At 46.3% G+C, this 122932-nt stretch overlaps 5 protein-coding genes, 2 long non-coding RNA genes and 1 pseudogene across 13 annotated transcripts; 5 read left to right on the forward strand and 3 right to left on the reverse strand.

Moving 5' to 3' along the window:
• Positions 1-6704: 6704 nt before the first annotated feature.
• On the reverse strand, positions 6705-23679 carry TWSG1 (twisted gastrulation BMP signaling modulator 1). Of its 3 annotated transcripts, none has more exons than XM_081834533.1 (5): positions 23553-23679; positions 17835-17995; positions 13675-13774; positions 10226-10492; positions 6705-8377 (listed from the first exon to the last, which is right to left on the reverse strand). In XM_081834533.1, exons 2-5 carry the CDS (start codon positions 17952-17954, stop codon positions 8196-8198), a joined length of 669 nt encoding a protein of 222 aa, XP_081690659.1. In that variant the 5' UTR covers positions 17955-17995; positions 23553-23679; the 3' UTR covers positions 6705-8195. The 3 variants fall into 3 exon arrangements, with proteins under 3 accessions (XP_081690659.1, XP_081690658.1, XP_081690657.1); XM_081834532.1 differs by lacking the exon at positions 23553-23679 and adding an exon at positions 21073-21283; XM_081834531.1 differs by lacking the exon at positions 23553-23679 and adding an exon at positions 21040-21283.
• An 8175-nt stretch (positions 23680-31854) lies between these two features.
• Positions 31855-34224, forward strand: LOC309326193. The gene is made up of 2 exons (XR_014150223.1): positions 31855-33254; positions 34082-34224. It is a non-coding gene; the product is annotated as an uncharacterized lncRNA (long non-coding RNA).
• Positions 34225-44247: 10023 nt separating this feature from the next.
• BCDIN3D (BCDIN3 domain containing RNA methyltransferase) lies at positions 44248-50275 on the reverse strand. 2 transcript variants are annotated; one of them, XM_081834556.1, is made up of 2 exons: positions 50026-50098; positions 44248-45564 (listed from the first exon to the last, which is right to left on the reverse strand). In XM_081834556.1, the coding sequence occupies exon 2, from the start codon at positions 45497-45499 to the stop codon at positions 44708-44710; it is 792 nt and encodes a 263-aa protein (XP_081690682.1). In that variant the 5' UTR covers positions 45500-45564; positions 50026-50098; the 3' UTR covers positions 44248-44707. The 2 variants fall into 2 exon arrangements, with proteins under 2 accessions (XP_081690682.1, XP_081690681.1); XM_081834555.1 differs by lacking the exon at positions 50026-50098 and adding an exon at positions 50142-50275 and having other exon boundaries at positions 44249-45564.
• On the forward strand, positions 47118-48039 carry LOC309352937 (DNA-directed RNA polymerases I and III subunit RPAC2 pseudogene; annotated as a pseudogene). The gene is made up of 2 exons: positions 47118-47297; positions 47719-48039. The product of its transcript is annotated as a DNA-directed RNA polymerases I and III subunit RPAC2 pseudogene (transcript).
• Positions 50276-50344: 69 nt separating the features above from the next.
• LOC309326071 lies at positions 50345-59157 on the forward strand. Of its 3 annotated transcripts, none has more exons than XR_014150095.1 (4): positions 50345-50531; positions 56973-57045; positions 57324-57534; positions 58281-59157. It is a non-coding gene; the product is annotated as an uncharacterized lncRNA (long non-coding RNA). The 3 variants fall into 3 exon arrangements; XR_014150096.1 differs by having other exon boundaries at positions 50347-50531; positions 57373-57534; positions 58281-59156; XR_014150097.1 differs by lacking the exon at positions 57324-57534 and having other exon boundaries at positions 50356-50531; positions 58281-59156.
• Positions 59158-61036: 1879 nt separating this feature from the next.
• On the forward strand, positions 61037-91564 carry LOC309326010 (adiponectin receptor protein 1). The gene is made up of 7 exons (XM_081834514.1): positions 61037-61263; positions 66815-66931; positions 76067-76238; positions 78294-78480; positions 79851-80038; positions 80907-81100; positions 84227-91564. Exons 1-7 carry the CDS (start codon positions 61123-61125, stop codon positions 84353-84355), a joined length of 1128 nt encoding a protein of 375 aa, XP_081690640.1. The 5' UTR covers positions 61037-61122; the 3' UTR covers positions 84356-91564.
• A 2990-nt stretch (positions 91565-94554) lies between these two features.
• NDUFA4 (NDUFA4 mitochondrial complex associated) lies at positions 94555-105483 on the reverse strand. The gene is made up of 4 exons (XM_081834607.1): positions 105325-105483; positions 101648-101736; positions 98379-98439; positions 94555-94799 (listed from the first exon to the last, which is right to left on the reverse strand). Exons 1-4 carry the CDS (start codon positions 105364-105366, stop codon positions 94743-94745), a joined length of 249 nt encoding a protein of 82 aa, XP_081690733.1. The 5' UTR covers positions 105367-105483; the 3' UTR covers positions 94555-94742.
• Positions 105484-108383: 2900 nt separating this feature from the next.
• Positions 108384-118736, forward strand: SDHAF4 (succinate dehydrogenase complex assembly factor 4). Its single transcript, XM_081834604.1, has 3 exons — positions 108384-108520; positions 113811-113966; positions 118492-118736. The coding sequence occupies exons 1-3, from the start codon at positions 108472-108474 to the stop codon at positions 118599-118601; spliced, it is 315 nt and encodes a 104-aa protein (XP_081690730.1). The 5' UTR covers positions 108384-108471; the 3' UTR covers positions 118602-118736.
• The last annotated feature ends 4196 nt before the right edge of the window (positions 118737-122932 follow it).

The raw sequence follows: 122932 nt of genomic DNA on the forward strand, positions 1-122932 counted from the left end.
GATTTCTGTTTAACTTTTATATGTTGATATTATTATTTTATACTATTCTAAATGATTGTTGAATATTACTTTATTGATGTAGGCTCCCTATTTTAAAGTTATGTTTTATTATCACATTTTTATATTGCATTAGATTGTTATAAGATGTACATTTTTTGTTTCTTCAGCTTGTAAACTGCCTTGAGTATTGTAAGATAGAAAGGCGGTGTACAAATGAAAAATGATGATGATGATTAGGCCGATGATTAGGCCAATGGCCCATCTAGTCCAGCGTCCTTTTCTACTGGCCATGGGGGGGGGGCCAAGACAACAACAACAACAAACAAACAAACAAATTTATTACTTATACCCCGCCCATCTGGCCGGGCCTCCCCAGCCACTCTGGATGGCTTCCAACAGGATATTAAAAACACACTAAGACATCAAACATTAAAAGCTTCCCTAAACAGGGCTGCCTTCAGAAGTCTTCTAAAAGTCAGATAGTTGTTTTTCTCCTCAACATCTGATGGGAGGGCGTTCCACAGGGCGGATGCCACCACCGAGAAAGCCCTCTACCTGGTTCCCTGTAACCTCACTTCTCGTAGTGAGGGAACCACCAGAAGGCCCTCGGTGCTGGACCTCAGCGTCCGGGCAGAATGATGGGGGTGGAGAAGCTCCTTCAGGTATACTAGACCGAGGCAGTTTAGGGCTTTAAAGGTGTTTGAACACTTTGAATTGTGCTTGGAAATGTACTGGGAGCCAATGTAGGTCTTTCAGGACTGGTGTTATGTGGTCCCGGTGGCCGCTCCCAGTCACCAGTCTAGCTGCCGCATTGTGGATTAATTGGGGCCCATCAACCTGGGATGGTAGCCCACCTAGGTTAAGGAGTAAGGTAAAGGTAAAGGGACCCCTGACCATTAGGTCCAGTCGTGGCTGACTCTTGGGTTGCGGCACTCATCTCACTTTCTTGGCCGAGGGAGCCGGCGTACAGCTTCCGGGTCATGTGGCCAGCAGGACTAAGCCTCTCCTGGCGAACCAGAGCAGCGCACGGAAACGCCGTTTACCTTCCTGCCAGAGCGGTACCTATTTATCTACTTGCACTTTAGTCATGCTGGCCACATGACCTGGAAGCTGTACGCCAGCTCCCTCGGCCAATAAAGCGAGATGAGCGCCGCAACCCCAGAGTCGTCAATGACTGGACCTAACGGTCAGGGGTCCCTTTACCTTTTACCTACAGTGGGCCTGTATTTACAGCTGCCCCCCTGACATCTTGGGTATGCATTCGGGATACCACGAGGTATCTTTGAATGTTGTTTTGCTCTGAGATCGTCTTTTCAGATCCACTCTTCAAGTGTGGGGGGGGGGGGACGACGACGCAAACAAAAGAAAGCAGCTTCTTTCGCTGACACTTCGGCATAAGGCACCTCCCGTTTCTGATCTTCGCAAACAGGCAAGAGCATGTTAAGCTTCCACAGGGTTTCTTGTGAAATCCAATATGCTGAGATCAGCCTGTCCTTCGCAACCTGGATCCGGTTACTTCAAACAATCCCTCCCTCCTGATTTCTCATTATTAGTCAGCTCAGACAACAGCCAGCCAGCCTCCTCTTGCGACACCTGGGCCGCCGGCCAGCGTTATAAATATGAAGGAGACAGGTGGGAAGAAAAGGTATGAGAGATTTGTGGTTAAGAGATTTGTGCTTATAGAGATGGGAGACAGAGGCATACCAACAAACGAACATGTTTGCATTAGGGATGGCCTGAAGTAGAGGACCTTATGCATCATATCTTGCGCTGCCCCTTATATAATAAAGCAAGAGAACGATTTTTAGCACCTATAAGGACAAGGTCCCCTGGCCAGAACCCCTCTGACATGATATCTCCTCGCAGACATAGATAGGTATGTGACCTGGTGTGTAACACTCTTTGCAACTGCCGCTAGGAAAATTAGAGCAAATTATATAGCCTAGATAGCCACCAAAAAAAAAGCAGAGACATCACTTTGCCAACAAAGGTCCATATAGTTCAAACTATGGTTTTTCCAGTAGTGATGTATGGAACTGAGAGCTGGACCATAAAGAAGGCTGATCGCCGAAGAATTGATGCTTTTGAATTATGGTGCTGGAGGAGACTCTTGAGAGTCCCATGGACTGCAAGAAAATCCAACCTCTCCATTCTGAAGGAAATCAGCCGAGTGATCCTGAAGCTGAGGCTCCAAGACTCTGGCCACCTCATGAGAAGAGAAGACTCCCTGGAAAAGACCCTGATGTTGGGAAATATGGAGGGCACAAGGAGAAGGGGACGGCAGAGGACGAGATGGTTAGACAGCGTTCTCGAAGCTACCAGCATGAGTTTGACCAAACTGCGGAAGGCAGTGGAAGACAGGAGTGCCTGGCGTGCTCTGGTCCAGGGGGTCACGAAGAGTCGGACACGACTAAACGACTAAACAAGATAGCCACCAACTGTAAAGGAGAGGAATTTATTTGACTGTAGCTACATCAAGCTATATTCTGTCTTTATCACCAAACTCCAAATATAATTGCACGTTGTATTAATTAACATTATTTTTTAATATATTAGTGACCATGTGGTGATTTTAGCCTATACAGTGGTACCTCTGGTTACAGACGCTTCAGGTAACAGACTCCGTTAACCCAGAAATAGTACCTTGGGTTAAGAACTTTGCTTCAGGATGAGAACGGAAATCGGCAGCGGCAGGGGGAGGCCCCATTAGCTAAAGTGGTGCTTCAGGTTAAGGACAGTTTCAGGTTAAAAACGGACCTCCAGAACGAATTAAGTTCTTAACCCGAGGTACCACTGTAAATTCTATAATATCTTAACCTGTATATTAAGGTACTTTTATAGCTCTGTTTAGAGTAGGTAATGTCTTGATAATATAAATGTTTTAAGTTTTTTTGTATTAATCCAGCATATTTCCTTTTACAGTGGTGCCTCGCAAGACGAAATTAATTCGTTCCGCAAGTTTTTTCGTCTAACGAGTTTTTCGTCTTGCGAAGCACGGTTTCTCATAGGAATGCATTGAAAATCAATTAATGCGTTCCTATGGAGACCGCTTGCCAGGCTGGCGGTGCGGAGAAGGGCTTTTCTCCCCACCGCCAGCCTTCGGAGGAGGTCCGAGGACAATGGGGAAGACGCGCTGCGCTTCCCCGCTGTCCCGGAGATTTCCCTATGGGCTTTCGTCTTGCGAAGCAAGCCCATAGGGAAATTCGTTTTGCGAAGCGCCTCCAAAACGGAAAACCCTTTCGTCTAGCGGGTTTTCCATCTTGCGAGGCGTTCGTCTTGCGGGGCACCACTGTAATTGTTGAATGATTCTGTGTACATTGTGGCAGCCTTTGGCTATGTGCAATAAAACTGACTGACAGCCCAAGCACAAGAGTCCCCTGCACTCCTGCAGTTAAACTGGGATTCAGGATACTGTCTCTGCCCTTTGGAGACAGAGCAAAGCCATCCTGGCTAGCAGGCATCAGTTGCCATCTCCATGAATTTGTCTAACCCTCTTCTAAAGCCATCCAAGTGGATTACCATCGCTGCCTCCTGGGCGCAGTGAGTTCCATAGCTTCTCTGTCCTGTGTGTTCATTTTATCTGCCCTGAGTGCTGCAGTTTCATTAAAATTATAAGTCACCTGGTGTCAGGTGATTGATAGGTGGACAGCCCTGCCCTGTCAAATCTGGGGAGATGAAGATCGGGCCTATCATCCAGAAAGAAATGCCTCAACCTTGTTTGCAGCCCTAGACATCATCATCATCATCATCATCATCATCATCATCATCATCATCATTTATTACTTATACCCCGCCCATCAGGTGGGGCCTCCCCAGGTACTCTGGGCGGCTTCCAACAGGATATTACGATACGATACAATAATCTTTGTTGACATTGTCCCATACAAAACAACAAAATTGAAAAATCTGCATAAGACATTCAAAACCCAACAAGCCTGCTATCCCAGCTATCGCAACCTGGATAGCCCCTAAAAACTCTGATAACCCATTTTTAAATGCAATATACTCCCATACAGACTCCTGACAATGCGTTTAAGACCAAAATCGCATTTGGGTAGAAACTGTTTCTCAGGCGGCTAGTCCTAGTCTTTATAACCCTGTACCTTCTTCCAGAAGGCAGAAGCTGAAAGAGATCGTTTCCGGGGTGCGAACTATTCTGCGCTATCTCTGCAGCTTTCTTGTGGCACCTGGAAGCATAGATTAAAAACACAGTAAGACATCAAAGACTAAACGCTTCCCTAAACAGGGGTGCCTTCAGATGTCTTCTAAAAGTCAGATAGTTGTTTATTTCCTTGACATCTGATGGGAGGGCGTTCCACAGGGCGGGTGCCACTACCGAGAAGGCCCTCTGCCTGGTTCCCTGTAGCTTCACTTCTCGTAGTGAGTGAACCACCAGAAGGCCCTCGGCGCTGGACTTCAGTGTCTGGGCTGAACAACGGGGGTGGAGACGCTCCTTCAGGTATACTGGACCGAGGCCATTTAGGGCTTTTAAGATCAGCACCAATACTTGGAATTGTTCTTGGAAATGTACTAGGCTCTCACTTGTGGGGTGCCTCAGGGTTCCGTCCTCTCCCCCATGCTTTTTAGTATCTACTGAAGCCGCTGGGAGAGATCATCAGGGGGTTTGGGCTGGGTGTTCATCAATATGCAGATGACACATAGCTTTACCTCTCTTTTAAATCAGAACCAGTGAATGCGGTGAAGGTCCTGCGTGAGTGCCTGGAGGCAGTTGAAGGATGGATGGCGGCTAACAGATTGAGGTTGAATCCTGACAAGACGACAAGTACTGTTTTGGGGGGACAGGGGGCAGGCAGTTGTGGGGGACTCCCTGGTCCTGAATGGGGTAACTGTGCCTCTGAAGGACCATATGCGCAGCCTGGGAGTAATTCTGGACTCACAGCTGTCCATGGAGGTGCAGGTTAATTTTGTGTCCAGGGCGGCTGTCTACCACCTCTATCTGGTATGCAGGATGAGACCCTCCCTGCCCACAGACTGTCTTGCAGCTGACCCTTTGAAGGTGACCTGGAAACTGCAATTAATCCAGACTGGTGATTGGAAGTGGCTGCCGAGACCATATAACACTGGTCCTGAGAGATCTTCATTGGCTCCCAGTACATTTCCGAGCACAATTCAAAGGAAGGCGTGTTGAATTTCTCAACTTTCAAGTTCCAAAAATGAAATTTAGTTTTGATTGGTAAATAAGATGCGTGTAAAACTGCATAGAAATAATTAAAATAATTGTCAAGTACTTGCTGTTATATTTATTATTAATAATATTAATAATAATAATAATAATAATAATAATAATAATAATAATAATAATATTTAGCATTACCCGGCATTTTCAGAAGGTAATTAAATTAAAATTATTTGACTTTCCGAAAGCAGTTTGTGTGCTTCTTTATCAAACGTACATTTTACAAGCTGAATGTTGTCCAATCACACAAATATAATAGCAGATTTGAATTCCTTACATTCCCCCCCCCCAAAAAAAATTGTAAGACCCTCAATGAAGAAATTTGCAAAATTCAAGTTTTCCCACCAGGTTGGTTGTGAAACTGGGTCATCTAATTCTTTCCCTGTGGCCAAACCACTACTTAGTCTGAACTTACAGTTACTTATGAGAACACAATTAAAGAAAACCACACAGCTAAATAGTGTTGTTTATTAAAATACCAAGTGAAACAGGTAAATATAAGAAAATGCATTTAATACTGATATAAATCGTTTCACTGTATGTACACAGAGCTCACAGCAGCGTGATTCCTAGGCAGTATTATAAATGACAATATTACAGATCAACTGGACCATCCATAATAGGGGATATTCCAAGGTTTTAAAATGTCTCTTTAACACCAAAACATTAAACTATCCTCAAATCTATTTTTTCCTCTTCAAAGTCTTTGAGGATGATCCTGTGAATCCACCGCAACAGATTCTTACGCAGAAAATCCTGACCTCATTAAGGTAGTGGTGTTTTACAGGTAGAATGTTCTTAAGTCATACAAACATTTTCCATACCTTCAAAGCTATTGAATTAGCTTTCATTATCCAATTTGCATAAGTTTCCTCATCAACGAATCGGACAGTACCAAGTTTTACAATGCATTTATCTTTTCCACCTTTCAAAGTGTGGCTTCACATTAAATACAGCAGCAACTGAAAGGCTTAACTGAGAGTTCCATTTTCCCCCAAGGAAAGAAGGCCATTAGATGTAGGATTATTGTTCTATAATGTCTATAGTCACTATCAGCCACCAAAAAAGAGCATTCTAAGCTTTAGTAGGTCAACTAAGCACATGGTACGCATAGCTTTGCCAAAGATATCTATCCAACAGAAGAAAAATGAATAGGCTAAATAGGGAAAAATGAATAGGCTAAATGCAACTCGTTATTGATCTGCAAGATCATTTATTGCAGAATAGGAAACATTCCAAGACAGAAAAAAGAGATTCTTCTTTCAAGGAAGCGGTGGCGTAATTTTTGTTGATTTATGAATTGCCTTTCACATAAGGTCTCAGGATTTATGGACGTGCAACAGAAAGAATTACATTGGTTTAAAAACAATAAGGGCAAGACCGAGGCTGTGTTTACACCATACACGCGTCCACCACAAAAAAATATTTCTGGGAGCTATAGTTTGTTAAGGGTGCTGGGAATGGTAGTTCTGTAGGGAGTAAACTACAGCTCCTGGGATTCTTTGAGGGGGGGAATGTGTTCTAAATGCATTGTGTGTATACATCCCTAAAAAACTACAGTTCCCAGAACTCTTTGGGTAACAGTGGCTGGAGACAGTCAGGTGGTGTGACCAGAGGAGGAATGACCGCTTGGAAGAGAGCAGAGAAGAAATGGCCTGGTGCGTCTGCAGCAGCGCAACCGGACGCCTCCATCTTCCCCAGCTGCAACAAAACATGTCTCTCCTGTATCGGTCTCTACGGCCACAGCAGGTGCTGTAACTCTTCAATGGTCTGACTCCACCCACAAATGTGCACTCCTCCATTGTCTCCTGAGACAGAAGCCAACCAATTCTAGACAACCGGTCAGTCCCAAATTCTTAAGGCAACAAGTAGCAGGGTGGGTTGGATTGGTACCAAAGCAATTTAAAAATCAAGAAATCTTCTACTGTCTTGACAGATGCCAACTCTGCATATTGGCTGATTGTTGGCTCAAAATTAAGAGAACCAACCGTTTTACTGGTAAAACACTTCTGGATAATAGAAGCATTCTCCCCCTGTGCAACATATATGTTTCCTAGGATTATGTACAAAATGCCTGCGTGTGAAATCTGACTCTTCCACCTCTACAATTCTGTGAGTCTAAGAATCTACGGTTTCCATGTAAGGATTGCCAATGGTGACTCGGCGAACTCGTTAACTCTAAACAGTATATTATTAAAAGCTACAGTAGAAAAGAGGGCAAAACACAAAGAGTCAAGTATATAAATTTTATAAAAATAGAATTAGCTGGCTTTTAAAAATATACTTTATTGAGCCTCAGTAAGATTTGTACATAATAAAGAAAAATAGCAAAAGATCCTGACACAACCGCATTTCGTCCAAATCTCTTCCTTGCCGCTTACATATCAGTTATTTCTGAGTTCACTATGATTTATATTTTAATTTTCAATTAATGGATGTTCTCTTTTTTGAACTAGAGCAAGAAACAAAGAAGAGGACACATATTTTGATCTAAAAAATATTGATTCTTTCCTTCTTTTAAGCAAATGGTGATGGATGGAGACTTTCATGTAATTGCCATCCTACTTTCAAAAATACCTATCATGATAAAAATCTGTGTGTCACACTGCATCAAGCTACATGCCAGTCCAAATCTGAAATTTTGGGGAAATTCCAGAGTTTATAGATTTCTGGATCTAGTTGCAATTTCTGTGAAGCTTCATGCTCCCCTCCTCAACAAGACAATCCTGTACATAAGTTGGCATATTCAAATCAAAGAAAACTCTAATAAGCCTGGTTAATATTTTAAGACACACATTTAACACACATTTGCTAGTTAACACTGTATTACCTTATTTAGAGGGAGCGGGGTTGGAATTACAGGTTTTAAGATTTTGTACATCTCCTCTGCGTTGCAACTATTCCATTCTCAAGCAATCCTCCCAAGCTCAATCTTTATCAATAAAAAAATAACTTTGGTGTCTATGAAAAAAAAAAGAAAGAGATGCAGCTTCTGGCTTCAGAACATACAATTTGTGCATCTTACAGTTTTGCTGCCATAGTCTATACACTCTGGTCCAATACATTCGCAGCAGGCGTTGTGAAACCATCGGTATTTTGATGCTCCCATAGATTCGCAGGAGCTCTTGCACTGATGCACCGACATGCAGTCGTCGAAGTAAACCACCGTGCAAGTGGTTTCTAAACGAAGAGAGCGAGAAAGGCACTTTAGTCTGCTGAGAAAAGCTCAAGCTGCCAATCATTCAGACAATGGAACCAATAACTTAATTTTCAGCTTAATTCAGGGTGAATGGAACAGCTTTTTTCCTTGATCCAAACACACCTGTCAGTTTTGAAATAACGTTTAAAATAAAGTCCCGTATTTTTCACTCTATAAGACGCACCAGACCATAGATGCACCTAGTTTTTGGAAGAGGAAAACAGGGGGGGGGGGGAATATTCTGAATCCCAGAAACCAGGACAGCAAGCGGGATAGCAGCGCAGCGATCCCACTGGCTGTCCTGGTTTATGGGATAGCCGCGCGCAGCCTCTCCCAGGCAAGAGGAGCCTTCATCCCCTGCCCGGGAGAGGCTGTGTGCGGCTAAGGCTCCCCCAAGAGCCGCGCTCCCTTTAAAGAGTGTGTGAGCGTGTGTGCGGCTCTTGGGGGGCTTTTCCCTGAGGAGGGAGAAGGGATTGACAGGCTGCCCTTCTCCCTCCTCGGGGAAAAGCCCCCAAGAGCCGCACACACGCTCCATGCGGCTCTTTAAAGGGAGCGCTGAGCAGAGCCTCCCGCCTGCATTCGCTCCATAAGACGCCCACACATTTCCCCTTACTATTTAGGAGGGGGAAAGTGTGTCTTATAAAGCGAAAAATACGGTATGTCCCGTGTGGAATTATTGCAGTAGCAAAATCGGAATAACCATTGTCTCCTTCTGCTCTGCACACTCTTATCCAGGCACCCCCAAACTCGGCCCTCCAGATGTTTTGGGACCACAATTCCCATCATCCCTGACCACTGGTCCTGTTAGCTAGGGATGATGGGAGTTGGAGTCCCAAAACACCTGGAGGGCCGAGTTTGGGGATGCCTGCTCTTATCTATTTATCTCTCCCTCCTTCTCTGGAGACCTTGGGCTGCGATACAGCAGAGAAAGTAAACACAACACTAAATATTAAAAATCAGTTCGAAAGACCCATTGGTTGCAGCCACAACATATCGTATTTTTCACTCTATAAGGCACACCAGACCATAAGACGCCCCTAGTTTTTGGAAGATGAAAACAAGAAGAAGAAAAATTCTGAATCCCAGATGCCAGGACGGTTCAGAAATCAGCATGTTTTTACATGAGTAGAAAGTGTGCTTTTATTTAAAATGCATCTCTGGGTTATTTGTGGGGCATAGGAATTCGTTCATTCCCTCCCCCCAAAAAATATAGACCGGCCCCCCCACAAGGTCTGAGGGACAGTGGACCGCCCCCCTGCTGAAAATGTTTGCTGACCCCTGATTTTAAAGCTTTTCTCCAAAAAATCCTGGGAGGAACAGTTTACCCTCACAGAACTACAGTTCCCAGCACCCTGACCAAACTACAGTTCCCAGGACTCTCTGAGGGAAGCCACGGGAATCAAATGTAGGCAGCGATTCACCATAATCCATGGACCAGACATAGCCCCACACTTTGGAACCATGACAATGCTTGGCTGTACAGTGATACCTCGGGTTACATACACTTCAGGTTACATACGCTTCAGGTTACATACTCCGCTAACCCAGAAATAGCACCTCCGGTTAAGAACTTTGCTTCAGGATGAGAACAGAAATCGTGCTCCAGCGGCGCGGCAGCAGCAGGAGGCCCCATTAGCTAAAGAGGTGCTTTAGGTTAAGAACAGTTTCAGGTTAAGAATGGACCTCTGCAACAAATTAAGTGCGTTAGCAGAGGTACCACTGTACTTTAAAACAGCAGCTAACGCATCATTCTTCCTTCCTCTCTTTTCCAAACGAACAAACTCAACCCCAATTCTAAGAGCTCAGTCTTCACACAGCAGCCTGCTTACCTTTGTCGCTGGAGAACGGCGTGTGGACATTGTTGCTTGAAACGGAAACGTTCTGGTGCTGGGGGTGGTTCACCGACTCTAAAATGGAGACCAAGTTCTCGTGGTGGGACAGCTCTTCCGCGACGGGGAACGAAACAATATTCCAGTGCAGCTGGGTGTCCCCTTCTGTAAGCGCTCGGAAGAGCGAGGGGATCGGCCCGTGCAGTTCCTCGACGGTACTCTTGGACGTGGGAGGCGTGTCGCTATAATTGCGAGGGTTGCACATACCTGGAGGTGAGCAAAATGAAAAGAAAAGGCACCTATAAGAAGCAGCATTTTTGGAAAGGCGAAACGTTCAACTTCATGAGTGGGGAGCGCTGGTAAGACCTGAAGGCTATTTATTTATTTCACACAGTTCATACACGGCTTTACTGTGTCTTGCCCCTTTCACCTTCCAGGTACAGTGGTACCTCGGGTTAAGTACTTAATTCGTTTCGGAGGTTTGTTCTTAACCTGAAACTGTTCTTAACCTGAAGCACCACTTTAGTTAATGGGGCCTCCAGCTGCCGCCGTGCCGCCAGAGCACGATTTCTGTTCTCATCCTGAAGCAAAGTTCTTAACCCAAGGTAAAATTTCTGGGTTAGCGGAGTATGTAACCTGAAGCGTATGTAACCCGAGGTACCACTGTACTTATTTTGGGTGATGCTTGAGTCTGTAGCATGGCTAATCCCTTTAAAGGAGCAAGCACATAGCTTGGAGATATTCCAGGATAAAGCTTTTCCATTAGACAAGGTGTCTTTTACCATCTTCCATCCAACAGCACATCTGGATCAGAATAACTTCAACACTGTAGTAGTACATGCACTAGTAACCTTAAGGCTGGATTACTGCAATGTGCTGTAAGTAGCAAAAAATACCAAGAAATCACCTTCCATTTAAGCCTGGTGGAAAAGGGCAGGCAGTTTTTTGGGGGGTGGGGGTGGGGTGAAGGACACACTATGAACCTCAAGCTTCTTATTCTGTCTCACAGACACCAAAGCCTTTTTTGTCTCCTTGTGACACAGGATGAAATTACAAATCACTTTTTCTTGGGAAAGTATCAAATTTGTGCAAAGCTTCTTTGATCACAATTCAAGAATGCAATTTTGTTTAATAAAGGAGTTTAATCTCCTGCCAGAATTACAGAAGCAACTTCACTAGCCAAAGGTGTGACATAAGCACATAGTCAATGACACATGAGACACTGCTTCCATTTCACGCCATAGCTAAATATACTCCATGCCATATGCATGAAAGCTCTATTGAAAGTATCACTTTCCTCATTTAATGCACTTTGAAAAACACATCTGTACGAACTCACCAGCATCTTACTTTAGGGTAATAATAGCATACGGATTACTTTCCCAAACACAACGTGTGTGTGTGTGTGTGTGTGTGTGCGTGCACACGTGCTCTCATACACACAGTTTAAAAGTACAGTGAACACACGGGTTGCGAATGTGATACGTGCGGGACGCATGTTCGCAACCCGCAGCATTCGCAACCCGCAGTGGCGCATCTGCGCACGTTGCAATTTAGTGCTTCTGCGCATGCACAAAGTGCTATTTAGCGCTTCTATGCAACCGCCAAAACCCGGAAGTAACCTGTTCCAGTATTTCCAGGTTTCAGCGGTCCGTAACCTGAAAAAACACAACCTGAAGCATCTGTAACCCGAGGTATGACTGTAACAGGATGTAGAAACTAAATTCTGAAGAATTTGTTGTATTTGGCTGCTAAACTACAAAAATAGCGTCACAATCCATTTATTCTGCAGGCCACTCACTATTTTACACCAATCATTTTCAACCAGTGCGCCATTGCCCCCTGGGGTGCACTGAATGATGGCCGGTCCAAGGTGGAGGAGATGCAGGGAATCATTAACTTCTGCACATGATGACCGCCCCCCCCCCCCACTTCACATGCATCCCGGGAGACAGCATGAAAACAGACTATTTAGCCAAAATAACCCTCGGCTGTGTAAATTCAGGATTTGGGTCAGTGGTCAGGAGAACAGAGTGTCGGATACAAATATGGTAAAAATCAACATCATCTATGTTTGACCTACAGCAGCCTGAAATACTGCATAAATAAGCCACAAGGCTCTGAAACATCAGCCATAAGGAAACTTAATCGGTAGGACAGGGCAGGCTCTAGTAGGGGGCTCAATTCATGAATTACCAAAACAGTGTGGTTCAGCGAAATTAATCTCCCCTACTGTACGCTTGTGAAGTGGAACACAGGATGGATGAACAACCAAGTTCTTTGACACACCACTGCTGCCCCCTCCCTTCTACGGAACAAGTCACCCTTGATGTGGGGAAGAGCGACGTCATGCGCCTCAGTCCTGTGGTTCCTGTTTGGGGAAGTTCCTGGAATAGAGCATGATTCAGCTCATAGGGCAGCAGCAACTACATTGCTCTTCCAACATACGAACTGGACCATAGACACAGACGTGCAGAGCTGTTTCTTCTTCCCTAATACAGTGGATGCTCGGGTTGAGAACGTGCGGGTTGCGATTCGGTGCTTCTGCACACGCGCGACCGCCAAAACCCGGAACTAACCCATTCCAGTACAGTGGTAGCTCAGGTTACATACGCTTCAGGTTACAGACTCTGTTAACCCAGAAATAGTACCTCGGGTTAAGAAATTTGCTTCAGGATGAGAACAGAAATCGTGCTCCAGCAGCACAGCAGCAGCAGCGGGAGGCCCCATTAGTTAAAAGTGGTGCTTCAGGTTAAGAACAGTTTCAGGTTAAGAACGGACCTCCGGAACGAATTAAGTACTTAACCCGAGGTACCACTGTACTTCTGGGTTTTGGCGCGTCCGTAACCCGAAAAAACCCAACCTAAAGCATCTGTAAAACGAGGTATGACTGTAAATCTAGCTCATTGGGTATACCCTACTTTTTTCTCGGCGAGTGCCATGGCTAGCCCTGACATGGTGCCAGACATGATGAACCAGACACCCCAAAGGCCGAGGACCCTGAGTAGCAGGCAGGGTTCCCTGAATCCAATGCTGGGGACCCGCTTGAGGGGGCCCCTCCAGGCGGAGACTTGATGGAGAACCCCCAGAACTGCCAGAGGAGGGGTTGGAGCCACTTCCCAGTCCTCTAGAGCAGTGTTCCCCAACCTTGGGCCTCCAGCTGTTTTTGGACTACAACTCCCATCATCCCTCGCTAGCAAGACCAGTGGTCAAGGATGATGGGAATTGTAGTCCAAAAACAGCTGGAGGCCCAAGGTTGGGGAACACTGCTCTAGAGGGTCCCATGGACCACCAATTGGAAACCCACTGCCCTAAAGCCCTGGATTCTGTGTATGCTCTGCTCCATTGTATTGACATGGCTCCTAAAAGCCACAGATTCAAAGCAGTGGACGTGGGTGTATCTGAAGCAGCCAAGGCCGTATTAGGCGATAAAGAACGAATGACCTTACCAACACAGTCACAGCACTCGTCCCACAGTGTGCCCAGACACAACATGCACTCCTTGCAACAGGAACAGTTCCCTTCAACAGGCCGGCATTGACACAGCTCCTGGAAACACAACACACCAGTTAGATAGTTCTGTGCATAAAATACCACGGGAGACAAATGCCTTGCCCCACAAGTACCACAGTTAGGAACATACATAGGAAACAAATATTCTGCTTGGTTTGGTCCCCCCCCCCCCACTTTTGTTGCACTATAGACTCTCCCGACAGCAATAATGTGGTAACATTGGCTGGGTGGCGGCAGGGGGGAAATCATAGAACAGAATAAATCCACCACCAAAGCATTATTATGTCAAAAATATGTTGCAAAATACACCTGCAATAAAGCACAAGCCTGGAGAGGCCCTTATCCATATAAAGTGGTGCCCCGCAAGACGAACGCCTCGCAAGACGGAAAACCCGCTAGACGAAAGGGTTTTCCGTTTTGGAGGTGCTTCGCAAAACGAATTTCCCTATGGGCTTGCTTCGCAAGACGAAAATGTCTTGCGAATTCCTGCGGTTTTTCCCCCCTCCCCCCCTTTTCTAAGCAGCTAAGCCGCTTATCAGCTGATCCGCTAAGCTGATAAGCCGCTAAAAGCCGCTAAAAGCCGCTAATCCGCTAAGCTGTCAATGGGCTTGCTTCGCAAGACGAAAAAACCGCTAGATGAAGAGACTCACGGAACGGATTAATTCCATCTTGCGAGGCACCACTGTACAATTGAAAAAACAGCCACACAAACCATTATTTAAGAGGGGCTGTATTTAATCGCACGTTTGCTATGTACTGCGCAGATAACAGAAATCATCTTTTTGACTCCACTACCATTTGGAAGCACAGTAACTTCTACTATGCAAAATTACCATGTATTATTTAATAAAACTCTCACCGGTGCAAGTATATATATTAATAAGTGTTTAAAATAAAGTAAGATGTACTCAAGCTATATTGCATAGTTCTAGCCCCCCCCCCCACTGCTAGCTCATTGTAATACACATAAACTAGGCTTCCTCAACCTCAGCCCTCCAGATGTTTTGAGACTACAATTCCCATCATCCCTGACCACTGGTCCTGCTAGCTAGGGATCATGGGAGTTGTAGGCCAACAACATCTGGAGGGCCGAGGTTGAGGAAGCCTGACATAAACTATCTGTGGGTTAACGTGCAGACTGCCAAGAACTTTATTAAAGCCAAAGTTCTCAGGGAAGAAGAAATGACTAACAGGATATTTAAAAGACTCATCCAGCGCCACAACACAAATGAAACATGTCTCAACACAAGAAATTGTTGATCTCATTCACATCTGTTACAGAGCTGATAAAATAAATATTTATGCAGATCATGCTTCCCACATTCTGGAAAAGGCAGTATAATGAACGCAGCCTCTTCTACTTCACCGAGTGAATTCAGAGCAATGCATCTTGCTTAATCATCTTCCCGCATATTGAGTTCAGGGACCTGCTTTCATTATACATGGAATCTTCAACCTACAAAACGTTGGTCATATCCGTTCCTCTTAAATCAGATATGAATGTTCCATGAGTTTCAAAGGGACCCAGGCATGACCCATCAAACATAGCCAGCAATACTGAAGGATGCTTTCCCCCCCACAAGCAGCAATGTTGAAGTGTGTCAAGTTTCAAAATTAAAAGTATATTACTATGGTACTCCACAGCCTCTCGAGACTGATGGATGCCAGCCAACTATTACCATGGCTATTTTACACATTGTGTTTTACATAATAGGAGTGGCATTTCCCACCAGCAGAAATACACAAAAAATCAGAGACATGGATTCAGCATAACTAAAATGGGCTTAACTAAGGTTTTTTTTTTCACTCTAAGCACTGAATATGACCTCACCTTCACTTTACACAATGTCTCTTCTGAATTAGTTGATTATCATATCAAAAACCTTAGCACTTGCCTCATCTCATTAAAAAAAAATATAATTATATAAAGACAACCTAGCATATAAGCATTTCCTGCATTGCAAGGAGTTGGGACTAGATTACCCCTGGGTTCAATTCAAAGTAATCAGAGTTTTTGCATCGTATGTTTAATATTGCTCAAGTTAAATACACATTTTTAAAAATAGGGTGATGGGTGTAGCCAACCCTTTAATTAGCAAGTCTTGGGCTTGTCCTTCTTGTGAGTCACTCTTCTCTAAGCTTGCGCATACAAACAAGATTCAGAGCAGACTGCCCTCAAGGTAACTCACACGGTTAACTTGAAGGATTATTCTGAGATTACCCTTTGCGAAAGAAACAGAATTCCATCGTGGAAACGCTCCTGTTTAACTATGTTGGGTCATCATTGATTTCTAGGAACTATGATTCCCACACATCAACGACACTGCAATGAAACCAATTCAGTTCAATGATTAAACCCGGGGGGGGGGGGGGAATCAGCCTATGCTCAGGGAGCCACGACCTCAGTTCTCCCACTTGCAGCAGAGAATAAATTTCTATTAATTTCCCAAAGGCTGGGGAAGTTGAATTTTTACTTGTCACCCAAATGACAAAAGCAAGGGAGAAGGCACCTCATAGCCACTGTCACGGAAAAGGCCCCGTCCTGTTTTCAACTCATAATTCACTACTCCTGGCTGGGTGATGATGAAAAGGGCCTTCCCTCCAGGTCTAAGAGCAGCAAGGGCGAGGCACTAATTCAGGTATTTGGGCCCCAAGTCATTTTGGGATTCGCAGGTCAACACCAACACTTTGCATTCTGTCCAGAGGGAGCCACTGCCAACATTTCAGAAGGGGTGTTACTTGATTCTGGCTGCACGGGTTAACATTTCGGCCACTGTGGCCTCGTGTTAATTGTATATTCCAAACAGTCCTCAAGGGCAGCTCCACAAAGAGTGCATTACGGTAGTCCAGCCAGGAAGTTGGGAGAGCACCAGTCACTGTGGCTAGCCCATCCTATAATTTTTCACTGGGCTGTATTCAACTTAGCAGACCCACTGAAAATAATGAACCTAAATTAGTGATCTCCATTAACTCTGATGGGTCTACTCCAGGCACGTCCAACAGGTAGATCGTGATCTACCAGTAGATCACTGGACGTCTGCGGTAGATCACTGGCTCCCCCAAAGAAGCTCAACAAGTTTGTCTCCCCTAAGAAAAGCTCAACATATTTGCCCTGAACCCCTACAAAACTGGGCTTTCTTCCTCCCAAAAAATACCTCAACAACTTTGACCTGAACCCCCCAACACAGGGGGTAGATCACTGCCAGTTTTTAACTCTGTGAGTAGATTGCAGAGTAGATCCCAAGAGAGTTGGCCACCCCTGGTCTACTCTGACCAGGATTAGCACTGAATACCACCCAGCATATTCAATTAGTGCATTACTATTCTGAAATTGCAACTTCTGACGACCTGTCTGTTATGGTAAACAGTAATTTCATTACTGCAGTTTCAATTCATCATTATTTCATTATTTTCACCGCAGCACATTCAGTCTCCTACAGATATTTAACATTTATCTCAGAAAGCTAAATCTGCCAAAGCCTACATCGTGTATAGTTCAAGGGCTATAGCTAATGCTTGTCCTACAATGGACATGGTTAACTTAGATTCAGGTAGGAAGCCGTGTTGGTCTGACGCAGTCAAAAAATAGTCCAGTAGCACCTTAGAGGCCAACTAAGCTTGTTCTGGGTATAAGCTTTATACCCAGAACAAATTTAGCTGGCCTCTAAGGTGCTAGTGGACTATGGTTAACTTAGGTTCATTGATTTCAATATGTCTGAGTTGGTTGAGGATTGGCTATTCCCGTACTATGAGAAAAGAAGGTCAGGTTTTGCATTCATTGCCCAAATAAGCTCATACTACGGGGAAGAGAAAATAGATTAAAGGCACGAAATGCATGTTAGAATGCCAATTCATCTAATTAATCAGTTTGACTCCACAATATTATCCACTGTAAGGCTGATTTTTTTATTTGTTGTAAGACAAATGAACATTTGAAAGAAAGGTAGAGACAAAAACTCCCGTTCATGCCGACACAAACTTCATTTTTATTTTGCTTCTTATTTCAGGATTACTTATTCATCACATCAATTCATGCTGTTAACAGCCAACCTGTACTTTCCTACCCATTCGCGACAAAAGCTGTATTCCCTCCTACCTGTATTAAACACTTGCTGACATCGCTTGCGCAGAGAGCCTTGTTGCAGCACATTGAGGATGGGACCCAGAAGAACAGCAGACTAATAAGTGCCGCCGCTGTGCAGTGCCACAACCTCATCTTTCTTGAAAGTGGGAGATTTCTGGAACTTTCAGACAGCACTGAAATATAAAAAAGGCAGCAATTGAAGCACCTACATTTACAGAAGTAGAAATTAGGTCTCTTTCATCCTTACCACATGCTCCTAAAACAGTTTTTGTTTTCTCTGTGGGTTTTCCACACTCAATCCAGAATGTCAAAAGCCGTTCTTGAATAATCCTATACTACTTTTCTATAGACTTCAAATTTTTTTTAAAAAAGAAAGCTTTACACTTTGAATTCTAATCAAGGTTTACTGAGAAAGGACAGGACCTGAAATAAATGAATTGTGGCTAAAAAACAGGAGGGGAAAGTTCTAGCTGGGAAGCTGAAGCTGATGCAAAGATTACTGCCTCCAATTTAAAAATAATGAGAACGTGTTTTAACACAACCTAAAACTGTTTCTCAACACTGGGTGTCTAGATGTATACATTTACAAAACAAGGCTTTTGAATAAAGAACAAGATGAGTGCCACATGTTTATGAATGGCAAGCAGCATTGTAATTGGTACAAGAAGTTACAGGAGTTCAGCAGGAAGTCAGGATAGGCACTGACTGGAGATGAAGTGACCACTGCAAAATCTTTGCATGCGTAAACAGTATTGAAAGTGGGATATTGTAAGTGGCAACTCATAAAGATTTGCTAACAGAAGCAGAAGGCCAACTAAAATTGAAAACATTTGAAGACATAGAGTTATTAACAGATTGGTTACAGTATCATCAATTAAACAATGTCTTTAAAGTAGATAAGAAAAAAGGTTTGGATACACAGAGGTTGAGGTTTGAAATAGATCTATTGGAAAACAATGTGAAAGTACTTTCAAAAATGTACAAATTACTTTCAGAATGGTATGCAAAAGATGAAGAAGTTAAGGCAGTGATGATTCACTGGGCAAGAGATTTTGGACATAATATCCAATTTTCAGCATGGGAAAAGTTATGGAAAGAGGATCTAAAATTTACTGCATGCTGTTTGTTGAAGGAAAACTGTATGAAAATGATATACCGTTGGTATCTAACGCCGAGTAAAATTGTGAAAATGTACAGAACTACATTGGTACCTCGGGTGAAGTACTTAATTCGTTCCGGAGGTCCGTACTTAACCTGAAACTGTTCTTAACCTAAAGCACCACTTTAGCTAATGGGGCCTCTTGCTGCTGCCGTGCTGCTGGAGCACGATTTCTGTTCTCATCCTGAGGCAAAGTTCTTAACCTGAAGCACTATTTCTGGGTTAGTGGAGTCTGTAACCTGAAGCGTATGTAACCTGAAGCGTATGTAACCCGAGGTACCACTGTAGTTCAAATCTGTGTTGGAAATGCAAAGGGAAAAAGGTATTGCGGAGTGGTAAAAGCTTCCTGGGAAACGATATATAGTGAGTTAAAGAAAATGTTTAAGAAAACTTTTGTTAAAAAACCAGAAGCTTTTCTGGTAGGTATAATAGGTGAAGAGATACCAAGAGAAGACAAAAGACATTTCATGTCTGCAATGATGGCAGCGAGAATGCTTCTAGCCCAGAGATGGAAGAAGTATCCACCAGAAAAGAATGGCAGATCAAGTTGATGGAGTACGCAGAGATGGCGAGACTGACAGGAAAGATCAGAAACCAGGAAGATCAAGTATTTTCAAAAGACTAGAATAAATTTTTAATATACTTAAGAGACCACTGTAAACAGTTAAAATCATTGGCAGGGATACAATGACACTTGTAATGTGAAATGAACTTTGGTAATTATGGGTATACAACAGATGCAGAAAAAGAAAGAAAAGAAGATAATTTATTTGGATATGGAACCCATGGAGGAAGGGAAGGAGGTCCGAAGGTTTGAAAGAACCTTTTACTTTAATGTTTAGAAAGGGTTAAAGTGAAAATGTGTAAAATTTCGAAAAACCAATAAAAAAAAATTAAAGGGGGAAAAAATAAAGTGAGATATTGTATGACTGCCCCAATAGCATCATGAGCACGAACCATCATGCATGTGCCATAAAAAAGGACATATGGAGGGGTCCTTACATCATTTCCAGAAACTGGCTCCCTAGCTAGGGAGCTTCTTCCACATGCTTGAAGCTGGCAAAGGTTGATTAATCAAAACCATAATGGGTTTGGAGCAAGCTATGGAAACGTGGAATTTTCTTTATGTCACCCTCTGGGTTATAAGCGCCTAAGAGCAGCTTTCTGGACCTCAGCAATGGCTACGGGATGCTTACTGGAGGAATATCACTCACACAGACTGCTAATAGTTTACTTCCACCCCCACCCCCCCATCACACATTTTCTGTTGCCAGCTTTCTAGATTTTAGAAAAACACACCTGAGAATGGCTTGATAATCTTAGCTAACAGCAACCTGGCAAGACTGTGCTGAATTCTGAGAAACCTGTTTATAGCTTGGCTTCAGGCACGCTGCTGCAGATGGCCATGGACTTTTCTCTCCTGAAAGGCATTCTGGCCCTAAAAACTTCTAGGCATAAAAACCAGTAACAAATTGCTATTTGGGGAGGGACGGGGATGCTGAAAATTAATCTGCAACACCTGCTTGAACCTATGTTTCTTAGTTCCATAAAACAGAGAAGTACGTTACTCAAAAGCAGGCGCTTTTTTTACCCACCCAGACACATTTCAGAGGGCACTGGAAGCTGCTCAGAAATTACCTTCACACTCATTCACCCATAATAAAAGGATCCTCTTTGCCACTCACATGCTAGCAACTCTGAGCCAGCTAAAGTTGTTAAAAGGAGCTTACAATGTTCTTAAAAGTTCCATTTTTTCTGCAGGGCGAAGGCAGTAGAATAGTGCAATGCAACTGTATCAGCATACTTTAATTCAAAAGATAACTTACGCTGCTTACCTACCGGGTATTTTATTCTTGAAAACCCAATAAAAATAATTTTTAAGAAGCCAAGCCAAATTTCAAACCCCCCCCCCCTTTAAGCCCCTTGAGATGGCAAAAGGAAACTTTTCGAGGATCCTAGAACTTTTCCCTTAAAAACAAAAACAAAACACTGGACTTCCAAGGGAGGAAAGAAGAACTAAGGGGAAAAAGCAAATGCGTTGGGCCAAGAGACACAAACCTGAGCCAAAAAAAGACGAAAACAGCTCCTCACCTCTGGCGTGGTTTGCTGGAGCGGGTTTGGGAGGAGGAAATAAAAATAAAAATAAAACCAGCACCGGTGTGAGCAGGGGGGGAAAGAGAGAGAGAAGTTTGTTGAAGGAGCCAAGGAGGCTGAGCAAAGCAGCTGGTGCCCTCGCAGCAGAGATATAGACCAGGAGGGAGAAGGAGAAAAGGAAAAAGAGACCCATACACAGAAAAGAAACTGTGTTAGCACAATGTTGTTTTGCAAAACGCAACCAATATAAATATTGCATTTTACAAAATTATGTTATCTTGATCTGCAGCCTTTCCTCCTCTCTCATCAAGAAAAACGGTGTCAAGGTTGCATTTTGCAAATACCTATCGCGCTTTCATCATCATCATTTTTAATTTGCATACCGTCTTTCTATCTTGCAATACTCAAGGCGGTTGACAAGCTGAAGAAACAAAAAAAAATCTACATCTTACAACAATCTAAATGCAATACAAAATAACTGCAGCTCGCTGCATTTTGCAAATACTGCACCCCTATCGCACTTTCTTCATCATCATCGTTTTTCATTTGTACACCGTCTTTCTATCTTACAATACTCAAGGCGGTTTACAAGCTGAAGAAACAAAACATGCACATCTTATAACAATCTAATGCAATACAAAGTAACTTCGGCTCGCTGCATTTTGCAAAATAGCTTCAGCTTGCTGCATTTTGCAAAATAACTTTAGCTCGTGGCATTTTGCAAAGTATAACATCGGCGTTTTAAGAGAGCCGTTCGGCGAAAGACAACGAGGGAATGCTGTAAGGATAAAGCAACAAGTCGCTTTGTTAAATATATATATATGTTTAATATATGCATATATATCATATGTGTGTGTGTGTGTGTGTGTGTGTGTATATATATATATATATATATATATATATATGTGTGTGTGTGTGTGTGTGTGTATATGCACTGTGTGTGTGTGTCGCTTTGTTAAATATATATATATATGTTTAATATATGCATATATATCATATGTGTGTGTGTGTATATATATATATAAAACAAAACAAATTCCTTCCAGTAGCACCTTAAAGACCAACTAAGTCAGTTCTAGGTATGAGCTTTCGTGTGCATGCACACTTCTTCAGATACACTGAAACAGAAGTTTCCAGACCCTTCTATATAGTGAGAAGGTGGGGAGGGGTATTACTCAGAAGGGTGGTGGGAATGGGTGATTGGCAGATAGCTGCGATGAGCCTGTTGACGACTCTTAACGACTGCAATAGGTCTTACAGGAAAAAGCAAGGGGTGAAAAGGTGAAAAATGGCTTTGTCATGTATAATGAGATAAGAATCCAAGGTCTTTGTTCAGACCAGGTTTCTCCATAGTTTTGAGTTTGGTGATAAGTTGTAATTCAGCAGCTTCTCTTTCCAGTCTATTTCTGAAATTCCTTTGTAGTAAAACAGCTACTTTGAGATCTTGTATAGAATGTCCTGGGAGATTGAAGTGTTCTCCTACTGGTTTCTCTGTCTTGTGATTCCTGATGTCCGATTTATGTCCGTTTATTCTTTGGCGTAAGGTTTGGCCTGTTTGTCCAATATTAGAAGAAGTGTGCATGCACACGAAAGCTCATACCAAGAACTGACTTAGTTGGTCTTTAAGGTGCTACTGGAAGGAATTTGTTTTGTTTTGACTATGGCAGACCAACACGGCTACCTATCTGTAACTGTATATATATATATATATATGCAGGTTTTGGTGTCCTCGGGTGTCTTCCCGTGTAAAAGTTGGGGTGTCTAGGCGACATATATATATATATATATATATATATGTGTGTGTGTGTGTGTGTGTGTGTGTGTGTATATGCACTGTGTGTCTGTGTGTGTATACATATATATATGTGTGTGTGTGTATGCACTGTGTGTCTGTGTGTGTGTGTATACATATATATGTGTGTGTGTGTGTGTGTGTGTATGCACTGTGTGTCTGTGTGTGTGTGTGTGTGTATACATATATATATATGTGTGTGTGTGTGTGTGTATATATATATATATGCACTGTGTTGTGTGTGTGTGTATATACATATATATATATATATATGTGTGTGTGTATATATATGCACTGTGTGTGTGTGTACATATATATGTGTGTGTGTGTGTGTGTATATATATATATGCGCACTGTTGCATTTCTGCAAAGTGACTTTCTTTTCACAACATAACTTCGCCTTGCGTTGCATCCCGCATTCTCCCGACGCCCTTATTATTCTTATTATTTCCCCCTCTGAGTGGGGAGAGAGAGGGACCCCCAGAGTTTCCCTAACACCCCCCTTTCCCCCCCCCCAAGAGCCCCCCAATTCCCCAGAGCTTCTTAAAACAACGCCGCCCCCTTCTCCCCCCCCCCAAAAAAAATCCCATGCACTTTCCCCATGAACTCTATTATTTCCCCATGAACTCTAGTATTTGGTTTCGGGGGCCCCCCCCATGGCCGCCCGCTTCCCGCCCTCCCTTACCCCGCAGCCGCCGTCGTCGTCGTCGTCCTCCTCGCCGCCTCCTCTGGGTCGCGCAGGGCCAGGCGGGCAGCGTGAGGCGCCTTCCAGGGCCCCTTGCCTGCCTGGCACTCCAGACCCGGCTGGCTGCGAGAGGGAGGAGGAGGAGGAGGCGGGAAGAAGGAATGGCCGCCTCCGCCTCTTCTTCCTCCGCCCCGCCATTCCCAGGCCCACGCCCCGCCGCCAGGCGCCGGAGGAGAATTCTCCTCAGGATCGGGGCCCCCGCCTCGCCCTTTCTCACCGGCGGGGAGACGCCCTGGGCGGGCAGGCGGGGAGGCGAGCCCCTGAGGGAGCCGAAGGGCCGGAGCAGTTCCCGCCCATTATTATTATTATTATTATTATTATTATTATTATTATTTATTATATTTTGTTATTAAGTTCCGTCTCTACCGCCTGAGGGAGCGGAAGGGCCGAGGCAGTTCCCGCCCATTTATTACTATTATTACTATTATTATTATTAATAATAATAATTATTATTTATTATATTTTGTTATTAAGTTCCGTCTCTACCGCCTGAGGGAGCCGAAGGGCCGGAGCAGTTCCCGCCCATTTTCCATTATTATTATTATTATTATTATTTATTATATTTGGTCATTAAGATCCGTCTCTACCGCCTGAGGGAGCGGAAGGGCCGAGGCAGTTCCCGCCCATTTATTACTATTATTACTATTAATAATAATAATAATAATAATAATTTATTATATTTTGTTATTAAGTTCCATCTCTACCGCCTGAGGGAGCAGAAGGGCCGGAGCAGTTCCCGCCCATTTTATTTTTATTTTTATTATTTTTAATATTTATTATATTTGGTTATTAAGATCCGTCTCTACCGCCTGAGGGAGCGGAAGGGCCAGAGCAGTTCCCGCCCATTATTATTATTATTATTATTATTATTATTATTTGGTTATTAAGATCCGTCTCTACTGCCTGAGGGAGCGGAAGGGCCAGAGCAGTTCCCGCCCATTTTATTATTATTATTATTATTATTATTATTATTTATTATCATTGGTTATTAAGAGTCGTCTCTACCGCCTGAGGGAGCGGAAGGGCCGGAGCAGTTCCCACCCAATGTATTATTATTATTATTATTATTATTTATTATCATTGGTTATTAAGAGTCGTCTCTACCGCCTGAGGGAACGGAACGGCCGGAGCAGATCCCGCCCATTTTATTATTATTATTATTATTATTATTATTTATTTATTATCATTGGTTATTAAGAGTCGTCTCTACCGCCTGAGGGAGCGGAAGGGCCGGAGCAGATCCCGCCCATTTTATTATTATTATTATTATTATTATTATTATTATTATTATTATTATTATTATATTTGGTTATTAAGATCCGTCTCTACCGCCTGAGGGAGCGGAAGGGCCGGAGCCGTTCCCGCCCATTTTATTATTATTATTATTATTATTTATTATATTTGATTATTAAGATCTGTCTCTACCGCCTGAGGGAGCGAAAGGGCCGGAGCAGTTCCCGCCCATTTATTATTATTATTATTATTATTATTATTTATTATTATATTTGGTTATTAAGATCCGTCTCTACCGCCTGAGGGAGCAGAAGGGCCGGAGCAGTTCCCGCCCATTTATTATTATTATTATTATTATTAATAATAATAATATTTGGTTATTAAGATCCGTCTCTACCGCCTGAGGGAGCGGAAGGGCTGGAGCAGTTCCCGCCCATTTATTATTATTATTATTATTATTATTATTATTATTATTATTATTTATATTTGGTTATTAAGATCCGTCTCTACTGCCTGAGGGAGCGGAAGGGCCGGAGCAGTTCCCGCCCATTATTATTATTATTATTATTATTATTATTATTATTATTATATTTGGTTATTAAGATTCGTCTCTACCGCCTGAGGGAGCGGAAGGGCCAGAGCAGTTCCCGCCCATTTATTACTATTATTATTATTATTATTATTATTATTATTATCATCATCATCTTTGGTTATTAAGAGTCGTCTCTACCGCCTGAGGGAGCTGAAGCACCGGAGCAGTTCCCGCCCATTTTATTATTATTGTTATTATTTATTATATTTGGTTATTAAGATCCGTCTCTACCGCCTGAGGGAGCAAAAGGGCTGGAGCAGTTCCCGCCCATTTATTATTATTATTATTATTATTATTATTATTATTATTATTATCATCATCTTTGGTTATTAAGATTCGTCTCTACCGCCTTTGAGCCGAAAGCTCTCAGGGCGGTGGGCAACTGTTGAGAAAATTAAATACTAGGCAGCATAATGAGAGGGGGGAAACAAAAAATATAAGGCACGACCAGTGTCGGATTTACGTATAACCAAAACAAGCTACAGTGGTACCTCAGGTTAAGTACTTAATCTGATCTGGAGGTCCGTTTTTAAGCTGAAACTGTTCTTAACCTGAAGCACCACTTTAGCTAATGGGGCCTCCCGCCTCTGCCATGCAATTTCTGTTCTCATCCTGAAGCAAAGTTCTTAACCCGAGGTAGTATTTCTGGGTTAGTGGAGTCTGTAACCTGAAGCGTATGTAACCCGAGGTACCACTGTATTACAGCAGGCATAGGCAAACTCCGACCCTCCAGATGTTTGGGACTACAACTCCCATCATCCCTAGCTAACAGGACCAGTGGCCAGGGATGATGGGAGTTGTAGTCCCAAACATCTGGAGGGCTGGAGTTTGCTTATGCCTGCTATAGCTTAGGGCCCCACTCTCTTGGGCCCCCCCCAATAAATTTAAAGGGGGGAACTGGATGTACATTTCCAAAAGATAAGATAAAAAACTAAATAAAACCTACATAGAGCAACAGTGTTTTGTGTTGTGTAGGCTCCTATGATGGAAGTCATGGGCCCAGCCGGCTGGCCTGCTCCCTAAAATATCACTGGTTTGCTCATTTCTATATGTAGGGTGCCTACATTCTGCATGGACTGGTTGCAAGGCAACATCTGCAAATGGCTTGAGATATATATGAGGTCCGTAAATGACCATATAGCATATATTCAGCACAAAAAACAGCGACAATTTGTTGTTGACAAAGTGGCTGGGGGAGACTCAGCCACATGGGCGGGGTATAAATATTATTATTATTGTTATTACAGTGGTGCCTCGCAAGATGAAAATAATTCGTTCCGCGAGTCTCTTCGTTTTGCGGTTTTTTCGTCTTGCGAAGCACCCCTATTAGCGGATTAGCGCTATTAGCGGCTAAGTGGCTATTAGCGGCTTAGCGGCTTAGAAAAAGGGGGGGAGCGAAAAGACTCGCAAGATGTTTTCGTCTTGCGAAGCAAGCCCATAGGGAAATTCGTCTTGCGAAGCGCCTCGAAAAACGGAAAACCCTTTCATCTAGCGGGTTTTTTGTCTTGCGAGGCATTCGTCTTGCGGGGCACCACTGTATTATTATTATTATTATTATTATTATTATTATTATTATTAGGGCCCCATTACCCTCAGTAGCTAGGGGCCTCATCAAACCTAAATCAGGCCCTGATTCAGCAGGCGGAGCCCCTGACTTACATCATAGGAGCCTACACAACACAAAACACTGTTGCTGTATGTAGGTTTGATTTTATTTGTTTTTTTTATCTTCTATTTTGGAAATGTATATCCTGGGGTTTTTTTCCTTTAAATTTTTTGGGGGCCTCCAAGAGAGTGGCGCCCTAAGCTATAGCTTGTTTAGTTTATACGTAAATCCGGCACTGCCTGGAATGTGTGTTCCTCACTCAGAGAAATACACCCTTGCGAGTACCTGGCAAAAGGCCTCTTAACTCCCTTTTGAAAGTTTGGACTGGCTTTCTCCCTTTGTTTTGCTGGTTTGATTACACCTATGATCACAGCGCCATCTACTGCCCATGCAAGTACTTTCTAAGGGCTTAATCCAGGAACGAAGATCATGGCCACTGGTCCCCATCACCTCCTGGCAAATAGTAGGGGAAGAAATGGAGGCAGTGAGAGATTTTACTTTCTTGGGCTCCATGATCGCTGCAGATGGTGACAGCAGCCACGAAATTAAAAGACGCCTGCTTCTTGGGAGAAAAGCAATGACAAACCTAGACAGCATCTTAAAGAGCAGAGACATCACCTTGCCAACAAAGGTCCGTAGAGTTAAAGCCATGGTTTTCCCAGTAGTGATGTATGGAAGTGAGAACTGGATCATAAAGAAGGCTGATCACCAAAAAATTGATGCATTTGAATTATGGTGCTGGAGGAGACTCTTGATAGTCCCATGGACTGCAAGAAAATCAAACCGATCCATTCTTAAGGAGATCAGCCCTGAGTGCTCACTGGAAGGACAGAGAAGACTCCTCGGAAAAGACCCTGATGTTGGGAAAGATGGAGGGCACAAGGAGAAGGGGACGACAGAGGACGAGATGGTTGGACAGTGTTCTCAAAGCTACCAGCATGAGTTTGACCAACCTGCGGGAGGCAGTGGAAGACAGGAGGGCCTGGCGTGCTCTGGTCATGGGGTCACAAAGAGTCAGACATGACTAAACAACTAAACAACAACAATCCTAAAAGAATGTATTGTTGCATGCATCCCAATCTCTGAGCAGCAAGAGAGACTTCAGGGGTTCCAGCCGATGCCCCAGGTTGTTTCCTTGGAATAAAGGCCAATGGAGACTGTGGCATCTTTCGGATACATGGTTTTATTTGCACATACAGCAATAACTTGGCTCTCAAACGCCTTGGTACTCAAACAACTTGGAACCCAAACACTGCAAACCCGAAAGTAAGTGTTCCGGTTTGCGAAGTTTTTTTGGAAGCTGAACGTACTCCATTTTGAGTGTTATGCTTCCAATTTGAGTGCCACACTTTTGTTTTGAGTGTTACGCTGAGGTCTGTCTGTTTTTGCTATGTATTTTGTGTTTTTGTTTTTGCAGCTTTTGTTTTTTGTTTTTGTGACTGCGTGGAACCCAGTTCAGCTATTGATTGATTGATCGTTGTTGCTGCAATACATTGTTTATTGCTTTCATTTTATGGATCAATGGTCTTGTTAGATAGTAAAATTTATGTGAAACTGCTGTTTTAGGGGTTGTTTTTAAAAGTCTGGAACGGATTAATCCACTTTGCATTACTTTCTATGGGAAAGCGCGCCTAGGTTTTGGAACGCTTTGGTTTTGGAACGGATTTCCGGAACGGATTAAGTTGGAGAACCAAGGTAGCACTGTATTTAGAGGGTAATGTAGAAGGGCTCACAGTGTTGACACTCCAAACAGGCATTGCTTTCCCATTAGGCTTTCATGGGAGTGGTGGTCCCTGAAGCCATGGCTTTGGAATCAGCATACAGAGCAAGAATCTGCATGTCTTTTGAAGCTTCCTGATTCGACCCAGATCAAAAGCAAAAGACTAGCCCCAGGCCTATTCTATCAACAGGTGAGGGGGGTGTTGTTGTTGTTTAGTCATTTAGTCATGTCTAACTCTTTGTGACCCCATGGACCAGAGCACGCCAGGCCCTCCAGTCTTCCACTGCCTCCTGCAGTTTGGTCAAACTCATGTTCGTAGCCTCAAGAACACCATCCATCCATCTTGTCCTCTGTCGTCCCCTTCTCCTTGTGCCCTCCATCTTTCCCAACATCAGGGTCTTTTCCAGGGAGTCTTCTCTTCTCAGGAGGTGGCCAAAGTATTGGAGCCTCAGCTTCACGATCTGTCCTTCCAGTGAGCACTCAGGGCTGATTTCCTTCAGAATGGATCAGTTTGATCTTCTTGCAGTCCATGGGACTCTTAAGAGTCTCCTCCAGCACCATAATTCAAAAGCATCAATTCTTTGGCGATCAGCCTTCTTTATGGTCCAGCTCTCACTTCCATATATCACGACTGGGAAAACCAGAGCTTGAACTCTACGGACCTTTGTTGGCAAGGTGATGTCTCTGCTTTTTAATATGCTATCTAGGTTTGTAGGGAATGCCTAGCCCTGCCGAAAGGGCCATCGCCTCCCAGTTGTCTTAATGCCATGTCATTGAAGGGTGCTTCAAACCAGCTAAGGCCATTAACATACAGACTGGTCTGACCAGTTCAGAGATGCGTAACTACAAAGCTCCCATCTCACAGATACCAAATTGCAAGTTTGGTTGGGACCCCATTAACAACATCCAAACCGACCACTCAATCCAGGAACAATAGGATCGTGTAGAAGGACTCAAGTCTAAATTGTGAGACAATGGCCTATCACAGGAAATACAGTTCTGAGCTTGGTTTATACTTTCTGTATTTAAGAAGATTTATGTATTTCTTATTTTAAAAAAGCTAAGCAGATTACATAAAGTGGTGTAAAGCCCTCATTAAACACAGTAATCAAACAGACTTTAACAACAGTATACATAATAAAATTACCAAAATATAGATAGGAAAGACTTGTTTTTAAAAAACAACACATGTACAAAATAAAATTATATGTTGTTCTGACCTAATTTAACAAAGACAGGCGTCTCCTCCCAGGTTTGTACTTTCCTGACATAACTACTACTTACCATTAAATTGTATTTTAACTTAGCAGAATGTTCTCTAATATTTATTGCAAGCAACATTCCTGAGAGTTAAGTCACTACTATTCGCCAGCCTGTGGGCATTCCAAACTAAAGAATAATTCATTCCCCAAGCGACTCAGCATTTTGCATTTTTCAATCGGAAGAGCTGAATGCGCAGCCTCTATTCATTATGCAAGAATGCACACCTTTCCCCCCCCCCCTTACCTTACCTTTCCTCTTTCTCTTTCAGTGTTGAGTATTTTGAAAAATTTGTTCCTGAATAGAAGTTGCTGGAGTGGAAGAGGGCTGAAGCGCTTGAGCACTGTAGAAAAGAATGCCTAACTAGCCAGGACTTCAGTCTGATCCAAGGCAGCTGTTCTTACATTGCAAGACTGGCATCATGGAACCAGTGAGGCTGGCTAGCTCTGGTTAGTGCATAGCATGGCTTCATGGCACATCTTCATGGCAAACAGTATGTTTCCGAGCACAATTCAAAGTGTTGGTGTTGACCTTTAAAGCCCTAAACGGCCTCGGTCCAGTATACCTGAAGGAGCATCTCCACCCCCTTCGTTCAGCCCAGACACTGAGGTCCAGCTCCGAGGGCCTTCTGGCGGTTCCCTCATTACGAGAAGCGAAGCTACAGGGAACCAGGCAGAGGGCCTTCTCAGTAGTGGCACCCGCCCCGTGGAACGCCCTCTCACCAGATGTCAAAGAGATAAACAGCTACAGTCATACCTCTGGTTGAATGTCCTTCGGGATGAGCGCGTTCGAGTTGCGCTCCACGGCAACCTAGAAGTGGATCAGGGGAACACTGTGGACATAGTTTACCTTGATTTCAATAAGTTCCTCATGATATTCTTATAGAGACGCTGGTTAAAATGTGGGCTGGACAAGGTAAATGGCAAAGGTAAAAGCCCTAAATGGCCTCAGTCCAGTATATCTGAAGGAGCGTCTCCACCCCATCGTTCTACCCAGACACTGAGGTCCAGCTCCGAGGGCCTTCTGGCGGTTCCCTCACCGTGAGAAGTGAGGTTACAGGGAACCAGACAGGGGGCCTTCTCAGTGGTGGCGCCTGCCCTGTGGAACACCCTCCCACCAGATGTCAAAGAGAAGAACAACTACCAGACTTTTAGAATACATATGAAGGCAGCTCTGTTCAGGGAAGCTTTTAATGTTTGATGTATTACTGTATTTTAGTATTTGGTTGGAAGCCGCCCAGAGTGGCTGGGGAAACCCAGCCAGATTGGCGGCGTACAAATAAATTATTATTATTAATTATTAATTATTATTATTATTATTATTATTATTATTATTATTATTATCTTGCTCATTCTTTGTGAACACCAGAAAAGCCTGCTAGAGTAGGCCAGTGGTCCATCTAGTCCAGCATCCTGAACTCACCAGTGGCCAACCAGATGCCCCTGGGCACAAGCACAAGAGCCTTGTGGTTTCCAGCAACTGGGATTTAGCAGCTAATAAAAGTTTGGGGGCTCTTTTGTTCGGGGCTTCCATCTTGTTCCACCTGGTGGCAGGTGGGAGTCCTGTCGCGACCATCTTCAATAAAGACCAAGCCTACTGGCTGCTGTTTTGCTCCAGTATTCCTGGCTGGTGTCCTTGGTTTTTTGTCCAAGGGAGCCCTCGGATTTCTCCATTAACAGTTGCTTCTCCCGAAATGGACTCTGCAAATCTCTTCTTTGGAAGGTGGGTGTCGTGCAGGTGGCCAGAGGGAGCTGGGTGCGAAGGAGGCAGGTCCCAGCCCTTTGGGTTACAACAAGAGCAACCTGGGAGCATTGCCCGCCTCCTCACCTTTAATGGCTTCTAGTCAAATACAATAAATGATTGATTGATGAAAAGGTGCTTTTTTTTCCTGAGATGATAACTTTCTCCCTGCATGTCACTCCTTGAAAAGATTCCTGTGCATAGATGAGACTCATTCATTGTTCTGTTTGTTTGTGTGTTTGACCAGTGTTGCGTGGAGGGAAATGCAACCACTGGGATGAAAAATGCCCCCTCCTGCCCCCCCGGGTTTCCGGTGTGGCCTTCACAGATACTGGCACAAATTGGGGAGGGGGGTGTTATATATCTCCTTGGTCAAAAGCTAAGGAGCCAATAGCAGCTGAGCTGCGCCCCTCATTGTGAGGTCTGAGGGGTGATGGGGATGCCTCCCCAGATGCTGCCATTGTGATGTCACAAAAATATTGGGCAGCCGAGAGAGTATAAATGTTGGCCAAGTCAAAGGCCGAGGCAGTTGCCTCAGTGGAGGCACTCAGCTCGGGTGGTCTCCTGCCCTGTGGCGGCAAGCTGGCCGGAGAAAGGAGGCGATCGCCCGGCGCTGGGATGCTGTGGAGCAAGGAGAAGGCAAGTTGAGGTTTACTTGCTGGTGGGATCGCACTTGAAGGTGGATGAAATTCAGCTCTGAAGCAGGGGGAGGTCTGGCAATGGACCTGGCGCGGCTGTTGGTGGTGGATGGATTGCCGGAAGGTTTGCATTCAGTGCCTGGTTGATGCCGCAAGGCTACAAGACTGGCCGAGGGGATGCAAACGGGTTTGGAAGCCTAGTTTGTTTATTAACAGGCGGACAAGCCGAGGAGGGAAGCTGCCCATTTGGCGGCGGGTGAGTGTCCCTAGGCGAATTCTGTGGTGAGGGAAAGTTGCCCATCGGCTTCTAGTGGTGGCGCCTAGGTGAAGCCAGGTTCACATTTGGGGATGTCAGTGGAGGCCGAGAGGCCCGTGAAGCTGGCCGATCCATTTGTGAACGCTATCTGGTGACACTCACCTTTGTCTTTGGCCCTCAACCTAAGGTCAACAGACCTACCTTTTGAGAATGTCAGCTTGCTGACATTCGTAGAGCTCTTGACCTTACGTCGACGGCCAAAGCGAGGAGGGAAACTACCCGGCACAGCCCTAGAGGTGGAAACCAGGGAAACCAGTGTAGTCCACTTGTGGATCTACCGCTTCAAACTGGTGGCCCTCCACTTCTGCAACCTGCCTTGACGGGGCAGGCCAGTCAGGGATGAAGTTGTCAAGACCAAAGCCTGTGGAAGAGTCTGGGTGGACGCTGGATAGTCGCCATCCCATCAACGTGTTTGCCTTTGCCTTTCAGGGACATCCAATGCTGGCAAAGTTTCCCCCAAGACCAGATGGTGGTGGCAAGCTAGCAAGCGGAAGGAGGCGATCGCCTGGCATTGGGATGCTGTGGAGCAAGGAGAAGGCAAGTTCCAGTTGACTTGCTAGTGGGATCGCTACCTGAAGGCAGCCGATATTCAGCTCTGAAGCTGGCTTTTGTCTGGCGATGGACCTGGCCAGGCTGTTGGTGGTGGATGGATGCCGGAAGAGTTTGCATTCAGGCTAGCGGATGCCGCGAGGCTACGCCTGTCGAAATGGGTGCAAACTGTGGTTTGGAAGCCTAGTTTGTTTATTAATAGGCTGCCAAACCGAGGAGGGAAGCTGCCGCTAGGGCAGCGGGTGAATGCCCCTAGGCGGAAACCAGTTGTGATTTGCATTGCATTTAAATGATGTCAGTGGACGCCCTAAGCTGAAGCTGGCTGATATTTGCAAGTGTGGACCAGCTGGTAGTGAGGAGGGAAAGTTGCCCATTCGGCAGCTCGTGGAGGCGTCTAGGTGAAGCCAGTGTTCACAAATAGACGCCAAGGGAGGCCGCAAGGCTGATGAAGCTGGCTGCTATTTGTGGACCTGGCTGGCATTCACCCGTGTCTTTGGTCCATCCATTTAATGACAAAAGGCCTAGGCCTCTTGACATTAAACGGATGGCCCAAGCGAGGAGGGAAGAAGCCCGGCACAGCCATGGAGGTGCTCAACTGGAGCCAGCGGACTTCACAAATAGACGCCAGCGGAGGCCGCAAGGCTGATGAAGCTGGCTGCTATCTGTGAACAAAAACTGGTTTTCCTTCATCTCCGGAAGCCTGCCCATTGCGCAGGCCTGCCAGGGGTGAAGTTGGCAGGCGGAAGCCAGGGGAGTCTGGGTTGACTCTGTCGGATGGTGGCCACCCCACTCATCTGTTTGCCTTTGCCTTTCAGGGATGGCCGGAGCCGGCAAAGTTTCCTCTGAGACCAGCCGTGAAAGTCATGAAGAGAACCGCAGGACTTAAGCCAGACAGCTCCTGTTTTCTAAATAAACGGCTTTCTCATTTTTTACAAAATAAACGTTTTCTGAAAAGAAATCCCTGTTTTGTGCCATGTTTTTATTATAAGGGGAATTTCTAAGTAGTGATGTCACAGGAATTTCTAAGTAGTGATGTCACTCCCTGTGACATCACAGGGAACTGGTAGCCAATGGCCACAGCTGGGGAAACATCTGCACAGCCCTCCCAGGCCTCACAATGGGTGGGGGTCACCTCATTTTTAATAACTGCTGAGGTGCTCCACCATTTTGAGGCCAGCGAGGGCTGTGCAGATGTTTCCCCAGCTGTGACCATTGGCTATGGACTCCCTGTGATGTCAGACATCTACCAACTTCCTGTGATGTCATAAACAGACATGGCGAATGAAGGGAAAGAGGCAGTTTCTGGGGGGAGCAGCCCTGGTAGTTTGGGGGCAGGCAGGACCATCCGGGGACACAGAAATGAGTTGCCAACATTTGCGCCCTCTGGGCTCTTGGGCTCATCTCGCTTACGCAGCTGCGAAGAAAAAAAAAATCACAACTGCTTTAGTCACCCCACCACTTATTGGTGGCTGTAGATAAGGGGTGTGAATTCAGAGGGAATGTAATGTTTTCCAGGGACAGTTGCCTAAACACAGGATTTAAGCCAGCTTCAGTTTTCTAAATAAATGCCTTTCTAATTTTTGTTTTTTTTTAAATAAAGGTCTTTTTGAAAACCAATATTTTGTGCCATGAAGTTCATTATATGGGAAATCAGAGTAAAATAAAGGGGGGGGGGAATAATAACACCTCAGCTCCAAAAACTACTGAAAGTAGCAAAGATCACTAGTGGCGAAGCAATGATTCTTCAACATCAACTTTGTTGGACTGGTCATGTTGTGCGGATGCCGGATGATCGTCTTCCAAAGCAACTATTCTGAACTTAAAAATGGAAAGCGTAATGCTGGTGGTCAACAAAAGAGGTTTAGAGACTAGTCTCAAGGCAAGTCTTTAAAAAATGTAGTATAAACACTGAAAACTGGGAAACACTGGCCTGCAAGAACTCCAGTTTGAAAACTGGGAAACACTGGCCTGCAAGAACTCCAGTTGGAGAACAGCCTTTCCCAAAGGTGTCATGGGCTTTGAAGACACTCAAACTCAGGATGCAAGGGAGAAACATGCTAGGAGGAAGGCACGCTTGGCAAATCCACACCATGATCAGCTCCAGCCTGGAAACCAATGTCCCCACTGTGGAAGGATGTGTGGATCCAGAATTGGCCTCCAGTCACTTACGGACTCATTGTTAAAACTGTGTTTATGGAAGACAATCTTACTTGGCTATGAGGAATTGCCAAAGAAGAAGATGAAGGGCGCTATAGAAATTTAATTATTAATAATAATAAATAAAGTACATATATCAGAAGCAAAATTCACATGTCTCTTTCTACACAATGCACCAGTAACATAGCTGTCAACCTTCCCTTTTTTCGCGGAAAATTCCCTTATTCCAGCGCCGTTTCTCACTGCTATCCCGGATTGTTAGATATCCCATAGACTGTCCCCGGGGACAGGTGAGGCTGCTGATCCCTTATTTTCAAATCTGAAAGTTGACAGCTATGAACAGCAACCTGGGGGTTCGCTTATTCATTTTACTACCCCTTTCCTGACCAGTCTGCAAGCTGATAAATGAGGAAAACGAGGGGATGTTCTTACCAGCTCAGCAGAAAGCACTTAGAAATAAATAATAAAAAACCTGCCTTGCCCTGTCTCTTGTTTCGAGATTAAAACACCCAACTATAATAATAATAATAATAATAATAATAATAATAATAATAATAATATTTATACCCCGCCCATCTGGCTGAGTCTCCCCAGCCACTCTGGGCAGCTTCCAATCGAGTGTTAAAAACATTACAGCATTAAATATTAAAAGCTTCCCTAAACAGGGCTGCCTTCAGATGTCTTTTAAAGAGAGATAGCTGCTTATTTCCTTCACATCTGATGGGAGGGCTTTCCACAGGGCGGGCGCCACTACCGAGAAGGCCCTCTGCCTGGTTCCCTGTAGCCTCACTTCTCGCAGGGAGGGAACTGCCAGAAGGCCCTCAGAGCTGGACCTCAGTGTCCGAGCTGAACGATGGGGGTTGAGATGCTCCTTCAGGTATACTGGACCGAGGCCGTTTAGGGCTTTAAAGGTCAGCACCAACACTTTGAATTGTGCTCGGAAACGTACTGGGAGCCAATGCAGATCTCTCAGTCACCAGTCACCAGTCTAGCTGCCGCATTCTGGATTACAGTGGTGCCCCGCAAGACAAACGCCTCAGAAGACGAAAAACTCGCTAGACGAAGGAGTTTTTCGTTTTCTTAGCCGCTTCGCAAGACGCATCTCCCTATGGGCTTGCTTTGCAAAACGAAGCTTGCCCCGCAAGCTCCAGGGATAGCGGGGAAGCGCAGCGCATCTTCCCCGCTGTCCCCGGACCTCTTTTGAAGCAAGGGGCGATGGGGAGAAGATTGCCTTCCCCTCTGTCCCCGGAGATTGCGGGGCAGGCAACGGGGAGAAGCAATCTTCTCCCCGCCGCCCCTTGCTTTAAACAGGTCCGGGGACAGAGGGGAAGGCGCGCGGCGCTTCCCCTCTGTCCCCGGACGGTCTCCATAGGAACGCATTGATTGATTTTCAATGCATTCCTATGGGAAACCGTGCTTCGCAAGACGAAAAACTTGCAAGAAGGAAAAACTTGCGGAACGAATTAATTTCGTCTTGCGAGGCACCACTGTAATTGCAGTTTCTGGGTCACCTTCAAAGGCAGCCCCACGTAGAGCACATTGCAGTAGTCCAAGTGGGAGATAACCAGAGCATGCACCACTCTGGCGAGGCAGTCCGCGGGCAGGGAGGGTCTCATCCTGCGTACCAGATGGAGCTGGGAGACAGCTGCCCTGGACATAGACTTGACCTGCGCCTCCATGGACAGCTGTGAGTCCAGAATGACTCCCAAGCTGCGCCCCTGGTCCTTTCAGTTGCTCCATTCAGGGCCAGGGAGTCCCCCACACCTGCCCGCTCCTGTCCCCCAAAACAGTACTTCTGCCTTGTCAGGATTCAACCTCAATCTGTTCGCCGCCATCCCTCCTCCAGCCGCCTCCAGGCACTCACACATAAGCAATTTCCAAGCCTATTTGTGTCCTTTGATGCAAAGGCGTGCAGATCGCCTCTCGTTTGCAATGCAATGGGGTCGTGCAATTCTCCCCTTTTATTCTCCTTTATTTCCTCCCCTTGCACGGAAATCTCCTGCCCCGCGACGTTTCCTGAGCGGGCGGCGGGGGCGGCGGCTCCGCCGATTCCCCCACCGATGCCCCCTTTTCCCCGCCACGCCAGGCGCGCCCAAAAGCTGAGCGGCCCCAAAAGACATGTGCTCCAGGTGAGGCTCGAACTCACAACCTCGGCATCGCTCTGCTCTAGTACTGCTGTATAAGTACCGCGCGCTAACCGATTGCGCCACTGGAGCCCTGACATCAACTCCTCCCGAAACGCTTTATCAAGGGCTCAGCCTCGGCTACGCGCCACCGGGGCGCCAACGCTGCCGCCGCCGCTTTTATTTTCCTCTTTTTAAAAAGACATTCCCGACTCTTTTCCCTCCTTCGCCCCCGAACTCCAGCCCACGGAGGAGGAGGAGGAGGGAAAAGGGAATCTCGCTCCGTCCCGCTTTATCGTTCCGCCTCCCTTCAGCCTCTCGCCGGCTGCTCTGAGGGGCGCCATTGGTGGGCCCGTTTCCCTCAGGCACCCGCCGAGGAGAAGGAGAAGCGCGGGCGGGAAACACGGCCGAGGGAGAAGGGAAAAGGGACTCTCGCTCCGTCCCGCTTTATCGTTCTCCCTTCCTTCTGAGGGGCGGCTGCTCTGAGGGGCGCCATTCCTGGGCCCGTTTCCCTCAGGCACCCGCCGAGGAGAAGGAGAAGCGCGGGCGGGAAACACGGCCGAGGAGAAGGAAAAGGGACTCTCGCTCCGTCCCGCTTTATCGTTCCCCCTTCCTTCTGAGGGGCGGCTGCTCTGAGGGGCGCCATTCCTGGGCCCGTTTCCCTCAGGCGCCCGCCGAGGAGAAGGAGAAGCGCGGGCGGGAAACACGGCCAAGGGAGAAAGAACAAGGGAAAAGGGAATCTCGCTCCGTCCCGTTTTAACGTTCCCCTTTCGCCTCTCGCCGGCTGCTCTGAGGGGCGCCATTGGTGGGCCCGTTTCCCTCAGGCGCCCGATGAAGAAGGAGAAGCGCGGGCGGGAAACACGGCCGAGGGAGAAGGGAAAGGGACTCGCGCTCCGTCCCGCTTTATCGTTCTCCCTTCCTTCTGAGGGGCGCCATTCCTGGGCCCGTTTCCCTCAGGCGCCCGATGAGGAGAAGGAGAAGCGCGGGCGGGAAACACGGCCGAGGGAGAAGGGAAAAGGGACTCTCGCTCCGTCCCGCTTTATCGTTCCCCCTTCCTTCTGAGGGGCGGCTGCCTGAGGGGCGCCATTCCTGGGCCCGTTTCCCTCAGGCGCCCGCTGAGGAGAAGGAGAAGCGCGGGTGGGAAACCCGGCCAAGGGAAAAGGGAATCTCGCTCCGTCCCGCTTTCTCGTTCCCCCTTCCTTCTGAGGGGCGCCATTGATAGGCCCGTTTCCCTCAGGCGCCCGCTGGAGGAGAAGCGCGGGCGGGAAACACGGCCGAGGGAGAAAGAACAAGGGAAAAGGGAATCTCGCTCCGTCCCGTTTTAACGTTCCCCCTTCCTTCAGCCTCTCGCCGGCTGCTCTGAGGGGCGCCATTGGTGGGCCCGTTTCCCTCAGGCGAGGGAGGAAACCCGGCCGAGGGAGAGGAACGCGGCGGCGGCGCCGCCGCCTCTTGAGGCGACGCGTTGCCGGGAGTCTGGAGGGGGGCCCTCGGGGGCCGCCGACCGGGCGCTTCCCGAAGGAAGGCCCGAAGCGGCGGAGGAAGAAGGCCGGCCCGCGAAAAGGCTCGAGGGGCGTGGAGAAAGGGGGCTGTGTGTGTCCCGTCCCGTCCCCCACGTCGCACAATATGCACAAAACACACAATAAACACCACACACGGCGGGACGGGCGGGTGTGGGTGTGTTTGGAGAGCCCCTCCCGGTCGCCTCGGTGTGAGGGGACGGAGGAGGCCTCGGCGCCGCACCGTCGCTTGGCCGTTTACCGGCTCCCTCGCTCGGAGCGGTTTCCCGCCACCAGGGCCGGATTTACCTATAAGCTAAACAAACTATAGCTAAGGGCCCCACTCTCTTGGGGGCCCCCCAAAATTTAAAGGAACAAAAAACTGGATGTACATTTCCAAAATAGAAGATAATTATTATTATTTTTTTGGAGTTTTATTTTTTTTTATTAAAATTTTTATTACATTTTCAATTTACAGAAGAAATAAAAGCGATCCAACTTTCAAAATGCATTTTTACATTGTTAACTGGACTTCCCCACATCTCCCTCACCCTGCGTTCTTTGCAATAAACATGTCAGCAAATTATTACCTTATTTCGTGTCTTATTTGTATCTTTCAAAATATTTTACTTCTAGATTTAAAGTACCTTTTTTCAAATATTTATGCCTTAGAATAATACATAAAAGAACTTTAAATTTCACCTTTTTCTTGCTTATAGCTTAATTTTCTATTTTCCCAATCTAGTTGCAGGAGCAAAAATTTCCAAATCATGCAGATTCTTAACATTCATACAACTTATAATGTTTTTGTAAATAGTCCTTAAATTTTTTCCAGTCTTCTTCCGTTGTCTCTTCTCCCAAATCTCCAAAATAGAAGATAATAAAATAAAACCTAACAAAAAGCGTTGTGTGTTGTGTAGGCCCTAAGTCATAGGCCCTGCTTGCTAGCCTGCTCCCTTAAAAAAATCACTGGTTTGCTCCTTTCTATATATAGGGTGCCTACATTCTTCATCTGCAAATGGCTTTAGATACTTATTAGGTCCATAAATTACTATATAGCATATATTCAACACAAAAAAAACAGTGACAATTTGTTGTTGACAAAGGACAGCTGGACATATAAAGGGCATCAAACCTAAATCCGGCCCCCTGACCAATAGTAGTAATAATAATAATAATATTCTGCTTTTTTTCTAAAAAAAATGTTTGGGATACTCTTTATTTTCCTACTCATATTGAAATACTGCCCCTCAATGAGGTCAAACTTAAGATTCACAAAATGTTTAGGGGTGTGCGTACCCCTGAGTCCATCCCCCTTAGGAAAAAGCAATGATAATAAATAATAATACGCTGCCCTCTCCCCCTACAATCTAAAAGATGCACCACAGGAAAGGAAAACGGGAAGGAGATGGCAAGAAAGTGAATTTTTTTTTTAAAAAAAAATTATTATTATTAAATTTCTCTACCACCCTTCAGCTAAAATTCTGCAATAGGCACGGCATTAAATAGAATTGTGGAGGGGCTCAGAGAGAAAGAAATCTAGGGCCGTGCTGAAGCTGCTGCCCAAATTTGCAATTTATAATAATATTGAGCCAGTAGAGAGGAGCAGTTTTGCAGACCTAACTGGATTAGCCTCTCTGGGTGCAAGACAGTTAGTCATAAGATGCAACAGGAAGGGGAAGCAAAAATGGATGTTCGTTTATTTATTTATTTTTTTTGGGGGGGGAACCAAGTGCTTTATTTAACAACAACAACAACAACAACAGCATTTCTGTACCACCCTTTCAAAATACCATGTGTACAACAATATTAAAAGCAGTACAGAGCGATCATTAAAATGATGGAAATGATGGGCTACTGAAGAAAACTTTGTTTCCCAAGGCTTTTGTTTCTACCAGCTTGACCTCATCAACTTCATTCCCATCACTTTTCTTACTTTCTGTCGTCTGCAGAGGTCTTATCCCTTTGTGATCAAAGATGGAACACACAGCTCCACTTTTACATGGAATGGGAGGTGGGGCTTTGTTTTACCTGTCCTTTGCCTACTTCCTATGGACACAAATACCTGAAGTGTCCAAAGGTGTGTCTCCAGTATGTGGCAATAATAATAATAATAATAATAATAATAATAATAATAATAATAATAATAATAATAATAATTTATTATTTATACCCCGCCCATATGGCTAGGTTTCCCCAGCCACTCTGGGCGGCTTCCAACAAAATATTAAAATACAATAACCTATTAAACATTAAAAGCTTCCCTAAACAGGGCTGCCTTCAGTTGTCTTATAAAGTCTGTTTGCTTTTCTCTTTGACATCTGGTGGGAGGGCGTTCCACAGGGCAGGTGCCACCACCGAGAAGGCCCTGTGCCTGCTTCCCTGTAGCTTTGCTTCTCACAATGAGAGAACCGCCAGAAGGCCCTCGGAGCTGGACCTCAGTGTCCGGGCAGAACAATGGGAGTGGAGACGCTCCTTCAGGTATACTGGACCGAGGCTGTTTAGGGCTTGAAAGGTCAGCACCAATACTTTGAATTGTGCCGGACAAGGATGATGCTAGGCACACTTCTCTGGGGAGTTCCACAATTTAGGGGCTGCCATAGAGAAAGCCCTCTGCTACCCAAGCTTTCGTTCCTCATTCTTCTGGGGGTGGAAAAACTACAAAGGGAGCCCCACCACCCTTTGGCCAATCTCAGCAGAGTCTCAAGATATTTCCATGGAAATATGGAACTTGGTGACCACGGAAAATATAACCTACAATATAAAGATTTCCAAAGGTTTAGGAGAACAGAACATTTGTACTGTACGGTTAAATTTTTTTCAGTCCAGCTAACCTCCAGAACTCTTTGGCACTGCCAATAAGGGAAATTGTTATGTGTCTCGCGTCTTCCAAATTAAGAGAATGAATATGTGCCTCTCTGTCATTTCTGATATTTTTATTATATTTTTATGTTTGTTGTGCTTGTCTGTGTTCATACGTTACGTGCAATTTAATAAAACAAAACCAATTTAGCATTTTATAAATTTTAATCAAATTTGGTGGCAATGGTGAATCACGGAACCCATCTTGAATAAGCAAAATACACTTGCAAACATTTTACACTGTTTCTGCTCATCATAAGAAAGGGAAAAGAGCATTAACCAATGGAAACCCTGTCTTCAGCCTTTTTTTATAGCTTTTTGAGACTGCATCAATATTGCCAACGCACACCTACGCCACTTTTTCCAGCTCTGATAGCTTGGCAATTTTTAAAGCGTTTAAATTTTTTAGGATTCTAAATTCTCTGTCCACTGTCCCAGTGTTTCTCAAATTGTATGACTCAAAGTACGTTTCTCAAAGTACGACTAGTACCACCGTACTTGCCCACTGCTTACCCTTGCCATGCTGCAGTCTTCTGTTGACTGATGCCAGCACCACCAAATTCCCAGATGCTAAATCAAGGTAGTTGGAAGAAAAGAGAAAGTCAATGAAGGAGAAAAGGGAGGTTTCCTTCCTCTACAGGGGCAGAGCAGGTGTTGGAGAAAATTAGAGAGATTAAAGGTTAATTTAACAACAATACAGTGGTGCCTCGCAAGACGAAAAGAATCCGTTCCGCGAGTCTCTTCGTCTAGCGGTTTTTTCGTCTTGCGAAGCAAGCCCATTGATGGCTTAGCGGATTAGCGGCTTTTAGTGGCTTAGCGGATAAGCGGCTTAGCGGCTTAGAAAAAGGGAGGGAAAGGGGGGGAAAAACCGCAGGAACTCGCAAGACATTTTCGTCTTGCGAAGCAAGCCCATAGGAAATTCGTTTTGCGAAGCGCCTCCAAAACGGAAAACCCTTTCGTCTAGCGGGTTTTCCGTCTTGCAAGGCATTCGTCTTGCGGGGCACCACTGTAGTAATAATTAGGAAGGAAGAACATAAGAAAATTAGTATAGGAGGAAGAAGTTAATATAAAAGCAGTTGATGAGGAATTACAGTGGACGCTCGGGTTGCGAACATGATCCGTGCGGGAGGCACATTCCCAACCCGCAGCGGGTTGCGATTCAGCGCTTCTGTGCATAGCGCAATTCAGTGCTTCTGCGCATGCACGAGCGCTGAAACCCGGAAGTAACCCGTTCTGGTACTTCCGGGTTCAGCGCGGAAAACGTGCAACTTGAAGCGTCTGTAATCCGAGGTATGACTGTAATAGAAATAGTTTGTGGAGGAGTACAGTGCAAGCTAAAGCGTGAAAGGAGAAGGGGGGAAGAAATGATAGGAGATGAGTACAAATACTGTCAGGGGCATGTATGTGCGTGTAGAACATATAAGATCAAACTTAGAATCTCTCAGCCTAGAATCTCTCCATCAATTTGGCCTAAAATGGGGAGGCAGAGTCATGATTCTACCAGAAGCAATATCTGTTTTTAGGGTTTCATAGCTTAGCTTTCTTCAAGCTGTATCCTTGCCACAAGGAAACCATTGTTGTATCTGAAAATTTTCTAGTGTGAGTTTAGATATCCAATGACGAAAATGACATCACCTGATTAGGATGGGCTCTGCGTCCACCGACCACTGTTTTGTTACTGGCTTTGTCCCTGCACTGCCATTTCGCGACTGGTGGGCCTCCGTAATTTTCATACCTCTCCAGTGGGCTCTGGCGGTTGATGGTTTGAGAACCCCTCCTCTCTACCCCACTTTCTTTTTTTTGAATAATTTTGATTAAGAATTTCAGCATAACCATTTATCAAAGACATATCATCCTCATTCCCCTTCCCCCCCCCCAATTTTCCCTCCCCGCTTCCCAAGAAAAAACCACCCGGACTTCCCTCCGCTCCTCTCTCTGGTTTTTCAGCACATGTTATTCTCTGCATATTATAAAATTGTAAAGATCCTTAAATTATCTGCCTATATGTTACCAATAATAAATTTGTGTTTGTTTATTCAAAACAATAGTGAAATTTTTTTAAAAAGGGAAATGATATACAATGAATTGAAGAAAATGTTCCAATTAACATTTGTAAAAAAAACCTGACGCATTTTTGTTAGGGATTGTAGGAAAAGACCTGCCAAGGAAATTGAAGAATATACAGTGGTGCCTCGCAAGACGAAAAGAATCCGTTCCGCGATTCTCTTCGTCTAGCGGTTTTTTCGTCTTGCGAAGCAAGCCCATTGATGGCTTAGCAGATTAGCGCTATTAGCGGTTTAGCGGCTTTTAGCGGCTTAGAAAAGGGGGGGGGAGGGAAAAAACCCCGCAGGAACTTGCAAGACATTTTCGTCTTGCGAAGCAAGTCCATAGGAAATTCGTTTTGCGAAGCACCTCCAAAACGGAAAACTCTTTCGTCTAGCGAGTTTTCCGTCTTGCGAGACATTCGTCTTGCGGGGCACCACTGTATTCATGTATGCGACAAAGGTGGCAAGAGTCTTAATAGCACAAGGATGGAAGAACGAAGAAATCCCGACAAAAGAACTGTGGCGAGGGGAATTGACAGACTATATTGAACTGGCGAAATTGACGCACAAACTACGTGACAAGGACAACTGTGACTTTAAAGAAGAATGGGAACCTTTTACAAAGTACTTAAAGAAACAACAAAATGAATTGGACTCCTCTCTACCCCACTTTCAGTGCAGTCACAGAACTGTAGCTAACAATTAGTCTTTCCCAGAACACTCCCCTCTTATTCTCTCCAGCCAGGTGCTGTCCTCGGTCACACCAGATCCTTAGCCTCTTTTGATTTAAATAGCAAGAGGCTCCTGTCCCAGCTGGTGCTTCCAAAGCAAGACACCAGTTCCATGGCACATTCGGTGGTCAAGATCTGGGTTATCCTCTCAGCCACGTCCCCGTTGATGGCGAGGGATCGGAAGTGGTCAAAGTCGTGCCTGCCCAGTTTCCGCAGGCGCCGGGCAGCTGACCGGTAGCACTTCCACGGCTGGGGTTCGAGGAGCAAGTAGGTGCTTTTAGACGCAAGATAAGACAAGAACGTCACCAGGCCACAGTCTCCATGATTGAGGTGGATCCACATGGTCACGGACATACAGAAGGCAATGTCAAACGTGGAGCGGCCAAAGTTGCCCAGGTAGGAGCTCAACACCGTCTCCCTTGCGTCGGGGTCCATGATGTCGAGGACGGCGTAGGAAACAGAGGCAGGGAAGGGGTTCTGTTGCCTGGCTCTCTCGATCAGCCCAGCGTCAATGTCGCAGCAGAGAAGGCGAAGTTCATTCAGGTGCTCCTGGCAGGCTTGGGTCTCCTGGCGGCCCAGGAGGTGCCTGTACAGCGCGACACTGAGCTCCCCCGAATTGCACCCCACATCCAGCCCCAAAAGGGGCTTTGCACATGGGTTAGGGAACAGCTTGCTCAGCAACGCACTGGGCAAGAGCTGGATGCGTCCCTCCGGTGGGTGGAAGCGAGAGTAATCGGGGAAGTTGCCGTATGGCGCTGCTCCGCCCGGGAGCTGGGCATCCCCAAGCACTTTACAGTATTCACTCGTGGGCACCGCCATTCTTGAGACGGACGAGGCCTAACACCCAATCTTGTGCATGTTTCACAAAAACTAGTTGCGCAGACCTGGAACAAAAGGCGAGAAAATTATATGCAAGGACAGGAACTCTTTTGCTTTATTTATAGGATTTGCCATCCTGCTGTACTTAGGAAATTTTGTTCTGTCTACTCAGTTTACCTAGCTCAGTATATGTCTGGCATCAGCATCATCATCAATTTATACCCCACCCATCTGGCTGGGTTTCCCCAGCCACTCTGGGCGGCTTCCAACAAATACTAAAATACAATAATTCATCAGATATTAAAAGCTTCCCTAAAGAGGGCTGCCTTCAGATGTCTTCTAAAAGTCTGGTAGTTGTTTTTCTCTTTGACATCTGGTGGGAGGGCGTTCCACAGGGCGGGTGCCACTACCGAGAAGGCCCTCTGCCTGGTTCCCTGTAACTTGGCTTCTCGCAGCGAGAGAACAGCCAGAAGGCCCTTGGTGCTGGACCTCATACCTTTCAACATTTCTCTGTTGAAAATAGGGACGTCCTATTCAATAACAACAACAACAACAACAACAACAACCACCTTTCAAGCCCTAAACAGCCTCGGCCCAATATACCTGAGGGAGCGTCTCCACCCCATCATTCAGCCCAGACATTGAGGTCCAGCTCCAAGGGCCTTCTGGAGGTTCCCTGCAAGAAGCCAAGTTACAGGGAACCAGACAGAGGGCCTTCTCAGTGGTGGCACCCGCCCTGCGGAACGCTGTCCCATTAGATGTCAAGGAAATAAACAACTATCTGACTTTTAGAAGACATCTGAAGGCAGCCCTGTTTAGGGAAGTTGTCAATGTTTGATGTTCTATTGTGCTTTTATTTCTGTTGAGAGCCACCCAGAGTGGCTGGGGAAACCCAGCTAGATGGGCGGGGTATAGGTAAAGGGACCCCTGACCATTAGGTCCAGTCGCGGACGACTCTGGGGTTGCGGCGCTCATCTTGCTTTATTGGCCGAGGGAGCCGGTGTACAGCTTCCGGGTCATGTGGCCAGCATGACTAAGCCGCTTCTGGTGAACCAGAGCAGCGCACGGAAACGCCGTTTACCTTCCCACTGGAGCGGTACCTATTTATCTACTTGCACTTTGAGGTGCTTTCGAACTGCTAGGTTGGCAGGAGCAGGGACCGAGCAACGGGAGCTCACCCCGTCGCGGGGATTCGAACCGCCAACCTTCTGATTGGCAAGTCCTAGGCTCAGTGGTTTAACCCACAGCGCCACCCGCGTTATTATTATTATTAATATCTGATTGGGTTGCCCCAGCCATTCTGGGCGGCTTCCAACATATATAAAATCTTAATAAAACCTTAAACATTAAAAAAAACTTCCCTATACAGGGCTGCCTTTGGGTGTCTTCTAAAGGTTCTGTAGTTACTTATCTAATTGCACTTTCTTAGTCCTGTGATTGTAATCATTTCAAACTGCCTTCAGTGTTGCGCTTTACTCTTTGTGACCCACCCAGTGGAAAACCCTTAGCGTGCACCGAGGGTGCAATAACAATGCCAACAGTTTAGCTGTTTGCTGAGTAACTTTGCACAAACAACAACAACAAACATGGCAGGGAAGAGGATGGGGGACGAGGAGGATGGGTGCTGCAGATGGTATGGGCAGATGGTACAGATAAGAACTGTTTTACATTTGTGCTCCACAATGAGGACCACACCCTTGGCAACTCCCTTCGATACATGATCATGAAAAACCATGAAGCGGAGTTCTGTGGATATAGCATCACCCATCCTTCTGAAAGAAAAATAAACCTCCAAACCTGTCAGGGAACTGACATCAGAGCTAGAGGTGGAGGCAGGGCTCCAAAGGGATGCAGGAGAGGGGACCAGCAGGGGGGAAGGAATTCAGCGTAACACCAGCAGAGAAGGGAGGGAGATGGAGGATTCGGAGAGAGGTCTCCGAGACTCTTCACCCGAGACTAGTGGGGAGAGCGCTGACACGCCTCTGCCTTCCCCTTACTTGCGCAGACGGGTTCCGCGCAGGGAAAGTAGGAGGAGACTTGGCATCAAACAGCTCTTATGCTGGAAAAGGTTCAAGAAACGCCCACTGACGGATTCTGCAAGCGACTGACCGGCCACGGAGTGTGAGCTGTCAGCCAAAGCATGGTTGGCCAGGCAATCTAACTCAAATTGAAGGCAGCTTACGCACAAGTAACCCCTTACTACCATTACAAAACCAAAGGAGGCCTATTGGCTGGAGGATCTCATGGGTGTCTGCCAGCATGTACTCAGCAAACGTGAGGCAAGTGTGGAAGAGTCCACTGCTCAGAAGGAGGTGACGATGGAGGAAGTGTAGTCTTGAGTTCCAATCTGTTGTTCAGACCTGGCCACAGAACTTAAGTCTGCTTTGGTTTTCCTGATGCATGGCCTTTGCAGAGTGTGGGACCCGGAGTGTGACCTTGCTCCTGCTTCTTGTTATCTCATTGGCCTTTTTTTGCCGTTAACCATGGTATCTTCCTGGACAGGCACCAGCAAATGTGATTTGGGGGCAGCAGTTCCAACCCTATCTGTTATGTAGTGAAGTTTCACCCTGGGCCAGCAGGGGGATACTGTATATAGTTTTCAATCAGGTCTGTAGATAGTTTTCCCTCAGGTCCGCGTCAGTTATTTTAGGCGGGAACTCTGGGCTGTTGTTGTTACAATGTTGACAGCCGGCTGCCTATAAAAGCAGGCCGGCTGAGCTGTTTGCAGTCAGTTCTATTCCAGCTTACGAAATAAAGAGCTACTTGGAGAAATCGCTGTGTCGTCTGCTATGTCAACCCACAACTTAACACTATCTTCAGGACCGAGTGTGACATTGGGAGTGTGCCTTTTGAGCTGGAAGCTGCAGTTCTTGCAGAATGCTGCAGCATCACAATCAAGCACTCTATAGTAAAGGTTTTTGAACTCTGGTGCTGGAGGAGACTCTTGAGAGTCCCATGGACTGCAAGAAGATCAAACCTCTCCATTCTGAAGGAAATCAGCCCTGAGTGCTCACTGGAAGGACAGATCCTGAAGCTGAGACTCTTTGGCCCCCTCATGAGAAGAGAAGACTCCCTGGAAAAGACCCTGATGTTGGGAAATATGGAGGGCACAAGGAGAAGGGGACGATAGAGGACGAGATGGTTGGACAGTGTTCTGGAAGCTACCAGCATGAGTTTGACCAAACTGCGGGAGGCAGTGGAAGACAGGAGTGCCTGGCGTGCTCTGGTCCAGGGGGTCACGAAGAGTCGGACACGACTAAGCGACTAAACAACAACAACATAGTATAGGTAAAGGGACCCCTCACCATTAGGTGCAGTCGTGACTGACTCTGGGGTTGCGGCGCTCATCTCGCTTTATTGGCCGAGGGAGCCGGCGTCCAGCTTCCGGGTCTTGTGGCCAGCATGACTAAGCCGCTTCTGGCGAACCAGAGCAGCGCACGGAAACGCCGTTTACCTTCCTGCTGGAGCAGTACCTATTTATCTACTTGTACTTTGACGTGCTTTCAAACTGCTAGGTTGGCAGGAGCAGGGACCGAGCAATGGGAGCTCAACCCGTCGCGGGGATTCGAACTGCTGACCTTCCGATCGCCAACTCCTAGGCTCTGTGGTTTAACCCACAGCGCCACCCGCGTTATTATTATTATTATTAATATCTGATTGGGTTGCCCCAGCCATTCTGGGCGGCTTCCAACATATATAAAATCTTAATAAAGCCTTAAACATTGAAATAAACGTCCACTACCTTCGGGTGTCTTCTAAAAGTTCTGTAGTTACTTATCTAATAGCACTTTCTGTGGGTAAAACCTCAGCACCTAGGACTTGCCGATCGCATTTATCGGCGGTTTGAATCCCCGCGGCGGGGTGTGCTTCCGTCTTTTGGTCCCAGCTCCTGCCCACCTAGCAGTTCAAAAGCACCCCTAAGTGCAAGTAGATAAATAGGGACCGCTTTATAGCGGGAAGGTAAACGGCGTCTCCGTGTGCTGGTGCTGGCTCGCCAGAGCAGCTTTGTCACACTGGCCATGTGACCCGGAAGTGTCTTCAGACAGCGCTGGCCCCCGGCCTCTTGAGTGAGATGAGCGCACAACCCCAGAGTCGGACACGACTGGCGCATACGGGCACGGGTACCTTAGTTCTGCGATTGTAATCATTTCAAACTGCTTTCAGTATTGCGTTTGACTCTTGTGACCCGGCCAGTGGAAAACAATAACAGTGCCAACAGTCTGACATTGGGAGGGTGCCTTTTGAGCTGGAAACTGCAGTTATTGCAGAAGGCGGCAGCATCGCAATCAAGCGGTCTATAAATTTCATTAAATAAGTAAATAATGGCACCACCGTGACTTAAATTGGATTGTCTTGTTGTGGGGAGTGGTTGGGGTTGAGAAAGAAAGGGTCTTTTTTATGGATTAAAGTTTCCCTCCCTAAAAAACACTGGATGATGGAATCCATTAATAAACACACACACCAACAAACAACAACAACAAACAACAACAAGGACTGAATCGCAGCCCTGTTCCCTTCGCTCCTACCTGCCTGGGATGTGCGAAGCGAGGCAGGCGCTTCTGACCCCCAACTGCCCCCTTTCCTCCCTTTCACCCCGCTACCAAAACCTCCCCCCGCCCCCCAAGAACGTCTGAAAACGAACCAGGACGCGTGTACTCCTCCGAAGCCAGAGTCTACCCGGAGTTCAGCATCTCTCTTCACGTTTCCCCCTCCTCTGTTTTGCCTTTCGTAAGTCTATGGTTGGCCGCAGGGTCACGTGCTCCGCGTCCCGGAAGCGCCTCCCGAACGTTCCCTTCCCTCCCGCCCCTCCCCCTTCACCATCCGGAAGTGAGGGAGGAAAGCACGTGACGCTCTCTCTCCCTACCGGAAGCGGGCCTCTCTGAGCTGAGGGCTACTTCCGGCGCCGCTGCGGCCGCTCTTCCTCTCCTTCTTCTTCTTCTGGCAGCGAGCGAGGGAGGGAGGCGAGTCTCCTCAGGCGGCTGGCCGGGCCTCTTCCGCCTCCTCCGCGGGATGTAGCTGCAAGGGTCGTCCGGTAAGCGAGAGGTGGGCGGGGGGGGGGAGAGGAGGAGGCCTCGGAGAAGCTGCTGAGAGAAAAGAGCCATCTACTCTCCATAGCCCAGGATACGCAGCAGTATATGCAGCTATGTCCGAAGGGGGCAGCTGGCCTGAGGGCGGGGTCCTGTCAGCAACAGGCAGGCAGCCTCCGAGGCCTGTTGGAGACCGGCTTCCCAAGGGCAGTGTTCGGCGGAGAAGGCTTAGTCCAGTTTTATTATGTAGGATATTATATATATTCTCATATATATATGTGTGTGTGTGTGTGTATATATATATATATATATACACATATACATATGCTTTCGTAGATTTTCACGGGTACAGGAATGCAGGTTTTGGTGTCCTCGGGTGTCTTCCCGTGTAAAAGTTGGGGTGTCTAGGCGACGTTTTGACGAGGTCTCACTCGTCATCTTCAGGCTGGTGCTTTCGGCTTCTTGTTACTGGAACAGAGCAGGATCTCAGTGTTTGAGTTCCTATAAATACTGTAGAGGGGGTGTGGTGTATAGCCTCCAATGTTCTGGGCAGAGAGGAAGTTCCCAGGCTAGTGTGCCTTTTCTTCTTTTGTTCCTTAATTACTTGAGAGATATCTTGAGTGATTTCTTGAGTGATATCCTGAGTACCACTTAGGTGGGTCATTAGGTGTGGATTAGTTGTTAAAGTCTTTGTGTCTTGACCTCTTGAACTTTGTGAAGAGTTTTCTTGAGAAGATGGCTGTACTGTACTTACAGCATCCGGAGGTGCCACCATGGATTGGCTACTGGAGGGTGTTTCTCTATCTCACAACATGAACAAGCGTGACGACACATCCCGCTTGCCAGACATCTGGAAATTAGCCCTCCCCACAAAAACTGACACCAGATCCAGAGGCACACAGAACGCCAACACCAATCAACCACACCAGACCCAAACCCAGACCCTCTCCACAGATGAATTACAGACACCATCCAGTAGCCAATCCATGGTGGCACCTCCGGATGCTGCACCCCCCTGCAATCCCTACACAGACCTGGCTGACACAAGCCACAAAACCACAGCTCGCCCCTATACACGAAGCCAAGCCAGAGCACAACTAAGTACAGTACAGCCATCTTCTCAAGAAAACTGCGCATATATATATGCGCGCGCGCACACACATATATATATATATATAAACACACACACACACACACACACATATATATATATATAAACACACACATATATATATATATATAAACACACACACACACACACACACACACACACATATATATAAACACACACACACACACACATATATATATATATATATATAAACACACACACACACACACACATATATATATATATAAACACACACACACACACACATATATATATATATAAACACACACACACACACACACACACACACACACACATATATATATATAAACACACACACACACACACACACACATATATATATACACACATATACACACACACACACACACACACAGTGATACCTTGGGTTACATACGCTGCAGGTTACAGACACTTCAGGTTACAGGCTCCGCTAACCCAGAAATAGTACCTTGGGATAAGAACAGAAATCGTGCTCCGGCGATGCGGCAGCATCAGGAGGCCCCATTAGCTAAAGTGGTGCTTCAGGTTAAGAACAGTTTCAGGTTAACAACAGACCTCCAGAACGAACTAAGTACTTGACCCAAGGTACCACTGTATATGATATTATTTATATGTGTATATACACACACACACACACACACACACACATATAATAATCATAATAATAATCATAATTTTATTTATATCCCGCCCTCCCCAGCCGAAGCCGGGCTACAGTGTGTGTGTGTGTGTGTGTGTGTGTGTACACACACACACACACACACACACACTACTTTTTTCCTGGGGGGACGCAGGAGTACACATACCTCTAAGCATTTTGTGAATCTTTGTGCTTTTGTGTATTTATTTCCCCCGATTTGAACTATAAAATGGTGGTTTTCTTGAGACAAAATGAGAATACCCCTGAACAGTTGTTTGGAAAAAAAGCATTGTGTACACACCCACACACAGATGATGCAATATCTGGGGGCACAACATTGGCTACCCCTGCTTCAGCCAAAAGTAATTTGTAAGTTTAGATCGTTACTATTACTATAGTATATTTCCCAGTTCCGTTAGTGATGACACTACTAGGGTTGCCATAGTTCAAAATGTATGTGAACTGCCCTAAGACCTCCAGGTATAGGGCGGTATATAAATAAATTCAATAAATAAACACACACACACATACACACACACATATATCTTCATGCACAAAGCAAGATGCAGTCACGGTGTGTACGAGGCAGGAAATATTAGCGGCCAATAAAGGAGTGCGTGAGGAGCTCCTGGGCTCCTCCGGGTGACAGCTAATGAAATAAATAGCAAAATGAGCCAGCTTCAAAAGTATCTCTTGTTTCTGAAGGGCTGTACTCTGTGGGTTTTTTTTTTATTATTATTTTAAGTACTCTATTTTAAGAGCATGCTTGTTTTCTGGACTCAAATTAAGAAAGGAGATTCTAACTAAACATTCAGGAAAAACTTTCTGTTAGTAGGAGCTGTTTGGCAGTGGAACGGACTCTTGTGGACACTCCTTCCTTGGAGGTTTTTAAATAGAGGTTGGTTGGTCACCTGTCATGGATGCTTTAGCTGAGATTCCTGCATTGCAGGGGGTTGGACTAAATGACCTTTGGGGTCCCTTCCAACTCTCAGATTTTATGATTCTATCAGTCAAGTTGTTTTATGTTGATAAACTGCCCTGTGATCTTCAGATGCAGAGTGGTATATAAATTTAAAATTATTATTATTATTATTGCCCCATAGACAGCAGCCTCTCTTCTCTCACCTACTCTTTGGTCACTCGCACAGTCCACAGATGCCCATATTTCCTTGCCTTTTGCTTCCTGTCTAGGTTTAATCCTGGGGATAAAGAGCTTATAGTGGCAGAAACTGCTCCAGCCAGGAGTGGCTTGGCATGTTTCTGACCTGCTGAGGGTGGTGGTTGGGGGTATTGTGATCCCAACAGCTTTCTGTATTCTTGCAAACTCCTATTAATTACCAAAGGGAATGATTTGATTCCAAGCTTAAATGCCCTCCAGTAACTCCGCCCCCCTCACACATCTTATCTACAGTCTACAGGCCAGGCTCTTCTTTCCTTCTTAAGTTCTTACACAGTGCTAGAGGAAAGGAGGACTTGACAGTTCTACCTTTTGCTGCTGGCTACTCCTGCCTTCCAGTGGCTTTGCAAGACTACACTTCATAATCCAGCAAGCTGTGTTACCAGTTGTTTTCTTTCGCAATAGAGGCTGTTTTCTTTAAAGCTCTTCTGTGGAAAAGGAACCAGCTATTAGCTGTGCTCTAACAGCGTTTCCTGAATCTATTGCTGGAGAAGAGAATGTTTTTCCTTTAAAGAGGCATGCAGGGTGATTCGGGGTCAGGATTTGGCCATCTCACTTGCCCCTCTCACGGCAGGATCTCAAATTCTTTCGGGTGTGCAGGAGGAGGAGGAGGGATAGCCCCGATCCCAAACAGAAGTGGAAGCCTGCTATTTGTTTGAGCTTGTTGGGTGCAGGCCGTGAGCCAAAGCTAACTCCTGGCTCCAGACTGGAGGCATATGGAGCAAACAGCTTTACTTGTCTTTGGTGATCAAGGCTGTTGTTCAGAGGCAAAGTGCAGAAGGTTGAAGGTTCAATCCCCAGCAGTCCTGGAGAGCTGTGACCAGTCAGTGTAAGCCAGAGGTAGGCACCATGGTGCCCTCCAAGCGTTGCTGGACTACAACTCCCATCATTCCTGACCGTTAGCTGTGCTGAGTGGGGCTGATGGGAGTTGTAGTCCAACAACCCTGGGAGGGCACCAAGTTGGATCCCCTTGGTGTAGGTTGGTCGAATGGCTGGCAGAGAATGAGTCCGTTTACTACGTTGGATCTCAAACTGTCCTGCAAAGGGAGAGTGAGCCCCACACACCTTGCAAGTTTCTGTTCATCTTCAGGGTTGCAACCTTTCAGGGACGGTATGCCAGTGATCTCAGTGAGCTAATATTTTTGTTTAGCAAAGAGAAAGTCTCTAAGAATGCTCCGGTGATCAAAAGAAGTTGCATTAAGATGGTCCATGCTGGCTCTATGGTTAGATTTTTTAAATGAAGAACAAACACACTTGAAGATTACCTTGCGTTCCATTATTGCCTTTTCCATTGTAATGCACAGCCACGGGGGAACCTGCTTGTGTGTCTTCTACAATTGTTCACACACTGAGACTCAACTGGCCTGGCCGGTGTGTGTCCTAAAATAGGTAAAGGTAAAGGACCTCTGACCATTAGGTCCAGTCGTGACCAACTCTGGGGTTGCGCGCTCATCTCGCTTTATTGGCCAAAGGAGCCGGCGTACAGCTTCTGGGTCATGTGGCCAGCATGACTAAGCCACTTCCGACGAACCAGAGCAGCGCACGGAAACGCCGTTTACCGTCCCGCCAGAGCAGTACCTATTTATCTACTTGCACTTTGATGTGCTTTTGAACTGCTAGGTTGGCAGGAGCAGGGACCAAGCAATGGGAGCTCACCCCATCACGGAGATTCGAACTGCTGACCTTCTGATCGGCAAGTCCTAGCCTCTGTGGTTTAACCCACAGCGCCACCCGAGTCTCTTGTGTGTCCTAAAATAGACGACCCCCCCCCCAATCCTCTATCAACATGCCACAAATATTTTGGCTGCCAACTGATGTGGAAGGATATTCCTAAACGATGAAAATTTAAAAGCTGCTGTTGAGGATTCTGGGAGTGCTTCTACGTGGCAGCTGTGGAAGTGATGTTGTGAGGTCGCTGGCTTTTTGTACAGAGTCCACACAACATCCCATATCAAAAATGCCACCCCGTATCCTCCGCCTGCCCCAATTTAATCAGAGTCTACTCTTTCCATAGAGTTGGTTGTTTTTTACTATTTAGTCAGTTTTTCTGTGGAAACCGTGAATCCAGGCTTGCTGGGCTCTGCGTGAGCTGAGCGTTGCTCCTAGAACGCACTTTTGCTACCCCCACAGCAGTTGTGCCTCAGGAAGTGGAAGTTTGGTAATGATTGTGAATGAGATGCCTTTTGCAAGCATCCAACGTATTGTGGGAGGTGGTTTCAAAGGGCAATATTCCTCAAGTCTAAGAAGGCCCCTTTTGTTCCTGCCACCGTTGCCAAGCTTAGCTGGGGAATCTGTGGGCACTTCCAGACTGCCACTGTTTGGGGGTAAGCTCTGGCTGCACAATTCAAATCGCTTGAGAGGTCTTGTGCAACAAAGCTGTCTCCCCACTCCCACAAGATAAGACTTCATGCAATAAGGAGAGTGCTGAGAAAATGCCCCGGCCAGTGTGAGACAATGTTAGGCTGAGAAGCAGTGACTTGGCCCAAGGACATCCAGTGAGCTTCATGCCTGTGTGGGGATTTGAACCCTCGTCTCCCAGGTCCCAGTCCAACATGTGAACTGCTACACTAAACTTAATCTTTAAATGAATGATAATTTCTGGTGTTACGCATCCATATATGTTGTAAATGTTATTGTGATCTGTGTTTTAAACTGCATCCCCCCCATTTTGCGTATAAGTACACTGCTTATATTAAGGGGGGACGCAGGTGGCGCTGTGGGTTAAACCACAGAGCCTGGGACTTGCCGATCAGAAGGTCGGCGGTTCGAATCCCCACGACTGGGTGAGCTCCCGTTGCTCAGTCCCTGCTCCTGCCAACCTAGCAGTTCGAAAGCATGTCAAAGTACAAGTAGATAAGTAGGTACCGCTCGGGCGGGAAGGTAAACGGCGTTTCCGTGCGCTGCTCTGGTTCACCAGAAGCAGCTTAGTCATGCTGGCCACATGACCCGGAAGCTGTCTGCGGACAAACGCCGGCTCTCTCAGCCTATAGAGCTAGATGAGCGCGTCAGAGTCGGTCTCAACTGGACCTAATGGTCAGGGGTCCCTTTACCTTTACCTTTACACTGCTTATATACATCACTATATATAAAATGATTATTAATAATGGTAATTCATGGGCATGTATTGCATATACATGTTTGTGATGCATAAATTTTGCGCTTGTGACATTGGGTGTTGGCACAATTTTGTTTAAAACAGCTAACCCCTCTTATAGTAAAAAGTGAGATGAGAAAGAAAGAGAAAAGTCTGGATCAAAACATTCTCTGTAAGCTTCCTAAAGTTTACCCAAAGGGTAATTATTTGGACTGCCGGAATAATGAAACTGCAGCGTTAGAAATAGTAAGGAAGTAAACGAAATAGGAAGGAAGGGAGTTTTGCAAATGAGCAGAAGCTGCGCAACACCTAAGCACAGTTGGGCAAACGCCAGACAAGCTTTTCCTGCATCAGAGAGCAAAAGTGTGCACATCTAATCCCTTGAAAATCCTGCTTCTAGGCTTTGCAGAGCTGGAATGTCAAGTTGGGTGGAGCTGTGAGCCAGTTTCCTGCAAAGTGCAACAACTCCAAAGGTAATAAATCCTTTCCTCAGCCTCCCTTAAGATTCTCTTTAACGCTTCCTGCCTGTATTTAAACTAGGTTCTCCTCAACAGCATGAATGCAATGTTGTTTTCTTTTGAGGGAGTGAGGTTAAATGTCCTCTTTGAAGCTGCACAATTTAGCAAATAATTGACAGGGGTTGGATTATGAATCTGATGGGTCCTCCGAGGGCCTCAAAAGCCGTAGGGTTATTGCCTCTCTCCCATCCCTGAATGTGAAACGCATATTTGTCTGCTGTAGGTTTTGCCAGGGCTCCAGCAGTTCTCTAACTTCAGGTTAATCAGTGCATTTTAGTAGAGGCGTTTTAGTAGTTGGCACAGACTCGGAAGCAGTGTTGACATCAAAGCAAGCCTTGGGAAGAGGACATTTGCCTTGCCTTCCTCCCCTTGCTCCCAGGAGCCTTCACCAGCCAGCTCTTCTGCCAGGAAGAATCAGGAGCTGCAGGCTGCCAAGCTGCCCAGGTGAGAAGATGCCATCCGTGCTCTCTAGAGACCACAACACCTGATGGAGGGGTCAGCAGCCTAAGGCCCTGTCAGCTTCGCCTTTGAGCCTGTGCCAACGACTGGGCTCAACCTCTTCAGCCCCGACTGAGCTAGGAAGCCCTTCCAGAGACCTTCCACTGCGGGAGAGCAGGTCTAAGTGCAACAGACTCAGAACTTTGAGCTGTGAGCACCAACGTCAGCAGAGTATGAACTACACGAACGACGGCTCTGAATCTTAACTTCTTCATTCTATTACAGCTACTGCAAACTAAATTAAACTAAAGGCTAAAGGAGGCTAGTTTAGTTTGGTGGGACGCGGATGGTGCTGTGGGTTAAACCACAGAGCCTAGGACTTGCCCATCAGAAGGTCGGCGGTTCGAATCCCCACGCCGGGGTGAGCTCCCGTTGCTCGGTCCCTGCTCCTGTCAACCTAGCAGTTCGAAAGCACGTCAGAGTGCAAGTAGATAAATAGGTACAGCTCCAGCGAGAAGGTAAACAGCGTTTCCGTGCGCTGCTCTGGTTCGCCAGAAGCAGCTTAGTCATGCTGGTCGCATGACCCGGAAGCTGTACGCCGGCTCCCTCGGCCAATAAAGTGAGATGAGCGCCGCAACCCCAGAGTCGTCCGCGACTGGACATACCGCTCAGGGGTCCCTTTACCTTTAAAGGAGCCTACTGGACTGCATGAGTGTTACAGTTGCTTATGCAGTCATATTATCTCTACACAGATAACACTCAGACTCCTACAGAGTCAGGCAGAGGTGGAAGAAGCGATGAGCAGATTCCGCCCCCTCCTTTCTGAAAACATTGTCAGGAGATTGTCGCAGTGGGTTGGGGTGAAATATCCACAGGCCCATGGGCCACAAGCGGCCTATGGGGGGCGTTTAACCGGCCGATGAGCTGCCCCTGAACCGAGGCGCCGGTTCGGCGAGTCCCCGCGCACTGCGCTAAACAGGTGCAACACAACATGGGGACTCGCTTCTGCAGTGCCAGAAATCGCGTCAGAGCACACACTGGAAATTGCGTCTGCGCAGGCGCCGATCCGGCCCATGGAGGGATCTCTGCTGGAGTGAACCGGCCCAGGCAAGGTAACCCTTGCCCACCCCTGACCTGATGCTTCCTGGTTGCTTGGTAGTCCACCGTTGTGGGGAGTGGGGAGGAACTTCTAAGTCCAGGAGTTGAGTGGGGTATTGTCACACCATCCTCCTCCCGGAGCCTTCATCATCTTTTAAAAAACAATTCTTGCAAATTTATTTTCACTTACGGCCGGTACAGCTTCCTATGTCCCTGTACGGCCAGGGTGTGGAAATTGTAGCCTTCCAGTTTTGGAACTACAACTCCCATCAGCCCTAGTCAGCACGGCCCATGGTCAGGGGTGATGGATGTTGGAGTCCTTCAGCATCTGGAATGTCATAGCTTCCCCAACCCCACCATAAGCGGTTGTAGTTGATGAGAATTTACATGTCTCCTCCACGTTTGTGAACATAACCACTTACACTCATGCAAACAGGGATTTTGACCCATCTCTTCATTTCTGTGGCTTTCTTTTTGATCAACTGGCATTTGCGGACTCTCCCCCCCCCCCAAGATATGGAACAAATTGCTTTCCTTGTCCACCCTTAATAATAATAATAATTTTTATTTATACCCCGCCCTCCCCAGCCAAGGCTGGGCTCAGAGCGGCTTACAAGCAGTAATAAAAACAAGTTGAATGATTACAACTTAAAAACAAAATTAAAATACAACATTAAAATATTGAAACATTAAAATATTAAAATGTAGCCTCATCTCAGGAGGAGAAGGAAAAGAAAAAAGAAAGAGAGGGAGGGAATCAAATTGGCTCCAGGCCAATGGCCAGGCAGAACAACTCTGTCTTACAGGCCCTGCGGAAAGAAATTCATCACCCTTAGATGAATCATGTCGGTTCGCCTAAAATTGAGGGCAAAACGCAGCTTAATTTTAAAGAATTTTGCAAGGTCTTTTGTGGGTTCTTCTCTCTCTCTCTGAATGGCTTTGAACCACAGCTCTTTGAAATCTCATTTTGGAATACGCCTGTGTAGTTGCAGGCACCATTCATTCAGCGAGGTTGCCAAATTATTGTTGTTTGGAGGACATTGTTCCTCAGTAATGGACTTCTGATTCACGCTTTTAGAACATAATATTAGTGCTAGTTGGGCCTCCATCCTTTTTGAGCAGCCCCTGGTAGGAGTTTTGCCCTCCTACAAGGTGTGTGTGTATACACACACTATTTTAATTCATAAAAATTGCACACTTGATGGGGCGCGTGACATGAAAACACATCAAAGGAGTTGGCGAAGGCTAATTTCTAAGCCATTGTAAAAACAGCTTAATAGTTAGGGAAATCCCCCAAAGCAGAGAAGTAGACTAGCAAATTCAGTAATAAGACCCCCATTGTTTTATTTAACCAAGTCCAACAAATCAATTTTAAAATTTTTGATCCATTCTTTATTTTTTAAGAAGTGTAAAGGTAAAGGTACCCCTGCCCATACGGGCCAGTCTTGCCAGACTCTAGGGTTGTGCGCTCATCTCACTCTATAGGCCAGGAGCCAGCGCTGTCCGCAGACACTTCCGGGTCACCTGGCCAGCGTGACAAGCTGCATCTGGCAAGCCAGCGCAGCACATGGAACGCCGTTTACCTTCCCGCTGGTAAGCGGTCCCTATTTATCTACTTGCACCCGAGGGTGCTTTCGAACTGCTAGGTTGGCAGGCGCTGGGACCGAACGACGGGAGCGCACTCCGCCGCGGGGATTCAAACCGCCGACCATGCGGTCGACAAGTCCTAGGCGCTTTACCCACAGCGCCACCCGTGTACTGGGCTGTAAAGCAGAGTGAGTGTTTTAACTGCTTGAAATGACCCTTAAGTGCAGTAACCTAGATGGAATATCCTTCCTATCTCACACAGTGAATGCATCTTTCAATCTGCTGTGATATAGGCACACTTCCCAGGGAGATTGTGCCAGGAGAACTGGGTTTTGCTCAGCAGCCATTTCTGAAAAGCCATTTCTGAATTTTTCTGAGCTTGCGTTTATCTGCGTTACTTGCTTATTGAATGTTCTGCTTTTGCTTCACTTGCATGGCATTGTGATTTTGGAGACAGATATATTGATGGAAGTGTTGTTTCGTCGTTATGGTGAGTTGCTTTGAGCTCAGTGTTGTCGCTGGGAAAGCAGCATGCAAATATGAAATTTTAAAAAAATTAGTCTTCCGCAATCGCTGAAATAATTTCCCTGCCCCACCTTTCAGCGCTTTCCCCCACCCCCGTGATACAGATTAGGTTTACCGAAACTTGTGCAATTAATCTGCTAAGATGCCTTTAACTGGGTGACAGCTCTATTCAGTTAATGAAGAAAGAGGAGAATCTGGAAGTGTTCCAAGCTTCTCTGAGGAGGAACATCCAATTTGTGTCTGGAGGGGGGAAAAACACCTCTTTTCAGAAGCAGACCGTTTTACAAATTAACTTGTTCTTCTTCCTAGTGAGAGTCTTCGTCAGGGTGCCTGCTGTTCACCTGACTTCGGAAAGGGGAAGAGGCCTGTGTCTGCGTTGCCCAAATGTCGTCCCGCAAAGCCTCAGTTGCCAGCCAAGGAAATGGGCCTTCAGCTAATGGCAGGGAGAGGGAACTTCTGGAGCTGGCTGAGCTCGGACCCCTCTTAGAGGAGAAAGGAGACCAAGCGGCAACCAGTTCGGCCATTGTAAGTAAGCTTCCTGCCAGAGAGATGCTAAACCCCATTAAAGCAAAGCTACTTTCAGATTAATGCCTTACAGGGTGGTGGGGTGAATAATATGGGGAAGGGCGGGGACCAAGCATGCACCACCCTCAGCTCCCTGGAGAAAAGGGAGGATATGCTTGTAATGATAATAAAAATATAATAATAATTTGTTATTTATACCCCGCCCATATGGCAGGGTTTCCCCAGCCACTCTGGGCGGCTTCCAACAAAATATTAAAATACAGTTATGCATCAACCATTAAAAGCTTCCCTAAACAGGGCTGCCTTCTAAAAGTCTGGTAGTTGTTCTTCTCTTTGACATCTGGTGGGAGGGCGTCCCACAGGGCGGGCGCCACTACCAAGAAGGTAGAACTCTGCCTGGTTCTTTGTAACTTGGCTTCTCGCAGGGAGGGAACTGCCAGAAGGCCCTCGGCGCTGGACCTCAGTGTCCGGGCAGAATGATGGGTGGAGACGCTCCTTCAGGTATACAGTGGTACCTCGGGTTACAGACGCTTCAGGTTACAGACTCTGCTAACCCAGAAATAGTACCTCAGCTTAAGAACTTTGCTTCAGGATGAGAACAGAAATCGTGCTCCGGCGCAGCAGCAGCAGCAGGATGCCCCATTAACTAAAGTGGTGTTTCAGGTTAAGAACAGTTTCAGGTTAAGAACGGACCTCCAGAACGAATTAAGTACTTAACCCGAGGTACCACTGTACTGGACCGTAAAGATATACCTTTAAGGTTGATCTTCTAGCTGCATGTCAACACACGTAATTTAGCATGCCCCAGTTACTGACATAGGGACGCTGGTAGCGCTGTGGGTTAAACCACAGAGTCTAGGACATGCCGATCAGAAGGTCGGTCGTTCAAATCCCCACGACGGGGTGAGCTCCTGTTGCTCGGTCCCTGCTCCTGCCCACCTAGCAGTTCAAAAGCACAAAGTACAAGTAGATAAATAGGTACCACTCCAGTGGGAAGGTAAACGGTGTTTCCGTGTGCTGCTCTGATTCGCCAGAAGCGGCTTACTCATGCTGGCCGCATGACCCGGAAGCTGTACGCCGGCTCCCTCGGCCAGTAAAGCGAGATGAGCGCCGCAACTCCAGAGTCGGCCACAACTGGACCTAATGGTCAGCGTTCCTTTACCTTTTTAGTTACTGACATTAGACAAATGCTCTTGCTATATTGCTATAGTTGCTTGCCACCCACAAGCCTATCGAGAAATAGTACTACTACTACTACTACTACTACTAATAATAATAATAATAATTTTTCCTGTATTAGTTTTGCTGGTTTTATTGCTTTGTAATGATGGATGTTTAGGCATGTGTGTTTTTTTACTGTTCTGTGGATTTTAGCTTTGCTTTATCTTCTGCTTTATTTGCACACTGCTCTTAAAGTGATTTACGAATCCTTCTAAATAAGTAAATATGAACCATATATAAATATATAAACCAGAGAGCCAGTGTGGTGTAGTGGTTAAGAGCGGTAGATCGTAATCTGGGGAACCGGGTTCGCTTCCCTGCTCCTCCAGATGCAGCTGCTGGGTGATCTTGGGCCAGTCACACTTCTCTGAAGTCTCTCAGCCCCACTCACCTCACAGAGTGTTTGTGGTGGGGGAGGAAGGGAAAGGAGATTGTGAGCAGCTTTGAGACTCCCTAGGGTAGTGATAAAGCGGGATATAAAATCCAAACTCCTCCTCTTCTTCTTCTTCTTCTTCATACAAGCATGGCAGGATTTAAGCATTGTACTTCCAGGGAACTTTGTGTGTTCCACTGGGAATAAATAAGGCCGGAGGAGGGGGAACAGGGTCTTCGCAAGCCCCGCTCCTTGTTACAAGGAGATGTGTCTGAATCTGTGATGGGAACACATCCATCATTTTATTTCATGTATTTATATGCTGTTCGTCACCAGAAAAGTCTGCAAGTGGTTTACAAAAAGATAACAAATATAATAGAGGTGTTTGTGTGTGTCTCTGTGTTATATACACCCGGACACCACAATGTCTGTACACCCCTCCCCAGACATCTTGGGAACTGTAGTTAAGGGTGCTGGGAATTGTAGCTCTATGAGGAGTAAACAGCCGTTCCCAGGATTTATTCTGTGTATACTTTAAATATATGGTGTGCACCCTTCCTAAAAGACACTAGTGCCATATGAAACAATAAAATCCCAGCAAGGCAAAAGCATAGCATCTCAATTGAGGGTCATGGAAAACAGAGAGAAAACAGGTGACGTTCTAGTTGTCATTTGAAGTTAATCGCATTGGTTCCTCCCATTTGGCAAGGGGCAAGGGAGAGAAAGTTCCAGAAGGTTGTCCCTACCCCAGAGAAAGCCCCGCTTCCAAGATACCATAAAATGATAGTTACAGGTAGGTAGGCGTGTTGGTCTGCCGTAGTCGAAACAAAAAATAAAAATAAAATAAAATCCTTCCAGTAGCACCTTGGAGACCAACTAAGTTTGTTATTGGTATGAGCTTTTGTGTGCATGCACACGTCTTCAGATAGGTTAGTTGGTCTCTAAGGTGCTACTAGAAGGAATTTGGTTTCATAAAATGATAGTTTGCCAGCGATAGTATAGTTAGCAGAGCCCAATCAAGTCTCTCAGTCTTCATTCTAGGCATTAAGGCTCTTTCCATGTCTTTGTCAAACAACCATAAATATACTGGCGAATCCTATTAGCGGCTTTGTAGCTGTAATCTTGGCAGCTTATGTGCTCCTTCGTTTTGACCTTCACCTAGCCTATCGGTGCTGTGATTCTGCACAGTGCTGGATCCACATCTCTTGGCATATAACTTTTAAAAATATTGTTTAGAATGGGTGAAAGTGACCGGCCCAGGGGCATCCAGGGACCTTCATGGCTGAGAAGGTCTTCCCAATCCAATTCCAATCTTTGAACACACCAGTAGAATTACTAGCATTAAACGCAGGAGCTCAATGGCATTTGATTAAGATAGGCCCTTCTTCCACAATCCGATGCCCTTCAGATGTTTTGGGCTCGGCCAGCACATCTGGGGCTGATGGGAGACTTCGTCCCAAACATCTGGAGGGCTCCAGGTCTGGGGATGTGTGCGCGCGCAGGGCAAAAGCGGCCCTTGCAGCATTTTCTCACAGCTGAAATATATAGATTTCGCAGAGTCTTCTGCAGTGCTGGACTGAGAGCCTCCAGGCTTTGCAAGGCTGCCAGCTTCCTCCCTTTGCCCATTTGCAGAACTGCCTGTGCGATGCAACTCCAAAATTACGCTTCCTCTCACAGTCCCACTTCTCCTTGCAACTGCAAACCTGCCTTGTTTTTCCCTCATTGTGCTGAGAACGCAGCAGGCAGAGCTTTGAGCTGGCGAACAGGCCTCCTACGCCGAAGCCCGCCTTGTAGGAGACGGGCGGCTGAAAAGGAGTGCCTGCCCTCCTCTGTTCTGCTTTGGCGGGATGCGAGTTCGTTTCCTGGGCCCCAGCCAGGGAGAGAAACGGAGTTTGCCAATTTGAGTTGCCCTCTTAGCAGCAGACGAGGAAATGCCGTTACCTTTAATCCTTTCTGCAAAGGAAATCTGGGATTAGGGCTGCAGCAGGGTTAGACTGGTCTTGCTACATGTGCAGACAGTCACAGAGGGGGTTCCTTTTTGGTGACTGGAGTTCTCTGATGGCTGTGCCTTCTCCTGCTGCTTACCATGCGCTCCGTGCTTGCTGTCTGTCTGTGGCCCTCCTATACTGCTCTGTACAAAACTGGAGATGTTTTCTGGTGTCAAGTGGGCTTCAAGCAATTTCAGGCTGTGCTGTTACTGTTTTATTTAGATATCTCCGTTATTAACAACCCAAAAGTGCAGTAACAGGGTATTGCGCGTGCACACGCACACGCACACACACACAAACACACAAACCAAACAAACAATCACCAATAAGGGAAAGAAATGCTGCATAAATCCTGACATCCATATTTCCTGGGCTGGTGTGGTTGATAAAAAGCCTCTTAAGTCTGAAGCACAGGAAATAAAATCTCACCTTGTGCTGTGGAGGTATTGTGCAAGAAACCCACTTCCCCACAGACCCACATAATAATAATAATAATAATAATAATAATAATAATAATAATAATAATAAATTTTATTTATACCCCACCATCCCTGGCCAGAGCCAGGCTCAGGGCAGCTAACACCAATAAAATCACAGTAAAAACATAATACAGGGGTACATCAGGTTACATACACTTCAGATTACATATGCTTCAGGTCACAGACTCCGCTAACCCAGAAATAGTGTTGGTCTGCCATAGTCAAAACAAAACAAATTCCTTCCAGGTATCTGAAGAAGTGTGCATGCACACGAAAGCTCATACCAAGAACTGACTTAGTTGGTCTTTAAGGTGCTACTGGAAGGAATTTGTTTTGTCCAGAAATAGTGCTTCAGGTTAAGAACTTTGCTTCAGGACGAGAACAGAAATCGTGCTCTGGTGGCGCGGCGGCAGCAGGAGGCCCCATTAGCGAAAGTGGTTCTTCAGGTTAAGAACAGTTTCAGGTTAAGAATGGACCTCTGGAAGAAATTAAGTTCTTAACCCGAGGTACCACTATAAGGGGAAAAAGGGGGGGGGGAACCCCAATTTAAAATACAGGTTAAAATGCAGCCTCATTTTAATAGTAGCCCATAGATCAAAACCGTATGTCAGCACCGCCCTTGAGCCAGTGCCACCAACTGGACTCATCCACTTCAACCCCGAATGGGCTAGGCGAACTGGGTAGCACTTCCAGAGACCACCTTCTGGGCAGGAACAGGTCAAAGTGCTGTGGGCTCACAGCTTAGAGTTGATTCACTTCCACAAGAAGACAGTCATCCTACAGCAGAGTACAGCAGAGTATAGCAGAGCATAAACGACTCGGAGAGCAGCTCTGTAGAATGTCTTCTTTATTCTATCTACAACTATAATGCACAACTATATACAGAGCTAAATGAGGTCTAAACGAAAATGCCGAACTGCAATGAGTGTCTGCAGCTGCTCTTAGCAGCAACCTTATCTATACACACGATCTCTCTCTAACACTCAGTGTGTCTCTCTCTCTCTCTCCCCCCCCCCCCCCGACACTGATGTAAGGCTGGAGCGGAATAAGTAGAGAGCAGAAAACCGCCCCTCCTCTCTGGAGAATCAGCAGAGAACATCAGCAGATTCTTGGATATGGGAGGGGTGAAATCTCCTCACCGTAAGGGGAGGGAAACATAAGGGTCAGACCAAGTCCAAACCAAAGGCCAGGTGGAACAGCTCTGTCTTGCAGGCCCTGCGGAAAGATGTCAAGTCCCACTAGGTTTTTTTTAAAAAATAATAGGTTTTTAAAATAATAATAATAAGGAAATTGCTGGGAAAGTTGTACTGTAAGATGTGGGATAATGTGTGCTTTGCCAAGTTCCCTGCAAACCAGTCAGGACAAACGCTCTATAAACAGGTGGTCCGAAAGGAACCCATGAGTTTGGAATATCTCTTTAATATTCCAGAGCATTTTCAGTCTGACCCCTTGCCCTTTGCTCAGGCTGTGTGATGTTCTCCTCCTCCTAGGTTCAAGACCAGCCATGCCCAGCAACTCAGGAGGAAGAGGAGGAGGAGGTTCGTGTGCTGACCCTCCCTCTCCAGGCGCATCATGCAATGGAGAAAATGGAAGAATTTGTATACAAGGTAACTTTGGGTTGGTTCTCTAAGTCGGGATTGGGGCTGTAGGCTTCCATTGTTTCAGCTGCAGAGCTGGGTATGCTATGTTTTCTGGCTTCCTTCCTTGCTTTGCAAGCCAAACAGGAGTACGGCAAATCGAGTTTGAGTTTGATAATAATAATAATAATAATAATAATAATTTATATCCTGCCCATCTGGCTGGGCTCCCCAGCCACTCTGGGCAGACTCCAACAAAGTATCAAAATACAGCAGTCTGTTAAACATTAAAAGCTTCCCTAAACAGGGCTGCCTTCAGATGTCTTCTAAAAGTCTGGTAGTTGTTCTTCTCTTTGACATCTGGTGGGAGGGCGTTCCACAGGGCGGGTGCCACCACCGAGAAGGCCCTCTGCCTGGTTCCCTGTAACTTGGCTCCTCGCGGGGAGGGAACCGCCAGAAGGCCCTCAGAGCTGGACCTCAGTGTCTGGGCAGAACGATGGGGGTGGAGATGCTCTCTCAGGTATACTAGATCTCAAAAAGGGGTGGGGAATGTGAGAACCTCGGGGTGTTTGTTAGACCCTTGATGTCATGGACCGGCTGGATGCAGCGGAACAGTGGGAGGTACCAGCTGGGGAACCCCCCGAGGGAAGGAGGTTCAGAGCCTGGGGAGTGGCATGGGGGCATGACGAGCAGTCAGAGGAAGAAGAAGGAGCAGGCTGGGGGGAGAAGGTGTCAGAAGCTGAAGAGGCAACAGGGTTTAGTGAGCAGGAAGTCTGTGGCAGAGAGCAGTCCGGAATCAGAGGCAGAAGCCGAAGCAGGAATCATAGAATCATAGAGTTGGAAGAGACCACAAGGGCCATCGAGTCCAACCCCCTGCCAAGCAGGAAACACCATCAGAGCACTCCTGACATATGGTTGTCAAGCCTCTGTTTAAAGACCTCCAAAGAAGGAGACTCCACCACACTCCTTGGCAGCAAATTCCACTGTCGAACAGCTCTTACTGTCAGGAACAGATAGGTAGCCGTGTTGGTCTGCCATGGTCAAAACAAAATAAAAAAATTCCTTCCAGTAGCACCTTAAAGACCAACTGAGTTAGTTCTAGGTATGAGCTTTCGTGTGCATGCACACTTCTTCAGATACGAAGGTATCTTCAGATACAGGTATCTGAAGAAGTGTGCATGCACACGAAAGCTCATACCTAGAACTAACTCAGTTGGTCTTTAAGGTGCTACTGGAAGGAATTTTTTTATTTTGTTTTTACTGTCAGGAAGTTCTTCCTAATGTTTAGGTGGAATCTTCTTTCTTGTAGTTTGGATCCATTGCTCCGTGTCTGCTTCTCTGGAGCAGCAGAAAACAACCTTTCTCCCTCCTCTATGTGACATCCTTTTATATATTTGAACATGGCTATCATATCACCCCTTAACCTCCTCTTCTCCAGGCTAGACATGCCCAGCTCCCTTAGCCCTTCCTCATAAGGCATCGTTTCCAGGCCTTTGACCATTTTGGTTGCCCTCCTCTGGACCCGTTCCAGTTTGTCAGTGTCCTTCTAGAACTGTGGTGCCCAGAACTGGACACAGTACTCCAGGTGAGGTCTGACCAGAGCAGAATACAGTGGCACTATTACTTCCCTTGATCTAGATGCTATACTCCTATTGATGCAGCCCAGAATTGCATTGGCTTTTTTAGCTGCCGTGTCACACTGTTGGTTCATGTCAAGTTTGTGGTCAACCAAGACTCCTAGATCCTTTTCACATGTACTGCTCTCAAGCCAGGCGTCACCCATCTTGTATTTGTGCCTCTCAAAGGAGAGTGGAAGTAGGGAGGTCAAGAAGCAAAGAAGAGCCAGGCTAGCAAAGAAGCCAGGGAATCGCCCTCTCCTGCTGCGACCAACAACCCATCCTTCTGGTCTCCCTGAACCAGAAGAGGTGTGAACAGCAGAGACAGGGGCATTGGCAAAGTCTCAGATTGCTTGGGAGGGACCAGGGAGAGGAGGGGATTTAGGCAGCTGTGGGAAGGTTGGGACCTTCACTCCCCACAATTGCCTCATAGGGGCAAGATCTACTGGGACAAGTTGCTGTGCTCACTAGGCCACGCCTCCTGAGTAGACCTTGTTTCCTTGAATAAAGAGTTAACTTCCCTGCTGACCTCCTCCTAACTCCCTCCCTCCGCTGACACTTGACCATTGCTGTCTTCTGGGTCTTGTGGAAGTTAGAGAACATCTAACGATAATAATAATAATATAATTTATTATTTATACCCCGCCCATCTGGCTGAGTTTCCCCGGCCACTCTGGGCGGCTCCCAGTCAAGTGTTAAAAACAATACAGCATTAAATATTAAAAACATCCCTAAACAGGGCTGCCTTCAGATGTCTTTTAAAAAGAAGATAGCTGCTTATTTCCTTATTTCCTGGGCGTTCCACAGGGTGGGTGCCACTACCGAGAAGGCCCTCTGTCTGGTTCCCTGTAACCTCACTTCTCGCAATGAGGGAACCGCCAGAAGGCCCTCGGAGCTGGACCTCAGCGTCCGGGCAGAATGATGGGGGTGGAGACGCTCCTTCAGGTCTACTGGACCGAGGCCGTTGAGGGCTTGAAAGGTCAGCACCAACACTTTGAATTGTGCTCAGAAACGTACTGGGAGCCAATGCAGATCTCTCAGGACCGGTGTTATGTGGTCTCGGCGGCTGCTCCCAGTCACCAGTCTTGCTGCCACATTCTGGGTTAATTGTAGTTTCCAGGTTACCTTCAAAGGGAGCCCCACGTAGAGCACATTGCAGTAGTCCAATCTAGAGGCCCCCGTCCTCCTGCCCAAGAGACTCCTACAAGCTTTGGCCAGTCAAGCAGTTCCCTGGAAATAAAATAACGGAAGGAGCTCACAGCCCAGTCCAGTTACAAATCCTCGCCAGTTTGAAAGAAGTGGTTCTTCCTCCAGAACAATCCCATCTCTGTATGGCCAGGCTTGTTTTGGAGGCATCAAATCCACTTCTTCCTGTTACTGGAATTAAATTTTTAGACCGGGACGGGGAGCCCTTTACAGGTTGAGGGCCACCTTCCTTTCTGGGCAGCCTGCCAGGGACCATGTGGACCGAGAGGCAAAAATGGGCACGATCAGAAGCAATGGTGTGCAGACATTTGGGTCACATTTAACCTCCCACAAGCCTGAGGTCCCCCAGCCTTGATTTAGTTGGAAATTTCTACGACACCAAATGGCGCTTTTGTGACCAATAATAATAATAATAATAATAACATTTTTTATTTATACCCTGCCCTCCCCAGCCAGAGCCGGGCTCAGGATGGCCAGCACCAGTAAAATTACAGTAAAAACATAATAGGGGGAAAACCAATTTAAAATACAGGTTAAAATGCAATTTAAAATGCAGCCCCATAGATCAAAATCATAAAGGGAGGGAAACATAAGGGTCAGACTGAGTCCAAACCAAAGGCCAGGCGGAACAGCTCTGTCTTGCAGGCCCTGCGGGAAGATGTCAAGTCCCGCAGGGCCCTGGTCTCTTGTGACAGAGAAAATTCCACCAAGTCAGGGCCAGTACTGAAAAGGCCCTGGCCCTAGTTGAGACCAATCTAACCAGCTTGCGACCTGTTGCTATCAAAGGGTTAAAAGGTAGCAGAAACGCTCTAATCACTGAGCAGCTGGAGGTCATTAGGCTTCCAGGAACATGAGTTTGTATAAATAGTCAGTCTCCCATGTGTTTGTTCCCTTTTTTCCCCTTCTCCCCTTTTGGGTGTGTTTGCTGATATGTGTGGTTCGTCACCGGGGGTTTTTTGTTTTTGTAAATAAACCTTATCTTTGAGTTCCAAACCGCTTGCTCCAAGACTCCTCTTTGAAAAGATACTGCCTCTCCTGCCCTTCTAAACCGCTGCGCGAAATGCTCTGCTGTAGTGGGACTTGTGACGATGGAAGCGCACTGGGCATTTACATTAAACTAATTAAAGTTTGATGGGACAGGTTATGGATGTTTGTACGTCAAGAAGGAGCTAAGGAGTGCAGTTCAGAGTGATTTATGCAAGGACTGGAGCCAAGTCAGAAGCGGTTGCCGACAACGAAAGCCTTCAAAGCAGCTTGAGTCCTGCAACGTGCCTAGAAAAGTTTTAAACAGGCACTGAGCAGTTTGTACTCGCTGGAAGACGTCTTATTCCACAAGGAGCCACCTCAGCAGCTGGGAGACGGTCTACAGGTGTGTGAGTATCGTTCCTAAGCCCCAGGGAGGATGGCAGAGTCCCAGGAAAGTTTTTCTGTCCTGTTTACGCGACTCAATGGGAAAAATTGGCAAGATTGGAAGGCTAGAGTAAGGGTTTGGTTGCAAGCAAAAGAATTGTGGAATTGCACTGAAGCACCGCCTTTACAGGCAGCTGCAGACGCGTCTGCAGAAGACAAAGCAGCAGCAGCAGCTTCACAGAAACGCGACAGGAAAGCCCAAGGTCTACTAGTTTTGGCAGTGGGACCAGAGCAAATGCCTTATGTTTCTGAGTTAAAGAACACGCATGAGGTCTGGACGGTTCTGCAGCGGCTAAATTCCAGAAACACTGCGGGGGCCAAGATCCATGCTACAAGATGTTTGTTTGATTTACGTCTCCAACCGGGAGCGTGTGTGAAAGAACATATTGCCAAAATGGTGTCTGCCTTTAATCAACTAAGACAGCTGGGCATTCCTTTCTCTATGGAGCAGCAGTCATACATATTGTTGTCTTCTCTTGATAAAAGCTATGAGACTCTAGCTCTAACTTTGGAAGCTATGCCTTCAACTGAATTAACCCTTGAATACATTTCATCTCGGCTTGCAGATGAACAGGATAAAAGGCAAAGAGAAAGAGGTTTGCCTTCAAAGGGGAGTTATGCTGTGCCTAAGAGTGGGGATGCTGAGTTTGAGAACACAGTAAATGCTTTTGCAGCTAGACACTGTTTTCGCTGTGGTTCCCCTTCCCATCTAATCAGGAATTGCACACGTGAACCTGGTCAAGACAGCACCAAGGCCGTTACCCCTAGTTACCAGACAAGGAGCTCCAGGGGACGTCGAAGAAGAGGAGGAGGTCGTGGCTACTCCCACAGCACACAGCAAATTGCTTCAGCAATGGCGTTGATGCAAGGGCGTGGCCAAGGCAGCAATCTACGCTGGTTGATCGACAGTGGTGCATCTCACCACCTGGTGGCGCCATCTAGTGTCCGTTTGCAGAATTGCAAACATTTGCAAATCCCTAAAGTTGTGACAATGGCAGATTCAACTAAACGTTCCTTAGAGACCGTAGGCACAGTGTTCTTGAATTGTTTGCAAACAGAAATCGATGCCTATGTGCTAAAGGGATTGAAGGGGTGTATTTTGTCTGTGTCAGAACTTGATAGAGTTGGGTTTAAAACTGTGTTTGAAAATGGGGTTTGCACTATTTCAAAGAATAACGTATCTCTTTTGCAGGTGGAATGCAGAAATGGGTTATATTATTTTGAGACAAGTCCAGATGAAGTTGAACAGGTTCATGCTGGTTGTGTGAACACGCCTACCCATAATTCTTGTGTTCATTTATGGCACCGCCGTCTGGGACATATTAATTTTCAGTATGTTAAAAGGCAACCTGAATTATCAGAAGGGTGCAAAATGAACAAATGTGCTAAGTATTTGGATTGTACTGCATGCAAAAGGGCGAAGGTTCATAGATGCAGCTATCCCAGTTCAGATAGGAAATCTGTCAAAGTATTCCAACTTGTGCATATGGACCTATGTGGCCCAATGCCTGTTGCTAGCATGGGAGGTTCGAGGTATGCACTGTGTCTCTCGGATGACAAAACAAAAGTCACATGGTTTTTTCCTCTCAAAACCAAAGCAGATACTGCAGAAACAGTTAAAAATTGGGTTCATGCAGTAGAACTTGAATTCGGTACTAAAGTACTTGCTTTTCAGACAGACAGAGGGTCAGAATTTACCGGGTCTGTGTTGCAGAATTTCTTTAAGAAAAAGGGAATTAAGCATCGTCTGTCTACACCTTATTCCCCCCAAGAAGGAGGCGTGGCCGAACGTAAAAACAGGGTTCTGCAAGAGTTAGCAAACTCTATGTTGTTTGATGCTAAACTCCCTCAAAGTTACTGGGCGGAAGCCTGGCAGGCGGCTACTCATATTCTGAACCGAGTATATAATTCTGTAATTGGCACTACCCCTTATTTTGCTTTATATGGGAAGAAGCCCAAAATTAATTACTTTCGGGTGTTTGGATGTCCAGCCTATGTACTTATCCCAAAAGCGTTAAGGAAAAAGGGAGGTCCAAGGGCTAGGAAACTCATCTTTTGTGGGTACGAACCACACGCCAAATCTTGGAGATTCGTGAACCCAAATGGGGATACTACAAGAGTGGTCCTCAGTAGGAGCGCTGAATTTTGTGAGCAGTCCGGATGGACTCACTTACATGGTAACCCTGACATTTTGAGAGATGATTTAGGCATTCATGCTGAGAATGAAAGTCCAGAGAGTAATGAGCCAGAAGGGGATGGTGCACATGGTTCAGATACAGATTCTGACCAGGCACAAGGTTCTTCTCCTAAAGTAGAAAAGCCAAAATCTAGGAGTGTTCCAACATCGCCACCCAGTAGGCCTAGCAGACAGCAAAAGCGAAGCAGGTCACCTGCAACACCAAGCCCAAGGGAGGTATCTAAACGGAGGTCTTTATCCCTAGGGGCGCATCCAGACGTAAAGTCTGAGACAGATTCTGACAGCCAACGGTCAGAGGGGGCACAAGAGGAACAATTGCGCAGGTCAAACCGTGCCACAAAGGGCAAGCCGCCAGAGCGGTTTAAGGTGACAAGTGTATATGTAAATATGGCACAGTGTGAGCCAGATAGCTATATGGAAGTACAACAGCTTCCAAGCTCAGAAGCCGCAAAGTGGCAGGAAGCAATGGAAAAAGAGATGGCTTCAATGAAGTCTCTCGGTGTGTTTACAAGTACAGAGCTTCCAAAAGGGCAACAAGCTGTAGGTTGTCGATGGGTATATCGTTTAAAGCCCACAACTACTGAAGAGTTGCAATATAAAGCCCGACTAGTTGCAAAAGGGTTTTCGCAGCACAAAGGTGTTCACTATTCTCAAATCTATGCCCCTACTTCAAGATCGGAGTCACTAAGAATGCTTTTAGCCTCTTCAGCTAAGAAGGGAAATAAGCTGTTTCATTTTGATGTCAATGTGGCTTATTTAAATGCAGACTTACAGGAGGAAGTCTATATGACACCACCACCGGGTTTTGAAGGAGACAAGCCAAACCAGGTCTGGCGCCTACACAAATCCATTTATGGGTTGAAACAGTCCGCCCGTAATTGGAATTCCTGCTTAAACGATGCTCTAGAGAGCATGGGGTTCAGAAAGAGCGCAGCAGATGCGTGTCTTTATCTAAAAGGCTCAGGATGTGAACAAGAAGCAGTCTTGATATTTGTTGACGATTTATTATACAGTGGAAAGGATGATAAACTTGCACAACAATTTGCCACAAAGCTTGGAGAAAGGTTTCAGATAAAATCACTAGGCAATGTATCTGTTTATCTAGGAGTTAAAATTCAGCAAGATGAAAATGGGAACTATTGGCTCAGCCAAGAAGCTAAGATCCAGCAGTTGCTGGAAAGGTTTAAAATGGACGACTGTGCTGGTGTTAAAACCCCAATGGAGTTAAGTTACATAAAGGATGCTCAAGCCGAGCAACAGGCAGAGTTCTCTAATCCCGGGGTTTACCAGTCAGCGATAGGCAGTCTACTCCACATTGCACAGTGGACTCGGCCCGATATAACATATGCTGTCAACATGCTGTGTAGACAAGCTGAAAAACCATAAATGCATGCTTGGCAAGGAGTAAAAAGAGTTTTAAGGTATCTCCAAACTACCAAAAGGTTTCGCTTAAAACTATCAGCAGAGGGCAGCACACAACTTGAATGTTGGGCCGACAGTAGTTGGGCAGATGCTGGACCAGATAGAAAATCAGTGTCAGGAATGGCGATAAAATTTGGAAATGCACTAATTGGTTGGAGATCAAGAAAGCAGTCACTTATAGCTTTAAGTTCAACTGAGTCTGAGTTCAATGCATTATCAGATGTATGTAGAGAACTGGAATTTTATAAGCAACTGGTACAAGAATTGTTTGGAGAATGTTCCCTACCTATCAGAGTGTGGGAAGACAATCAACCTTGTATTAAACTAGCTAAATCAGGTCAATTCAAGGCACACACAAAACACTTGGATATCCGTTATCAAAATGTATGCCAAAGTGTAAAACAAGGTTTAATTGAACTAAAGTATTGTCCAAGCCAAGAAAATCTCGCAGACGGTTTTACGAAAGCTTTGAGTCCGCAATTTCATAAATGTTTCTGTTCAGGTTTAAATTTGAATTAAGGTTGGTACAGCTCAGTGTTACGAGCGAGAGGGGTGTTGCTATCAAAGGGTTAAAAGGTAGCAGAAACGCTCTAATCACTGAGCAGCTGGAGGTCATTAGGCTTCCAGGAACATGAGTTTGTATAAATAGTCAGTCTCCCATGTGTTTGTTCCCTTTTTTCCCCTTCTCCCCTTTTGGGTGTGTTTGCTGATATGTGTGGTTCGTCACCGGGGGTTTTTTGTTTTTGTAAATAAACCTTATCTTTGAGTTCCAAACCGCTTGCTCCAAGACTCCTCTTTGAAAAGATACTGCCTCTCCTGCCCTTCTAAACCGCTGCGCGAAATGCTCTGCTGTAGTGGGACTTGTGACGATGGAAGCGCACTGGGCATTTACATTAAACTAATTAAAGTTTGATGGGACACGACCTGGGACCTCCAAAATGTTGTCATTTGTGGACCTTAATGTCCTCCGCGGGGCCTACCAGGAGAGGCGGTCCCGTAGTTGCGTGGGTCCTAGGCCGCGTAGTGCTTTAAAGGTCAAAACCAGCACCTTGAACCTGACCCTGTACTCCACCGGGAGCCGGGGCAGTTGGTAAAGCACCAGATCTGCAAAGGATTTGTTTTCTGGGGAGCTAGCCCGGTTCAGGTCCTCGGCCTCCCCTGGGACACGGGCTGAGAGTTCTGATGTGGAGGCAACCGACGATTCGTGCTGCAGGTGTCCTGATCAAAGCTTTGCACAGCCTAATGACGGCTCCCTCCCCTTGTGCCAATGCGCTCCCAGGTACTGACTGCCCCGCATGGTTTGGTGTGTTGCAGGTCTGGGAAGGCCGCTGGAGGGTCATCCCCTACGACGTGCTGCCCGACTGGCTGAAAGATAACGATTACCTCCTGCACGGGCACCGGCCCCCCATGCCCTCTTTCAGAGCCTGCTTCAAGAGCATCTTCCGGATCCACACGGAGACAGGCAACATTTGGACCCACTTGCTAGGTGACCCTGACTCTCTGGCTCCTACTTTAATACTCTGGATCTCTGGTACCTGTGTTAATGTTGAGAGGAACCATCTCTCCCCCACTGCGACTTTTTCTTCCCTTGGGGCACTGGAATTGTCCACAAAGGTAGTGGATCTAGAATTTGGATCTAGAATTGTCCTCCTCCTCGTCATCCTGCCCATCTTATCTACCCGATTCTGGGCTTGAATGTGATCTACGTTGTGGGGATCTCGTGTATCGTGCAAATCGTTCCTATGAACAGCGTAAGGGCCTTGGGAAGGAATTGTATACATTGGTACCTTGGTTTACGAACTTCATCCGTTCCGGAAGTCCGTTCTTAAACCAAAGCGTTCTTAAACGAAGGCGTGCTTTCCCATAGCAGTGGGGGACTCAATTTACAAATGGAACACATTCAACATGTTCTGCTTCCAAGGCAAAGTTCACAAACCAAAACACCTGCTTCCGGGTTTGCAGCGTTCTTAATCCACGTTGTTCATAAACTAAACTGTTCTTCAACCAAGGTACCACTGTATTTTGCTTTCCCCAGAGGTCTCACTGTTTAAGCAAGGCCTTTCGGTAATAATAAATAATAAATAATAAATAATAATACATTTTTATTTATACCCCACCCTTCCCAGTTCAAAAACCGGACTCAGGGCGGCTAACAACAAATTTAAAACACCTGATTGTAAAAGCAGCATAAAATACAGAATAAAAACATGAATAACAATAAAATTCAAAGTTCAGAAATCAGTTTAGGGGAAATCCATCTAATAAGCATTAGATAACCCCCAGGGCTAGCTGGCTGAATTGGTCCTACTTGGGCCAGCGAGGAGGCCAGGGGAGAATTAGCTGTGGGGTCTCAGAGCGGGAAATCTTCATAAAAGGGGAGGTGGAGGGAAGAAAAGGGAAATAAAAGGTCAGGCTGAATTCAAATTAAAGGCCAGGCGGAATAGCTCTGTCTTACTGACCTGATGGAAGGAGGTTCAATCCTGAAGGGCCCTAGTCTCATGGGACAGAGCATTCCACCAGGTCGGATCCATCACTGAGAAGGCCCTGGCCCTGGTGGAGGATAGTCTGACTTCCTTAGGGCCCGGGACCTCTAAACTATGGTTATTCATGGACCTTGAGGTCCTCTGCGGGGCAGACCAGGAGAGGCAGTCCCGTAAATACACGTATTTGGTTCCAAACCACCTCAAGTCTGTTAAGGCAGACCATCATTTAGATGGGCTGGGAAAATATGATATTTCCTTAGGTGCCTAGTATTTTATTCCTTCCTCCCGGCTTATTTCTGTGATGGGAAAGCCTTCTGACTAATTCAGGGACTTTTCACAGTGGCTGATCATCGTCATCATCAGTTTGTAGACTTGGAAGGGAACACAAGGGTCATCTAGTCTAACCCGCTGCCAAGCAGGAATCTCAACTAAAGCATCCATGACAGATGGAGAGCCACAGGCGACTTGGCCTGATCAGTTTGAGAGTGCTGGCCTCTCCACCTCTTCATAGAAGGAGCTGCAATTATTTGCATCCTCCTGAGTCTGGGTTCATGTTTTGGGGCTGAGATGGCCTCTGCCCCCTTCGTGCAGGGGTAGCCAATTAAGTGTTCTGTAGCTGTTTTCAAGGCCACTTCTGATCAGCCCCAGCCAGGGATTATAGGCACTGTTCCATAAACTGGAGGTAGTGGAACTTTTTGGGACAGTGCTGAAGAGCACGGAGACTCCTTCCCCAGATACATTTATGTCCACCCCTTGCTTAACATCTTCAGATGTGCTCTTAATAACCTTTTTTATTCTGGGGAACTTATGCTCTGCGCTGGAATTCCTCCCAATGCTGTCTTGGTTTTAGTTTTAATGTGCCAGCTCCCATTCTCCTGGTTTTTATCGGGTTTAGTTTTCCTGGATTTTTATTGCATTGGTTCTGGTCTATTGCATCCTTCAGGTCTACTGGGTGCCAAAGGCTATGACAGAAACTCTTTGGCCTGTCGATAAATCAGCTAACGGGACTCACTCCCTCCCTCCTCTCTTTCTCTCTCTGCTCTGCATTTCTGCTCCAGGTTTTGTGCTGTTCCTTTGCCTGGGGATCCTGACCATGCTCCGGCCGAACATGTACTTCATGGCCCCTCTGCAGGAAAAGGTGGTCTTTGGGATGTTTTTCCTTGGGGCTGTGCTCTGCCTCAGCTTTTCCTGGCTTTTCCATACAGTCTATTGCCATTCGGAGAAGGTGTCCCGGACGTTTTCCAAGTAAGTCAAACTGGAATTGAAACCCGGGTCGATAAAGACATTTAACTGTTACAGGGGGGTTTTTTTTGGCTGCTATGGGAAATGTAGATCAATTTGTGGCAGCTGTGATGCGTGTGTATGTTTTTAATGCATACCTACTTAGTAGGTAGAAAGGCTGAACCAGCCCCTGCCAGTTCTTCAGCTCATGAACCCAAAGGCAGGTTTGAACTTTGAATCTACATCTAATCCAGAATGCAGTAGCTAGACTGGTGAATGGGAGCGGCCGCCAAGACCATATAACACTGGTCCTGAAAGACCTACACTGGCTCCCAGTACGTTTCTGAGCACAATTCAAAGTGTTGGTGCTGACCTTGAAAGCCCTAAAACAGCCTCGGTCCTGTATACCTGAAGTAGTGTCTCCACCCCAATCGTCCAGCCCAGACACTGAGGTCCAGCTCCGAGGGTCTTCTGGCGGTTCCCTCCCTGTGAGAAGTGAGGTTGCAGGGAACCAGGCAGAGGGCCTTCTCAGTAGTGGCACCTGCCCTGTGGAATGCCCTCCCATCAGATGTCAAGGAAATAAACAACTATCTGACTTTTAGAAGACATCTGAAGGCAGCCCTGTTTAGAGAACTTTTTAACATTTGATATTTTATCGTGTTTTTAATGTTCTGTTGGGAACTGCCCAGAGTGGCTGGAGAAACCCAGCCAGATGGGCGGGGTATAAATAATAAATTATTATTATATCTGAACATTATAGTAGGTTTACCTCATTCATACAATCGTAAAATAAAAGAATTTGAAAGAGACCCCACGGGTCATCTAGTTCCTCTTTCCTGGCATTTTCGTCTTCAAACCGACTGAAATGCAGGTGCTTATACAGTAGTCAAAATCGATAGCCCCTATGGATTGTAGATGTGGGGACGCAGGTGGTGCTGTGGGTTAAACCACAGAGCCTAGGACTTGCCGATCAGAAGGTCGGTGGTTCTAATCCCTGCAATGATGGGGTGAGCTCCCGTTGCTCGGTCCCTGCTCCTGCCAACCTAGCAGTTTGAAAGCACGTCAAAGTGCAAGTAGATAAATAGGTACCGCTCCGGCGGGAAGGTAAACGGCGTTTCCGTGCGCTGCTCTGGTTCGCCAGAAGTGGCTTAGTCATGCTGGCCACATGACCCGGAAGCTGTATGCCGGCTCCCTCGGCCAGTAAAGCGAGGAATGCCACAACCCCAGAGTCGGCCACGACTGGACCTAACGGTCAGGGGTCCCTTTACCTTTAGCTTTATGGATTGCAAAAAAAAGATAGTATCTCCTTTTCCCGAAGCAAACTTGACTTGCCATTTTCGGAATATGCAATACGCCTCTCACTTCCGCCTGGTTTCTGTTTGTTTCCTTGCTAGGTTGGATTATTCTGGGATAGCTCTGCTGATCATGGGGAGTTTTGTCCCCTGGCTGTACTACTCTTTCTACTGCTCCCCGCAGCCCCGACTTATCTACCTCTCCATTGTATGTGTGCTGGGTATCTCAGCCATCATCGTCGCACAGTGGGACCGGTTTGCAACGCCGAAGCACAGGCAGACGAGGGCAGGTAGGGCGGCTCTCTGTAAAGGACATCAGTACCGCGGGAGAAATTTCCCTTGAAGGTGGGAAAGGCTGCCTTATTTCTGGTGCTTTCCTTTCTGAATACCGCATTTATTTATATTTATTTTTAAAATAAATTTTTATTAAGATTTTAAGAGAAGAAAAAGAAAAGTAAAGAAAACAACACATATCAAAAAACAGGAAAAATAAAAATAAAAAACAAGTCAAACCTTTAACTCGCTTACTTACATTCACTTATTTCCTTGACTTCCTCACGCCTCCCATTTTTGTATTCTAATTCAGTTAAATATTCCAGCAAATGCTTCCAACTTTGTTTTTATCCTGATAATTTATCTTAACATATTATAATTTTACCTTCTCTCTTTCACCAATTCATTTTTACTTAATCCTTTATATCCTTTCTGCTCAAACCACATAATTTTTTCCCCAACATCTTTCTAACATTCCTTAATTTTACAATATTTCTGAAGATAAACTTTAAATTTCTTCCACTCTTCTTCCACCAACTCTCCTCTTTGGTCTCGGATTCTGCCAGTCATCTCAGCCAATTCCCTGAATACCGTATTTTTTGCTCTATAAGACGCGCCAGACCATAAGACGCACTTAGTTTTTGGAGGAGGAAAACAAGAAAAAAAATATTCTGAATCTCAGAAGCCAGAACAACAAGAGGGATCGCTGCACAGCGAAAGCAGCGATCCCTCTTGCTATTTTGGCTTCTGGGATAGCTGCGCAGCCTGCATTCGCTCCATAAGACGCACACACATTTCCCCTTACTTTTTAGGAGGGAAAAAGTGAATCTTATAGAGCAAAAAATACGGTACGTGCTTGAGATCTCCCTTTTCTCCTCCTCGCAGGGGTCTTCCTGGGGCTCGGTCTGAGTGGGGTGGTACCCACCATGCATTTCACCATTGCTGAAGGCTTCGTGAAAGCCACCACCGTCGGGCAGATGGGCTGGTTCTTCCTGATGGCTGTCATGTACATCGCAGGAGCTGGTCTCTACGCCGCCCGCATCCCTGAGCGCTTTTTCCCTGGCAAGTTCGATATCTGGGTAAGTGAGGCGAATGGTGTGGTATTTGGGGTTTTTTTATATTTTGCAAAAATTATGCACTACAGTGTTGCCCCGCAAGACGAACGCCTCGCAAGACGGAAAACCCGCTAGACGAAAGGGTTTTCCGTTTTGGAGGCGCTTCGCAAAACGAATTTCCCTATGGGGTTGCTTCGCAAGATGAAAAAATATTGCGAGTTCCCGCGGGGGTTTTTTGCTCCCCCCCCTTTTCCTAAGCCGCTAAGCTGCTTAACAGCTGATCCGCTGATAAGCTGCTTATCAGCTGATCCGCTAAAAGCAGCTAGACCGCTAATAGCGCTAATCCGCTAAGCTGTCAATGGGCTTGCTTCGCAAGACGAAAAAACCGCTAGACGAAGAGAATCGCGGAACGGATTCTTTTCGTCTTGCAAGGCACCACTGTATTTGATTGTGGTATTTTAAAACAAACAAACCTCAAAGCGGTTCTCCAAAGAAAATGAGACAACGTCAGCAAAAGCAACTCTTTGAAAGATTAAATCGGCAACAAACTAAGAACAGAAGGAGACCTACATCAGCAATGTCTGGCCAAACTCGTCCCTCCAGATGTTTTGGGACTACAGTTCCCATCATCCCTGACCACCGGTCCTGTTAGCTAGGGGTGATGGGAGTTGTAGTCCCAAAACATCTGGAGGGACGAGTTTGGCCATGCTTGCGGCTTAAACAAAAATGTTTTTGAACATAAATCATAATCTTATTAAAATTACACTTATTAACATTGTTAAGTAGCTTCCTCGCTTCCCCTTGGTTGAATTTTCATGCATATCCTTATAATTCTGATGTACATCACCTCGCAGCGTGACGTGAAGGATGGTATAGGGCAGGGACTTCGAACTCCCAAGCAACTGCGATCTGTAAAAAACTGGCAGTGATCTACCCATTTTTTTGGGGGGGGGGGAAGCCTGAGTTGTTAACTTTTGGGGGGGGCGTGGACTGGAATCTGTTGCAGTTCTGTTGGGGGGTATGTGTGGAATTGCTCACCTTTCACAATGACACGCTGGAAATGACTACAGTGGTACCTCGGGTTACATACGCTTCAGGTTACAGACTCTGCTAACCCAGAAATAATACCTCGGGTTAAGAACTTTGCTTCAGGATGAGAACAGAAATTGTGCTCTGGCGGCACGGCGGCAGCAGGAGGCCCCATTAGCTAAAGTGGTGCTTCAGGTTAAGAACCGTTTCAGGTTAAGAACGGACCTCCGGAACGAATTAAGTAACCAGAGGTACCACTGTATACTCTTTTCAGCGCCTGCTAAAAGCTTTTTCGTTTACACAAGCATATCCTCTCTCCTTTCTGAGCAAGCAAGTCGCTCATGAAAAATTCTCTTATTCAAGCAGAAAGAACAGTGTGGCAATGCAGTTTAGCAACACCATGCCTAGCTATCCTCCTTTATAAAAATATTTATACAGTGGTACCTCGGGTTAAGAACTTAATTCGTTCCGGAGGTCTGTTCTTAACCTGAAACTGTTCTTAACCTGAAGCACCACTTTAGCTAATGGGGCCTCCTGCTGCTGCCGTGCCGCCAGAGCACGATTTCTGTTCTCATCCTGAAGCAAAGTTCTTAACCTGAAGCACTATTTCTAGGTTAGCGGAGTCTGTAACCTGAAGCGTATGTAACCTGAAGCGTATGTAATCCGAGGTACCACTGTACTTTTGTTTCCTGACTCGTTGGCAATATACCATTAAAGACCACCCATTTGACGCAACGGAGCAAAAGAGCGATGGGTGAGGGGATCAGGGAGTTTCACTGCACTAATTATCACAGCCGCAGATCGAGAGGGTGCAGCCGCAAACATCCAGGAATCGACCTGTTGGTCGCGGTTGACCGGTTGGACATCGCTGGTGTTGGGGTACCAAAATAAATAAAAATATAATGTGCCAGCAGTGTCAGCTCCCCAAGGACATCTTAGCAGTTGCCACAGCTTTTAATGCATGGGTAGGCAGACTAAGGCTCAGGGGCCGGATCCGGCCCAATCGCCTTCTCAATCCGGCCCGCAGACAGTCTGGGAATCAGCATGTTTTTACATGAGTAGAATGTGTCCTTTTATTTAAAATGCATCTCTGCGTTATTTGTGGGGCATAGGAATTTTTTTTCATATTTTATTTCAAAATATAGTCTGGCCCCCCACAAGGTCTGAGGGACAGGGGACCGGCCCCCTGCTGAAAAAGTTGCTGACCCCTGTTTTAATGCATAGAACAGGCACCTCCAACTTTTTGGCCCTCCAGATGTTTTGGGACTACAATTCCCATCATCCCTGACCACTGGCCCTGTTAGCTAGGGATCATGGGAGTTGTAGTCCCAAACATCTGGAGGGCCGGAGTTTGCCTATGCCTGGCATGCACGGGTCTCTCGCGTCTCATTTAATCTCAGCAACAAGCCTGCCAGGTAGGTTAGTCTGAGAGACAGTGGTGGACCCCTGTGCCTCGCAGTGAGCTTCATAGGTTTTTTTTTGTTTTTGTTTATTAAAGATTTTCTTGATTTGCAAAAGTGTGTGTAATGTCTCTCTCTTGTATTTTTGCCCCCCATGTAACATTTTTACAAATCAGTTTCATTTGTTGAGACATTAGGAGGAAAAGGGGGAAAGAGGTGGAGGGAGGGAAAGATGGGTGAGCGTGGGGTGGCAATGTTTCTATTTTACCTAATATATGTGGGGTTTTGTGTCAGCGTTGCTTGTGCAGGTTCTCTGTTGTTCGCTTGTGTTCCTTTGGTGGTGAGAGAGGTTGGGGTTGGCCTAGGGTGTGGTTGTTCATTTGTGGTTGGCTGCGATGGTCTTTGTTTTCGTGGGGTGGGTGGGTGTTTTGGATCAGGTTAGCCATATTGATTTGTATGCTGTTGGTGGATTATTGTCATTGTCTTGTTGGGCTGTGAATGTCATAAAGGGGAGCCATACCGGGGTGAAGGCGTCATCTTCTATTTGTCCCCGTGTCAGTTTCAGTTTATTGGTTAATTTTTCTAGTAGGGTTGTTTCCCATACTATTTGGTACCATTGGTCCTAGTCCAGCCCTCTAACCGCTGCACCTCACTGCCTCCCTTGCCCAAATCCCTGGCTCTGATTTTTTTTTTTTTTATGCCCTCCTTGCATTTCCCGCAGTTCCAGTCTCATCAGATCTTCCACGTGTTGGTGGTGGCGGCGGCCTTCGTCCACTTCTACGGCGTCTCCAACTTGCAGGAATTCCGCTACGGACTCGAAGGAGGATGTACTGACGACTCGCTCCTCTGAGGACCGCAGGAGACTTTAGTACACACTTCCTAAGTGCTTTTAAAGTAACCTTCTTTGCTAAAATCAAAAAAAGGAGACTCTGAACAGTTTCGTTTCTTTTTTCCTTTTTCTTTTTCAAGAAACGTAGGAAAAGTTGGCAGCGGTTATTCCTGGCTTCTCCTCTTAAGGAGGACTGGACGCGGGAACGGGATGGGTTGCCAACTGTCCACCGGGTGGAAGTGCCTGTAGTCGCAAACCCCTTTTTTGACTTCACAGGAGTAACATTGGAATTTTCGGGACACAAGAGAAATTCTGGCAAAAAAGAAAAGAGAGAAAAGGAACCGGGGGCCCCTCTTACATGCTCTTTGATGCTGCAAACATGCCCCATGCTTGAAGAGACACTCTGAGCTCCCCATTTCCCCCATCGTATCCGAAGGAGGCGTCGTATTGATCTGGCAAGGGCGACGGCGTCTCCCCCCTGCCGGGGTGCTCAGAGTCGGGTGCTTAGGGCTGTTTCCCCTTTAATTTTGTCTTTCTTGACAAAAGTAATGTATGCCTAAAATCGAGAGTATTTAATATTTAATATTGAGCTTTAAAAGAAAACGGAGAGAGAGGAAAAAAGGCGCTATCTTATCCCTTCAGCTGTTTCGTAGTATTACAGGTGGGGTGTTCTTACTTAGGGGGCTGTAGAGCTGCTGTAGCTTTTTATGTTGAGGTGACTGAAATAATAAAAACAGACGTCTGATGCTGTGGAAGGCTGGGGAGTTCAGGGGTTCGGTTCCGACACCCGCAGGGAGTCTTTCCTCGCTGCAAGGATTTGGTATCTACAACATCCCACAAGTGTGACTGCTTGAGTGGTTATTTTTATTTTCTGTGCACTGGTCAGGGGATGGAAGAAGTGTATTGCTCCTGCGAGTTGCCCACGATCTCTTCTCTGCAGCTGGGATCTGGCCCAGTGAAATGTCCCGTTCCCCCACCACCCAAAAATCAGAACCTTTTGCAATGCGCTGCAAACTGCTTTTTCAGGCCCCTGGGTGTGCAAAAGTAAGGAAAATCCAGTTTGTGCTGTGAGGTATAATGGCTGCTGGAAGGTGGGGGAGTAAGGTGAATGTTGAGTGGTTCTGAACATGGCGACCCCATCAGGGAGTGTTGAGAGCAGGGGACTTCCCGTGCAGAATCTTGGTGGATTCTTTCTGCCTCCTGGGCCGCTTTTCCTTGCCAAGCCAAGCCAAGCCTCCATATCCATCATTTCCTGCAGGGATGAGGACCCTGCCTCCTTCCATGCGTTGCTGGAATTAAAACTTCTGCCAGATCTGACCATTGGCCATACTGGCTGCTAGGAGTTGGGAGTCCGACATCACTGGTGGGGAGGAAGGGGCAGGTTCTCACCCCCGGCTTAACTGGCCCTCGATTTGCTTGTGAACATTTTTGTGTGTGTTAAGGTGGAGGTTCTTCTCAGAAATTGCCCTCCTTCAAATCCTCCAGATTGGCCTTCCTGTTGCTGTACTTTAGGAAATAGGAGCTTTCCAGGCCTGGTCTTTCTGTACGTGCAGTCCGGCTGGGCATCTAGCAAGTGCCGCAGGCCAGAACACCGTTCGGTCATCCTTGCATCAGCAGGACCGTGCTACCTGTAACAGCCAGCTAGATCTGTGACCATTAAACAGGCTTACCTGTGCTGGATGGCTCGCTCCTCCGAGCTCTGCAGGTATGTGTGTGTCTTGACTAGACAGAAGGACTGCTTGCTCTCAAGTCGGTGGTCTGCGCGATGCTGGGGCTAATGGGAATTGGGGTCTGAAATATCTGGAGTGCACCAGATTGGCCCAGGCTGTTTTGAGTTGATTCTCAGTGCTGGTGTCTGTTTGAGAAACCTCCCTGGGGCTTCAGTGAGGGACCCATGACACGCACTGTTTGCTGCTGGGCTTAGCACCTATCCTCCCAGACTACAGTCATACCTTGGGTTACAGATGCTTCAGGTTGTGTTTTTTCAGGTTACGGACCCGGCAAAACCCGGAAGTACCGGAACGGGTTACTTCTGGGTTTCGGCAGTCACACATGCGCAGAAGCACTAAATTGTAGTTTGCGCAGAAGCGCCGAATTGCAACCCGTGCGTGCACAGACAAGGCGCTGCGGGTTCCGAACGTGCCTCCCGCACGGATCACGTTCGCAACCCGAGTGTCCACTGTATTGGCCATTCTAGTTGGGGCTGATGGGTGTGTGTGTGTGTGTGTGTGTGTGTGTGTGTGTTGCTTCTCCCCACCCCTTTCCCTCCTTTCTATAGAGGCTGCAACTCAAGACTAAATACTGCTAGTTGAAGCATCTTGCTGCTTCTGCCAGTTGTGCCTGGAGATCTTCAAACATCTGCCCTTGTAGTGCAGAGGCCTCTTGCGACACAGGAAAACCATTCCTACAAGCTGCCACCACTACTTTTCCTTTCTGCTTCTCCCACTCCTTCGTTTCTTGTTATGCAAACAGCTTGGAACTTCCTCGTTTTGCATCCCAGCTGATCCTTTAACGCACAGTTTTCCAAACTGACACATTAGCGTGTCAGCTGCAGTGTATAGGCGTGTCTTGTGAAAGCTCCCTGCTCTCCTCCCGGGGCTGGAAAGAGGTTAGTTTAACCTCCGGTTTGCTAGTAAAACTGAATGACTGTGTTGTGAAATAACGCATGCCTCAAAAGTGTGCCGCCAACATGAAAAGTTTGGAAAGCTCTGCCTTAGTGGCCAGAGTGCTTCATACTTAAATCAGGTGGGCCGCTTGTGCAATGTTAGTCCCTGTCGATTTTATATTCTGACCTGAAGCTGCTGTTCTACCCTTAGCTAAACACCCAATTCCAGTTGTTTTGGTCTTTGCCTGGCGGCTGTGCATGGGGAGAAGATACAGTGCTATGTTGAGCACTATGTAAGCCTTCGTCAGAGTTGACCCAAGCCAGAATTGGCTCTGCGACATCAAGCCCTGGTGCTGGCGCAGCTCAGACTAACGCCTGTTAAAAGAAGAATATCCCCTTCTCTCCATAGGGTGGGAACCAGTATTTCGCTTTGAGCCCCATCCATGTAGAAATGAGAACAGAAGAGCCTGGCTGCAGGATCAGGCCGGAGGACCATCCAGTCCAGCAAGCAGATACCCCAGTGGGAAGCCTGCAGAGAAGGACCTGGGTGCAACAGGAATTCTTCCCCCCCTGCGATCTGGGGTAGCTCAGTTGGTAGAACAGGAGAGACTTAATCTAAGGGTCATGGGCAAGAAATAGGGGGTGGACTAGATGACCCTTGCGGTCCCTTCCATTCTGCGACCTGCAGCAGCTGGTATTCAGAGGCACCCTCAGTTAAGGGGAAGCATAGCTGTGGTGAGTGACAGCCGTTGCGTTGCCTTGTCCTGCCATTTGTTCCTGCTGCTGCGAGTTGATTGCAACTCTTCTCCAGAATCTAGGCCAGGCATAGGCAAACTCGGTCTTCCAGATGTTTTGGGACTAACTCCCACCATCCCTTAGCTAACAGGTCCGTATAGTTAAAGCGATGGTTTTCCCAGTAGTGATGTGTGGAAGTGAGAGCTGGACCATAAAGAAGGCTCATCGCCGAAGAATAGATGCTTTTGAATTCTGGTGCTGGAGGAGACTCTTGAGAGTCCCATGGACTACAAGAAGATCAAACCTCTCCATTCTGAAGGAAATCAGCCCTGAGTGCTCACTGGAAGGACAGATCCTGAAGCTGAGGCTCCAAGACTTGGGCCATGTCGTGAGAAGAGAAGACTCCCTGGAAAAGACCCTGATGTTGGGAAAGATGGAGGGCACAAGGAGAAGGGGACGACAGAGGACGAGATGGTGGGACAGTGTTCTCGAAGCTACCAGCATGAGTTTGACCAAACTGCAGGAGGCAGTAGAAGACAGGAGGGCCTGGTGTGCTCTGGTCCAGGGGGTCACGAAGAGTCGGACACGACTAAACGACTAAACAACAACAACAAACAGGGCCAGTATTCAGGGATGATGTGAATTGTAGTCTCAAAACATCTGGAGGGCCGAGCTTGCCTATACCTGGTCTAGGCAAACTGATGGGACCCTAACCCTTTATGGGTGAAGGCAGTAATCTCAAAATATTTATTTTATTCCGCGTTCCATCTAATTCATGAAGGTCGACGCCAGGTTTTGGGAGCACTTAGACTAAGGGTATACATTGTGAGAGACACCTTGTTGCTTATGTCTACCCAGCAGTGGTTTGGGAAAAGTTCCTATTGCCCTTCTCATAATTTTGCTCTGAAAAAGAGCAAATGTGATCCACCACCATTCCCGATATCCTTAAAGCCTTCCGTTCCCACCAGCTTGAACCCAAGCTGACCACGAAAGCAGAATTTGCTGGTGCAATCTACCTTGAGTTTGCCCAAAACATATCAACTTGCAGATCCCTCCCTCAAGAGTTTTAAACAGAGGAGATTCCCCATTAACAGGGGTGGGGACCCTGTGTGGCCTTTCAGAGTTTGCTGGACTATTAATTCCCACCACCCCTGGCCTTTAGCCATGCTGGTTTCTGGGGCTACTGAGAGTTGGAGTCCTACAAAATCTGGAGGAGCTCAGGTGTCCCCGTCCAGACCCCAACCCTGAGCTGTTAAAACCTTACCCACTTCTAACAGAGCAGGCTTCTGGACTTTCATGAGTGTTAAAAATGTTAGACCAGGCTGTTTTGCTCCATCCATCCACAGTGTTAAATTAGATTTTCCCTATACTGTGATTCATTTAAAAGTGAAGGAAAAGCTCCACCAGTGGTGTTGATGCTGTGAATCTCAACTTACAGGCAAGATGGCCTGAGTTTGTCTCACAGCTGTGCTTTCAGTGTTTTCGTCTCTGGGACTCTCCTTTCAGAAATGGGTCCCTAAATACATTATTTTTAACGATATACCTGCATGGTTAGTATTGCAGCTACAGCAACCTGTTTTCTATCAGGCCACGACTCTCTTAGAGCGTGGTGCAAGATGGTAGGATTGATCCCAGTACCAGACAGCTTGCATATTCCTGTATTGCAGGGGGTTGGACTAGATCAGGGTTTCTCAAACTTGGGTCTCCAGCTGTTTTTGGACTACAACTCCCATCACCCCTAGCTAGTCAGGGATGATGGGGATTGTAGTCCAAAAACTGTTGGAGGCCCAAGTTTGGGAAACCTTGGCTAGATGATCCACAGGGTCCATTCTAACAAGGCATTTCTTGGATTCTGTGACCCAGTAGTGTGCCCAGTAATCCGGTGACCTTTTCCGGATGAGCAAATGGGCATAAATTGAAGATTACCTTCGTAATACTGGGATTAAATGTGCTAAAACAGGGGTGGGAAACCTTTGGCCTTCCAGATGTTGTTGGGGCACAACTCCCCACTCAACCCCTGATCAGTGGGGCTGCTGGGAGTCCAACAGCATTTGGACCCAGCCCTTCAGCAAAAGGAGCTGCTCCAAATCAACTTGAAATTCACCTGCCTTGAAGATTGCGACTCTCCACTTGTCCACCCAAGCAGGTAAAGAATGCAGACTTCCACGTTGATGGCTTTTTCCTTTAATAAATAAATAAATAAATATTGGGACCGACTTGAAAACCTTACAGCGCACAACCCCTATCCATGTTTACTCAGAAGTAAATCCGGCCGAATTCAGTGGGACTTACTCCCAGGTGAGAGGGTTTAAAATTGCTGCCTCAATCTCGACACCTTTGTTTCATGGGACAGGATGAAGCACAACCTGTAAAGGTAAAGGGACCCCTGACCAGTCGTGGCCGACTGGGGTTGCGGTGCTCATCTCGCTTTATTGGCCGAGGGAGCCGGCGTACAGCTTCCAGGTCATGTCGCCAGCAGGACTAAGCTGCTTCTGGCGAACCAGAGCAGCGCACGGAAACGCCATTTACCTTCCCGCTGGAGTGGTACCTATTTATCTACTTGCATTTTGATGTGCTTTCGAACTGCTAGGTTGGCAGGAGCAGGGACTGAGCAACAGGAGCTCGCCCCATTGCGGGGATTCGAACCGCCGACCTTCTGATCGGCAAGCCCTAGGCTCCTAATTGGCGGTCGCTCAGGTGCAGAGCATCTGTTGTTCGTGCAGCAGGTCCCAATTTCGAATCCTGAACGGCATCTCTGGGAGAGAGCCTGATCTCAAATCTCTAGTCAAGGTAGACAACACTGGTATAAGCTTTCTAGAGGTTCCTGTATTTAAAACCATCGAAAAAAGGTAGGTTTTGTGGACATCCATGGTTAATCCAAGGTTGAAAGTGTTACGAGGCTTCAAGGCTGGAGTGTTTTAAGTTTGATTTCCTCTGTGCGGTTTGAGAATCCCTGCCCATTTTAAGAAAAACAGTTCTACTTGAAAGCGAGCCCTGTGCGATTCGGTGGGGCTTGCTCCCAGGTAAGCCTTGAAACGTCACAGCTTTGCTCCAGTGCGCCGCAAGTTGCAAGCGAATATCCTCAGGTTTTAATTGAGCAGCGGTGAAGAAAATCTTGTTATTAGGCTTTCAGTCTTGGGGCTTTCTCTTGGCGGGGACAGAGCAGCCCTTCTGAGGCAGAAGGACCATTTTGCATGCGCTCTAACCCAAGCAATCTTCAGCGCATGGAGGGTGCATGTGTAAGAGAGAAACTGCAGGAGCCAGATAATAATGAGTAGGTTTAAAAATGAAGTTGCAGCTGCAAAGTATTAGCCCGCCCTGGAAAGAAAAAAAATACCCTGATAATGTAACTAGATTTTATTGTGCGGAAAGGCTTATACGCACTGTAAGGGAGATAAATGAACATTTTGGCAGCCACAAACGATGGGAGTGACATGGAGCTTGGCAGTTTGCTTGGAGGATAAATGGAAGCATTTTGCAGATGTCAATATGATGGATGCAAAATCCCTAACCTTTAAGAAAAACAGGGGGTGAGTTTTAAGATTGCAGTCAGAAAACTTAACTGTATTTAATAATCGCTACGATACCGGTAGAGAGCTAATGAGACAGAGAGAGAGAGAAAGCAACTAAATAAATCTGAAAAACTGATAGTTGGAAAATATATTAATATAGATCTATTATTTCAAATACAATTATAGTTGGGATAGCGGCATAGATCTGTTACTTAGAGATGTAAATGTTTTGAATAAGAGAGCAGATGTACTGAATATATTTGTTTCACCGTGCAGAGGAGAATAATGTGCTCATAACAATGAACTTTTTTGTTCCATTTGTAAACTAGGGAAGATTTTAAGATGTTTATCAGCAATAAACATTTTTAGTAGATCTAACGGCTTTGCAACTTTTAAAAAGTTTGTCTGGTACTTTGAGGGGCATGCTGATCTTGAGAGAAACACGTTATACACCCGCATTTCAAAGATAAGGAGGATAACCGTGACGCCTGCTACCACTTGACCGAATTCAGTGGCAGACAGTTCCAGAGGCAAAATTAGGCCGAGCAAAACACCTGGAGGGCACCAGGTTGGCAAAGGCCGATCTCTCTCTACCGCTGATGTCAGAGTCAAACAGTTTCTGCTTCACTCCTTTCACTATCCTACTGTTAATGTAGAAGTAGCTTCTCCCAAGAGATCTCTTGCAGGTACCATGCTTACCAAATCGAATTTTGCTGTCGGTATATGAACGACTGGGGCAAGGTGACCAAAATTCCCGTGCTTTGCTGAGGTTGGGAAATGGGCTGGGCTATAGCTCTTCAGGCTTCAACTAGGATTTTCCGTGGTCGACTTTCCCATGAAGAAAATCAGCACTGGAGAAAAGAAGCACTCAGCATTTGCACTTGCTGTGCATAATTTCAGTTATCAAAAAAAGCAGTGATCCCGTTACTGGATCAGCCTGCTCTGGTGTGACATGGCTCCTGTATGGTCTACTACGGGATGTGCTGTTTTCAGGTGGAGAGCCACATTCCCATTCCAGACAACTTTCCAGGGGCCACATTCCTGTGGCAGGCAGTTCCAGAGGCAAAAGCGGGCCAGGCACCGAGATGAGCATTTTACCTTGGTACAGGAAGGTTGCTGTTTCAGACCATCCCTCTCCATCGTTGATCTAGGCAAGCATGGGGCACTCTCGGAGCTCAAGGGCAAATTCCAGCCAGGCTAAAACACTTGAGGTGGTAGAAAGGGTAGGGCTGGTGAGGGGTGAAGAAGAGGAGGCATTTTTTTGGGGGGGGGGGAGTCCTGAGACCCAGAAAGAGCTGGAGGACTGCATTTGAACCCCCTCACCCCAATGCTCGAGCACTCCAGCCCCTATACAGGCTGCCCCTCTCTCAACTAAGCAACAACAGGCAAAAATGCCCCTAACAAAAATTTAAAAATGAAATGAGCAGCAGCATTCAGGGACTTTCTCCTTTCCATATTTTAAAATCATTTTCTAGGTGGTTTGAGTAGAAATTATGTTTCCCAAATCCCCTTGGCAAAAGAGCGTTTGTAAAAAAAGACACTCCTTTTAAATCCTGGTTGACGGGTCAAAAATTTAGGAGGAATGTTAAAGTGCAAGATCTGAAGGAGCGTCTCTGTCCCCATTGTTCTGCCCGGATACTGAGGTCCAGCTCCGAGAGCCTTCTGGCGGTTCCCTCCCTGCGAGAAGCGAAGCTACAGGGAACCAGGCAGGGGGCCTTCTCGGTGGTGGCGCCCATCCTGTGGAACGCCCTCCCACCAGATATCAAGGAAACAAACAACTATCTGACTTTTAGAAGACATCTGAAGGCAGCCCTGTTTAGGGAAGCTTTTAACATTCGATCAATTATTGTGAGTTGTTGTCCCAAAAGAGAACGGGGGGTGCTGTCTCCTAACAATTCTCAGTCTCTTGGCAGCTGTAAGGAGGGATGTTGTCCATCGGCAGCTAGTGGTGGCGCTTAGGTGGAGCCAGGTTCACATCTGAATAAAACCACCCTCGGGTGGATGCCATTTGAACTCTAATTTCTGTGTATCAGTTCCTGAGAATTGCAGGTGCCGTTGTGCTCAGATTCTGCTTGCGATTTGTACACAGGCATCTGTGAGAACAGGATGCTGAACTTGGGCCAATGGCTTGACCCAGCGGGCTTTTCTTACGTTACAAAGGAAGACTTCCAAGAGAGAATCTTTTAACATAGCACTTAAATAAGTGCAGCAAGTTTCAGAAAGTCCGATAATTCACTCCCAAATCAGAAATTCTGAAACCATTCCAGCACCATGCCATTTTACTTTTCCTCTGCATCTCTTATCTAAACTATTTACTGGCAGTTTCTGCCAGTATCTTTTTTCCCCTATTTATTTTTATTTTGTAACCATTTCTCCCTTTCAAAAACATTTAAAGTTCTCAGTGTCCCTGACTTAAGATTCCCACACCTCAGCTCTGCCTACCAAGCGCTCACTGGCTAATAAATAATTAATATATTATTATTATTATTATTAATCTTTATTACAGTGGTACCTCGCAAGACGAAAAACGCGCAAGACGAACGAGTTTTCCGTTTTTTGAGTCGTTCCGCAAGACAAATTTCCCTATGGGCTTGCTTCGCATGACGAGAGTACTTGCGAGTTCGTTTCCTTTTTCTTAAAGCCGCTAAGCCGTTAATAGCCGTGCTTCGCAAGACGAAAAAACCGCAAGACGAAGAAACTCGCGGAACGGATTAATTTCATCTTGCGAGGCACCACTGTATTTTATTATTTTATGCCTTTCCACTGTAGTGAGACCAGAAGAGGACCATTTCATTGTTGGACTGGCAAAAGCTTAAGCGTCATGAACTTGCTATTCAGACACAAGGATTTTGTTTTAGTCATTTACTTTTATTTTTGATCACTTGATACCACAGCTCTCTCAAAAATGGCAAAGGCTACAATCTCACCTACAAGGGAGGAAGCCCCACTGAATTCAGTAGGACTTACTTCCAAGTAGACATTGGGTGCAGTGATACTACAAGGCAGCAACTTAAGCTTTCTCCTTCCCTCTGCAACATAAAATATGTTATACGCCAATCAATTCTCTTAAGTCTATGCTGAAGATCAGCAAAAGTATCAGAATTCTGCTATTTTCCAACATAAGCTACACTTGAAATACGGCTTCCCTGCTCTTTAGTAAATGCATTTCAGAAAAAAAGAACATGAGAGTGCTTATTTTTAACTGAGGATTTCACATCAGTCAAGGCTGACAGCTTTTTATTTTTAGGCAGTGGCGTACGGCTACAGGCCACAAATATTTATGATAAATTATTTCAACTCTGCCCTCCCATCGAAATCACGCAGCTGCCCGTGTCAGGAAACTCTTGCGGCGCAAAAAGAAAAAAGTGTTAAGATTTCAAGCTTTAGGTTTTATTAGGGTCCCAACAAGCTCTGTCGCAAAACATGATTTAAGTGCGTTGTGCAATCAGTTTTAACATTTCCTGGATTATTTAAATGTATGAGTTGTGCGGATGGCTTCTGGAAGACCTAAACCACTTCATCTTGTGCAGCTTGTAGAAGGGAGAATGTTTGCTCTTCAGAAATCTGGGCGATCCTTTTTCAGCTTGTCGTAGTCCACGTTCACCGCATAGAACTGGAAGAGGGAAGCACAGCTGTTAGGATGAAAAGCCTATCGTACAAAGGGTTACCTTCTGCTTGGACTACTGCCATGCGCTCTACGTGGGGCTACCTTTGAAGGTGACTCGGAAGCTACAATTAATCCAGAATGCAGCAGCTAGACTGGTAACTGAAGTGGTCGCCGAGGCCATATAACACTGGTCCTGAAACATTGGCTCCCAGTACATTTCCGAGCACAATTCAAAGTGTTGGTGCTGACCTTGAAAGCCCTAAACGGCTCAGTATACCTGAAGGAGCGTCTCCACCCCCATCGTTCAGCCCAGACACTGAGGTCCAGCTCTGAGGGCCTTCTGGCGGTTTCCTCCCTGCGAGAAGTGAGGTTACAGGGAACCAGGCAGAGGGCCTTCTCGGTGGTGGCGCCCGCCCTGTGGAACGCCCTCCCGTCAGATGTCAAGGAGATAAAGAACAACACAACTTTTAGAAGACATCTGAAGGCAGCCCTGTATCAGGAAGTTTTTAATGTTTGACATTGTTTTTTATATTTTGCTGGAAGCTGCCCATAGCGGCTGGGGAAATCTAGCCAGATGGGCAGGGTATAAGTGATAAAAGTATTATTATTGATTTAACTAAGAGAAATGTTATGAACTAAGCACACGAACAAGATATAGTGTGTGCACCATTTCATGTTTTACTGGAAAACCTTAGGTCACTGCTACCTGGAAGGTAGGGCCTTGGGGGAGCAGTCCCCCTTGGGTCCACTCCTTGGCTATAAATAGGAGATCCGACTTGCGACTTCAGCACTGCCATTACAGAGTGACAGCGCCACCAAAATTTCACCATTGCAACCAGCTGTTTCATTTCCACTTACCTTGGATCCCAAACGCCTTGCGAGTCAAACGTTTTGGCTCCTGAATGTCGCAAACCCGGAAGTGCGTGTTCCAGTTTGCGAACCTTCTTTGGAACCCAAATGTCTGACGCAATGTCTGTGGCTTCCGATTGGCTGCAGCAGCTTCCTGCAGCCAATCGGAAGTGGTACCTTGGTTTCTGAACATTTTGGAAGTCAAACGGACTTCCAGAGCGGATTCCGAGGTACCACTGTATTTGAAAGACAGGTCACTGAGTATATAAACACTGAAGCCGAAAGGCAGCTTCTGTTTTTTTTTACGTCTTAGTCGTTTGAGAGCTGTAGATCACAAAATGGTGAAAGAAGATTTTGTGAAAGCCTAGAACGTAGCACTCCGTTATTTCAGAGGACTCAAGAAAGGCTTAATTCTCCTCTGGATTGCATCAAAAGTTTTTGAACTCCCAGAACAAGCCTTTAAACCTTTTAGCAGTTCAAGTTGTACCCAAATGGTGACCTTGTTTTCACTTTCTTACTCACTGCACCTGGGTACCCCCCTGAAAATCATCTGCCGGGGGTTGTGAAGTAGCCCAGGATGCAAGCCTTAAGTTTCATAGTTTTGCAGAATAAATAGTAATCTCCTCTGACAGTAAGAGGTCAGAAATGTACACGATCTTAGTTGCCCTGTTCTCCAGATTGCAGACAATCTGCACACATGCAAAGACTTTTGAATCACTCACTATATTAGGATAAGCTGAAGTTATAGGGCTGGCAGCCACCTTAACCAACTAAATTTGCAGCATATTACGCGTTTTAAGCAAATCTGTATGCATCTGCATATAAATAAAAGTTTAAGAAACAGATTGGTGTTTAAATAATGCATGCCACTGTTGTTGGAGGGACCCTTTTAACAAAGCCATTTCCCCATCTCACTCAAAGGTGAGAGTTACCACTTGCAGGTGATAAAGCCTTTTATAGTTAATTGGTTTTTAAATTAAATCAGGAGCACCTGCTTAAATATTTATCAGCTAAATGTTGCATCCTTATTCAGAATGCATGAACACATCATCACAGTGAGATTTATTTTCCAGGCTGCTGGTTGCCTTTCCTGGGTCTCTAACCTTTACATTGCAAGAGTTTGTACGTTTTGTTTAGAACGCAACACTAAACATCTCAATTACAGATAGGTAGCCGTGTTGGTCTGCCATAGTCAAAACAAAACAAATTCCTTCCAGTAGCACCTTAAAGACCAACTAAGTCAGTTCTTCGTGTGCATGCACACGAAAGCTCATACCAAGAACTGACTTAGTTGGTCTTTAAGGTGCTACTGGAAGGAATTTGTTTTGTTTAAACATCTCCAGTTATTTAAAGCACCGGTTCTCAAAGTGTTCTCATTTTCACATGCCTCTGGCCTCTTTTAGCAACACAGCCGGACAACGGCTTTTATACAAAGCCAAATATGGGAGAAACAGAGCTTTCTGCTCTCTTTGGCAGACAAGAGCTGGGATGCCTTAAATATCACACAGTTGTGCAAGGGCAGGCAGAATGTACTACAAGGGGCAAGCAGATTCCACGCTACCCAGAAATAATTGCCCTAGGCAAGAAAGAGCAAGGCACAAGGAAGTATTTTCAGAGCTGAACTGCAAGAAACTGGGTAAGTGTCTAGGAGCCCTAAAGAGGCAGTTAATATCACAATTCTTCTGTTTTGCGCACACACTGAAATTATACCCCATTGATTCAGCAGGAGGAAAAGATCTCTAATCATTCAACTTTAATGGGCTTAAAAGCAATTTTGCAGGCAGAATCACGGGTCAATGGCAGCAACTTGGATTTATCATGCAGAGTTGAGAAGATTGAACCGGAGGGGAGAGTGAAGAATCACAAAAGGGACCCGAGGGTCATCTAGTCCAACCCCCTGAAATGCTGTAATCACACATTATTATTATTATTATTATTATTATTATTATTATTAACCGCCTTTCATCCCTGAACAACCATAGTTTAGAGGTCCCGGGCCCTAAGGAAGTCAGACTATCCTCCACCAGGGCCTTTTCAGTGATGGCTCCGACCTGGTGGAATGCTCTGTCCCATGAGACCAGGGCCCTTCAGGATTTAACTTCCGTCGGGCCTGTAAGACAGAGCTATTCCGCCTGGCCTTTAATCTGAATTCAGCCTGATCTTTTATTTCCCTTCCCATCCCTTCCCCTTATATGAATATTATCGGCTCTGAGACCCCACAGCTAATTCTCCCCTGGTCTCCTCGCTGGCCCAAGTAGGACCAATTCAGCCAGCTAGCCCTGGGGATTATCTAATGCTCATTTCCCCTAAATTGATTTTTGAAATTTACTGTTATTCATGTTTTTACACTGTATTTTATGCTGCTTTTATAATTAAGTGTTTTAAATTTATTGTTAGCTGCCCTGAGCCCGGTTTTTGAACCGGGAAGGGTGGGGTATAAATAAAAAACTATCATTATCATCATCCATAGATCTCAAGGAGGTTCACTGGTTATATTAAATGTCACCAAGAAAAAATGGTGCCTCAACATTTTGTTGTGGCAACCATAACCTAGGTTTAAGGTGCTATTTGGTGATTAGCTTAAATATCTGAGTTGGATTTCTACTCCCATCATTCCTAATCAGTGGATGGGAATTGGAGTCCATCAACCTCTGCTGGACACCAGACTCCCCATTCCTGGCCTATAGGATAACCAGCACTATAACCCTAGTTATAGTATAGTATTTTGTACCATACCTTGTACTGGTCATTGGGTCCCAGCTTGTTCCAAGGCTCCGGGTTGTTCTTTCTGTCCCAACTAGGCAGAGAAACGTGACAAGAGGCAGACAGCAGTCAGTACATCTTTGTAAGGAGGAGAAAAACCTACAGCATAAAGCATAACCGCTCTACCCAATTGTTGTCACAAGGTTCTCACCAATTTAATGATCATGGCCTCTTCAATGCCACCAGAAGCGCACACTTCTTTTATAATGTGGGATGTAAAAAAAAAGCCCACCGTATCACAAGTATTAGTAAAACTCCTTTAAGGTGAAGGGACCCCTGACCATTAGGTCCAGTCGTGACCGACTCTGGGGTTGCAGTGCTCATTTCGCTTTATTGGCCGAGGGAGCTGGCGTACAGCTTCCGGGTCATGTGGCCAGCATGACTAAGCCGCTTCTGGCGAACCAGAGCAGCGCACGGAAATGCTGTTTACCTTCCCGCCAGAGCAGTACCTATTTATCTACTTGCACTTTGACGTGCTTTCGAACTGCTAGGTTGGCAGGAGCAACGGGAGCTCACCCTGTCACTGGGATTTGAACCGCCTACCTTCTAATCGGCAAGCCCTAGACTCTGTGGTTTAACCCACAGCGCCACCCGCATCCCTCCTTAACTGGCTTTAAAGCACCATGAAGCCACCATGTCAAAAGTTCCATTACAGTCATACCTCAGGTTACAGATGCTTCAGGTTGTGCGTTTTCGGGATACGGACGCGCCAAAACCCGGAAGTACAGGAATGGGTTACTTCCGGGTTTCGGCGCTCGCACATGCACAGAAACGCTAAATCGCTCTTTGCGCATAAGCCCCGAATCGCAACCCGCGCATGTGTAGACGTGGCGCTGCAGGTTGCGAACGTGCCTCCCTTACGGATTATGTTCGCAACCCGAGCGTCCACTGTATTTTGATATACCACATATGAACATGTACAACTGATGAAGTCCAGGAGGGCGAAACAGGGCATCATTCTGGAAATCCTTGTCAAGATTCTGTGGAACTGTAGTGAAGTTCCCATTTGGATTTTATGAACATACAAAGACATACGTGGAACAGAAACTAGCAGATATTTGGACTCTATGAATGAACTGATCTATTGGGACTTCTGTTTACATTGTTTTACTTTATGTGTTGATTATGTGCAAGAGAAGAATTTGATACTGTGATAAAATACAGAAGAGAATTGTTTATGTGGGTGCATAGCCGGTTGCATTTTGGTGTGTTTGGCAACCCAATCCTACACTTCTGGGATGCGGGTGGCGCTGTGGTCTAAACCACTGAGCCTCTTGGGCTTGCTGATCGGAAGGTCGACGATTCGCATCCACGTGATGGTGGTGAGCTCCCGTTGCTCTGTCCCAGCTCCTGCTAACCTAGCAGTTCGAAAGCATGCCAGTACAAGTAGATAAATAGGTACCGCTCTGGCGGGAAGGTAAACAGCGTTTCTGTGCGCTCTGGTTTCTATCACGGTGTCCCGTTGTGCCAGAAGCACTTTTGTCATGCTAGCCACGTGACCCAGAAAGCTGTCTGTGGACAAACGCCGGCTCCCTCGCGTGAAAGTGAGAGGAGCGCCACAACCCCAGTCACCATTGACTGGACTTAACTGTCCAGGGGTCCTTTATGTTTTACCTACACTTTCTCCATGCAAGCTCCTGCGAGTCTTTGTGCTTTCTGCACACACAGTTAACTGGCTTTACTCTCTTCCAAAGTATCCTTTTAGCTATGCTGTACTGCTCATTGCAATGCCTCGGATACAACTCAGCCAAGGAATGGCAATGCTATTATGATTGATTTTCTTGCTCTAAAGCAAAGAAGCTGATGCTAATGTTTTGCTGTGGTTTTATAATTGGTTGGAAGCTGCCCAGAATGGCTGGGGCAAGCCAGTCAGATGGGAGCCATATAAATCTGATTATTATACTACCTCTGCAGCAGAGCATGCCATATTTTATTCAGGTGGTGCTTTAAGATGGCAACACTTAAAAGAAGTGGCAAAAGGTCTGCAACCAAGAAGCTTGGAAGGATACTCATCAGCCTGACCCTGCCATGCCACCAATCCCTGCCGCTGGGTTCCAAGATGCTTTTCGGTGGCAGTGTCACTTCTGAAAGAAGCAAGCTCACATCCACTTAGGCAATTTTGAGTAAAGTAAAGCAGTGTGCAGCTGCCACAGATAGGAGTCAAGCTTGGGTCCCCTTCAAAAGCGCTGCCTCATATTCATCCGTGAAGGACACCTGGGGCGAGCACGGGACGTGGTTTTGTGGGGGTGGCAATTGTCAGCACCGTGCCAAGGGCTCCCCAAAGCAACTACTATACAGTGGATGCTTGGGTTGTGAACGCGATCTGTGCGGGACGCACGTTCGCAACCCGCAGGACTCGCAACCCGCAGCAGCGCATCTGCACACACGTGGGTTGCAATTCGGCGCTTCTGCGCAGTCCCCGAAACCCAGAACTAACCTGTTCTGGTACTTCTGGGTTTCGGTGGGTACGTAACCTGAAAAAACGCAACCCGAGGCGTCTGTAACCCAAGGTATGACTGTACAGTGGTGCCCCGCAAGACGAACGCCTCGCAAGACGGAAAACCCGCTAGACGAAAGGGTTTTCCGTTTTGGAGGCGCTCCGCAAAACGAATTTCCCTATGGGCTTGCTTCGCAAGACGAAAATGTCTTGCGAGTTCCTGCGGGTTTTTTTTCCCTTTTTTCCCCCTTTTCCTAAGCCCTAAGCCGCTTATCAGCTGATCCGCTAAAAGCCGCTAAACCGCTAATAGCGCTAATCCGCTAAGCTGTCAATGGGCTTGCTTCGCAAGACGAAAAAACCGCTATATGAAGAGACTCGCGGAACGGATTCATTTCGTCTTGCGAGGCACCACTGTACTCTATTCCGAACTTAAAATGGAAAGCGTAATGCTGGTGGTCAACAAAAGAGGTTTAAAGACCGTCTCAAGGCAAATCTTAAAAAATGTAGTATAAACACCGACAATTGGGAAACACTGGCCAGTGAGTGCTCCAATTGGAGAACAGCCTTTACTAAAGGTGTCATGGGCTTTGAAGACACTTGAACTCAGGACGCAAGGGAGAAACGTGCTAAGAGGAAGGCAAGCTTGGCAAACCCTAACTGTGATCAACTCCCACCTATGTGGAAGGACGTGTGGATCCAGAATTGGCCTCCACAGTCACTTACAGACTCACTGTTAAAACCGTGTTTAGGGAAGACAATCTTTTTCGGCTACGAGGGATCGCCAAAGAAAGAAAGGCTGACTTACCAGACATCAGGATTGCGAAGAGCAAGGCGCATGACGTAGAGGCCCGCGCCGGTCCCTCCAATTCCAATAAAGATGAACAGAGGAATCAACTGTGAAAAACAGAATGTTTTGAGATCAAAAGCGGAAGTTGAATACCAGGGTAGGTCGCCATCGCATGTCTGAACCGAAGGGGAATGTGTCAGACCCCAAAGTAGGTAACCTGATGTCCTTAAAGGGATGAAGATGAGGAAAGGGAAAGTTGTCACTGGTAGGGGCACATATTCAAAACCACCTCTGTCCATTTTTTCTGTCCAAGATACTGTGGCCCCATAAGGATGACCTCCCATGACAAAGTGTGGGTGGGAGAGGTCAACTATGAATCACACGCCCACACTCAAGCAACCCTTTGGGCAGACAACATGCCTCTTCAGTCTGCTCCCAGGCTGTTAACTGTTTTTTAAGCCTCCCGCCGCAATTTTTATTTACGAGAGAATTTCTAACCTGCCTTTCTTCCAAAGAGGTTAACCTGGGGAGGTTACATTAGAACAAAACGCAAGAGAATAAAAGCAATTCAACACTGCTTGTACAAAACAGATAAAAGCATAGCACACCCCCATGAAGCACCTGGGCTCTCATCTGCGGCAGAAACAAAATTCCTATTACCTGCCTGCCCACCCAAAAATCCCAGGCAAAGAGATTCATTTTCACAGGGTATCAATGCAGATGTTGTTGAAAGCCATTGCCATCAGCATAGCCAATGGTCAGAGATGATGGGAGTTGGACCAACAACATCTGGAAGGCACCAAGTTGGTGATGGCTGCCACAAACCTCTTTACTGGGTCTCTTTTGGCAGCGGGGGCTAGCTAAGGAGGTGTTGGTAGAAACACAGTGCTGCTGGCAAACCTGCCTGAGAAAGTGGTCTGCAAAGGCATTTTAAGAGCTCAAAAGAATTAACATCACAGAGGCCAAGAGAAGGGGAGGAAGCAGCTCCTAGGCTCTGCAAGGCCCAGAAAGCTAAATTATCCTTCTCCTACCAAGAAAAATCCCATCTTTTCTAAAGTACCTTTGGAGGAGGGTGGGGACATTGTCCTAAAAAGTTTTGCATCCTGACCCTTTAGACTAAAACAATACAATACAAGCCTGTTCACTCATTTATCTGTGCCTATTATTTATTGACAAGTTATATATATTTTTATTGTATGCTATGTTTACCTCTCCACCCACTGCAGAGAGGAAGGGCGGTTTAGGAGTGTTGCCGTTGCTTTAAAATAAAACAAAATTTGTTGCAACCTGCTTTGGTCTTTCTAGCATAACTAAAAAATAAAACAGAAATCTGTTGCCATCTGGGGTCGTCCCACCCCCCCTTGCATACCTAAAAAAAAAGAAGGATTTGTTGCAATCTGTTTCCGTTCCTCGAGTAATTAAAAGCAAAGGAAAATTTGTTGCGATCTGGGTTTCCTTTCCCCCCCTTTGCACACCTAAAAAGAAAGCAAGAGAGGATTTGTTGCAATCTGTTTCCTTTCCTCCAGTAATTAAAAGTAAAGGAGAATTCGTTGCAACCTGGGGTTTGGTTTTTTTTTGTTCCTTTGTAACAAATCCTATCTTTTTTTTTTTTTAGGTATGCAAAGGAAAACAAAAACAAAAAAACCCCACATTGCAACAAATTCCCCTTTGCCTTTTTAATTGCGCGAGGACAGAAAGCAGGCTGCAACAAATCCTATCTTTTTTTTTTAAGGCATGCACTCTGTTTAGGTATGCATATAAAAGGCAAAGAGTAATTTGTTGCAATGTGGGGTTTTTTATTTTGTTTTCCTTTGCATACCTAAAAAAAGGGGGGGACAGGATTTCTTGCAATCTGTGGGGTTTCTTTGTTTTTGTTTTCCTTTGCATACCTTAAAAAAAAAAAAGAGGATTTCTTGCAATCTGTGGGGGGGGGGTTTCTTTGTTTTTGTTTTCCTTTGCATACCTAAAAAAAGGGGGGGAGAAGGATTTCTTGCACCTGTGGGGGGGGGGTTTCTTCGTTTTTGTTTTCCTTTGCATACCTAAAAAAAGGGGGGGAGAAGGATTTCTTGCACCTGTGGGGGAGGGTTTCTTCGTTTTTGTTTTCCTTTGCATACCTTGCATACCTTAAAAAAAGAGGATTTTTTGCACCTGTGGGGGGGGGGTTCTTCGTTTTTGTTTTCCTTTGCATACCTTGCATACCTTAAAAAAAGAGGATTTTTTGCACCTGTGGGGGGGGGTTTCTTCGTTTTTGTTTTCCTTTGCATACCTTGCATACCTTAAAAAAAGAGGATTTTTTTGCACCTGTGGGGGGGGGGTTTCTTCGTTTTTGTTTTCCTTTGCATACCTTGCATACCTTAAAAAAAGAGGATTTTTTGCACCTGTGGGGGGGGGTTTCTTCGTTTTTGTTTTCCTTTGCATACCTAAAAAAAGGGGGGAGAAGGATTTCTTGCACCTGTGGGGGGGGGTTCATCGTTTTTGTTTTCCTTTGCATACCTAAAAAAAGGGGGGGGGGAGAGGGATTTCTTGCACCTGTGGGGGGGGGGGTTTCTTCGTTTTTGTTTTCCTTTGCATACCTAAAAAAGGGGGGGAGAGGGATTTCTTGCACCTGTGGGGGGGGGGTTTCTTCGTTTTTGTTTTCCTTTGCATACCTAAAAAAAGGGGGGGGAGAGGGATTTCTTGCACCTGTGGGGGGGGGTTCTTCGTTTTTGTTTTCCTTTGCATACCTTGCATACCTTAAAAAAAGAGGATTTTTTGCACCTGTGGGGGGGGGGTTTCTTCGTTTTTGTTTTCCTTTGCATACCTAAAAAAAGGGGGGGAGAAGGATTTCTTGCACCTGTGGGGGGGGGTTCTTCGTTTTTGTTTTCCTTTGCATACCTTGCATACCTTAAAAAAGAGGATTTTTTGCACCTGTGGGGGGGGGTTTCTTCGTTTTTGTTTTCCTTTGCATACCTAAAAAAAGGGGGGGAGAAGGATTTCTTGCACCTGTGGGGGGGGGTTCATCGTTTTTGTTTTCCTTTGCATACCTAAAAAAAGGGGGGGGAGAGGGATTTCTTGCACCTGTGGGGGGGGGTTTCTTCGTTTTTGTTTTCCTTTGCATACCTAAAAAAAGGGGGGGGAGAGGGATTTCTTGCACCTGTGGGGGGGGGGTTTCTTCGTTTTTGTTTTCCTTTGCATACCTAAAAAAAGGGGGGGGAGAGGGATTTCTTGCACCTGTGGGGGGGGGGTTTCTTCGTTTTTGTTTTCCTTTGCATACCTAAAAAAAGGGGGGGGAGAGGGATTTCTTGCACCTGTGGGGGGGGGGTTTCTTCGTTTTTGTTTTCCTTTGCATACCTAAAAAAAGGGGGGGGAGAGGGATTTCTTGCACCTGTGGGGGGGGGTTCTTCGTTTTTGTTTTCCTTTGCATACCTTGCATACCTTAAAAAAAGAGGATTTTTTGCACCTGTGGGGGGGGGGTTTCTTCGTTTTTGTTTTCCTTTGCATACCTTGCATACCTTAAAAAAAGAGGATTTCTTGCCATCTTGTGTCGAACAAAAATTCGAAATAAAAGAGAAGAATGCAATAAAAAGGGCAAAGGAGGGGGCTCGGGGCGGGGGCGCAGAATAGGACTGGGCTCCCCCCCCCGCCTATAGCGCTCCCTTCGCCTCAGGCAGCAAACCCCTCCCCCCCCCGCCTATACCGCTCCCTCCGGGACTCACGCTCGGGTGCTTCTTCGCGTGGGTGAGCATGAGGCGGAACATGGCGGCGGCGGGCCGGACGGCGTCGAAGGAGGAGCTGCAGCGACAAGAACCCCGACCGTCCCTTTTTTTTTACCTTCTGCCTCAGCGGCCGCCTGACGAGCGCCCAATGTCACTCGAGGACCCCGCTCGAGGACCCCTCTCGGGCTGCCCCGGGAACCGCCTGCCGGGAAAGGAAGCGCTTTGCCGCCCCAAGCGACGCGCTCCGAAGTAAACCAGCCGTTAAAAAAATGCCCAGGCGGGCGCCCGGCTCGAATAACTCGATCCCTCTCCCCCCTTTCGCGTCGAAAGGCAGGCAGGCAGTTGGGTAGACAGCTACAAAGAAAGGAGCGGAGAGAAGGCAGGCGGCGGCACGCCGCTAGGGGTCGCCGGACTACAACTCCCGCCGCGGCGGACTGTGGGCGGCGACGGCTGGGGCTGCTGGGAGTTGGAGTCCGGAGGTATCTGGCGCGTTGGTTTGCTGCGTGTGGCTGGAGGGAGGCGAAGGAAGGAGATAGGGCGCTGCACACGCCCCCTGCAGGCTTGGCGGGCGTTGTGCATCTGGCAGGTGCCGGAGACTTGGAGGAAAGGAGGAATTCCTGATGGATTTGCAGGACTTTTGCACCGCCTCGACCCCCAGAATTACAGACCATCAGATAGAAAGATAAATCAGATCAGGGGTCAGCAAACTTTTTCAGCAGGGGGCCGAACCACTGTCCCTCAGACCTTGTGAGGGGCCGGATTATTATTATTATTTTGGGGAAATTGAACAAATTCCTATGCCCCACAAATAACCCGGAGATGCATTTTTATAATAATAAATTTTATTTATACCCCACCCTCCCTGGCTCAGAGTAGCTAACACCAGTAAAATTACAGTAAAAATATAATAGGGAAAAAAACCAATTTAAAATACAGGTTAAAATGCAATTTAAAATGCAGCCCCATAGATCAAAACCATAAGGGGAGGGAAACATAAGGGTCAGACTGAGTCCAAACCAAAGGCCAGGCGGAACAGCTCTGTCTTGCAGGCCCTGCGGAAAGATGTCAAGTCCCGCAGGGCCCTGGTCTCTTGGGACAGAGCGTTCCACCAAGTTGGGGCCAGTACCGAAAAGGCCCTGGCCCTAGTTGAGACCAATCTAACCACCTTGCAACCTGGGACCTCCAAAATGTTGTCATTTGTGGACTTTAAGGTCCACAATAAATAAAAGGACACATTCTACTCAAGTAAAAACACCAGGCAGGCTCCACAAATAACCCAGAGATGCCTTTTAAATAAAAGGGCACATTCTACTAGTACTCATGTAAAAATAAGCTGATTCCCGGACCGTCGGCAGGCAGGATTTAGAAAGGGATTCAGCCGGATCCGGCTCCCGGGCCTTAGTTTGCCTACCCATGGATTAGATAGATAGATAGATAGATAGATATCCCACTTTGTGGAAACATAAAGCTCAGATTTGTCTCACACTTTAAGGCAATGTTTTCCAACCTGGTGCCCTCTAGACAGGGTTGTCACCAGTCCTGCATAATACAGGTCATTCTGGCTGGGGGGGGGGGTGATGGGAGCTGAACTTCAAAACAGCAGAAAGGCACAAGGCGTATTTTATGTATTTATGTATGTATGTATTTATTTATTTATTTTAATTGCATTTAAATGCAATTTAAATGCCGTTAAAATAAATGCATTTAGTCGCATTTAAGCTCCCTGGTATGTCAATGCAAGAAACAAGCAAATAAATAACGGTGTATTTTATGTATTTATTTTAATTGCATTTAGATGCCATTTAAATGCAGCTAAAATAAATGCATTTAGTTGCATTTCAGCTCCCTGGTATGTCAATGCAAGAAACAAGCAAATAAATAACAGTGTATTTTATATTTATTTTAACTGCATTACTGTATAATTAATTTTATTTTATTTTATTAATTAATTAATTTAATCATTGCAGTTAAAATAAATGCGTTTAGCTGCATTTCAGCTCCCTGGTATGTCAATACAAGGAAATAAATACGACGCCCCCAACTATGACGTCAGAAGGGGTGTGCGGAGGCGGAGTTTCTTTCCCGAGTCCCGCCCACCCTTCCCCGCTCAGTCGCATCCAAGCTGGGGCTGCTGCAATGCTGTTAAAATAAACGCATTTAGTTGCATCTCTGCTCCCTGGTATGTCAATGAAAGAAACAAGCAAATAAATAACGGTGTATTTTATGTATTTATTTTGCTTGCATTAAAAGCAATCAAAATAAACGCATTTTGTTGCATTTCAGCTCCCTGCTATGTCAACGCAAGAAACAAGCAAAAAAGTAAAACACGAGACACTTTGCACATGCCTTTGTAAATCAAGAAAACCTTTAATAAAAATACATTTAAAAATAAATGGCGTATTTTACGTATTTTAATTGCAATTAAATGCAATTAAAATAAATGCATTTAGCTGCATTTCAGCTCCCTGGTATGTCAACTCAAGAAACAAGCAAATAAATAACGGTTTATTTTATGTATGTATTTTAATTTAAATTGCATTTAAATGCATTAAGATGCAGTTAAAAGAAATGCATTTTGTTATATTTCAGCTCCCTGGTATGTCAATGCAAGCAACAAGCAAATAAATAACGATGTACTTTATGTATTTATTTTAATTGCATTTAAAATACGTAAAATACGCCATTTATTTTAATTGCATTTAAATGCATTTAAAATGCAATTAAAATGCAATTAAAATGCATTAAAATGCAATTAAAATAAATGCATTTTGTTGCATTTCAGCTCCCTGGCCTGTCAATGCAAGAAACAAGCAAATAAATAAGGGTGTATTTTGTGTATTTATTTTAACTGCGATACAGTATAATGAATTTTATTTTATTAATTAATTAAATAATTAAATAATTGCCATTAAAATAAATGCGTTTGGTTGCATTTAGCTGCATTTCAGCTCCCTGGTCTGTCAATGCAAGGAAATAAATACTTGTAACGGGAAAGGTGGGCGCGGGACAGAGAGCGTGCGCGCCCCCGACTATGACGTAGAAAAGGGGCGTGGCGGAGGCGGCGCTTCCCTCCCGAGTCCCGCCCCCCCTTCCCCGCTCGCTCGCTTCCAGGCTGGGACTGCTGCCGCCGCTGCTCGTGCCGCCGAAATGGCCCTGAGGCTGCCGCTCCAGCTGGGCCGCTCCTCCCTTGACTCCAGTAAGCCGGACCCAGCCACGCAAGCCCGGCGCCTCGGCCCAGCTAGGCCTCGCCTGAGGGGACGAGGCGTGAGCCGCCCGGGGGGGTGGAGGACTCCAACTCCCATCAGGCCCCGCGGGAGGAGCCTATGGCGAGGGATGCTGGGAATTGGAGTCCGGGGTGGGGCGGGGAGGAGGTGGACAAGATGGCGCCCTCCGAAGGCTTTCGCGAGGCGCCGGCTCCCGTCAGCCCCCGCGGCTGGTTCCCGGGGGGTGATGGGAGTTGTAGTGCAACGGCAGCTCCAGCCTTTCTCAAGCTGTGGGTCCCCAGATGTTGTTGAACTACAACTCCCATCACCCCTAGCTCAGGGATGATGGGAGTTGTAGTACAACATCTGGGGACCCACAGCTTGAGAACCACTTGCTAGCCTCTGCTCATCCCTCCCAGTTTTGCAGTGGGGGGCTATTTGGGGGGTGGGAACTGGGTTGAACTGGGCTGCAAAAATGGTGATAGGCCTACATATTTCTGCCAAGCTGTCATTGTACCAGCCTGTCTTTGTCTGTTTTCTGTACTGATGTTACTATTCTTATAGCTGCTATTAATAATAATAGCAGTAATAGTAATAATGATAATTTACAGTGGTGCCCCGCAAGACGAACGCCTCGCAAGACGGAAAACCCGCAAGACAAAAGGGTTTTCCGTTTTGGAGGCGCTTCGCAAAACGAATTTCCCTATGGGCTTGCTTCGCAAGACGAAAATGTCTTGCGAGTTCCTGTGGGTTTTCCCCCCTTTATTTCCTTTTTTTCTAAGCAGCTAAGCGGCTTATCAGCTGATCCGCTAAGCTGATAAGCCACTAAAAGCCGCTAAACCGCTAATAGCGCTAATCCGCTAAGGCGTCAATGGGCTTGCTTCGCAAGACGAAAAAACCGCTATACGAAGAGACTCGCGGAACGGATTAATTTCGTCTTGCGAGGCACCACTGTATTTTGGGTTTGGGCTGTTTCAACATGCCCCCAAGCTTAAAACTGTGGCGTTTCCCACCCACTTCTTGTTATAAGTTGCCTCGTTTATTATAGCGGCTAGGTTGCCGCTTTGCTACAACACATAGCTGTCGACCTTCCCTTTATTGGCGGGGAATTCCCTTATTCCAGCGCCGTTTCCTGCTGCTATCCTGGATTGTTAGAGATCCCGTAGACTGTCCCCGGGACAGGTGAGGCTGCTGATCCCTTATTTTCGAGGCTGCTGATCCCTTATTTTCAAATCTGAAAGTTGACAGCTATGCTAGGACATCCCCTTGAATAGTGTGATAAAATAATAATAATAATAATAATAATAATAATAATAATAATAATACTACAGTGGTACCTCGGGTTAAGTACTTAATTCGTTCTGGAGGTCCGTTCTTAACCTGAAACTGTTCTTAACCTGAAGCACCACTTTAGCTAATGGGGCATCCTGCTGCCACCGTGCCGCCGGAGCCCGATTTCTGTTCTTATCCTGAAGCATTATTTCTGGGTTAGCGGCGTCTGTAACCTGAAGCATATGTAACCTGAAGCATATGTAACCTGAGGTACCGCTGTAATTATTTTTATTATTATTATTATCATCACTATTATTATTATCATCATTATTTATATCCCGCCCTCCCCCGCCGAAGCCGGACTCAGAGTGGCTAACAACAGTAAAAGTAACACAGTTTACATAAAATCACAATCAATGAACTGAAATCGATTCTAAAATCAATTCATTCTAAAATCAATTCAGAATCAAATTAATGGCAATCATTGGGCTAGAGTTCTATGAGGATTACCAAAGGAGGGAATCAGACAAATGACCCGGAGATTCTGCTCATTCAAACAGCAGCACCCCTTCCATTCTGTGTGGGAACCATTGGAAAACAATGTTTTCCCCAGGTGCTCGTGAAGTGAAGGGGAAATATGCACCCATTTTTAAAAAATGTGACACAGGTGCAGTTTGTTAAAAGCACAAGGCAGCGGACAGGATCCAAATAGTGACAGCTCAGCTCGGGAGATATGTGACAATTCCAGAGTCATGTACATTTCAAATCCAGACCTGCAGTAGCATTTTGACCAACAGCACCCAAATTCACAGGAATTCTGAGGAAATTCAGAATAGCTGCCCCTCTTTAGCAAGCTGTCCTTATAGCGGTAACGCCTCTGTTCCCCAGAAAGTACTTGGCTATTTTTGTTCTGCGTTGCATAAGTTTGGCTGTGCGAATGGCTCTTTTTGTAACTTCCTGTAATTGCATATCTATGGTCACCGACTGTAGATATGCTCTCCTTTATACTCTCTTCTTGGTGAACCCAGCTGGGTCATAAAATGTGAAACTCAGTGGTGTTTTCCCACTCTTTCTGTGCACTCATAGGACTGGAGTGCTGATGGTCTACTCAGGTTGGTGACTGTGCATGTGATATCAGGCAGTAGCTGTTTTATTCCTACTTCTTCTAATTATTATTATTATTATTATTATTTATTTCCACATTCATTCATTCATGATAAAAGGGCTCATGGGCTAAAGCTGCGCCTCGACTCAATCGCAAACATCTCTTTTTAAAGTGCCCTAAGTAGGTAAGGGTAAGGGACGCGGGTGGCGCTGTGGGTTAAACTACAGAGCCTAGGACTTGCCGATCAGAAGGTCGGCAGTTCGAATCCCCGCAACAGGGTGAGCTCCCGTTGCTGGGTCCCTGCTCCTGCCAACCTAGCAGTCCGAAAGCACGTCAAGTGCAAGTAGATAAATAGGTACCACTCTGGCAGGAAGGTAAACGGCGTTTCTGTGCGCTGCTCTGGTTCGCCAGAAGCGGCTTAGTCCTGCTGGACACATGACCCGGAAGCTGTACGCCGGCTCCCTTGGTCCCTTTACCTTTACCTTTAAGTAGGTAAGGTTGGTAAAGACACTCCCAGAGACCTTGGATATCTGCTACCAGTTGGAATAGATGGGTTGTGCTAGCTGTGGCTAATGGGCAGGGCAGCAATTCCTGGAGGGCACCAGGTTGGCAAAGGCTGGAACAGATCATCCTGGGATAGGTGGACCCAATGGTCAGCTCCCTATGCTCTCAGTATTCAGGCGAAAAAATTAATATCTGAATTTTGCTTTGAAACCATTTCTGTTAAACGGTTTTCATAAGCCATATTATGTTTAAACAACTAAAAAGGGGCCGCGTTTGGAAATTGGAGGAAGTGTTGTGAGTAAAATGGCTACCGGGTAGCTTGCTCCTCAACATGAATACAAGGCAGAGGATTTCTGCCTTTTGCCCCCTGAAAAGTGCAACAGAATGCCCATACGTGTTTCCTTTGCAAAGACGAACCCATACAATTCATTTGCCTGTGTTTGTCAGGGAACTTAGCTTTTTCAGGGTTCTGTTCCTGAATGTTTTATCCACACACCATACACTGACTTGCTCATAGCTGTCTAGGCCAGCTTTTCCCCAACCTGGTGTTCTCCAGATGTTTTGGATGACGACCGGCTGGGGCTGATGGGAGTTGTAGTCCAAAACATCTATAGGACACCCAGTTAGGGACAGCTGGTCTAGATCAGGGGTTGGCAAGGTTTACCTTACCTGGGCCGGATCACTCCCGCGAAGATCCTCCATGGGTCAGACCGGCGCAGCGCGATGCTGGAAATCACGTCTGCGCATGCCCAGACACCGAAAATCGCACCCGCACAGAAGTGATTTCCGGCGCCGCAGGCATGTGCAGAAGCAATTTCCAGTGTCTGCGCATGTGCAGAAGTGATTTCCAGAGCTGCGGAAGAGTCCCAGTACCGCACTGTTTAGTATTTGGTATTTGGTGTTGTTTGACTGCAGTTTGAACTGTCAGAGGAAGAGGCAGCATGTGCTTTTTTTGGCTTCTACAGAGAGCAGATGAAATAAGGCTGGAGGAAGTCTTAAGATCTACTTATCGTTCTGCACCGGAACATTCAAAATTCTTTCTACTCGTGCATTTTGTGTTTTTTATACTGCATTTTTATGTTGTGAACCACCCTGAGATATACGAACGAAGGGTGGTATACAAATTTAGTAAATAATAATAATTACTTTCTACTCAGATTAAAAAAAAAAAAAGCAGATACTTGGAAGTGCAACCCATTTATTCATACCTAGTCCGGCAACTGTGACATCGTGGATATTCCATGCAGGGCTTCAGCCTTAAAGCCTTGATGTTATTTGTTTTACAGGAGGTAACCTGCATACAATATGCATATGTGCAGAAGTGATTTCCAGAGCCGCAGAAGAGAGTCACTGCGCTGCGCTGTTTAGCGTAGTGCGCCAGGATTCGCCAAGTGGGCGGCTCGGTTCTGGGGCGGCTTGTGGGCCTGTTGAACGGCCTCCGTGGCCGCTTCCGGCCCCTGGGCCGCACGTTGCTGACCCCTGGTCTAGATTAACACACTGGCAAGCTTTCATATGGGTGTTATTATTGCTTAATATCGTTTTAGGCTTCAGTTCTCTCTCCCTGTCCTTTCCAGGTTTGTTCAGGAGTTTCTTAGTACATCACTCAGTTGGTTGGCACCTGTCTGTCTCGGGAGACAATGGATGAGTACAGTGGTGCCTCGCAAGACGAAATTAATTCGTTCCGCAAGTTTTTTCTTCTTGCGAGTTTTTCGTCTTGCGAAGCACGGTTTCCCATAGGAATGCATTGAAAATCAATCAATGCGTTCCTATGGAGACCGTCCGGGGACAGAGGGGAAGCGCCGCGCGCCTTCCCCTCTGTCCCCGGACCTGTTTAAAGCAAGGGGTGGCGGGGAGAAGATTGCTTCTCCCCGTTGCCTGCCCCGCAATCTCCGGGGACAGAGGGGAAGCGCCGTGCACCTTCCCCTCTGTCCCCTCTTTTGAAGCAAGGGGCGGAGGGGAGAAGATCGCTTCTCCCCGTTGCCGCCCCTTGGTTCAAAAGGGGTCCGGGGAGAGAGGGGAAGGTGCGCGCCTTCCCCTCTGTCCCTGGAGATTGCGGGGCTGGCAACGGGGAGAAGCAATCTTCTCCCCGCCGCCCCTTGCTTCAAAAGAGGTTTATCCCCGGAGGGCTATCCCCGGAGCTTGCGGGGCACGCTTCGTTTTGCGAAGGAAGCCCATAGGGAGATGCGTCTTGCGAAGCGGCTAAGAAAACGAAAAACTCCTTCGTCTAGTGAGTTTTTCGTCTTCCGAGGCGTTCGTCTTGCGGGGCACCACTGTATGGCTTTGGGGCTGAACTCAAACTGTTGGGCGGTCGCTTGTTTGTCCAGGCTGATTTAAGCAAATGGAAAGCGCAGGTATTCTAAGAACGCCCTTCTGAACCATCACTTCCTATTTATATATCACAGGGTCTGTGTTGCTGCACAGAGCTTTGGGAGGAGCCCCCTTCAGCACAGAAAGGAACCCTGAAATCCCTCCCAAGCAACCGCTCAAGAAAGCAAAGTTGCCTGTGGGTCGTTTCGATGAGGCAGAAGAGTCCAGTGCAGAGAAGGAGCCACTGGAAAGTACGTACTTTATGTGTGGGTGTAAAATATAAATGCATTTGGGAAATGGTAGACCCAGTTCTGGCATGCCATGCCTCTCAAATTCGGTAGTAATGGCAGCTGCCGAGAGCCATTTTCAATATGTTTAGTCATTTAGTCGTGTCCGACTCTTGGTGACCCCCTGGACCAGAGCACACCAGGCCCTCCTGTCTTCCACTGTCTCCCACAGTTTGGTCAGACTCATGCTGGTAGCTTCGAGAACACTGTCCAACCATCTCGTCCTCTGTCGTCCCCTTCTCCTTGTGCCCTCCATCTTTCCCAACATCAGGGTCTTTTCCAGGGAGTCTTCTCATGAGGTGGCCAGAGTATTGGAGCCTCAGCTTCAGGATCTGTCCTTCCAGTGAGCACTCAGGGCTGATTTCCTTCAGAATGGAGAGGTTGGATCTTCTTGCAGTCCATGGGACTCTCAAGAGTCTCCTCCAGCACCAGAATTCAAAAGCATCCATTCTTTGGCGATCAGCCTTCTTTATGGTCCAGCCCTCACTTCCATACATCACTACTGGGAAAACCATTTTCAATAGTTATTAGTATTTCCTTACCATCCAGGATTTGCAAACAGATTTAAATATAGGATTCTTTGCTTCTTGTGTCTGTATCAGGGTTCAGAGGTGAGTGCAGACACTAAATTCACTGAGAGTCCTGACTGGCATCCATTGTGTGATAGTTGAGTTTCAGATTGCTAGCGTTCAAATTCAGGTGGGTCGACCCAACTTATGAGCATTGTTTTTGCTGCTGAGATAAACTTGAGTTGGCCAAAGTCTTGGAGCCTCAGCTTCACGATCTGTCCTTCCAGTGAGCACTCAGTGCTGATTTCCTTCAGAATGGAGAGGTTTGATCTACTTGCAGTCCATATATATATATACGTGTGTGTGTGTGTGTGAGTGTGTGTGTGTGTGTGTTTTAACATATCATTTTCAACAATTATTAAACATAGTTTTATATCTTATACAATTTTTTTGACTTCCATCAATCACATCTGGAAATTTCCCAATCTTTTCCGCTTAATTTACATTTCTTACTTTCACTATTACATTTAAGTATCATAACTAATATCTCTCTTCTTTCTCTTCTTTGCAATATTTCAATGTGGTAGTCTCTGTGGAAAAAGAAGAGATGAGGAAGGTGCTGAAGGGAATCAACCCAAGGAAGGCCACAGGGCCAGATGGGGTAGCTGGAAGGGTACTGAGAGACTGTGCAGATCAACTAGCAGGAGTTTTCACTGGGATTTTAAATCGATCCCTAGCCCAGGCTATTGTTCCATCCTGCCTAAAGTCCTCTACTGTCGTTCCAATAGCAAAAAAATCTAACCTGGAAGATCTGAATGACTTTCGTCCAGTAGCACTCACACCTATAATCATGAAGTGCTTTGAAAAGCTGGTACGAAATTATGTCATTGCCTGTTTACCAGAGGGACTGGACACATTCCAATTTGCTTATAAAACGAAAAGATCGACAGAGGACGCTGTGGCGATTGCCCTCCATGCCGTTCTTGCACATTTGGAGCAGCGGGGGGGGTTATGCCAGACTGCTTTTTTTAGATTTCAGCTCGGCATTTAATACCATTCTACCACAACGTCTGATGTCTAAACTGGAAGATTTGGGGCTTCCGTTATCACTTTGTGGGTGGATATCGGCCTTTCTGTCAGACCGCTCCCAGAGGGTTCGGTTGGGCCCTTATACCTCTAATACGCTTAAGACTAACACAGGAACACCACAGGGATGCGTACTCAGTCCGCTCCTTTATATTCTCTACACGTACGATTGTGTCGCTGCTCACCCTAGTAATAGGGTTGTCAAATTTGCAGATGACACAACCGTGATTGGGCTCATCTCTGAAAGGGAGGGTGAAACGGACTATAGAGATGAGGTGGAGCGGCTGACAGAGTGGTGCAGAGCTAACAACTTGCTCATAAATACAAGGAAGACAAAGGAGCTTGTGGTGGACTTCAGGAGACAGAAGAGCAATGTCCAGCCACTTCTGATTGATGGGGTCTGTGTGGAGAGGGTAACAACGTTCACATTTTTGGGTATTGAATTACAAGAGGATCTGTCCTGAGTGTCAACACAAGGGGGCTTGTGAAGAAGGCACAGCAGAGACTGTACTTTTTAAGATTCCTAAGGAAAAACCATCTTCCGCAGAAACTGCCGCTTGCCTTCTATCACTGTGCCATTGAGAACGTGCTCACTTATGGCTTATGTGTGTGGTACGGAAGCTGTACTACCCAGGACAGGATGGGGTTGGGCAGAGTTGTTAAGGCAGCAGAGAGCATTGTTGGCTGCCCACTCTCCACCTTAGAGCAGATTTATGCCACAAGGTGCCATAGGAAGGCACTGGACATAATAAAAGATCCATCACATCCTGGTCACTGTCTCTTCGAGCTCCTGCCGTCGGGACGGAGATACAGGACGATGAAGACAAGAACGAGCCGTCTCAAGAACAGCTTCTTCTCCAGAGCGATCTCGGGCCTGAATGGGAAACCTGGACTTTGAAAGTCATCTAATCTTCCTTGCCGTATTATACTGTATTGTTTTAATTAGTGTTTTTATAGTTGTTCTGATTTTGAGTGGAGTGCCCTATCTGGGTGGATGGAGCAGCCAAGTAATTTCGTTGTCCCTGAGAGGGGGCAATGACAATAAAGATATTATTATTATTATTATTATTATTATTATTATTATTATTATTATTATTTCATATACATATATTTCATAACAAAATAAAAAAATTCCTTCCAGTAGCACCTTAAAGACCAACTGAGTTAGTTCTAGGTATGAGCTTTCGTGTGCATGCACACTTCTTCAGATACACTGAAACAGAAGTCACCGGACCTTTCTATATAGTGAGAAGGTGGGGAGGGGTATTACTCAGAAGGGTGGTGGGAATGGGTGATTGGCAGATAGCTGTGATGAGCCTGTTGACGACTCTTAACGACTGCAATAGGTCTAACAGGAAAAAGCAAGGGGTGAAAAGGTGAAAAATGGCTTTGTCATGTATAATGAGATAAGAATCCAAGGTCTTTGTTCAGACCAGGTTTCTCCATGGTTTTAAGTTTGGTGATAAGTTGTAATTCAGCAGCTTCTCTTTCCAGTCTATTTCTGGAAAGATAGCTCATCACAGCTATCTGCCAATCACCCATTCCCACCACCCTTCTGAGTAATACCCCTCCCCACCTTCTCACTATATAGAAAGGTCCGGTGACTTCTGTTTCAGTGTATCTGAAGAAGTGTGCATGCACACGAAAGCTCATACCTAGAACTAACTCAGTTGGTCTTTAAGGTGCTACTGGAAGGAATTTTTTTATTTTGTTTTGACCATGGCAGACCAACACGGCTACCTATCTGTAACTGGATATATTTCATATGTATTCCTCCTTGCAAAACTTCTTGTAGTCCTACTAGCGCAATTTGTTGATTACAGTTGCTCTTCAAATAGTTCGTATATTTCTTCCAATCTTCTGTGAATCTCTGGTCCCTCACTTTCCAAGGTATTAAGACCCATCGGCAATCCTCACCTGGTTTTAGAGAGCCAGTGTGGTGTAGTGGTTAAGAGCGGTAGTCTCGTAATCTGGGGAACCGGGTTCGCGTCTCCGCTCCTCCACCTGCAGCTGCTGGGTGACCTTGGGCCAGTCACACTTCTCTGAAGTCTCTCAGCCCCACTCACCCCACAGAGTGTTTGTTGTGGGGGAGGAAGGGAAAGAAGATTGTTGGTCGCTTTGAGACTCCTTCAGGTAGTGATAAAGCGGGATATCAAATCCAAACTCTTCTTCTTCTGGTTTAGCCGGCCAGTCGGAGCCGTTTCCCCAGGTGTGGCTGCTGTTGCATACTGACAGCTTCTAGGAGCCACAGGTGAGAGTCATGTCCAGAGTGGGGAGTTGGAGAAACTAGGTACCCAGCTAACTTTGCTTGCCTTGTAGCCCCCTGCATAAGGAGAAAGGTAAAAACTCTTTAAAGGACTCCAGGAATGTGACACAAGAGTAACCCTCTGGTGGTTTATAATAATAATAATAAAAATAATTAGGTAAAGGTAAAGGGACCCCTGACCGTTAGGTCCAGTCGTTGCTGACTCTGGGGTTGCGGCGCTCATCTCGTTTTATTGGCCAAGGGAGCCGGCATACAGCTTCCGGGTCATGTGGCCAGCAGGACTAAGCCGCTTCTGGCAAACCAGAGCAGCGCACGGAAACGCCGTTTACCTTCCCGCTGGAGCGGTACCTATTTATCTACTTGCACTTTGACGTGCTTTCAAACTGCTAGGTTGGCAGGAGCAGGGACCGAGCAATTGGAGCTCACCCCGTCACGGGGATTCGAACTGCTGACCTTCTGATCTGCAAGTCCTAGGCTCTGTGGTTAATTTATTATCTATACCCCGCCCATCTGGCTAGGCTTCCCCAGCCACTGTGGGCGGCTTCCAACAAAGTATTAAAATACAGCAATGCATTAAACATTGAAAGCTTCCCAATTTATTTGCATTTTGCTGTGCTTTCTTCTTCAGAATTTCCAGATGGCATCAATCCTGTTACGAAAGAGAGAGGCGGACCCAAAGGCCCTGAACCAACTCGCTATGGAGACTGGGAACGCAAAGGACGCTGTATAGATTTTTAAAGGGCTGTTAAAATGACATAAGATTTGGGTGAAGGAAAACTGGTGAGGAGACATTTATGTGCTGCGGAGTGTTGTATTTATTTAATGGCAATTGAGAAGGGATACTTTCTGTGAATAAATATATCTTCTACACAAGGTTAGCAGTGTGTGGTTTCCCTTTTTTTTTTAACCTAGGTCCTTGGTGGTGATGTAAATATGAAGAAAGACAATAAGCAGACACAATGGCCCTTATTCACCTTTCATTCTGGAAATGCACAATAAGGGAAAAGTAGCAGATACAATTCTGGGCTGTATTAACAGAAGTGTAGTCTCCAGATGCCTGTTGTCTTAGAAAAGCAGAGACATCACCTTGCCGACAAAGGTCCGTATAGTTAAAGCCATGGTTTTCCCAGTAGTGATGTATGGAAGTGAGAGCTGGACCATGAAGAAGGCTGATCGCCAAAGAATGGATGCTTTTGAATTCTGGTGCTGGAGGAGACCCTTGAGAGTCCCATGAACTGCAAGAAGATCAAACCTCTCCATTCTGAAGGAAATCAGCCCTGAGTGCTCACTGGAAGGACAGATCCTGAAGCTGAGGCTCCAAAACTTTGGCCACCTCATGAGAAGAGAAGACTCCCTGGAAAAGACCCTGATGTTGGGAAAGATGGAGGGCACAAGGAGAAGGGGACGACAGAGGTCGAGATGGTGGGACAGTGTTCTCGAAGCTACCAGCATGAGTTTGACAAAACTGCGGGAGGCAGTGGAAGACAGGAGTGCCTGGCGTGCTCTGGTCCAAGGGGTCACAAAGAGTCGGACACGACTAAACGACTAAACAACAACATCAACAACAAGTTTGTTTAAACCCATTTCACATCTGTGTAAAGTGGCGGCTGCAAATTCCATCGTTTCCTTATATGTGAAGAAGCGTTTCTATCTGTCCTGGATAGTTATTAGGGCCCGCTGTGGATTTTGTATTTTTCTTTCTACTGTTTTTGTACCACATTTTTCCTAGAATCCTCAGGTCCTCGGCAGCTGTGAACAATCGCAGCTTCTTTTGAGGTTGACGTGACTGCGACTGGTGTAAATTTTCCAAGTTTGGGACGCCTCAAAATATCCTCAGTATTCCAGTTTTGCCCTCCAGGTGGCAGAGCTGCCTGCCAGCACTGAAGCCTGACAAGATTTCGAATTCGCAGGCCAGTGATGGGTGCTGTTGGGTGCCATGTCCCAAAATGGTGCTTCCCTCTTCGGCTCTCTGCCTTCACAGTGGACTCCAGTCCATCTGGCCCTCCAGATGTTTGCTGGACCCTGACCCTCACCAGCCCCAAAACATCTGGAGGCCTGGGGAAGGTCAGGAGCAGGGGTGGAGGACCCTTTGACTTTCCAGATGTTTGCAAGTATGGGTGGAAAACTGATTTAAAATTTACAGATTGTTCCCTATTGAAGGAGAGTTACATGAAGATGATGTACAGATGGTACACGACATCAGTGCTGTTAGGGGAAATGTACAAAACTAGTTCAAATACATGTTGGAAGTGTAAGGAAAAGGAGGGAACATTTTATCATATGTGGTGGGATTGTAAGGTAATTTAAAAAAATTGGGAAATGATATACAGCGAATTGAAGAAAATGTTCCATTTAACATTTGTTTAAAAACCTGAAGAATTTTTGTTAAGGATTGTAGGGAAAGATCTGCCAAAAAAGCTGAAAAACATCTTCATGTATGCGACAACGGCCGTGAGAGTTTTAATAGCACAAGGATGGAAGACTGAAGAAACCCCAACTAAAGAATCATGGCAAGAAAAATTGATGGACTATGCAGAACCCGCAAAACTGACATATAAGTTACGGGACAAGGATAACTGTGACTTTAAAGATGAATGAGAATCCTTTACAAAGTATTTGAAGATGCAACAAAGCGAACTGGACTCCTTGGCTGGTTTGAATAAACATTCACAAACTTATTGATAATAATCAGCTAAATAGTTTGAGGATCTATACAACTGTGTAATATGCAGAAAACAGCAGTCTCAGAGAAATCAAAGACTGGAACTGAGGGAAGTTGGGGGGTGGGGGTGGGTGGGTTTTATGTGGGAGGGGGGAGGGAGGAAAAATGGGGAAAAAAATAAAGATGATATGTTTCTGGATAATATGTTTTATTTCAGTTCAGCCATTACTAAGATAAAATACATATTTTGTTATGTGCAAATGGCTTGAGGTCCGTAAATTAGTAATTGCTGAACTGAAATACAATTAAAAAGGAAGTATATTAACAGTGAAATATAATTAAGAAGAAGTATATTAATAGTTCCTGCCAAACTAGCAGTTCGAAAGCACGTCAAAGTGCAAGTAGATAAATAGGTACCGCTCCGACGGGAAGGTAAACGGCATTTCCGTGCGCTGCTCTGGTTCGCCAGAAGCGGCTTAGTCCTGCTGGCCACATGACCCGGAAGCTGTACGCCGGCTCCCTCGGCCAATAAAGCGAGATGAGCGCCACAACCCCAGAGTCGGCCACTACTGGACCTAACGGTCAGGGGTCCCTTTACTTTTACCTATATTAATAAAGGTAAAGGTACCCCTGCCCGTACGGGCCAGTCGTGACCGACTCTGGGGTTGCGCGCCCATCTCGCTTAAGAGGCCGGGAGCCAGCGCTGTCCGGAGACACTTCCAGGTCACGTGGCCAGCGTGACGAAGCTGCTCTGGTGAGCCAGCACCAGCGCAGCACACGGAACGCCATTTACCTTCCCGCCAGAGCGGTACCTATTTATCTACTTGCACTTTGATGTGCTTTCGAACTGCTAGGTGGGCAGGAGCAGGGACCGAGCAACAGGAGCTCACCCCATCGTGGGGATTCGAACCACCGACCATACAATCGGGAAGTCCTAGGCGCTGAGGTTTTACCCACAGCGCCACCCGCGTCCCTTTTACCTATATTAATAGTGAAATAATTATTAAGCTATTGTTACGGCTAAAATCTGGGTGCAAGGCTGCTCTGCCACCCAGCTCATCGGACTAAGTCCGTGGGTCCCTGCGGAGGAAAATGAGCTCAGCCGGAGACAGGAGCAAACTGCAGAAGATCCAAGTTTATTGCGCAACAGGTTCAAGGCGAGATTGAATAGTGAGAAAGGGGTGACACGAGTTTTTGAAACTCCCTCCATGTCCCAGAATACAGTGCAAAACACGTCATGAATACATTAAAGAGAGGTTTGGTTACACAGATTACATCATGAGTATATTAAAGAGAGGTTGGGTTACACAGATTAACATATGGAGGAGGGAGGGGGGAATATGCAGAGCTGGAGATATGCACAGATAAACACTTCCTGGGGATGAGAAAACAATGGTCCCAAATATGCATAGTCTGCCACCCGACATTGCCTGGAGGAAAGGCTGATCAGAGTGATTTGACAGGATTAGGGTCTTAACACCTTGCTTGAGGGATTATGCTGGACAGGGGAGGTGTGATGGAGTCCTAGAGAAATTGAGCAAACTGGCACGTTGATTTTCTATGAATTTTAGAGATTTTAGTCCCTTTTGACATTGACAATTGGAAATAAATGGATATATTGTGGCGAAGAAGAAGGTGAAGAAGACATGCCCCCCTCCTTCCGTATCACTATTAAGGAGCCTACACAACACAAAACACTGTTGCTGTATGTAGGTTTTATTTGTTTTTTATCTTACATTTTGGATACAGATAGGTAGCCGTGTTGGTCTGCCATGGTCAAAACAAAATAAAAAAATTCCTTCCAGTAGCACCTTAAAGACCAACTGAGTTAGTTCTAGGTATGAGCACACGAAAGCTCATACCTAGAACTAACTCAGTTGGTCTTTAAGGTGCTACTGGAAGGAATTTTTTTATTACATTTTGGAAATATACATCCAGTTTATTTCCCTTTAAAATTTTGCGGGCCCCAGGAGAGCGGGGCCCTAAGCTATAGCTTGTTTAGCTTATATGGATATCCGGCACTGGGCGGATGCCTGCATCCAGCTAACATCTGGAGGGCCAGAGGGCCTCCATCCCTGGCCCTGTCCTCTCCCAGCCTCCAGGGGTTTGGGACTCCAACTCCCATCAGCCCCTCTCCAACTCCCATCAGCCCCTCTCCCAGCCTCCAGGGGTTTGGGACTCCAACTCCCATCAGCCCCTGCCAGCTCCGTGGGCGGGGCCAGGCATTGCCATAGAGAGAACGCGAGGCGCAGCGCCTCTCAGCCCGGACTTCCGGCCAAGCCGCCCGCCGCCATCTTTCTCCCTGGCGGTCGCTCTCCCGCCTCAGGGCGTCGCCAGGAGTTGGGTCCGCTTCCGCTTCCGGCCCGACTTCCTGAAAGGTTGGCATTTAAAGCCCCGCTGCCCGGGC

This window comes from Podarcis erhardii (genome assembly GCF_964252035.2).
Source record: "Podarcis erhardii genome assembly, chromosome: 12".
NCBI lineage: Eukaryota > Metazoa > Chordata > Lepidosauria > Squamata > Lacertidae > Podarcis > Podarcis erhardii.

Excerpts from the sequence above, each read along its gene's own strand:
- TWSG1 (XM_081834531.1), bottom strand. The coding sequence starts at position 21,268 with ATGGGTCTCTTTTTCCTTTTCTCCTTCTCCCTCCTGGTCTATATCTCT. Across the intron at positions 17,996-21,039 it reads TTCGTCTTTTTTTGGCTCAG|TGCTGTCTGAAAGTTCCAGA; the intron begins GTTTGTGTCTCT and ends TTTATATTTCAG. Across the intron at positions 10,493-13,674 it reads CGAGTGCTGTGACTGTGTTG|GTATGTGCAACCCTCGCAAT; the intron begins GTAAGGTCATTC and ends GCTCACCTCCAG.
- BCDIN3D (XM_081834556.1), bottom strand. The coding sequence starts at position 45,499 with ATGGCGGTGCCCACGAGTGAATACTGTAAAGTGCTTGGGGATGCCCAG.
- LOC309326010 (XM_081834514.1), top strand. The coding sequence starts at position 61,123 with ATGTCGTCCCGCAAAGCCTCAGTTGCCAGCCAAGGAAATGGGCCTTCA. Across the intron at positions 66,932-76,066 it reads TGGAAGAATTTGTATACAAG|GTCTGGGAAGGCCGCTGGAG; the intron begins GTAACTTTGGGT and ends GGTGTGTTGCAG. Across the intron at positions 81,101-84,226 it reads CTGGCAAGTTCGATATCTGG|TTCCAGTCTCATCAGATCTT; the intron begins GTAAGTGAGGCG and ends CATTTCCCGCAG.
- NDUFA4 (XM_081834607.1), bottom strand. The coding sequence starts at position 105,366 with ATGTTCCGCCTCATGCTCACCCACGCGAAGAAGCACCCGAGC. Across the intron at positions 98,440-101,647 it reads CTTCGCAATCCTGATGTCTG|TTGGGACAGAAAGAACAACC; the intron begins GTAAGTCAGCCT and ends TTCTCTGCCTAG. Across the intron at positions 94,800-98,378 it reads GACCCAATGACCAGTACAAG|TTCTATGCGGTGAACGTGGA; the intron begins GTATGGTACAAA and ends TCCCTCTTCCAG.
- SDHAF4 (XM_081834604.1), top strand. The coding sequence starts at position 108,472 with ATGGCCCTGAGGCTGCCGCTCCAGCTGGGCCGCTCCTCCCTTGACTCC. Across the intron at positions 108,521-113,810 it reads CCGCTCCTCCCTTGACTCCA|GGTCTGTGTTGCTGCACAGA; the intron begins GTAAGCCGGACC and ends TATATATCACAG. Across the intron at positions 113,967-118,491 it reads AGAGAAGGAGCCACTGGAAA|AATTTCCAGATGGCATCAAT; the intron begins GTACGTACTTTA and ends TTTCTTCTTCAG.